At 45.5% G+C, this 144,179-nt stretch overlaps 1 protein-coding gene across 1 annotated transcript; it reads left to right on the forward strand.

The window, feature by feature from the left end:
• Window positions 1-2,707: 2,707 nt before the first annotated feature.
• LOC146195440 (putative sodium-dependent multivitamin transporter) lies at window positions 2,708-118,439 on the forward strand. Its single transcript, XM_084596798.1, has 14 exons — window positions 2,708-2,906; window positions 3,897-3,962; window positions 10,667-10,718; window positions 31,211-31,278; window positions 32,307-32,464; window positions 43,074-43,214; window positions 43,291-43,420; window positions 52,303-52,391; window positions 54,203-54,312; window positions 55,373-55,440; window positions 55,527-55,613; window positions 67,799-67,980; window positions 78,526-78,626; window positions 118,174-118,439. The coding sequence occupies exons 1-14, from the start codon at window positions 2,718-2,720 to the stop codon at window positions 118,437-118,439; spliced, it is 1,707 nt and encodes a 568-aa protein (XP_084452924.1). The 5' UTR covers window positions 2,708-2,717.
• Window positions 118,440-144,179: the final 25,740 nt, after the last annotated feature.

Genomic DNA, 144,179 nt, shown 5'->3' on the forward strand with positions numbered 1-144,179 from the left:
TTTCCGTGTCAAGATTGTCGGCCGCCCTTTGTTAAACTGTATCTGGTCATAGTATAAGGCCCCTTGATTGTCACGTGAGTTTTGACATAAACTGTGCTGCGGTTCTCATTGAAAATAAAGTTGTCAGTTAGCGCCTGTCCTGTCTACATCTGTGTTAGTTGCCCCCGTCTTTTTTGCGCTATGTCTTCAAGAAACTGCTACCAACTAGCCCAAACCAAACATCTGTTGCAAAATATGATGAAACAATCAAATTTTAGATATCGATCTAAACTTTTAGAGAGCATCAATATATCTTCAAAATTGTTGTATCCGCACGCACACATTATTCGCCATGCGTCGAATATTACAAGCAGTGACACTTTCCTCAATATATGGCCAGCACTATCCGGCTTTAGCAATGCAAATTCACCTATATGCCATTAGCACGGTATATACATACGTTAAAATGCACCGTGCTATTCATGTGATTGGTTCAGATTTGAGTTTCGAGCGTAATTCCTTGAATAGCAACCATATCGAGTTCCGCCTTCACGCACCAACGGTTAAGTAGGTACTGTCGCCATCGTGCCTCAAGAGCCCGAAGATTCAAAACAGCAACCTTTAATGCTGTTCTGATTTAATCATCATTTCACTGTTAGAGCAAGCCGATCATATAGTGCTGCTATAAACAATAGATCCAAACACCATGATACGGTGGTGTCCCCCCGCCGCCCCATTTGGTACAGCGCGGTGAAGCGAATGCTATGCTGTGCGCATTTTATATCTAATAACGCATGTTTTGAGCATTTGTTGCACTTTTCACAGCAACGAATGAAATATACAGCAGCTTTATTTCTAATAGGTAAAAGAGGGTGCATACAGAGGTACTAGCACTAAGTGCTGAAAGTGCGGTACCAACGCTGCCTGCTGTTGGCATTATTTTCCATCGCTTCCAGCTGACAAGATATGAAAAGACGTTGGAGTCGTCCATGATGCAATCATAGACGCTACATCCTTTCAGTATACAATCATGACGGCTCAATGCTCTTTTATTATCGTGAAGATAAAAACGTGACAAAAACAGGTGCTAATAGCAGAGAGCACAGGTGCTGCACTTTGCGCTGTTCTTTTTTTCGCCCCTGTATTGGCTGAACTATTGATATGCAGGCGAACAGACAGGGACCTAGCTTCAGAAATTGAAGATACGCGTACCATTTTATGGGGCTGATTTCATATAATTTCCACATATTTGTGTGTATATCAATGCTTCCAGGTCTGTGTTTTCGCTTCCCTCAGATTTTCTTCCATATTTCTTTAATCTTCGAAGGCGTGGGCGTGGTAGCAGTGAACCTCCGCCAATACTACTAGAAACAGTAAGGACAAAAGATATAATATATCGAAAGACTATAATATAATCAACGTTTATGACCTAAATATACCTGCAAAAATAAAGAAGTTTATTATTAAAATCTCCCGATGGAAGTAAGTATGTGCAATGAATAAAAATATTTTAGTTGGCACACACTTCAAGATAAAGGAGAAGGTTGAAATATATGTGAGTGAATTTTTTTGGAAACTTCAACTATAAAAAGCGAGGCCAAGATTGTAAAGCATAAGAACAATTATTATTGTCATTCTAGAAATAACACCAGAAGAAGCCCTTCTTTCGACGTTTTTTTCTCTACTCCACTGTAATATCTACTGGTTTCCATCACTGGTTACGCATTCTGGAAGTTGCTCCTCCTAAAGTATTCTCTCTTCGTGTTCGCCGCATATGCCAATAGAACATTTTTTCAGAGCACAAAAATTTCCCCTAGACATGTGCAACCTACGCTATATTCCTTTGCTCCTTCTCTTTTTTACACTTTATTTAATCCCTTTTCATTTACTGTCGCTCTGTTCACGCCCCAGAAAAACCTCCCTAAAATCACTTCAATGCATTTCCTACCCTGTTGTACACGAACGTCCTTCGGTTCTTTATCCCTACCCAACCCTTGTTGTCCTCTAAAGATAATATTCCAAGTTTCCTTAAACATTTATTTCGCCACGTCCAGAACTTCCCAGTAATTCACCTCCAACTGCATTTTTGATCCGGCAGGTTTGGAATCCTAAATATTTTACAATAACACATGCAAACAGCGAGCATACATTCGTCGTGAACGAGGTTTTTCTGCAAAAGTATGGGTGTGATTTGCGGTCCAACCCCGACGCCACCCTTGTTAGCTAGAAGGGAGCCTTTAAGTTGCAGCTCAAAAACCAAATTTTTTTGCAGAGAACATGGCAGTCACGAATTTTACGTGCATGCTACGTGATGGCTGCTACCAAGTGCGGGCTCACAAATATAGTGGCGTAATGGAAGGAGTACTGCGTAATGGAAGAAGTGCTACACAACGGTTTTGTTCTGTGACAGCCTTCTTTCTCTTACAAGCTTGAAATCAGTACTATGGACAACACACATGAATTCCTGCTGCGTGTGGCCCTGATTAGACCGCAAATGTTCTCTTCGCCTCCTGCTGTCTCCAGTTGGTACAATGATAATGCTTTGAAGTTTCAAAATTTCCAGCAAAGTTCGCAAAGGAACAAAGTGCATAACACAAGTCAGAATATCTTCAAGTGGCGTCCTCTGAAGCTTGTTTCTTGATATGTCATAAATTACTGCTTTGCAGGCGGTGCCTGGCCGAAGTGGCAAAGAAAGCGCGGAGCTAGATGCGTTCCTGGGCGGCCGCACCCTTCCACCCATGGCCCTGGCCGTCTCCATCCTAGCGTCAGCAGTCAATGGAATGCACATAGTGCCCATGGTTGGATACTTCTATGCCTACGGTTCCCCCATCTTCTTTATGAATGCGTGGAATATTGCGGGCGCAATATTTTCCGCATTCACCTTGGTGCCTCTTTTTTACCGACTGCGGATTTCGACTGTTTTCCAGGTATTAAATACTTAGCAGAGATACTAGCATGTGTATCGTAGTAACCGTCGGATGAGCATCTAGCTCATTTAGTTCTCTTAGTTTGCACGTTAGTATTTTCAAGACGAGAAAATATGCGTGGGACGTTTTATTCGCAGAGCTGAAAGCCATTGCGAAAACGTGCACGGAATCTTACGGCTCACCTCCTTTGTGTGTGACAGCCCGAGCGACATAAAAATCAATTGAAAGTGAATATTGTAATATGCAGACGTGTTTTAGAAACTTTAGGGTTCTTAGATTAATGAAGACATTATGAAACAGCACTCCCTGTCTGATACAACCTTTCGTATCAAATTATAATGGAACATTCTACACAATCCTAAATATCTAAAGCCCTGAGCAGGAAGACTCCTAATTTCTAGAAGCAGCAAATTTTATTATTACAGTAACTTGCAGATCATCAAAACACCCATTTCAGCATCTTGAACTTGGACAGCGATGTATGTGGTATACTTTTGTAAAATTTTGTGTTTGGAACTTTTTTTATATTAGCATAAAAATTATGAGCTATGTTCATATAACTACGTTGTTCTTCTCAAATAATAAAGTGTTTCAAACTGTGATGGTGAATTCAGCAATATTTTTAGACTGTCAGCGCCTGCACTCCTGACAGTGCACTTTGTGGGGAGCTTTCTACGAATGTAGTATAAGAAGTGCTTAGAGAGCATTTTCAAGTTGGATGCCACCAAAACTAACATTTTCACAATCTTAATTAGGGACAATTTATTAAGACTGTCTCGGCTGCTAGCTTCAGCCATATTTTAATACATAGCCAGGCTTGTGTTCTTGCCGACCGGGTTGCATTCTTTGGCGCGGAAGGCGTTTCATGTGTTTGCTGTGTATTGTAGTCATTCACGAAGGGCAAACTAAGGCCGACCACGTGGCAGCAGTGTTTACATGACAGCATGATGTAAGTAATAATATATGTGGCTCTCTGTCGGTTACTTTCAGTACCTCCGCCTTCGCTTCGACAACAAAGTCGGAATTACAGCTTGCGTCATTTACTTCATCCTCACTGTAAGTTATAAATATTTTGGTGACAATGGCGGCTGAATCAGCTTGACCACTACTTTTTCATGCCTTTGCTTGCTTGGGATGCTAATTTATGCAAAGCATATCGTTTCCTTATTTCCATCCACACTCTAAGAACGGATAGCCAATTGCAACGTTACAGGTACGTGTTTCGAAGAAGCATTAAATAGAAAAAAAATGCAATAATTTATTCCGCAAGGTGGCCAATGGGAGCTAGTCTATTACGTATGAAAGTATACTCGATCGCAGAGAACGGGGACCTGATAGGGAGCTCGACTACACCTGGATAAGTTATAATGGAATGCTGTTCGTACTGCTGTATTAAACGTCCGCAACCCACATCTCGACATCCACTATGTTCTCAGGCATCCAAAACCTCTCAGTCTAGGTGTTTCCATTCAAATAGAGGGAATCTGCCTCACCAGTTATCCGCAACTAGTTTCGATATCGTGTGTGGCCTGTATTTCCTCTCTCTTCATTTGCTAGGTTACGAGTGAAAACATATACTTTTGAAGCATAAAACGAAACTCGTTTACACTAGTGGCAATATAAGTGGTATCAAAGGTCAAGGTAAGGGCTTCTTATCTTTCTGTTTTGTACAACAGCCATAATCTATAATGTACACAAGATGGCTTTACCTGACCTTCCCCGACTAGCAGGCAAAGCTGGCGACAAGGATACCTAAAGTCTGGACCAAACTTTATGTGAAGGCAATCATAAGGTTATTTGACTAAGTCCTTTCGGTGGTGCTCGGTCTCTGTCAGTGGGCATCAGGCCACGATGACCAGTGCTTGGGGCGGTGGCAGGACAGCGGAGATTCGCACTAAGTTTGATAAAACAGGCACAAAACGGTGTCTAAAGGCCTAACAGAAGACAAAAATCCACCGGAGGTCTCAGCCGCGGTACGAAGGAGCCACCACTTCATTCAAGCTTATTAGCCCTCATTTTCTAAACATTGGCTGTCACACAGTGTTTTGGTTGTATGTACTTACTTTCTAAGCCTGGGTTCCCGCAATCTCGGTCGCGGTTTCAATCGGAGATATATGCTATTGTGATACTGAAACCCGGCGGCTAGTTGTTCCTGAAATTTCCTGAGCAATAAAGTTCGGGTAATGTAGCAAATCGGACAAAAACTTTTTAGCGGCCATGCTTTTCCAAGCCAACATGTATTAAGCATTAAGCAAGTGGTGCGACGTATCGGCAATAAAGCGCGTTTCATACGCTCTAGATTGCCCCGTCGTAGTGGGGAGATCATCACAACACCCATTTCAGCATCTTGAACTTGGACGGCGATATAGGTGGTATGCTCTTGCAAAATTTTGTGTTCGGAACTTTTTACATAATACAACTTATGTATTACAATTTTTATATATAATATAATATATAATATATAATACACCATACAATTTTACTACCAAAAAACATTGACGAAGCCAAGCTTCAACAAGTTACCGCTTAAAGACCAATATCCATGACGAACACATGAGATCTTCATAAAAATTCTAGCTAAAAGGCTTCAAATTATAATGAAAGAATTAGTAGGACCGCATCAGACCTGCGGCATTAAAGGCCGAACCATATTTATATATCTATATATATATATATATATATATATATATATATATATACAGCGCGTTGCACATTAGAGGCGCGATGTAGAATGCTTCTCCCAGCTAAACCGTGGAATCCTCACCGTTCAAATTTTGCACAGAAAGGGCATTTTGTAGCTACTATTTTTTAATACCAAATTTGTTCGGGGAACTTGCCTGATTCGATCAAAAGAAGTAAGATGTTTCCACCTTGTGCGGCGGCGAAGACGCCACACGAGCCGCTGCCCCAGCGATGGTACTGGTGGCGCCACCTCATGCTGCTTACAACAACTCTGGAGCAGAAAAAGAGCGGGCGAATGTTTTGGCAGAAGATTTGAGTTGTATATGTATATAATATATATATATATATATATATATATATATATATATATATATATATATATATATATATACACACACATATATATATATATATTTGCTGGAGTGTTGCGACGAGCGTTGCCATGCTCCAGCTTGCCCTAGAGAAAGCCTTGCCGCATGATGTCCTGTTATTAGATTTAGAGCATGGAAATGTGGGCTCAGTTATTTGCAAAGGAGTCGCAATGGCGTACTGAGGGTGCTCGACGCGCTTGATAGTAAATAAGAGGGTGGGTGAGCGCATACAAGTGCAACGCTCTGTACGTTAAGGCTCTTCCTTGTCGCCATTGCTTTCCTTCTTGTATATTGACCCATTTTATCTGAGCATTATCCAGAGCAGCTGTGTCCGAGGTTTTCGTTTGCATGAAGCAGAGGTCCGCATACTCGCGTATGCTGATGACATTGCCGTCTTCTGTACCGACTACGAAAGCACTCGCAGTGTTGTCGAATTGGTGAAGGACTTTTGTTCTTTGAGTGGTAGCGCTGTGAACTGGAATAAGTGTCTGGGTTTTTGGCATGGAACGTGGCTCACAACCCCTGCGAATTTCGTGAACATGCCTTGGGTAACAACCCCAGTGAAGTATTTAGGAGCGCCACTGGAAAACTACCGAGACAGTGAGTCATATTGGAACCAGCAGGTTTTACAAATACGTGAGAAGGCCGACAGCCTAAAAGAATTCAGTTGGTCTATGATTGCACGTTATACGATTTGCAATTTATGTTTTGTTACCAAGATATGGTACGTGTTACAAATACTGCGTTGTCTCGTGTGAATGTGCAGATATTTCACTGTGTGTTCGGAATTTTTGTGTGGGGAAGTACTTGGGAGTACACCCACCGAACCAGCTTGTTTCGTCGCGTTTTCTCTGGAGGAGTTGGTTTGGCGCATTTGTATTTGTGCCAAGTTGGCAACCGTTTATGTTTTTCGTGATACTAAAGACCCATTTTTACGACCTGTGTGTCAGGTTAGATTGAACAAAGTACTTCCCAATTTTTTCGTAAGTTCAGCGAGCATGCAAGGGAGGATTTTCGAAATCCTTAAAGAAGTGTACAAGTCATGTCATGCATTGCAAGCCCGTTTTCGTTTGAATATTTATCAACTGTGACGAGAAAGAAACCTTACAAGTACTTGTGCGATGTCTTTGTCCCAATCCCATTGTACAGATCGTTGTACTGTGCAGGTCCATGGAAGCCAGTCGTTCAATGAGTAAAAATAATGGCTGTACCAGGGGGAGCAAGAACTTCAACGCTTCCCCCGTTCTTTACAGCATGCTCAATTTTCTCCGCGTTATACTTCCTTATATCGGCCACCTTGCGCTTATTGAATAGCTTTGATATCTCGGCGAATTCTATCTGGTCTGTTGGATTGAAGCTTTAACACATTAGCGTTTCTTAATCATTTCTTTAATCTCCTTAGACAGCTTACGGGTATCCTCTCTAACTATCCTTCCGCCTACTTCTACAGTATACTCAGTAATGATATCTCTGAAATTATTGTTCATTGCTTCTAGGGTAATGTCGCCATCCCCGGTTATAGCTGAATATCTATTCTGCAGCGCGATCCTGAACTCTTCTGCCCTCCCCCTCACCGCTAATTCGTTGATGGATTTCTTTCTTACTAATCTGTTGCGTTCTTTCTTCAGATTTAGGTTAATTCGGGACCTCAGCATCCTGTGGGTACTGCATCGCAATCTGCCCGTTACCCCTACATCTTGCATAATGGCGGGGGTTGAACAGAGTATGAAGTCATTTCATTTTAGTCTCCCCGTTAGGACGTTTCCATGTCTATTTCCGGTTCTTCCGTTTGCTGAAGAAGGTATTCATGATCCTTAAGTTATTGCGCTCTGCAGACTCAACTAGTAACTCGCCCCTGCTATTCCTAGAACCAATGCCATAGTCACCTACTCCCTGGTCTCCAGTCTGCTTTTTCCCCACCTTGGCATTGAAGTCTCGCATTAGTACAGTATACTGCGTCTTTACTTTTCGCATTGCCGATTCTACATCTTCGTGGAAGCGTTCAGCTGCTTGGTCATCATAACTATATGTAGGTGCACAGGCCTGGACAACGTATAGTTTATACCAGTTATTCAGCCTAATTACGATGCCTGCCACCCTGTCATTAATACTACAAAATTCATCTCTTTTACCCGCTATATACTTAATGACAAGGAAACCTACTCCTAGTTGTTGCCTCTCAGGTAAACCTCGACAACACAGTATATGCCCATCCTTAAGTACAGTATAAGCCTCATTCGGCCTCCTAACCTCACTAAGCCCTATGACATCCTATTTCATACCCTCTAGTTCCTCTAACAGGCACTGCTAAACTGGCTTCACTAGCAAGCGTTCTAGCGGTAAACGTTGCCAGGGTCAGTTTCCAATGGCGGCCTGTCCAGCGGAGCCAGGAATTCTTAGCACCCCCTGCTGCGTCACAGGTCCGACCGCCGCCGTGGTCAGTTGTTCCGCAGCCGCTGGTGACTGAGGGCAGGAGTTTTATGGAACTAATCATAAAAATGCCTTATGATGAACCTAACATATTTGGAGGTAAAGGTGCGATCTTTCAACCTTCTGAAACGTGTACGATGTGAGTTTTTGTTCACGGTGTACGCACCATGTAAAAATATTCATGAGATAGTCTTGCGCTCTCTTAATTATTTTTGCCCGAGATTTCCTGTCTGCCCCTTAAGCCAGCATTTTATCTTGCGACTGCGTCGTCCACATGAAAGACAACGATCTGCTTTCTGATGCTGCCGAGCCTTAACATCACCTGCTTGCCAATGCTGATTAAGTTTTACCGCATAGATGCACCCCTATCGCGCTTCCTTCTACTGACATTGAAAAACGGCAGCGTTAGTCGCGCCTTCTGATCGCCATCTTAAGTTGTGAATCCCCTTACCGCATAGTTGTGTTCTGTTTCAGCACAGAAGAGCACTTGTCGCTGCTTCAATACCTCCGCTGAACACATTGTACGGTCCATAGAGATCTGTTTTCCTTGTATGCTGCACATTCAGCCTGTCATCCTACCCATACTTACCACGCCCTCTTTCTCACTAGCACCTTCTACCGATGTCCACCTGTGTTCTCACCTGAACCGCCAATCTCGACATTCGTGCATCCCACTGCCATGCATTCCAGAAACTACTTCGTAAACAGCAAACCTCTTCTGATATGACTTCGACGGTCATGGGCCGAACCAGTGCTGCACAGCACCGCCTCATTACCGAAAGCACTTCTACTAATAATGTCAATCATAATTTCCGACGGGACGTTATTCGGCCCTCAGCTAGCACCTGATAATCCCAGATGGTATTGGTAAAAAAGTACGGCACCGTGCGATTCTATGTTTATTACCGTGCCCTCAGTAATATCGCTCGACTAGTCGTTTACCCTTTGTCACGCAATTATGCTTCCCTAGGCTGTCTTCAGGGAGCCGAATATTTCTCGGCCCTGGACCTGCGATCCGGTTACTGGTAGGCTCCGATGCATGAAGCCGACCAATAAAAAGCTGCATTCGTTACTCCCGGCGGGCTTTACGAATTCAGTGTCATCTATTTTGGACTCTGAAATGACAACGCGATATTTTAGAGCATCATTGACACTGTTTTAGAGGGCTTAAATGAAAAAACCTGCTTATGATACTTCAGCTACATCGATATCTGCTCTCCATCTTTTTCTGATCATTTATACCGCCTTAATCAAGTACTAACGTTCCTACCCTCCACCGGGCTTGAACTGAAAAAGTGTAATTTTGCCAAGAAAACAGTCAAGGTTTTTGACCACCTCGTTAACCGCGACAGCATTAGAACCGATCCTGACCAGCTTACTGCAGTTTTGAATTTTGATCGCTCTCAGCGGAAAAAGTATCTCTACAGCTTCCTTCGCCTACTATACTCATACTTTCCTTCATCCGCAATTTCGCTATTATTGAAGCTCCACTTTACCGGCTTCTTACCGACCGTTCTGTTTTAATTTGGTCCAAAGACTGTGAAGAAAGCATTTCAAACACTCAAGAGTGCGCTCACTTCAGATATCGTCCTTGCTCACTTTGACAACACCCCTACCACATTTCCTCCTTGTACTGTCTGCGCCCTCGGTATTGGTGCTGTACCTATGCAGTGTGATACTGCTTCTCCGCTTAATGTAATTTGCTTGCCAGTTGTACCGTGGCACCTGCGGTACGAAATTGCATCATCACCGAGCAGGAGTACCTAGCCGTCATTCTGGCCGTTCAGAAATTCCACCCCTACCTCTAGGGCTGCCATTTCACGGTCGTTACCAATCACCCCGTTCTGTGCTGAATACCTACCGTCAAAAATGTGACTGGACGCCTCAGCCATTGTATTATGCGTTTAAAGGAATGCACCTTCCATGTAACCTACAGATTAGGTTGTAAACATTTTGACACTGATGCTCTTTCGCATTGCCCGCTTCCGGAGTGGTCGAGTACTGATTCTAGGGGACTTACTTCGTGTACCACCGACACCGTACTGTCGTTATGAGTGTCGACATCACTGCTGCAGCTTCTGCCACTGCTCCAAATATGCACGCTCTTGTGTTAAATGAACGAGCTGCTCCATACTCTCATTCTGTAAATGACCGTCTTACCGGTGCTTCCAAATGCAAATTGCAAATTCCGTATTTCTGATAAATGTTCTGATAAATGCTGCAGCACTACCAAGTCCCCTTTGCTGATTCAATAATTTTTCGCGCTTTTTTTTTCAGCAAACCCTTGGGGCTGTTGGAATCTACAGCGCTGCTCTTGCAATTTCAACAAGTATGTATTCGCAGTATTAGTATCGACGAGTATTTCTTTACATATTTTTGCCCCTAGTGTCGATTGTGTGTCGAGATCTAAATGTGCACCGCAATGCGTTCGTTGAGGAACTCCATGTAGAATGGCATTAGTCATCCAAAACACTATCTTGAACACGCAGTAAACATAAACGCACCTACAGTGTATATATTTAGCTACTACAGTATCTAAAAAAACCACCATGATTACAAAGTCCTATTTTACCTAATCTTTACGAATAAGCTGCTAGGCCTAAGCATCCATGTCTGTTTTGGGTAACAAGTGTTCGATTTCTATCCGCCCTACTGTCTCAAAGCGACGCTTGAGTAGGCAGCATTTAGCCAGTTGACAATCTAATGCTGTAAGATCACACAACCACCGACAAATCAGTGCCCGGTCGTGTCATCTGTCATCTGCATGCACCACAAGCACCCTTTTCACTTTTCTACCACAACGCCTACACCAGAATATCAGTGTAACGTGGCCTTTGAAGGGCAACTCTAGCAGTTTTCCCATGTTCGAAGTTATCAATGAAATTTGTATCAAATGTTCTCAATGTTAAGGTTGTGTGTGCCAAGCAGCCCAATTCAGTACGCTTTACTTTTCTGGCAAATTCATTTTCGAGAAAGCACTCTGGGACTCGAGAGTTGCTCTGCCAAATAGGAAATGCTTACGGCTAACACTGTTTGATGACGTCACAGTTTTGAAGGAGCGTCGAGCAGACGATGGCGACAGGCAGCTACCTTACTGGATGCGGCTCGGTTGGTCGTGGGGTCTCCTCTATAGAATTGTGTTCGCAGACTATCTAGGCGAACATGATCTTAAACAATCCCTCTGGGACGGGGCAGTGGGCGGCGTCGGCAGCGATGTTCAAAAGCGGCACTTTTCCATCCCCAAGCCACAACATGCAAGAGGGTGTCCCAGCCTCCCCCCCCCCCCTCTGTGATTCAAAATGTGTGATCTCCCAGCCTTATCACGAAATCTCTGAAAACTTCGTATGTAATGCTTGCTGGGGATTTCAACCTGCCAGACGTAAAATGACCCTTATATGAGGCAGTGCTGTGCAACTCATCTTTGCGTACAACTTTTCTTGCAATGGTGAATACCCACTCACTGTTGCAATCTGCTGAAATGCCAACACGTGTTGGACCCACTAGTGCCAGTTTCCTTGATTTGATCTTGTTAAAACAGACGCTTGGGCAAGTTGGTAATCCATTGAGGGTAAACAGCGCAAAAAAGACGAGGACGAACGAAGTACACAAACGAGCGCTGACTTTAAACTCGCTTTATTGCTTCGTTCGTCCTCGTCTTTTTTTGCGCTGTTTACCCTCAATTTGATCTTGTGCAATTACAGTAGCAGCATACGAGGAATATCTCATCACGACTTGTTCTTGTTAACATATCTATAACTCCCACGCGCCACTATGTTAAGACTCCACAAAAAAAAATATTTATGAAGAAGGGGATCATGTCTCCGCATCACACGAACTGAGCGTGTTTTACCCGATTACGGTCACTTAGCTTGTGCTTTGACGGGAATGCAATATAACGCGTACTAAAAACAAAATTACTATCGTTGATTGACGGCTACATTCCATCGCGGCTCATTACCGCCAAACGTCGAAATGATTAACACTCGATGACAAAACCCATTCGGGTACTAAAAGTAAAAGAAACTGTTTATTTCGTCGCCAATGTCAATCTCGCGATCGTGGCTTATACAGTAAAAATGGAAACAAATCAGCAAATGTATAACAAAAGATGGTCGTGAAGCTCAAAGTGCCTATTTGTTTATTCTAAAGAAAAACATATTAAGGGTAACTCAAAAGAATTCTGGAAGTACGTAAAAAGTAAGTTAAACAATAAGGGAGCCATTCCTGACAACTTGTATGGTGCCGACTACGCGGCTGATATTACAACGATGGCAGAAACATATCTTTATTTTTAGTCTGCCATTACGCAATCGGAAGCAGCAATTTCTGGTTTTGAGAGCACCAGCAGTCTACCGCAAATCATCATCATCGTCATTAGCCTGACTATACCCACTTCAGGGCGAAGGCCTCTCCTATATTTCTCCACTTTACCCGGTTCTGTGCTAGCTGCATCCACTTGATAGATATTTAATTTAAATGTATTGGTACATTTGAAAACTGCTGCAATGCCCCTTAAGGTCATTAATAAACACAAGAAAAAGAAGCGGGTTCAAATTGAACCTTGCGGGATGCCAGACAAAACATTTAGGTACGATGACGATACGCCATCTAGAACCACTCGCTGTCTTTTGCCTCGTAGATAAGCTTCAGTCTACCTCGTAAATTACCCAGGTGCGTTAAGTACAGAGAGCTTCTATAGCAACGACGTGTGTGTTACTGAATCAGCAGCCCTGCGGAAATCCAAAAATATACTCTACTTGCTTACCAACGTTAATTGAAGAAGGATTGTTGGGTGTAAATTCTATAGCAGCGTGTCACATAAAACCCCTGCTCTGAAACCATGTTGCCTTGTGGCGAAGAATGTAATAATATTAAGACGACTCAAAAGGTTGATGTAAATGATGTGCTCTAAAGTTTTGCGACACACGCTAGTCAGGAAAATCGCTCTATGGTTAGAAGTTATATTTTCATTGCTCTTGTTGATGGGTATAATATTTCCACACTTCCAATTAGAAGGAAGCGCATTTGTTGAAGGGATTCCATGGAAAGAACCGTTAAGTGGCAACAGAAGTGTAACAGTTCTTCAGGATGAAGTTGAAGACATGATCTAGACCAGAGGCAGAGCAAACTAATATCCTGTTCTGAAAATTAAATATCTATAGTTTGCGTTGTTGTTGTAGAAGCTCTCTGTACTTAACGCACCTGGTTAATTTACGAGATAGACTGAAGCTTATCTACGAGGCAGAAGACAGCGAGTGGTTCTAGATGGCGTATCGTCATCACACCTAAATGTTTTGTCTGGCGTCCCGCAGGGTTCAATTTGAACCCACTCTTTTTCTTGTGTTTATTAAGACCTTAAGGGACACTGCAGCAGTTTTCAAATGTACCAGTACCATAGGTTTTTGAAGTAGAATATTTGTTGATCATGCCTGTAAACTTCCTTTTTCGATTATGCATAAAACACCTGCGCAATCGTCGACTGAAAGCGCACAATTCAAATTTCCCGCGCCCCGCGCGACTGCTACAGAGGAGAAAAGCGAAGGAAAAAACCTCGCTTCTCCGTATGTCGTGACGTCACCGTGAGGAGCCCGAGGCATTTAAAGCCAATGGAGGGGGTTTTCGGCGTGCGTTGTTCCTCGTTTTGCGTGCGTTGCGGACGTACAAAATACGTCAATTTGTGTTTGTGCACCTGATACAACACAGCTCGGCGTGTGTTCGGATGCACGAACAGCTTGGACGCGACGATGTATCTTCCATTCTATTAAAAGCTCGTGGTGCAATGCGGCGTTGCTGACAAGAGAGATAAATTCAAGCCGACCAAAGGAAAAATTACATTTTCGTAACTGACTACGTGCTGTTTGTTCCTAATGCGATTTCTATAGGGCTTGACAAAAAAAAAAAAAAAACATTACTGAACCATGAAGCGGTTCCTTCTGTTTTCTTGTAGAAAACAGTCGGGACAGTCATCTGCGATCTATTCATGGACTGCAGTTTCATGATGGGACGGTCAGACAGCATCGGCGCACGGTTGTATTTGCGTGTCTCGTTTTTTTTTTTTCTTTTTTTTTTTTTTTAACGCAAATACTTCGCGCAACGGCTTTTGAGCTAAAAATGAACAACTCATCAGTAGCACGCGCTGATGCTTTTTGCGAACTAGCGGATTATTGAGAAGAGCCCACTGCTGTGTCGAAACTAGGTTGTGAAAGACTGCGAGATCTTTTCGAGTAGGGCACGTGCCTGATATGTCCGTGGAACCCTTACGGGAGCATTATTAGAAGATAAGGAGTGTACCCCTCTGCTGGGCATAGGCGCATTCAGGTAAGGAGTGCAAAGAGCGAGGTTTCCTTCGGTGCGTCCAAGCAATCAATCATCGAAGTTGTTCCTACTTGGCCTTTCAATTTTGCACCAGTTGCTGCCTCGTCATTTTACATAGTCCTGTCTTGTTTGTGGATGCACATTAAGTTGGAAATGAAAACGACGAAGCTCTTGTAAGAAAACACATTTCGGAACAAGGTTTTCTCATGAAGGTGTGGCTGGGGAGGAGCTGCAGCTTAGCTTTCAACATACGTCAGCCGTCAATTCACTAAACGTGTATTGTGACAATACGATAAAAAGGAAAATCTTTCAACGTCTGCTAAATGTCTTATCACTCAAGCAGCATTCTGCGCGTATTTGACCTGGTCTCCAGCATAATGGCCCCGTGAATGCCTCGTATGCATTGCAGAGCTCCGCAACCGCGCTTCGCTTATTGTTCATTTTTCTGGTGGCAGCTTTGTACTGTTTCACCCTTTCTATAAAATCCTCCGCTTCTCCAAGGTAACACGACTGGCATTCAAAGCTCGATTTGGTACACCAAGCTTTGGCCTCATTTTTCACAACAATGACCTTTCGGGCGGGGTGAGAGGCCTGAGATGGAGATAGTCGGCTAGGGCATTGTTCGCTGCCCTTCCATCCCAGGAATATGCGGGACGAGGTTTCGCTGAGGGCCATGCGGTTTCTGCTAATAATGACACACACTACTTTTCAAAGTGCCTCCCTGTAGCCAAAGCAAGTTTCCATGCCAAATCTACGCTTCCCACAACGGAAGTTCTGCATCGTTTGTGAGCGTATCTGATACGGATACATGCGGTAAACATTCCGATGGTCATTCGTGTGGAATTGGCATGCCATAATGACGTTCACGAAGCCGCAGAGAGCAGCAATCAGCACAGCGCAGCGAAGGAGCCGCATCGGCAGCTTCCCCGGTCCTCAGAATGTCGTCACGCGACGTCTTGGCCAATCACCGGCGGCGACCTGACCCGCGGTGAGCCCCGTCGCGCGGGCTGCGTATTTCTGCTGAAAAAAAAAATGCTATTTCTGCGTTTTTCTGCCTAACTTTAATCTGATATTTGCGTTCGCAGCATGAAACACTATGTCTCTCTGCTGAAAACCCAGTTTTATGCAAAAAGTGCTGCAGTGTGTCTTTAGGGAAATTGTTACTACCGGCGTCAGGTTATACGCTGAGTATTGCCGTATCTATCGTTACGTTGGCAGTGAAATTGATCAGAACTGCTTGCAGGACGATTTACACTCTGTCTTATCGTGATGTAGGATGTGGAACGTGAAGCTTAATATATCGATGTGCAATATGTCAATGTTCGCAAATAAAAATCGGCCTTTATTTAAACATCTCAACAGAAATTAAAGAGCATTGCAGAATCTGCATTGGAGTAATCCGAAAGCACGTATTCTGCTGTTGGTTGCTTCTGGTTGGGTCTAGTTGCTAATTCACTACTTGTTTAGCCATGTACTTTCAAATTGCGCGTCAATCCCTTTTTTGACTCTACTTTCGGTTGCGTGGCGTCACATCCTCTACGTCACATTATTCACTTCTTGTTTACCAATTTTGGTCCTTGGTACTTTCAAATTGTGCGCCAAATCCTTTCTTATGCTCTGTATCGGCTCTACTTCCGGTGCGTGATGACAAATCCTCTACGTCATATTATTTCACTTCTTGTTTACCCATTTTAGTCTTTGGCACTTTCAAATTGCGGGAACCCCTCCCTATGCTCTTTTTCGGCTCGACTTCCGGTTGCGTGATATCACATCTTTGACGTCACCCTAACTGACTGCCTTAATTAACTACTTTAGTCTTTGCTACTTTAATATTGTGCGTCAATCTCTTCCTAGGCCCTTTTTTGCTTCCAGTTCAGATTGCGCGACGTCACATCTTAACGTCACCTTAATTGACTGATTTAATTAACTACTTTATTATTTGATACATTCAAATGTAGCCCCAAGCCATTGGCTAATCAGACAATTTTCGCCTTTGCTTTTTGATTTTACTCTAAATAATTACCTCATTACCTTTTTGGTCTAAATATCTTTTCCGACACATTTCGTCACCCTCTATCTATTGATACCATTCATTAACCTCTACCACTCATTTAATTACAACTGCTGCGGACACGTTTTTGCTGACGCGATCTTCGGACGCGTTCTGCGGGCGCCGTCTGAGGACGGAAATTTGAGAACATAGCGAAGTAATGCTTTCGAATTAATACCTTTTCCTTTGTCTGTTGTGCCCGAGCTCAAGTATCTAGCTATTTTTTTTCTTTTCGAGCAAGATGGCACGCAACGCTCAAGTAGAGTTCTGAAGGCTCCGCCTTCTAGAAAACGGGTCCGCGAGCGATGGTCTCGCCCGACGAGTGAAAAACGAAGTCTTTCTTAAAAACACCGGTTTATTTCGGAGCAACAGAAAAGTATAAAATAGAAAAGAAACAGCATTGGTCACAACTGCGCTGGAAACATGCCTTCGAAGTGCGCGACAATGGACTATACAGAATAAAACGGAACATGGGTCAGGGCTTCACCGCGACAACACAAAGCACACTGCGGCGCGGATAGGGCGAGTAATAGGGCCAAAGCGTTGATGACGGTACAAACGCATTGCTACTCGCGTGGCAGCACTCACGCTAAACTCCTGAGGCTTCTTGTAGGCACCGCTTTCGTCTTCGCCTCGCAGGACTCCGCTCCGTCGTCCGTGTACATCCCGCCGGCTTGGGACGCTGCCACGCCGCCCTTCTCTGGCCGGCCGCCCGGCGAAAAAGCCCCGAGCCATACTTCGGACGCGCTTATCTACCCTCTGTCTCGCACCGATAACATGTCGACCCTGCTCCGGGCAGCTCGCTCATGCGTACTCGCGCTGCCCGGGCGGACACCAACACAAACAGAAAAAAGCGCGCGCGGTTTGAAACGCTAAAAGGGGCTGTGAGGCCCCACACTCTCCCCCTCTCGAGACGGGACACCTCCCGAGGTGTAAAACAAAAATAACGCACGATAAGGACGGAACTGGTACTGCTGCTGGCAGGGCGCATGTTTGGAGGTATCCACTGAGCGTGGGTACCCGTAGTGCCTGGTAGGTCAAGTGGTTTTATGTGGCTAGTGGACGGCCGTGGTAAGCTCGGAGATCGGCCACGTTGACTGGTCCGGCTTCTCGACCACCCAGCACATGGTGAATAAAGTAGGAAAGCCGAGACGCGCACTTTGTTATCGTGTAAGGGCCAGTCCATCGTGGAGCGAGAGAAGCAGCAAACCCTTTTGCTGCATCACTTAGTGGGTGCGTGCGGCGAAGGACTTTGTCGCCGACTGTAAACTCCAAAGGTCGCCTTCCCTTGTTGTACTGGTTACAGTGTTCCAGGCGGGCAAGGCCCAAGTTTTCCCTTGCCTCCTTCAGAGTCTCGGCCAAGCGGCTGGAAAGATCATGCGCAAATTTAGAATGGCTAAGACCCGGTAAATCAGAGCCATTCAGAACATGCTCAATAGGGAACCTGAGCTCACGACCAAGGAGAATGGCCGCTGGCGTAAAACCTGTTGACCGGTTTACCGTGGTTCTTGTGGCGAAGGCCATCTCCTGGATACGAGCGTCCCAGTCCTTGTGCCGCTCCGTGAATGCCACCATCATAGTCTTGAGATTTTGATGCACTCGCTCTGTAATGTTTGCTTGAGGATGGTAGGGCGTAGTCTTTTTGTGCTGCACGCCAAGGACTTTGCAAGTGGCAGTGAATATCCTACCGGTGAAATACTTGGTATTATCAGTGATAAGCTGAGCTGGGAAACCAAAGCGAGTGAATGTTTCTTGTAGTGTATTCCAAATTATTTTCGAGTCTAGCCTACTCAGGGGATACAATTCTGCCCATTTCGAGAAATGATCAGTGATTACTAACATGTAGCGATTCCCTTTCACTGATCTGGGATAGGGACCCATAATGTCGCCAGCTACAATTTCCCATGGGTATCGGCTCTCTACAGGTTGCATAAGGCCCGGTAGTTTCCCTCCCCTCGGCTTTGCGGTCTGCCAGGTATGACAAGTGAGGACGAATGCGAGGACATCCCTTTACACGCGCGGCCATGTGGCAACGCGACACAATTTGTCACATGTTTTCTTGCCATCGCTGTGACCTGTGAGGCGTGTATCGTGGACGTACTCTAGAATATGCTTACGTAGGCCCTTAGGAACGACCACACGAAATGCGGACTCACCACTCTCTATGTCCGCAGCAGGTATATACCGCAGGATCAAGCCATCTTCTGCTCCACGTAGCTGTCGTAGCTTCCGTTAAGCGCCCGGCTCCCTGCAGGGTTGGTGCTCTTCAGGCTTTGGCGTATCTGGTTGCACTGGTCGTCTGAGAGCTGAGCGTCAAGGAGCTGTTGACGGGACACCAGTGTGACCCAGGTGTCGGCAGGAGCTGTCACAGCATGGACCGCGGGTGCTCACTCTCCCTCACCAGGGAGTGGAGCTCGTGACAGGGCATCGGCCACTTTGTTGAAAGTGCCTCTTCTGTATTCTGCCCTGTAATTATACTTTTGGAGAGCGAGTGACCAGCGGGCTAGACGGCCAGCTGGATTTTGCAACCTTGAAAGCCACGATAGGGTCTGGTGGTCGGTCTGAATAGTGAATTCTGCGCCATGCAAGTACATGTGAAATTTCTTGAGGGCAAACGCAATCGCAAGACACTCTTTCTCTGTCACAGTATAGTTCTTTCCGGTCCCGTCAGTGTATGGCTAGCAAACGCCAATGGGTAAAGCTTTCCATGATGTTCTTGAAGCTATGCCGCACCAATTCCGTACTCACTTGCATCCGTTTGTACTGTGAATGGCCGGTTAAGGTCTGTAAGCCGCAGGCATGCAGTATCCGCGATGGCTGCAGACAGTGAACAGAATGATCCCTGCTCGGCTTCTGTCCATGACCAGCGGGCACCCTTCCGGAGGAGCTGATGGAGGGGTCGCGCCAGGTCAGCGCAGTTCGGGATGAAGGGGCGGTAGAATCCCTCCATGCCCAAGAAACGCTGGAAGCTCTTTATGTTGGTTGGTGGTGGGAGCTGCAGAATGGCCTGAAGCTTCTCTTCATCCGGGCGAACTGCGCCCTGTTGCACAATGAAACCAAGAAGGTTGATTGTGCTTGTCACCAACTGAACCTTGCCGGGAATAATGGTGATGCCCGCATTCTGCAATCGTTGAAGGACATTCGTTAGATGAAGGAGGTGCTCTTCTAAGCTTTCTGAGAACACTACTACGTCATCCATGTAGGCCATAGCGTAGTTAAATTTAGCCTCTCCGAGCACAATATCTATTACCCGTTGAAAAGTAGCAGGTGAATTGCACAACCCGAAAGGCAATCGCACAAATTCGAACAGTCCCCGGCGGCTAGTGAAAGCCGTTTTCTCAATGTCGCAGCGATCAATCGGGATTTGCAGAAATTCCCTACTGCAGTCAAGAGTTCTAAAAAATTTTGCTGACCCAAGTGAGTACATGACAGAGTCAACAGACGGGAAAGGGTAAGAGTCTCGCACTGTCACAGCATTCAGACGTCGATAATCGACACACAACCGTACTGTTCCATCCTTCTTAGGCGCGAGAACAACAGGAAACGCGCAGGGGCTTTTTGATAGTCTCACCGCACCGGTAGCCACCATTTCGTCGAGGGCCCCATCCAGCAGCGCTCGCTTGTGGACACTCAAGGGCCTTGGATTGAATCGGATAGGACGAGCATCGCCGGTGTCGATCCTGTGGGTTAGTACGTTGGCCTTCCCCGGAGCCTCCATGAACATTGCTGCAAAGGACCTGAGCATTGTCTCGATTCTGCTTTTTTCCGCTGGTGACCCCGTGAAGGAATTCAAAACGGTTATAATACCACTTCCTGTGATATTAGCTGAATGGCCGTTCGTGGCAAGCAACTGTGACTGTGGCTCAGCAGCCTTGGTCTTGAACTGAAATGCTTCTGTACCGGTGCCGTACCGGTAGGTTCCCTTACTGAGATTCATCACGATTCCTGCCTTCACTATGAAGTTACGGCCTAGTATGACTGGCCAGGATAGTCCGGGGAGGTGTAAGAAACGCTGTCTAATCTTTCGACCATTTATAGTAACTGTTAGGCGGGCTGCTGAGGTTGCGGGTACTATATGAGTCGACGCCATACGAAGGTTAGTGTTTACACTCCGCAACCGGACACGTTTTGTCTCACAGGAATTATTCACCTGATCGCCGAAGACTGACACCATAGACCCTGTGTCTAAAAGGGCTGGAAGTTCCAGTCCGGCATTTTGACCAAGACCAGCGGAGTCTTGTCTGGTTGGCTTTCCTCAAAAGAAGTTGACGGGACTGCACTCACCGAGTGATTGTAGGATTTCTCGGGGTCTGCCTTATGCACAGCAGGGGGTGATGATGGCACCTGCATCAATGGCACCTGGGTCGAAGGCCCATGGGTCCGTTCATGCCGGAAAGGTAGCGACTGGATCAGCTCTCCCGGTGGTTGGACACGTCTGTGCGGCCTGGCCGCTGGATGGTGTGATGACCAAATACCCTCTCCTGCGTTGTCTTGAATCTGCGAGTCGTAGGACAAGTTGTGCCCGGGAGCGCCACCCACTTCTCCCCTGATGGCGACACCGTTGCACCCGAAGGTGAATCCCACGCTGCACCCGGCGGTGACGTCCACGCTGCACCCGTAAGTGACGTCCACGCTGCACCCGTAAGTGACGTCCACGCTGCACCCGTAAGTGACGTCCACGCTGCACCCGTAAGTGACGTCCACGCTGCACCCGTAAGTGACGTCCATGCTGCGCCCGGTGGCGACGTCGACGCTGCGCCCGGTGGCGACACCCACGCTGCGCCCGGTGGCGACACCCACGCTGCGCCCGGTGGCGATACCCACGCTGCGCCCGGTGGCGACACCCACGCTGCGCCCGGTGGCGAAACCCACGCTGCGCCCGGTGGCGACACCCACGCTGCGCCCGGTAGCGACACCCACGCTGCGCCCGGTGGCGACACCCACGCTGCGCCCGGTAGCGACACCCACGCTGCGCCCGGTAGCGACGCCCACGCTGCGCCCATAGGTGACGTCCACGCTGCGCCCGGTGGCGACACCCACGCTGCATCCATAGGTGACGTCCACGCTGCGCCCGGTGGCGACACCCACGATGCACCCATAGGCGACGTCCACGCTGGCCCAGTGGCGACACCCACGCTGCGCCCGGTGGCGAAACCCACGCTGCGCCCGGTGGCGACACCCACGCTGCGCCCGGTAGCGACACCCACGCTGCGCCCGGTGGCGACACCCACGCTGCGCCCGGTAGCGACACCCACGCTGCGCCCGGTGGCGACACCCACGCTGCGCCCGGTAGCGACACCCACGCTGCGCCCGGTAGCGACGCCCACGCTGCGCCCATAGGTGACGTCCACGCTGCGCCCGGTGGCGACACCCACGCTGCATCCATAGGTGACGTCCACGCTGCGCCCGGTGGCGACACCCACGATGCACCCATAGGCGACGTCCACGCTGGCCCAGTGGCGACACCCACGCTGCGCCCGGTGACGACACCCACGCTGCACCCATAGGTGACGTCCACGCTGCGCCGGTGGCGACACCCACGCTGCGCCCGGTGGCGACACCCACGCTGCGCCCGGTGGCGGCACCCACGCTGCGCCCGGTGGCGACAATCGCGCTGCACCCGTAGGTGAATGACAGCCGGCAGCCGCTGCATGTGATGTCCGGGATTTGCGCTCTCCGACGTGGGGTGTCCCAACTGCTGCCACACAAGGGGTCCCGGCGCCTGCGTATGGCAAAAAGACACGGGACCCCGTCTGACCTGTCGCCCCATGAAATCGGCTCGTCACCTGAGTAGACGCATCAGGGCTTGCGACTCCGTGCCAGTCGCTAGCCCTCGAACGGCAGCCTGGCGTCTCCAGGCTGCGTGCTGCCGATGATCCAGGCCACGCACAGGACGGCTCAAGGCAAGTCTCTGCAGGGGAGGTGGTTTATACTGGAGCTCCGCCAGGAAAGATGCCTCGATGCAGGATGCTTCTCTAGCCATGTCATCGAAGTCCTGGAACTGGCGACGCTGAAGATATGGCTGGTACCTTGGATGGCACCGATGTATAACATGAGCCACCCTCTCTGGTTCCGGAACTGCAGGAATTGCCCGCTCATGCAGCTCTTGAAAACTTCGCAAAACCTCTAGCAAACCCTCGTTTTCGCCTTGCGTCCTGGTGCAAAGCTCGTCTTTCATACGGATGTCATAGTCAGGCGGCAAAAACTCTTCTCGAAAACGGTCTATAAAATCCTGCTTCGTTGTGAACGGCCGTTGTCTACGCCTCCAGGTTGCTGCAGAACCTACCAAAGCTACGGGAAGCACACCCGTCACCAGAGCGCTGCCCGAATTTGCCATTGCCATCTGATAATCGTCGATTTCATAAAGAAAATCGCAAACAGATTTCTTGTCGGCGTATCCTTCAAACCTTGGCACGGCCGAATTCAGCCGCAGCTGATTATCGCGATACAAGGGAGTGGGCGTTAACGAATCTGCCTCGCTTCCTACCATTTCTCTGAAATGTGCCTTTGATTCAAGTAGCTCGAACAGGAGGCCAAGAATTCCGCTGCAAATGTCCGACTGTTCGCTTTTCCTGTCTTTTGATTGCTCATGCCCGGAACCCGCCTGTGTGGGAGGCCGAACTGTCTCCGTTAACTGGGCGCTTGCACCCGGTAAGTCCGACATGGCTACCCACGAAGCTGCATGAACCTCAAATTGCTACACTCGCGGGGCAAGCCAAAGCTCGAGCAGAAATCACGTTGGGAGCCAAATGAAGGCTCCGCCTTCTAGAATACGGGTCCGCGAGCGATGGTCTCGCCGGACGAGTGAAAAACGGAGTCTTTCTTAAAAACACCGGTTTATTCCGGAGCAACAGAAAAGTATAAAATAGAAAAGAAACAGCATTGGTCAAAACTGAGCTGGAAACATGCCGTCGAAGTGCGCGACAATGGTATATGCAGAATAAAACGGAACATGGGTAAGGGCTTCACCGCGACAACACAAAGCACACTGCGGCGCGGATAGGGCGAGTAATAGGGCCAAAGCGTTGATGATGGTACAAGCGCATTGCTACTCGCAATGCGTTTGTACGCAGCACTCACGCTAGCACTCCTAAGGCTTCCTTGCAGGCGCCGCTTCCGTCTTCCCCTCGCAGGACTCCGCTCCGTCGTCCGTGTACATCCCGCCGGCTTGGGACGATGCCATGCCGCCCTGCTCTGGCCGGCCGCCCGGCGAAAAAGCCCCGAGCCATGCTTCCGACGCGCTTATCCACCCTCTGTCTCGCGCTGCCCCCCCTCCAGGCAGCTCGCTCATGCGTACTCGCGCTGCCCGGGCGGACACCAATACAAACAGAAAAAGCGCGCGCGGTTTGAAACGTTAAAAGGGGCTGTGGGGCCCCACAGTCCTTAACGCCAAAAACCAGAAGAGTCTTGAATTGCTTAAGATGTAACTGCAGACATGCTCCACCAGAGCTAAAACAAACATTGTGCATGGAAAATATTCGCTCAATCCTGAAATACGCGTGTGTGGCATGGCACCTGGCAACAAAAAGAGAATGGATATAGCTGAGCGAATACAGAAGAGCCCAGCTCGATTCTCGGTGGAAAACTATCGTTTCACGAACCGGTCTGCCGATATTGGGAAGCGTTTAGGGTGGTCTTTGCTTTCTGCCAGATGTACGTTTTTACGAATATCATTACTTTTTAATATTCTAAAATTAAAACCGTAGTTATCAGTGAAGCGTACGTAAAGAAACCCACTTATGTGTGCGCCCGCATCGACAACTGCTTGAAAATACGCGAGTATAGCTGCAAAGTAAATGTTTCTAAATTTTCTTTTTTTCCCCGAAGAATACACTATCGGCAGAGTTTGCCAGATGCCATTGTCACTCAGTCTCTCAGTCTTAATTGTTTTCATTAATAAATAGTCAAATATTTATCTGTGGACACAGTTGACAGTTTGAATTGCTTCTTTTAAAAAGTTTTTAACAAAACTAATGCAGTCTTTCTTAATTTGTCTATTTTGCATAGTGTGTACTGTTCCTCATGTCGCTGCCATTGAAGTGTTGCATTACTTTTGTCGCATTGTGTTTGTATTCTACACACACACACACACACACACACACACACACACACACACACACACACACACACACACACACACACACACACACACACACACACACACACACACACACACACACACACACACACACACACACACACACACACACACACACACACACACACACACACACACACACACACACACACACACACACACACACACACACACACACACACACACACACACACACACACACACACACACACACACACACACACACACACACACACACACACACACACACACACACACACACACACACACACACACACACACACACACACACACACACACACACACACACACACACACACACACACACACACACACACACACACACACACACACACACACACACACACACACACACACACACACACACACACACACACACACACACACACACACACACACACACACACACACACACACACACACACACACACACACACACACACACACACACACACACACACACACACACACACACACACACACACACACACACACACACACACACACACACACACACACACACACACACACACACACACACACACACACACACACACACACACACACACACACACACACACACACACACACACACACACACACACACACACACACACACACACACACACACACACACACACACACACACACACACACACACACACACACACACACACACACACACACACACACACACACACACACACACACACACACACACACACACACACACACACACACACACACACACACACACACACACACACACACACACACACACACACACACACACACACACACACACACACACACACACACACACACACACACACACACACACACACACACACACACACACACACACACACACACACACACACACACACACACACACACACACACACACACACACACACACACACACACACACACACACACACACACACACACACACACACACACACACACACACACACACACACACACACACACACACACACACACACACACACACACACACACACACACACACACACACACACACATATATATATTTATGGTTTGATTTGGTTTGTGGGGTTTAACGTCCCAAAGCAACTCAGGCTATGAGAGACGCCGTAGTAGAGGATTCCGGAAATTTCGACCACCTGGGGTTCTTTAACGTGCACTGACATCGCACCGCACACGGACGCCTTGCTTTTCGCCGCCATCGAAAAGCGGCCGCCGAGGCCGGGATTCGATCCCGCGTCCTTGCGAACAGTAGTCGAGCGCCGTAACCACTGCGCCACCCCGGCGGGTACATATATATATATATATATATATATATATATATATATATATATATATATATATATATATATATGGCCGAGTGGTTTGGGCGCCCGTCTCGGCTGCGGGAGGTGGTCAGTTCGAAACCCGCCGCCGGACACCCACCGGTAAAATTGGGTACAAGCGTCCCCCGGCCCGGCGCCCGGCTCTTTTAGGGGTGTGCGTTTGGAAGAGGCTCTGCTAACCCTGCTGTGCCCCCTCGGGGGCTTAGTTTCGAACAACCATGGCCTGCAAAGGCCGTGCTAAAAAAAAAAAAAACGAGCATCCGCCTCGCATTCGGGAGGTACGGGGTTCGATCCCCAGTACCGCCGGGTACCCACCGGTTTCCAATGGGTACAAGATTTCCCCCGGCCTGGTGCTCGGCTCTTCTGGGGTGAAATGCTTGGGAAAAGGGGCCATGAACCAAACATGTTGGTTCAAGAAAAAAAAATAAAAAAAAAGGGCCACATAATGGGCTTTTGCCGCGAGAGGCGGACTTATTGTTGTCCGATGGCGAAACGAATCACTGCCACATCGGCGCAACTATTTAGGCCGTGACACATTTTCCCAAGCATTTCACCCCAGAAGAGCCGAGCACCAGGCCGGGGGAAAGCTTGTACCCATTTAAAAACCGGTGGGTAACCGGCGGCACCAGGGATCGAACCCGGTACCTCCCGAATGCGAGGCGGATGCTCTTACCACAAGGCCACCGAAGCGGTGGCCTTGTGGTAAGAGCAATATGTGGTAAGCAATATATGTGGTAAGAGCAATAAGAGCAAGCGCTTCGGTGGCATTGTGGTAAGTACTATATATATATATATATATATATATATATATATATATATATATATATATATATATATATATATATATATATATATAGCGCCACAGCTCTACATTGCCCATTTTATATCTTTGCCTTACACTAATACCCTGATAGGCCTAGTATGAACCTGTATAAATAAATAAATAAATAAAACAAAATACACCTGCCGATGGCCTTGGCCGGCAGCGCTGCTTAAACAGCCTGGTACACCACAGGTACCGTCGACTTCTTGTTGAAAATGACAATGATCGTGTAATAATGCATCATTGTGTAGTTTCAGCTGGCGGTAAACAACCCATGAAAAGCTATTTACGAAAACTTGAAAACGCACACGAGAAATAGGTATCCCATCAATCGTTACTGCAATGCAAATTTTTATAAACTACCTTTATTAGGAGTTGAAGATATGGGTGACTTGAAATAATGCTAACCCTCTCCCTTCTCATCTCAGCCAAATCCTACGCGAAAGAATAAATGAAGTAAACAAGTCGCGACAAATCACCTCCTGCCCGCGACAAGTGGGAGAAAACCGAGGTGAAGTCACATGTAAGCTTAGTGAGCGGTCCTTGTGGCGATGTGTTGCTCCAAAAGGTCGTGAGCAGTCGCCAAAAGCACCGCTTAAAATTATGTGCGAATTTGAGGCTCCTCGCAACGCTTCCAAGTTAGACTCCAGTATTCATAGGGTACCGTCTCTATGGATTTCCTGAACAAGAACATTGAGCAAGTAGCACCTCAGAGGCCCTTTAATGCATCACTTGCAGCAATGGGTTCTAACTAGCGCTGTGTTGCTCGATGCACGAATTACTGAGCGAAAAACAACATAGTTATTTACCACCGATTTCCTAAGAAAAACGTGCTTCGCGGCAAAATGAATCTTGGGATCCCATCGCCCAAGCTGCGTCGCCAGATCTGAGAACGCATGTGGGCTCAGAACATTCCACGCGAAACTGCTACCAACACAGGATGCTTCTGATCAGGGAGTTAGGCCTCGCGAGTGCCAAGCAATGGATTAAATCCGAAGCTGTGCAGATGATCTTAGCACACCACATAAGATATTTGCGCCTGGCTTCGGCGCCGCACTCAGTCTGTGCCGACAGGGTGGGTCCTTTGTGCTGCCTTCAGGAAAGCCTGCCAAAATCTGTTGATCTTTTATCGATATGCGATTGGATAAATGAATGTCAACTATAACACTCACCCTTCATCACTTATCTACAACGAGCTTTTCGTATGAGTGATAACTGCGATACACTGAAATTTTCACTCGCAGCCCCATACAGCTGCTAATGCTCCGCAGCTCATCCGATGTTGTACACTAGCTCCCCCTGCTGACTTATCGCCAAAATTATATCTCTTTTTCATGTGAGACAATTGTGCTGACAGTAAAGCAGTTTCAAGAATAGAACGCTATAGAGAGCTAATCAATTCCAAACCACCGTCCGCTGAGGCTTTGATGTGAAAACGCGGTTAGGCGTAGTGACGACTAGGGAGTAGTGCACTGCCAGAGAGCCATCTTTTGCAGCTCTCGCGGGTAGCACCATTGCGTACGCTGGCAGCATCCTCTGTGGAAACCATTACAAATATGTTGTCTACTTTATTAATGTGGCCGGGCTCGGGTATTTTTTGACGTGCCGCTAACAATACGCTGAGCAAACCATTCTGCGAAGACGGGACGCGTAGTCGGGGGATACTAAATGTTTGGGTCTAGGGACCCTCGGAGGACACAAATTATACACGTTGCTCTTGAAAGTGCTTTAGTGCGCAAAGTGTATTTGGTGAGACATTACGCTTTTCGCCCCAGGAAGTGGACGCGCAGCTTACGCGCATATTCCTCCGTAAACAAATGCCGACACAGCCGCTCAACTTCTTTAGTCGTGATCAACAGGTTGGTTACAACACATGCAGACATAAATATGAATATAAAGGCTGCTTTCGTTCACAGCGCAATGATTTCCACAACATATATTGAAGGAAATATGCGTAGGTTCTCATATTTGGCTATCGCAATTCTCACTACTTTCACATAAAAGCATTCTTTTTTGGTCGTGTATTGGCGCATATAAAAAATACATTAAACCAAATAAATACCATTTGCTTGAAACTGCATTGAAATTACCATGCAACAAGGGTAATTTGGCTGTGGAAAAATCTCACTTGCATGCCCAGGCAGCCTTTGGGCCGGTATAGAGGTAAGAATGAAAATTTCGACTGCCAGTAACGATGGGTCTCCCATCCCGGCCACTTGCGTCAGTGTGTGTGCGTAAATGATTTTAAAAAAATGTAGCGAATGCTTCTTAAAGCAGTAATTTTAGCTGCATGCAAGGTGGCTCACTCCTTCTGCACTCATTGGCCATGCACGCTGATTACTGCTTTGTATTTTCAATCTTGTTTGATCTTGTTTGTCAATTGAAACTTAATGAAGAGTTCTCTCTGTCCCTGCTGATGACATCGAGGACGACTCACCGACCTGAAATAGTACGAATGTTGTGTTCTCCACATGGTGCCGTGACAGCAATATACACTCGCACACCCCGAAAGGACGGCAGCGCGCGCGTGTGGCTGAATGCACGCCTGTACCGCCATCATATGATGTTACTCAAACAATGCTATCAAAGCTTCGTGCGGCAGCCTCAATTTTGATTCAAGTTTTTATGTTAATTTTAAATTACTTATAGATTACTGAACAAAACGAAATCCCGTACTATGGCCTTCAGAAATATAAATCAATCTTTAAGTCAGCATGGTCGGAAAATCGCCGCGTTTGCCCTTTAATGTGTCGCTGTAAAAGGGAAGCGGCATGTATTAATGAATCAAGGATCATATAAGGCAGGCATATTTTGTGCGCACTCTACTCATGCGAAAATATTTTGGGCGCTGTTTTTAGGCACCCGTTCTTGGCTTGTGTCGCATCGCCGTTGGCGCCGGTGTAAGCGGGGAGGCGCCATATAGGGATACCAAAGAGGTCACTTGGCACTGACCATTTTTGGCCGCAAAATTCTGTTCGGCCTCCTTCTACCCACTTTAGGCATCCGGATAGGATACAGTGCTAGGATACAGGGACCCTTAACAAAAATCATGCCGGCACTTAGAAACGACGATTAAATTTAACTGGAGTAGGGTTTCCCGGTCGCCGTACATTAGGTTGCCGGTGGGAAGGGCCAAACTGAGGCAAAACATTCTCCCCTGCCTCAAACAACCTTCGATGATTATACGAAACATTTATGTCTCCGACAGTTTAGTGAACATCAGCATACGAATCCTGAGAGTCTCCTCAGCGCTATCGCGTGTTGGCTTTAGTCGCGTAGCTTACTTGCTGTTGTCCAAAGTTCACTTTCACATTCAGTAAAATATCTGCTGAAGCAACTAAAATGAAAATGAAAGAAAAAAACCACTACAAGTAAAGGCAACATAACACCAATCTCTGAAAACCTCAGTTGGGATACACTGCGGTGCAGAACAGTTGACAAGTGGCGCACTCTCACTGTCACTCTTTCTCATAAATTTGCTTTTGATTACCTCTTGACATAGTAATTTTATTACGTGCATGTACCAAAAATAACAGACCAGCACAGATTTTCTCACAAATCTTTGAAGGGATATTAAAAACACGGACTAGATTTGTCAGCGCTCAGTCGCTGACAATATTTCTGCTTGGAATCAATGGAGGGAGGATACTACAAAAACTTGAAACCTTGAGCCTTGTATCGGACTTTTTGTACAAAAAAATACACGCTCCAAAGTTCGCTTATATAAATATTGATGAAACACTTCTAAATAATCAAAAATATTTTTATTGCAGGAGAATAAACATAGCAACGGTCTCACATCAGCGGCAAATACTGCATTATAAACATTATAATGCAGCTAGCACAGAACCGGGTTAATTGGCGAAATATGGGAGAGGCCTTCGCCCTGCAGTGGGTATAGTCAGGCTAATGATGATGATGATGAACCCGTCTTATTCACACCAACTCACCTCATATACTTTGAAGTAAAGAATTCATACAGGTGGTACGAAGAAAGCATTATAGATATATCCAGGTCTATTCACTCTTTTCTCTAAATTTGTTTCCTCCTTCAGCCGTTCGTGTGCACGTCATTTCACAAATTCTGCATGTGATAACCGGACGAATTAGATTCTTATGCATTTGAAACATTGCTTTCGTTAACTGATATAATAGTTTGTCCCTTTCAATATATTTCCAGTGCTTTCTCTGCCACTGGTGTACACAAGCATTGTAATTGGCCTGGCTGGCACAATCTACACGGCTCTGGTAAGTTTTTCCCCCTGTGCCAAACATATTCCAACAAATAATATTTCACCTCCCGCCAAAAAAAAGCATGTGTCTTGAATTATAGGATGATATATTTAGGAACGTTTCACGAGCTTCCTTTCTGGAGTACTACTCAGGGAATAACTAATGTTTTCTTAGAGAATATTTTACTGCCTCACCGCCGCTGTAGAGCTTGCGAACACACTCACCTGAACTGCATTTAAATATGAAGTTTTTCAGGGTTGCGCATGAAGTCATTAAAATTCATACTGTTTCATCTCACTACCTACAAATTGCCAGTCTTAAATACGGTTGATATAAGGTTATATGGACGCGGCTTAACTATTTTTCTTACATTTTGAATAATCCATAGTCAACCATACGGTATAAATGTACAGTACGCAGGAGACGTAGGGGTGTCGTTTGTTCGTCACTTCGAGATCACTGGACATTCTTTGACCTTGACTTTCGGTGGGCGGTTGAGACAACACAACGAATATTACATTTTATATCAACGCTTCGTAATGATTTAAGAAAGTGGTTTTGATAATTTTATGTTGAGCCCAGTGACAGCGGCTGTGGTACTAAATCACCAAGAAATCACACTTCAGCTCGAGACGAGAGCAATTGTAGGGTGATGATTGTTTCAAAAGAGCAGATAAGATTACCTGCAGAGGCCAAGATTTACTTTGAAAGTTTATCTTCCTATTCGTGGCAAGAGTTGCGGATCACTGCAGACATCCTGTCAGTTCTGTAATTTCTTGAAGATGTTGCAGTTTATTGCGGTGAGTGCAAAAAAAATATCTGTGTTAAACAAAACTGGATTTTCTGGAAAGCCCTTTGAAAGCACGTTCCTAATAATACCGCCCACTCATTGGCTTCTCGGGCATTAACAATAGCTTGTAGCCCATGTGACAAAACAATTTGCGACATATATATGTGCGCTGTTCTAGCAGTAATTTATTTTGGTATAGCCAAAGGCTTATTACCTGCGATGTCATTCATATATTGTTTCCTTTTTTTTATAGGGAGGACTCCGCAGTGTGGTGTGGGCGGACTGCTTCCAAGCAGTCGTGATGCTGGCTTCGCCCATCACAATTTTTGGGAAGGTTCTTTACGACTCAAGTCGTGTGACGCCTCCCCTTAGGGCGATAACTGACTTTAACGCAAGCCAGTATTTTCTCGGGTAAGTACTTGAAATTAAAATATATATTGCTTTTTGCTCTGTAAGCTTTAAAACCTAAAAATTTACGGCTCTAATATACAGATAACTTTGGGCCTCTTGCCATATTCTTCATATATCGCACGTTTTAATGCAAAACGATATATTCTATGCACTTTCTTCGAAGAAATTGCTTACACTGAGACATTCTAACCTCCGAAGGTCTAGAAGAGAAGGTATGTCATAGTATGTTTTGTTATGATGTGCGGTTACGGTATTGAATGAGATGGTATAACATGGTATTGTGTGGTGTCGCATGGTATAATATACGGAATTTAACCTCCCAAATCGGCATCAGCTATGGGGGACGCAGTAGTCGTAATTTTGTCCAGCCGTGGTGTTTTTTGTGCACTGTTATTACAATGCGGAAGGTTACCTAGGTTTTGACTTCATAGAAAGGCGACCGCTAGAAATGAGAATGAACTTGCGTGCTCGGGCTAAGTAGTGCGGAGCCCTAAATGCTGAACAGCGGCGGAGAGTGCAGAGAAAGAAAACAAAGTATTTGTATTGAAAATATTGTCACGCCATCGACGAAGGGTGCGATGGTCTGGGAGAAGAAGAGGAAAAAGCGTTGGTGCCTGGGGCTAGTAGGCTTCACCTTATCCCACTGCCATATCACTGTAAATAAACACCCCTTTGCTATTTCTTCGTAACAACTTGGTGGAAGGTGCTCCGTTCGATCCCTAAGTACGGTGCAGCAAGAACAACTGGACTTTCGACGATGTCGCCGCCTTGCTGGACTACCACCTCTTCCAACCATCATGGACCACACCGATTCTAACCGTGCCAGCCGCGACGCTGCAAGCCAGGCTGGCCTGCCCCTCCAGCTCTATTCCCTGCCAGCCTTACCGGGAACTACGACCGTTTGCAGGAGAGGAAGGTGAGGACGTTGAGAAGTGGCTACTTCATTATGAAAGAGTTAGTCGGTACAACCGGTGGGACCCTATCACCATGCTCACAAATGTCGTCTTCTTTCTAACTCACACGGCTATGACATGGTTCGAGAATAACGAGGACAATTTGACAACTTGGGAATGGTTTGCCACCGAGATCAAACAGCGTTTTGATGACTCTGTACCGAGCAAAAAGCGGGCTGAGCAGACCCTTGCCCAAAGAGCTCAATTGCCGGATGAAACTTGTACCTCTTATACAGAAGAGATCCTCAGATTGTGCAGATGTGTCAATTCCAACATGCCCGAAGAAGACAGAGTCGGCCACATTTTGAAGGGTATCGCGGCTGACGTGTACAACCTTTTAATCGCCAAAGACAGCCTTGAAACCGTCTCCGATGTCATTAAACACATCCGTGCTTTTCAAGCTCTGACAACGCGTCGTATTGTGCCAAAATTTGGGCGGCTGGCCAACGTGCCTACCGTGGCCAGCCTTGATGACCACGCCCAACTAGATCTTCCGTCGACGATCCGGCAAATTGGGCGGGAAGAACTCCTGCGGCTCAACCCACTTCCCCTGCACGAATCTGCTGAAGTCTCTGTCCAGAAGGTATCTAGACGGCCGGCTTCACCACCACAAGCGATTACCGTTCAGCCTTTCCCACAAGCTCCTAAAGTTGCAGCTTCCATTGACTACCCTCCTATGCATTTCGTCAACCGGAATGCGTCGGTGCCTGACGCCCCAAGGTATGTCGTCGCCTCAAGTGCACATAGATGTTCCATTTGATCTACCAGGATTCCTGAGCAGTAGCAGCATTCAGCCAGGCCTACGACGCACCCAGCTGTTCCCTGCTCTTATTCGCAACAGCATTTTCTACCTTCCCCGCCGATATGCTACCGCTGCGGCGTCGAAGGTCACATCGCCAGATACTGCCGCAGTAGGTTCCCACCTTGCTATAACCGTCCGGCGCTTCAAACAGTATCCAACAATCGGCAATACAATCCCGTTTTTCAACAATCAAATACTCAGCGTGGGTATTACCGCAACATCCATAACCAGAATATCCGCGACCACTCCCCTGCATCTGATAGAAGTGTTACTCCACCACCCGCCTTCCGTGCGAGTCGTTCTCCATCACCACGATGGCGCTCCATGTCGCCTCAGCATCCTCAGCAGGAAAACTAACCAGCGCGACCAATGGGGGTGAGGCCGCTGCAAATGTGCTGTGTGCCAACATCCCTCCAACTATAATGCTCAAAACAAAATTCGTGTGTTTATTGATGGTGTGTATACATTAGCTTTGGTGGATACGGGTGCGACTGTGTCTGTGATGAGTAATCAGTTTAGGCGCTTGTTGGGACGCAAAGTGATGTTTGAATATGACCGTGCTTCAACGTTTTGTGGTGTGAGTGCAGAGGCGTTGCGGCCACTGGGTGTGTGTAGTGAGCAAGTGTCTGTGGGTGGTGCAATTTTTCAAGCCGAATTCGTAGTCTTACCCCACTCTACGCATGACATCATTTTAGGAATGGACTTCTTGAAAAGTCAAGAGGTTCACTTTGACGGCTCGCATCTGCCGACTCTTTTTGAAAGTGGCCGCAATAAAGAAACAGTTTTTAGTATTACCGAAGACACAGTAGTTCCACCTTTGTCTGCCATGTTCGTCCCCGTGTCCGCTCCACGTCTTGACCAGGTTTCATTTCAGGCCGTGGTGCACCCTGTTCACTCAGCATGCCTGAAGAAAAATGGTATTATCCCTCACTGTATGATCTCCGTGCATCACGGTAGTGCCTCGTTATGGACAATCAATCCATCGTCCGAGCCCGCAGTTTCACCAACGGGATTGAAGCTAGCCTCCTGTGAACCCGATGCGCCCCACATCGTTGCTTTGGTCACAGATGCTACGAGTGCCACTGTACCTCTGCCTACTGATGAAACTTCGATTTTCCGCATGATCAGCGCCGATCTCAGCTCAACTCAACGCCGTACTCTTGTGGATATTCTTCTACCCTTTTCGCCTATGTTTGACTTTTCTCAAACAGATGGACCCACCTCTCGCCCTGCACATCGGACCCATCATACTATCGACACTGGTTCGACTCGTCCCATTCGTCAAAAGCCATATCGCGTGTCCCCATCTGAGCGCAAAGTCATTCATGAGCAAGTGGAGGACATGCTACGAAAGAAGGTGATACAGGAGTCATCTAGCCCCTGGGCTGCCCCTGTTATTCTTGTACGCAAGAAAGACGGTTCGTGGCGATTCTGCGTCGATTATCGGCGTCTAAATTCTGTTACGAAAAAGGACGTCTATCCTCTTCCTCGCATAGACGATGCCCTCGACTGCCTCTCTGGTGCGTCCTATTTTTCTTGTCTTGATCTCAGATCTGGGTACTGGCAAATTCCAACGGACCCTGCGGATAAAAAAAACAGCCTTCGTAACACCAGATGGCCTTTATGAGTTAAATGTTATGCCATTCGGGCTGTGTAATGCGCCAGCCACATTTGAACGCTTTATGGACACAGTTTTGCGCGGTTTAAAATGGGACATTTGTCTTTGCTATCTGGATGATGTCATATTTAGGAAATCCTTCCAAGAACACAATGACCGTCTAGTACGCGTCTTGAATTGTCTGCACTACGCCGCCCTAATTCTAAACTCGAAAAAGTGCCGCTTTGGAGAGCGCCAAGCGCTGGTGCTAGGACACCTTGTCAATGGTGATGGTGTAATGCCGGATCCCCAGAAAACTGCCGCTGTTGAGTCTTTTAAAGCCCCGCAGACAATGAAGGAGTTGCGCAGTTTTCTATGGTTGTGTTCGTATTTTAGTGCTTTATACACCGCTTTGCTGACGTTGCTTACCCACTGACGTGCCTTCTCAACAAAAACTCCACTTTTGACTAGACACCAGACTGCGACGCGTCATTTCGTCAGCTGAAGTTTCTTTTAATATCGAAACCCATCCTACGTCACTTTGATCCTGCTGCAGTGACAAAAGTTCACACGGACGCTAGTGGAATTGGTCTCGGGGCAGTCCTTGTCCAACGGCACGATGAACGAGAGCATGTTATCGCGTACGCAAGTCGTACCCTGAGCAAGCCGGAGCGAAACTACACAGTCACCGAACAGGAATGCCTGGCTGTAGTTTCCGCTGTGCAGCGTTCCGTTCATATTTGTACGGACGGTCATTTACTACCGTAACTGACCATCATTCACTCTGTTGGCTGCGGAACCTTCGAGATCCATGTGATCGCCTCGCATGCTGGGCCCTCCGGTTACAGGAATATGACTTCGCCGTGGTGTACAAAAGCGGGAGGCGTCATGCAGACGCAGATTGTCTTTCTAGGATGCCAATGGCCGCGACTGGACCTGACAGTGACGATTTCGACAATTATATATCGACCCTCGAGCCAGCGTTACCCGACACGAGTGTTTTCAAAACGGAACAGCAAAATGATAGCAGTCTGCAGCCTCTCTTTGCCGCCGCCGAAGCCAGCGTACCTACAAGCCGTTTTTGTGTGCGTGATGGCCTCCTATGGAAAAAGAGTTATTCGCCTGTCGGCCAGCGATACTTACTCGTAGTTCCCAAGACGCTGTGCACGGACGTATTGCTAGTTATGCATGATGATCCAACTTCTGGGCATTTGGGATCGGTTCGAACACTCCACCGTGCTCAAGAAAAATTTTACTGGCCCAGAATGCGCTCGACGATTGAACAATACGTTACCAGTTGCGAGCAATGTCAACGCCACAAACGTCCAACTGCAACTCCATCTGGCTTGCTGCACCCTGTGAAGACCCCGACAGCTCCGTTTGATCAAGTAGGCATTGACCTCGTAGATCCGTTTCCAAGTCCGTGATGGAAATCGCTGGATTGTAATCTGCGTGGACTATCTAACACGTTACTGTGAAAACGCCGCTCTTACATCTGCTACGGCGCATCAGGTGTCTCTTTTCTTGCTGCACTCAGTCATCTTACGACACGGGCCGCCACGAATTTTCATCACTGATCGGGGCCGACAATTCACTGCTGATGTTATTGAAGAGCTCATGCGTTTATGCTCCGTAACTTTCCGACACTCGACGCCATACCATCCCCAGACAAATGGCTCGACTGAGCGCGTCAACAGAACACTTATCAACATGCTAGCCATGTATGTGGACGCAGGGCCTAAGAACTAGGTCACCATACTACCCTTCATCACGTATGCGTTTAATACCGCCACGCATGAGACAACTGGGTACTGTACATTTTTCGTTCTCTATACCAGACCGCCACGCTACCCCCTGGATACTATCCTGCCCTTCACAAGCCGTGAAGACCCCTGCCTGGCTGAGACCCTCTGTCTCGCCGAAGAAGCTCGGATAATCGCTCGATTACGGTCTGGTGCCTAACAAGAACGTTCTAAAGTGCGATACGATGCCAGTCACCGGCGAGTCACGTACTCTGTAGGCGATCTAGTCTGCCTGTGGCACCCAATTCGGCGCCGTGGCCTGCATCAAAAACTCTTGGCCCACTATGACAGACCATATGTGGTTGTCAAACGCATCAGTGACCTAACTTATGCAATAACCCGCCTGACAGCATCGGGTCGTCGGTCTGCCAAAACCGAACTATGTCATGTTGCCCGCTTGAAGCCGTGTCAGCCTCGCACGACTCACGAACACGCCCATAGGGCTTAGGCTGAGTAGGGGGGAAATGTCACGCCACTGACGACGACGAAGGGTGTGATGGTCTGGGAGAAGAAGAGGAAAAAGCGTTGGTGCCTGGGGCTAGTAGGCTTCACCTTATCCCACTGCCATATCACTGTAAATAAACACCCCTTTGCTATTTCATCATAACAATATATTCCCTAAAATGTTACTAATAATTATTCACGTAAGAATTAATGTTAGAAGGCAAGTAATGAAATCAATTTACTCTTCATATATTGCCCTTAAGGCGCACCATTAAAGGTTCCTAATGACAAAAAAATGTTTTTGAACCGTGGCAACACAAACTTGCCCAAGCAAAACCCGTGCGTTTTGAAGAGCACTGCAAACATAGCGTTACTTAGCTGTATTCGCTGTTCGTGATGAGGATGAAGAAGTGAAACAGACTCCGAGAAGACGACGACGCTGGGTGTTGTGAAACTGGTGCCCTCATCAACGTTAGTTGTGCGGGCAGCTTTGGGACTGTAAATCTTTCACGTAACGATATGTTCATTTTTCATACTTATTCTCACATTTTCTTGCGACGTAATTCCATCATCCAAACTGTTTACCTAACGTTAGTTGGAATAGAAAACGTAATCATGTAACGTTCAAGTCAAAATATCAGTTTATAGAGAATGCGGGTTTTAAACAATCGGTTGACAGGAAGAAAGCGGCTAATAACAACGACGTCGAAGCATCTACTGCGAGAGGAGTTTTCATTATAGGCAGAAAATTCAGATTGCAATAATGTTGAGCAGTCAACAAACAAATATAAGGATATCGAGGGTTCATTACCAGGTACCTACTAAAAAAGAGGCATTAGCTTCTGGCCTCAAGAAAATCATACAGGATTTCTTTTTTTTGGTAGATCGAAGTTTATACTAATACGAATGTAGATAAAATTCATTGGAAAGTAGAAATTAATGACTATTTAGCACTCTTTACATAAGGAAAATACCCCTCTGCTTTTCGTGCTATCAATGTCATTTGGCGCCCTTTGAAGATATATGGGCTGATAAGTGATCTGTCATTTTCTCTTTATTTCACTGTTGATCAGCCTAATGATATCCACGAATCAGGCTGCGTTGATGTCTTAGGTATCTTAGAAAAAAAAAGGTCGTGGCAGCCACTTATCCATGGAGGCTAAAAGCAAGGCACTCGTTTGCTGGGCGGAAATAGTAGCTGAGGGAATTGCAGTGGTTTCTGAATATCAAGTGAGATGGTCAACACAGACCGCTATCCACTGGTTACCGCTCGAAAACCGCGGAAAAGGACCCAAAAGGTCGATTCCCACCTCCTCAAAGGATGCGGTTAGGGTTTAGCAGTCCTGGCAGACGGGAAATAGGAAGCTTGTACTGCTGGCACTTGGCATAACTTTCTACATAGCGAATGATTAGACACATTTTCGGCCAGCAAACCTTTTCCTGTGCGCGGTGAAGGGTCCGGGCGACACCCAAGTGGCCAGACGTGGCACCTTCATGCATCATTTAGAGGGCGGGAATGCAGGGATTTTCCGGCACAACGAGACGAAATCACGCACCTCCGGAGCTGAGATTCTTGTGTAGTAGGCTTGCACGAATGCAGAAACGGGTATATCTTGAAGCATGAGCGGCAGCGAAGAGCGGCGCCAAAGTCATATCGTTGTGTTGTTCAACCTGTAACAGCTGAGGATCAGGAAACGTTGCTGAAATAGGCGCCAGTTAATCGTCAGAGTTGTCACTGCCACTACCAGTTGATGAAAGCGGCAAGCGTGAGAAACAGCGTCGGCGGGTTGAGAGCCGCATTTGTATGCCACAGTGAAGTTATACTCTTGCAAACGCAACGACCATCGGGCAAGCAGGTCGTAAAGGTCACCTAAATTACGAGCCAACAGAGTGAATTATGGTCGGTGACGACGGTGCAAGCATTTCCATATCGGTAGCAGCGAAGTCGTTACACCGCGATAACGACTGCGAGGAACTCGTGTTCAGTAACGGTATAGTTACGCTCCGCCTTGCTCAACGAATGACTAGCATAAGCTATCACATACTTATCGCGGCCATGGTGCTAGATGACCACAGTGAAAACACCCACGCCACTAGCTCCGCTGTAAACTTCGATAGGGGCAGAAGTGGCATTGAATAGTTCCCGGCGTTACAAGAAATTTGAGGTGACGGAAGGCAGAATCACAGTCAGCAACCTAAATGAACAGGAAACCTTTGTGCAAAAGACACGTGAGAGGTTAGGCGATGTCAGCAACTCTGGGCATAAAATGCCGAAAGTGGGAACTTGCTCCTAAAACCACTTAGGCACCTTGACATATTTTGACGCTGTAAAGCTCGTTACAGCCGCACTCTTCTGGGGATCCAGTCGGCACTATCCGTACCAAGCAAGTGACCAAGGATAATTGTCTAGCGTCCACCAAAGTGGCACATCTTAGAGTTAAGGACGAGGCCTGCTCTCTCAATGAAATCAAGAACGACGGCGAGACGACTATTCTGCTCCTGAAAGGTCTTGCCGAAGACAACAATGTCGTCCAAATAACAACGACAAATTTTACACTTGGGTGCGCGCAGAATGGTGTCCATGAATCGTTCCAACGTGGCAGGCGCATTGCACAATCCAAAAGGCATCGGGTGTAACTCATAAAGACCGCCGAGTGTCACAAATTCTGTCTTTTTTGTCGCTCGGGTTTATCGGTATATGCCAGTACTTGACCTCAAGTCTACTGAGGAGAAGTGTGACGCTGAGTGAAGATAGTCGATTGTATCATCAATACGCGAAATAGAATACGCATCTTTTATAATTACGTCATTAAGCCGACGATAGTCCACCCAGAAGTGCTATGTGTTGTCTATTTTTGAACGAGGATAACTGGAGCTGCCCAAGGACTTGAACATTTCTAGATATACGCCACATTGGATTGTGTCCTGAACTTGTTCGTTCGCTCGGCGACACACAGTACGGCTTCTGTCTGATCGGGCGAGAGGTTGGAGTATCAATCGAATGATGAGTGCGAGAAGCTGGAATTAATGGCGGATGATCCCTGGCGAAGTAAAAAACGGAAACCTTCTTGGAAAGCAGGCTAGTCATAATTCGATGCTCCTATGTTCCCAAAGATCTGTTTTTTTATTGCCTGGATTTCAGACTCTGCAAATGGGTGTTTTTTTAATTCAAGAGTACGGTTACATAGTGCCGCCACGCAATTTGACACACCTTTCTCAAAATGAGCGAGTTTAATGCCACGAGGTAACACGAATTGCTAGTCTGAATTTTTCACAGTAAAAGCAAGGTGTGGCCTCTGGTCACTGAAACTATGCAAAGAGGCACCACGACACTGTTCTTTGCTAGATAAGTGTTGTAAGTCCCACGGCAGCGTCGCCATCCTCGCACAAATTTGTAGATGAAATAACATGAATTAATTTTCTGGACATCAAAGGTGCAGCTGTATTTTCAGACAGAGAAAACACTCCCAAATCAGGCGACGAGGCTTTTACAAGCGCTCACATCAATGTGGTATTCACTGCGATCTGTCCACTACAGCAGTCTATCGTTGCACTGGAATGTTTCTAAAGGTCTATAACTAGAAATACTTCATGTGAGTAACGAAGCAACAATGAATTCGATTCAAAGCGCTAAGCCGCCAATCACAAAGTTGGTCAACTATAATCGTAGACATCCTCGTCGAATTTCTCACAAAAGGTTCGGGGCTCTGCGATAATGGTGCCAGTTGCTCACCGTAGGTGTTGCTCGGACGCCGCCACTGTCTTGAGCCTATTTTAGTGGTGGAGGTGGTAAACCAGCGAGTCGGTGGCTTCGTCGAGGACAAAGGGGATCCGTGTAGATCTGCCCGCCAACCCCACCTCGAGAGGAACCGAAATCGACGCCCCACACCTTCTCTACAACTGTGACGTACGCATTATTTAACGGGGGTGTTTATTTTAGTCAAGAGCCTGAGAGTCCCCAAGGCAAGCCAGCTTCTGCTTCATCTTCATCACACTCCAGCTTCTCCCTTCTTGTGACCTCTCAAAGTACTTATTTTTACAGTTAACAATCCCGGGGCCTAATAATATAAGCCCTAGCGCTGAGTGGAAACGTCATATGGAGTACAGCGGACATCCACCTATAAAATAAAAGCATTACGCATGATATCACGTTACCTTCCTCTCCTGACGGTCTTCCTGTGTGCTATTTTTCAGTGCATTCTTTCATTTAGATTACTCCGAGAAGAAAACCTTCTAAAAATGCTGAACCCTTAAAGAATCATAGCGTAGAGGCTTCGTTAAGTGTCATTATGATGCGCAAAATCTCATATTTCACATCAGTGTTAAAAATATTACGAGCCTGAGATTTAGATCTAAAGCTGTCACTTTGCATCTGTTGCTGAACTAGCAATTTTTCCACAATTTTACTGAATCTACGTTTACTGTGTTGACATATATTCAAAATAGCTGCCGCTACATATTTCCAACACCTAGATATGAAGGTGTTGCATTGATGAAGTCAGGAAAGCAGGATCTATTTTACAGTGTCTATTTGCAGATGCGGTGCAAAGTTCCCCACGACAATAAAAATAAAAGTACAGAAGCCAAGGTTGAAATATTTCCAAATGAGCGGACAATACCTTTCAACATAGCAAAGGTGCAAATATTATAGATATATTAAACGTAAAAGCCTCCGTTTATAAATTACCTCTTGAATAGAATATATATGCAATATACTTAACTAACTCTCCTATCCAGTACAAATTCATGCCCATCGTCATTCACCTGGCTACGCCCACTGCAGGCGAAAGACACTTCCCGTACCCCTTCGATTAACCGCTCTCCATGCCAGCTTCCTCGGTGTAATCGCCGAAAGCTTCCTTATCGTATTCGCTCGCCCAACCCTCCCCCTCCCCACATTTCCGCTGCTATGCCTATGCTGATGCGTGGAAAAACAACGTGAGAGCAACAGCTTAATTTGATGCAGAATAGAGCTGCCGCCTCACTAAATAGTCTTCCTTGCGTTCTACAGGGGAGGCTTCGACGTGACCAATGATGATAACGTCTGGACAGTGTTGGCAACCTGCGCACCATACGCGTTGGTGCGTGTAGCATTTGACCAGATGGCAGTGCAGAGGTTCATGGCTGCCAGAACGCTCCGCGAGGCGAAATGGTGAATCTTCGTTGCATTGTCTTGCAATCTTTTCAAGTGAAACCCATTGCGCTGCCAACGTTTAACTTTGTTTTAGGATCGCCATCGCAGGCGCAGTCTTTCTTTTGGCTTTCTTTGTGTTGATGCTCGCCGCCTCATTTGCGGTAATCTTCTGGTACAGAGACTGCGACCCGCTCCTCTACGGTGCCATCACGACGTATGACCAGGTAAACGGTTTCCTTCATATTTTCACTGGCTCACCGATTCAAACGTCATGCGTGCTTTTAAAGCTCGTCCTGCGGACGCGTTGAAACGTTAATGGTGTTTTCTAAAATAATGGGACCGGTTATAGATACTAAACAAATGGAGAGCAAATGCCCCCCCCCCCCCCCCCCCCCCGTGGGAAGATCTACGGTTATGTTGAGATGTATGCCACGATTAACCATCCCCAAAAATATGTCGTTCGTATTATTTTTCCGCTAAAATCAGATGTTTACAATTTATCGGCGTGTATCCAACAAGTATAGTATCGTTCCGATAAATATTTGTCAAAATACTTCACTTAAGGCAAATTTTGAGCCTCTGACCTGCTATTTCGACTATCGAAACGCCAACAGGCGTAAATAGCCTGAGCAGCCATATGTGATACGGTATTACGCAGGTGGGAAGATTTAAAAGAGATATCCAGCGCTTTTCGTCACAGATATCGCTACGTTTCAATCGTTTGTTTTTTATACGAACAACCATTTTTTCCCACTACTAGGTGTGCCATCCTTTAAACTGATTTGTCCTCTAACAGAATGTGGCATTAAATATTTTTCATTATTTTAACCTTTTAGCGAACGAGATAGTGATCGGCAATTCAAAAAATTTACATTAAAAATAAAGGAAAGGCTTAATACGGCGAGACCTAAGTATAAAAAGTTAAAGGGCACGACTCCTCCATGAATTTCAGAGGGCCTCAAAGACATCACAGCCGGGTCTAGAGGATTCGATATTGCCGAGGAAATTTTGAAGGCAGAGGTCGTGGTGGCGCTGGAGGGAACGTGTAAGGAAACTGAAAGGCTGTGTCAAATTCCTTATAGCTTTTTTTCACTCATCATAGTCTACGCGCATTCTGTCTCCCCTATACTTCTTCCCGGTCCTCATGTTTGTGTCTCTCTCTCTGTATTTTTTAATTTCTTCAACCAATTTTTGACTAGTCAGACACATAGTTTCAGGCTCGAAAAATGTCACCTTCCTTGCTTTCAACTGTATTCCATTGATTAATTTCGTTTTGTACCATACTAAATTTCAGTTCGAATTACTATTCGGTTTCGACATGCGAAAATGAATTCGAAATATTTCTTTTCAATTATTCAAGCAAATTTAGACCACTGCAAACACGCAACGCCGATATTAGTAGACAGCATTAGAAAAAGCAATTTTGATTTTGCCTTAGTCTCGAGGGGTGTGACCTTCCAGAATTACCACCAGATTGGATCATGTTCATGGCACCGTCTAATCCTACATCTGCCATTTTGATACGTACCACTCGCTTTGAGTTTTTCCATTGGTAACCACCAGTCGAGTCATTGCAATATCTTGTTCGTACAAAGCGGCATCAATCGTCCTCATTTCCGCATACGCGCAACCTATTACCATGACACTGACAGTAGAGAAAGAAGGAATTGAACGGCGGCGCAACACGGAAACGGACACAGAAAAGAAGGGGACACCACATGCGCACACTACCAACTATTTATTAAACGGAAAGGTGGCATATTTATATGTCCATCTCAAGCATCACACTCATCGCCACAGTCCGCTCCAAACCCAACACGTGAACTCCGGGCATCACCAACAGGAAATCAGACAAGATATTTCTAACCTCAGTAGATAAACTATCAAAAACGGGAGAAAAAAAAACACAAAAAACAAAAAACAAAAAAAAAACTTTTTTTTTTTTTTTTTAAAGAAGGCAGGCCATATCTCAAAGCAAATGCAGTCTGGACCGAAAACAGCAGAGTAAGACATTAGAAGCGACCAGCCCGAACCCTAACAAATAAAAAATAAAACGATAAAACAATCGTAGCAAAAGCAGAGTCAAAACAGTTAAGCAAAAGCAGTCAGAACCCTAAGCCAACAACAAAAGATGATCGTAGCGAAAGCAGAGTCAAAACAAATGAAGCAACAGCAGTAAAAGAAACTAGGCCAACAACAACAAAAGACGATCATAGCAAAGGCCGAGTCTAACAAAGGAAGCAAAAGCAGTCAAAAACCTAAACCAACACCAACATTTGTAGCTCAAGGAGAGTCAAAGAAATGAAGCAAAAACAGTCAAACACAATCGTATACCAAAGGCATAGTCAAAAAAGGGGGAGCAAAAACAGTCAAGAACCTAAAAGCAACTAAAAACGATCGTAGCAAAAGCAGAGTCAAAACAAAAGAAAACAACAGCGGTCAAACCTAAAACAACAGCAACAAAAAGCACTAGTAGCAAATGCAGAATCAAACGGGCGACGAAATTAACATCCCGCCTAACTAAACATCACAAGGCCGTTAAAAATTCCGGGCTTAAAGTCGCACAGTGCATGCCGTCACAAAAAATTATCAAGGAATGAAACTTCATTTCTACGGAGGGATACAGACGAGTCGCTAACACAAATGCTACCCTTCTTTTTGATCATGAAGGCTTCAAGAATTTCCCGTGCCACCTGATCGCGACTCCTGCCCAGAATCCTTATACCGTTAAGCATTGGCTCACAGTTACAATCTTTGCAATGGGTAGACAAATTTAACCCGCCTCCGTTTTCTAACGATTTCTCATGCTCCCGTGCTCTGTCGTTAATACAGCGACCCGTCTGGCCTATATAGACCCCTCCACACGTCAGTGGGATTTCGTAGACCACTCCGACGGCACAGGAACAGTAAAGCTTGCCGTGCCTCTTTTCGCACAGGGGTTTCTTCTGCCCGATTTTCGAGCACAAACCGCTCAGCTTTTTGGGCGCGGAGAAAACGACAGGTACGTCGTACCGGCCGGCGACTTTCTTCAAGTTATGTGCCACTCGGTGAATATAGGGGACCACTTGTGGTCGCCTGGATCCCGGCTTAGCATGGGATTTCTTCTTCTTCCCTTTAATTTTTTGTAGGAGGGTCTCCGCTACGCTGCAAACAACAGAACACGGGAAACCAGCCATTCGAAGTCTTTCGATCTGATTGTTGAAACTAGCCTCAGCCATGTGAGCACAAGACTTAAGTAGTGCGGACTCTAGGCAAAGCGAAGCGATCGCCCTTTTCACAGTCTTAGAGTGTGCTGATTCGTACGGAAGCAGTTCCTTTTTGGCACGGGGAGAATACATCCAACACACCCGCCCTTGAAGAACTTTGACATTGATATCTAAAAATTGCAAGCTGTCCTTAACTGGTAGTTCATGAGTAAATGCCAACCCTTTTCCTTGTTGTCTGAAAACAGATAAGATACTTTCCACTTTGCTAGGGAGCGTCAATGCCGTGTTAGTTCTTTTAAGAATTACCAGGTAGTCATCAACGTATCTAAAAATTCGCAGGACTAGGTCATTGTCAAGGGAAGAAGCTAAAGCACGGTCAATAGATGATAAAAATATATTACACAGGGCAGGGGCAACGCAGGAACCTATGCAAATGCCTTTTTTCTGCAAGTACATTTCTGTGTCAAAGGAAACAAACGTAGACCTGAGGTAAAATTCAAGGAGTGATAAAAAATTGTCCACACTTAGTCCAGCTGAGTTTTGAAATGTTATAACGCCATTAGATTCAATACACTCCCGTACGGATTTGAAAAGGTCGCTGTGCGGAACTGAATAGAATAAATCTTCGACGTCTACAGAAAATAAGTATCCAATGGAAGACTGGTCTTTTAAAAAAGCTGTTACGTCTGCTGAATTCCTGGTGGCAAAGGGATCGTCCACTTCCAGTCCTTTCAAATGCTTCAGGAGAAATTTACTCAACTTTTGCTGCCACGAATCCCGCTCACTAACAATGGATCTAAAAGGCATGCCTGGCTTATGGGTTTTCACCGTAAAAAACACATCAAGAGACCCTTTCTTACATTCGCTGAATGTAATTGAATGCAATTGAATCTAATGGCGTTATAACATTTCAAAACTCAGCTGGACTAAGTGTGGACAATTTTTTATCACTCCTTGAATTTTACCTCAGGTCTACGTTTGTTTCCTTTGACACAGAAATGTACTTGCAGAAAAAAGGCATTTGCATAGGTTCCTGCGTTGCCCCTGCCCTGTGTAATATATTTTTATCATCTATTGACCGTGCTTTAGCTTCTTCCCTTGACAATGACCTAGTCCTGCGAATTTTTAGATACGTTGATGACTACCTGGTAATTCTTAAAAGAACTAACACGGCATTGACGCTCCCTAGCAAAGTGGAAAGTATCTTATCTGTTTTCAGACAACAAGGAAAAGGGTTGGCATTTACTCATGAACTACCAGTTAAGGACAGCTTGCAATTTTTAGATATCAATGTCAAAGTTCTTCAAGGGCGGGTGTGTTGGATGTATTCTCCCCGTGCCAAAAAGGAACTGCTTCCGTACGAATCAGCACACTCTAAGACTGTGAAAAGGGCGATCGCTTCGCTTTGCCTAGAGTCCGCACTACTTAAGTCTTGTGCTCACATGGCTGAGGCTAGTTTCAACAATCAGATCGAAAGACTTCGAATGGCTGGTTTCCCGTGTTCTGTTGTTTGCAGCGTAGCGGAGACCCTCCTACAAAAAATTAAAGGGAAGAAGAAGAAATCCCATGCTAAGCCGGGATCCAGGCGACCACAAGTGGTCCCCTATATTCACCGAGTGGCACATAACTTGAAGAAAGTCGCCGGCCGGTACGACGTACCTGTCGTTTTCTCCGCGCCCAAAAAGCTGAGCGGTTTGTGCTCGAAAATCGGGCAGAAGAAACCCCTGTGCGAAAAGAGGCACGGCAAGCTTTACTGTTCCTGTGCCGTCGGAGTGGTCTACGAAATCCCACTGACGTGTGGAGGGGTCTATATAGGCCAGACGGGTCGCTGTATTAACGACAGAGCACGGGAGCATGAGAAATCGTTAGAAAACGGAGGCGGGTTAAATTTGTCTACCCATTGCAAAGATTGTAACTGTGAGCCAATGCTTAACGGTATAAGGATTCTGGGCAGGAGTCGCGATCAGGTGGCACGGGAAATTCTTGAAGCCTTCATGATCAAAAAGAAGGGTAGCATTTGTGTTAGCGACTCGTCTGTATCCCTCCGTAGAAATGAAGTTTCATTCCTTGATAATTTTTTGTGACGGCATGCACTGTGCGACTTTAAGCCCGGAATTTTTAACGGCCTTGTGATGTTTAGTTAGGCGGGATGTTAATTTCGTCGCCCGTTTGATTCTGCATTTGCTACTAGTGCTTTTTGTTGCTGTTGTTTTAGGTTTGACCGCTGTTGTTTTCTTTTGTTTTGACTCTGCTTTTGCTACGATCGTTTTTAGTTGCTTTTAGGTTCTTGACTGTTTTTGCTCCCCCTTTTTTGACTATGCCTTTGGTATACGATTGTGTTTGACTGTTTTTGCTTCATTTCTTTGACTCTCCTTGAGCTACAAATGTTGGTGTTGGTTTAGGTTTTTGACTGCTTTTGCTTCCTTTGTTAGACTCGGCCTTTGCTATGATCGTCTTTTGTTGTTGTTGGCCTAGTTTCTTTTACTGCTGTTGCTTCATTTGTTTTGACTCTGCTTTCGCTACGATCATCTTTTGTTGTTGGCTTAGGGTTCTGACTGCTTTTGCTTAACTGTTTTGACTCTGCTTTTGCTACGATTGTTTTATCGTTTTATTTTTTATTTGTTAGGGTTCGGGCTGGTCGCTTCTAATGTCTTACTCTGCTGTTTTCGGTCCAGACTGCATTTGCTTTGAGATATGGCCTGCCTTCTTTAAAAAAAAAAAAAAAAAAAGTTTTTTTTTTGTTTTTTGTTTTTTGTGTTTTTTTTTCTCCCGTTTTTGATAGTTTATCTACTGAGGTTAGAAATATCTTGTCTGATTTCCTGTTGGTGATGCCCGGAGTTCACGTGTTGGGTTTGGAGCGGACTGTGGCGATGAGTGTGATGCTTGAGATGGACATATAAATATGCCACCTTTCCGTTTAATAAATAGTTGGTAGTGTGCGCATGTGGTGTCCCCTTCTTTTCTGTGTCCGTTTCCGTGTTGCGCCGCCGTTCAATTCCATCATGCACCAACTCGCCCCCCAGGCAGTTATTCTGACAGTAGAGAATTTTTGTTATTTATTAAAATTGGTTTTCAGGCAGTGTTGTATATTTGAGGAGGTATGCACTGGTATCAGTGATGTTTGCCAGTTGTGTGAAAAAGAAGTAAGTGTGCGAGGCAGAATAAGAAGCGAAGCATCAGGAGAAGAAGAATCGAACGCCGCCAGCCACTGCACTACACGTGAGAAGAAGCGGCCGGAGTAGGCCACGCATCGCTAGTCACGCAACTCAAGGTCATTTCATTTTTTATCTAATGCTAGGCTTTAGAATACATCAAAATATATGGCAGCAATGAAAATGAAACCCACCAACTCCTAGGAGTCCGCCTTAGACACACTAAGATTCTCCAAGCAGCACCAAGTACTCTAACTTTGGTAACCACTCTAGGGCACAAGTTTGATAGTTTGATATTTAAAAACCTCAATGAACTTGTGGATATTTTCACGAACGTATATGCGTCCCGGTCGGACATCAATATCTCAGTGATACCCGGCCATTCGGGGGCTCCATACTCAATGGAGGCTCACAAACATAACTAAACAGAAGGCAACCATTTCATTATCTTTAGGAAAAAATCTAGGTTATACGAAGTGAGTGGTTACTCTTTTTTTAATAGACCTTTGTAGCACGTCCCAGAAATAAGTCCCTTCGCCACAGTGCTAAAATTCGTGAGCTATTTTACAGATGAGGCAGTTAGATTCCCATTGTAGGAAAAAGCCACTTTTTTCTTGGAAACGCTTATAGGGTATATTCCAATATGGAGTTTGAAAATAAATCTTTTTGTTCTCGGTGGAACCTGGATCTTCTTAACCTTCTTTGAAACAATACTGCCTTGGCCTCCAGGATATACGGCCCTGTACATGGGCTCCGGAAACAGTGTCACATAAGTCTCTGTACAGTGTCTGTCGCTTAACATTGCTTAGGTAATTCAGTGAAAACCTGGAAGTTATAAATCTTACAATGAAAATCACTTCTTTAAAGAAACCGCAAATCCCTCTTGTCATAGACACCATTCCAATAACAAAATTGGGCAGGCATGTCCAAGAACTAATTGATACACGTTACACAAAAAAAGTATTTGACGGAAAAACATGAACCTATTTTTTGTCCGCCGCACGACCAAATGCGCAATCCCCAGCTACCTACTTTGACGTACGTACCTCCGAAAATTCGCCAGAATAGAGAGCTTCCTTGCGGAGACGAAAATAAAAAATGCTCATCTTTCCGCAATCAGTGCAGCACTTGCAGTACGTACCAGAGCTTGCTTACAAAAAAGGTACAGACTGTTGCTCTAGCAAACAAACACAGATCCGCGGTTTTCCATTGCTCACCTTATTTTTTTTATTGGACCTGCGTTTACTAATAGCGTTCTGTATCATGGTAGAATGCCAGAGGGACACATGGGTATTTACAGGGGTTGTAACCTATTTAAGAATGGCAAAACATTGGGGTGGATGGCCATTCCCGGCTTTCGTTTACAGGCTACAGAAGTAAAGCTGGTGGTTTATAAGACGACGTGGCAGTTTTCTGTACAAATCAAAAGAGCATTTGCAGGACAGAAGACGATATAAGAGCTTAAGTGAGATTACTGAAAGCTTGGTTAACTGGGGAAACTGCCGGGGGTTTGGGTTGAAGACCAAATTGCAGATTACGTGAAACGCGCCGCAACCAGCCCAGTGCCGCTTTCGCTTCAACATCTAGACGATTGTAGATCTTAAGCCAATTTTGAGTTGCATTAAATGCCACTTTATGTTAAATATATTCCCTTAGATGAAGACACGATTGGAATGAACGTTGCGGTGTGTTTTAAATTGCCATCTAGGTCATGTGGCTGTGACTTCATGACCCTCTCGACCAATCCGCGTTTACCACTAATTCCCAGCTAGACAACACCTGCCTTTCAGCGAAATAGGACTGTTAGGCTATTAACTAAATCCACGCAATGTCATTGCGCTAACAATGAAATCAGAAACAACACTCGTGATTGCCTCTAACGTTTAAAGTCTGTAAAAGAGTGACAGCGCTGTTGTAATTTTGAGACTTTTTATAGGAACCACTTTTCAAAATTCTTCCAACATTATTGAACATACAAAAGAGCACATAGCAAACGAAATACTGTAAGCATGCTTAAGCTTGACCTTAAGAATAGGCGTGATGGGGCCTTGAACACTGTCTTCTCTCCCATTCCGCGAATTATTATTAAACATTCGTACACCTCCCAAACACACATTAGAAATATATAAGCACTAAAATTGTTTTGCTAGGTGCATCTCCAACACTCTAGTACCAGCGAGCCTCCGTAAACTGTGCTTCTTGCGCATGGCATGCATACGGTCAAAGCTGTAATCCCAAAAAAGACGAGTTTATTAAAATGATTGCTTCTAAAATACTCCCATTAGAAAACATCATGATTTTGCGCTTCAATGGCACCCTTCCAAAATTTGTTGGTTTTGTTTAAATGTGAGCTACTGAAATACCCGTACGATGTAATCTGGTTGTGGCACGATCGCCTTGTCCCCCAATCGAAAATTTTCTGGCAGGTTTGGGTGAGCCGCCGTAGGAAAGGTCTGCGGTAAGCCCGGCGGTATCTTCTGCCGGAAAGAGCTGTATACTTTATCGAGCAATATTCGCATTCATAAATAATATCACTTTTTTTTCTAGATGGGCTCTATACATGCGCATTTTCTGTTCCGGTGAATTACTCAAATTAGTGCTGGAAAATGTATCACGGAGATAAATTTTGCCTATGGGCTTAGTTTACTCATGATTGCGTCAAAATGATAGAGAAGCATAACGGCAGCCAAATTATATTCCTTTTTATGAAAAACAACAATGTTTGACGCTTTGTATTTTCTGTTTCAGATCCTTCCTTATTATCTGAGGGAGAGCTTCTCTGACGTGACCATGTTGAGGGGACTGTTCTTGGCTGGAATTGTCTGTGCTTCTACAAGGTACAGTGTTGCTGGTCATCCGTAGCTAATAAACCTTTGGATATCTATTTTATCTAATGGTACACGACCTACCATTTCGATAAAGAGAGACAAACAGAAAAAACATGCGACTATTTTAAGAGACGTACATTACCACTATTTGAACAAAAATGATATTGTGTACAGTCACCGCGATGTGGCCAATGTCTTGCCATTCACATATTACCACTGTCCTCGGCAAACAAAGCATCAATCAATCAATCAATCAAAAGTGATCTTTATTTGTAGGAAACGAAATACATAAAGAATATTTGGACCGATAGCCGGGGGGCTAGTAGACGGTCCAGTACAGAATAAACTTGGTCAGGCAGCCGTAATGAGCGCATACAAACACACACACACACAAACATACAAAAAAAAACGACTCAAACAGACAAGCAAAAAGAATCAACAGGCACGGAGAAAATTACTTTTCAGCAAGCAATTCATAGGTAATTAATACAAAACGCAAGCGCACACACACAAAAAAAAAATGGGGGGGGGGGGAGGGGATCATAACTCTCCTTGGCTGTTAATAAAGAACATTTTACAACTCATTTTAAAGTTACCTGCAAGTTTTACATTAATAGGCAACGTGTTCCAATGTTTTGCTCCAGAAAATTGTACTAAACGTTCTCCGTACACATTGTGGCAGGCAGGGAGGTTGAAATTGCCATTTAATGCGTGTCTTGTATTGCGAGATGGCAACAAGAAAATATCAAGTGGCAGAGGAATACTAGTATTAATGATGTTATTTACCAATACACAGATTTTGTATTTAAGCATTGATTCTAAAGAAAGTACTCGATTTTCTAGAAATAAATTATTGTTGCTGCAGTCGAAAGATACGCGGTATATTATACGCAATGCTCTCTTCTGCAGTCTCTGTAAGGGAAGTAGATAAGTTTTGTACGTTTGTCCCCAAGACTCACAGCAGTAGCTGATGTGGCAGTGAAATAACGAAAAATACAGGGAACGTAGTATGGTGTACGGGAAATACCTTTTCGCCTTGGTAAGCGCGTAGCAACTGAAAGCTAGCTTTTTAGATAGCTTATCTATCTGCTCTTGCCAGTGCAAGTGTTGGTCAAAGATGATACCAAGGTATTTGAAAGAACAAACTTGCTGAATACAATCGTTGTTTAGAGATATGTGAATCATACTAGGGTCAATGTTTCTTCTCTTGGAGTGGAATACTACATATTTAGTTTTATCTACATTTATTGTTAGTTTATTAGCACGAAACCATTCTGAAACATTAAACAGTTCGGACGTTATCGTATTTTCTAGGCCCAAGAGTGACTTAGATGTGAACAAAAGAGCAGTGTCATCTGCATACATAAAGACTTTTGAAAATTGAACGGCCTGCGGTAGGTCGTTCACGAAAATGGAAAACAAAACAGGACCCAATACAGATCCTTGCGGGACCCCGCAAGTCACAGGTAGTAGTGTGGAGTGTCTGTCACTCAGCACTACTTTTTGTTTTCTAGCGGAAAGGTAGCTATCAAAAAACTGGAGAGAGGCATTAGTAATACCACACGATTTTAATTTTTCCAATAACTCTGAGTGACAGACGCACTCAAATGCCTTTTTTATGTCGAGGAATATTACTATTGCAATTTGATTTTTGTGAAGAGCAGTGTTAATATGGTGAGAAAGTGATGTGACAGCAGTGGTTGTTGATTTGGCTGAGATAAAGCCATGCTTTTGTGCTTACGAAATGGTCATATAAGCTCACTTTATGATGCTAGTAATGACTTTAAAATGATACAATACTTCTTTCCGCCTACTCGCAGCACGGTTTCTTCAGTCGTCAACTCCCAAGCAGCGATGATCTATACAGATATTGTCACACCTTTTGTCAAGATCAGCGAGCGCAAAGCAGTTATTCTCATTCGTATTCTGGGTAAGATATATGGCATGTTTACTTAACATTTTGGTTTTCTCAGCTATAAATGGCTGTAACATGTATCGAGACCACAACTTGTTGGTTCTAGCATACATTTCTGATATAATAAAGGGAGGTTTCTGTAGGAAAAATTATTTGAAAGTCTCTCAGCCACTGTATGGTAAATAAAATTTTCCAATGATCTTCACTCCTACAGTGATGAGCGCAGCTTTAGTTAAGATTAAAAGCATTTTCTAAACCTTAAAAGCGGCACATTAGTAGAAAGCCAGACAATTTTTATCAAATTTGTCATAGTCAGGTATCAGCAGAAGGAAAGATACCAAACAGAGACACGCGAATGGCTCAAGAATGCGCTTCGCTAAGCTCTTTCAGAAACAACTAAATCTTTTTCTACTTACATCGCCCAAGTTTTATTTTGTTTTGTTCTCAAACGTTGTTTGTATGTTTGAATAAATGTGATTGTTGAATGCGACCACTGTCGCTAGTACATATTGCTTTCATGTAATTTTCGTAGTTTTGTTAAACGGACAGAAAAAAATGTTTAGTTTGTATTTGTTGGGTCCCTTAGACACATAAATTTGGTCGCCGAAGTTTTAATTTTATATACTCGTTTTTATAATAATAAAGAACTTTCAAACTTCAAAAAACAGGAAGAGGCGATAAAGCGAAATTTATATCTTTTGCAAAATGCTATGCAAACAAAAGCATCCTGCATGCATTGAGATGAACTAGAGTGCAAGTGAAATATGTAAAAAGGCACCTTCCACTATCCCACTCAAAAGGTAGATTTGAGGTTCCATGCTGCGCGAAGATACCTTCTTGCTTATAACGAGATTCACAAGGACAATTTGGCTAATTAAATATAGTTGTTGTTTTTTGTCTAATCTCAATTGCCACAGGTAGTCGCGGTGCAACACTTATTATTTATTGACCCCTGTAACCTATGTAACACCGGAGTGCATGCGGATTGCTTTCAAAACCGCGATTCTTGATTCTAGTTGTAACTCATGTGTCAGCAATGGCGCAATTCATTATAGCACACGACGTTTCGTTTCAGCTTTTGCGAGCGGCACCTTAATGACCATCTTTGCACTATTTGTTCCATTCCTTGGGAGCGCCATGCGGGTATGTTCGCAGTGTTTTGAACACCAAGTCTTCTATATTGCAGCTATGTCTCCTCTTATGCCTTCACTAGTTTCAATATGGCGCAGCTGTTCGTGTCCCTGTACTCTTCGGGGTCTGGTCCATTTGCGGGTCTCGTGCTGCTGGCGATATCATCTCCATGGGTGAATGCGAAGGTTTGTTTTTGTTTTCTCATTACAGACTACCTCCTCCCACGGTCTTTGATATTTATCACCATACATAAATGTCTTGAATTTTGTCTGAAACGTTTCGACGTGTTGACTAAATCAAATTTAGTCTAAGCTGATGTCACTTAAAGGCAGCTTGGTAGATATTTCGGGCCCAGTGTTTTTTTTTTTTTTAAATATGCGTGCGGCCGCGAAGTGGCACTAGAATCAAAACTGAGGTGGTGGCCATGCCTGGGCATTGAAAAACACAAATTGTAATTTTTGGGTATCAACTCTATTATCAGACTGCCATCACCAAATGTTCATGCTAGTTTATTAGTTTCAAATATTTTGCCCTTTTTGATTTAGCAACATGTCACTAGCTCCCGCATCTTATCGTACTGAGTGTTCGAGCACTCAAATAGTTTTTATCTCACATTTTATATTGCCCACTAATTCTCCAAGATATATTTGCAAAGAAGCATTTCTGGGATTACTCCAGTATACTTACTGTCGTTTTTTTGCTTTAAGTGGCCATAGCATTTAATCGCTTAGTTCACTCCTATTCAATTCGTCGAAGCCAAATGTACCAGCGAAAAACGACCACAAAATATCGCACTTAATAAAATAATTTGCATTTCGCCAAAGCAGAGACGTACGTATTAACACTACTGTAATATTTTTCTACCTGTGCATTTGTGTATTCGTTTTCTCTAGTTATGCTGCTTTGACTAAAATGCGCAGTAGTATGAAGGCTTTTGTTGCAGTGAAAATATTTTTATTATGGCGAAAAATGCTACAGTCATCTGTAGTACTTTACCACACTGTGGCAAAATCTACTATACTATGTATTACTGTAGTGTTCAATGCAGGATTACAGTATTACTATATTTTAGTACGCTCATTTTTATAATAACTAGAATTTTGCCGCAGACGCAAAAGGGAACGATTAGCAAAATCCGGACAACCCTCACTCGAACTATCCTCCGGTGCAGGTTGCAACAAGCCAATGCCTCGTCGCATCGATGATCGCTGACGATACTTATTCTTTGTGACATATTTTATGAGCCAAGCGCACGCTTTCAACCTAACCTTATTGCACTGTCACTGTGGTACAACTTCCCTTACACAAGCATTCCTCATTAACTCGCTGCAGTCGTCTGAGCATGGTCTGAGCACAGCTCGAGAGGGGAATAGCGGTCGTAAAAAAATAACGCCGCAAAAACGCTTATCTAAGTCTAATGCACCAAGCATGACGAATAACATTCCATTCAAACATAGTACTTTATTAGGTACACCATTAAATAGTACTAGTGCCTAAGTTGCTTAGGCGCCACTAAACCCTACACAACAACAACAAAGCTGAACATGGGCTAGTGCAAAAAGCGCTATCCTTCATCCGGGCTGCTGATGAAGCTAAAACCAAAAGTGTCAAGCTGAACATCCGGGGAAACCACAAGAACTCAGGCTATACACTTGTGCATCCGTTTGCATGCGCGCCGCAAAACGATATTTTGTTTCTTCTTGTGCTCCATTTCGTTTTGGGTGTACTAGTACTCGAGAGCCTCAGTCACATAAGCAGCACAGCCATGTGCACGTGCTGACGTATACCGTGTCATCGCTCTCCATCTCGAAACAAATCGCCAGTATTTCGTCCGGAGAACGTTTGGGCCTGTCAATCTAATGTATAACATGGACATTATAATCATCATCATCAGTCGAACTATACGCACTGCAGGGCGAAAACCTCTCCCATTTTCCTCAAATTAGACCGACTATTTGCAAGCTGTATCCACTTGACTGCTGCGAGATTCTTAACCTCATCCACACACGTAATGTTTATGTCCCCTGCTACGCTTTCTTTCCTTGAAATCTACTTGATTACTCTTAGAGGCTATCAGTTATCTTCTCCGCATTACATGTCCAGCCCATGCCCGTTTCTTCATCTTGGCTTCCACAAGAATGTCAGTAACTTGACTTATTGCTCTGGCCCAATCTGCATGCTTCCTATATCCTAACGTTACACTATCATCTTTCCACAGCCCTGTGCGTTGTCCTCAACCTAAGTAGAAACCTTTTCGTTATGTTCGATGCTTCAGCCCCATAGATGAGTACTGGTAGGATGTTACTGTTATACACTTACCTCGAGTGAAGCCGGAAAGCTGCTAGTCATAATGTGTGAGTATACCTTCAAAATTCACTCCATCCCAATCTTATTTTATCAGTTATTTCCGTTTCGTGGTCTGGATTTGCGATTTTTCCCGGTCATAAATAGACATGTCCGCTCACCACTTCCAGCGCTTCGCTACCTAGTGTAAACTGCCGTTCCTCCTTTCACAGGCTGTTCAAGAATACCTTACCGTCCTGCATATTGATTTTCAAGCCTATACCTTTCTGCTATTCATGTCCAGATTATCAATGACTATTTGCAGTTCATCTCCGGAGTCACTTAGCAAGGTAATGTCATCAGCTACTCGCAGATTACTGAGGTATTCTCCAAAAACCCTTACGCCTAACTTCTCCTATTCCATGTCTCTGAATACTTCCTCTAAGCAAGCTATGAACAGTACCGGGGATGTCGTGTCTCCTTTCTGTAGGGGAATTTTTTAATTCATTTATGCAACACCATAGTTTCGATGCAGCCACTATGTGTATCTTCCAATGCTTTCAAATGTGAATCTACACCCTGAGTTTTCAATGTGTACATACCCTTCATGGTTTTTACTTATTGAAGTACTTTTTTGTAATCAATGAATGCTATATAAGGGCTGGTTATATTTCGAGTATTTTGCTATCACCTGATTAATAGTGTGGATATGATCGATGGTAAGTATCCTTTCCGAATTCTTGCTTGATTATATGGTTGATTGAAGCCGAAGGTTGTCATGATCCTATTAGCGATTACCTTAGTAAATACGTTGTACATAAAGGATAGTGAGCTGACTGGTCTCTAATTTTTCAAGTCCTTAGCGTCCCCTTTCGTATGAATTAAAATAATACTGCACTATCATCCACAACTGCGCTTTTTTCGATGTCATCAGGCGTTTCGTATACAGGGTGGCTAGTTTTTCTAGTACGATATCCCTTTCATCCTTCAAGAAACCTGTAGTTACCTGATCCTTCCCAGCTTCTGTCGCCCTTCATAGCTTCTAAGGTTTCTTCAAATTTCAGAGCACCTTATGTCATCATCATGATCGTCATCAGCTTGTGTATAGACCGTTTTACCGAGAGCAAGCAGAAACGGAGTAAAATACTCTCTAACCAGATTCCTTGCGCCGGCCCATTGTTGCCAGTACCGAGTGGGCTGTGCATTCGCACGCTTCATGCATAGCAGAGTGGCCTTGCACCTCGGTATATTGTCGTTTGGGAGACTTAAATACTTTTATTAGCGCCCCTTTTTGTGGTAATGTCATTGGGCCAGCAATGCGTGATAGCGGAGAGCACAAACAATCAAAGAAATCGCAAGGCGATTGCCGAGAGCGTATTCGAGAAGCATGCAACAACAGTCCGAGTTGGGCTGTTTCTGCTTCACCGCTTTCCAGTCTATGCTGATTTCATTCGCCTATGAACGTTTTGAGTGCGTCAGATGGACTTGGTACCGATTACGGCTCCATTTTACTTACTCCGCCGTTCTAAACACACACGCCGGGCAGGCCATACCTCCCGCAAGTCCTCCGCACCAACGATACGGTGGATCTCCACAGCGAGCGCAAGAAGAGTGTGCTAAAATCGGTTCTTCATTGAAAGAATACGCTGACAGCAAAAAAAAAAAAATCTTTCTCGCGGATGTTTGGCCCTCCCCATACCGATTTTATAATAACTGCTATAAAAAAAAGTTTCGCAACACATTGCCGCTAGTGCGGCACGCGGCTCATCGTCTGCACGCTGGCTCCGCTGGCGTCGCCGAAATTTACATCTTTCTTTTACTGATACAATGGGGTCGGCAGTAAGGCAGTAGTTCCATGAGAGACCATTTACTCTAGAGCTGAGCAATTACAAAGCGCCGTCGGATGCTCCTTCGACACGAAACAACTAAGGCCTAGCGACGACTAGGGAGTAGCGCTCGGCAAGAGTGCCGTCGTCCATCACGATAGCGGTCGGCGCCGCTTTCGTAAGCGCTGCTGTATGTGCTGCAAATTTGTCGTCTTCGTTCATGGTGCAAGTGAAAGCGCACGTTTTACGACGTTTTGCTCAATAATACGCCGTGCAAACGATGGTGCTACGACGTACGGGACGGGGATATATGATGTCGTTACGCCGCAAGACGAACACCAAGGCTGCATAGAAACGTCGATGGATGGTACTTTAAACACTACTTCTTTTACGTGCTGTTCTTGAACCGTGCTTTAACTTGTAAGTATACGTTGTTCAAGAAGAACAGCTCGATCGTACATTGAAACGGATTGAACTTCACGTTAAATCAATGCGGCAATGACTGGAAAGCATCTCTCGTAGTGTCAGTATTCCGCGTTCAGTAGCAGCCAGTACGGTTCATTCGCTGTGTGTTTCTGATTGCGGTTGTAAAATATAATCGAAAATACATGTATTGGGAAAGATGCAACAGATGTCAGCGGACGAGTTCGGCCTGCGGAAGCGGAGCGCAGTTCTTCGCAGTTACTTCAGCTGCTATTGCTGTTTTCAAAAGCAGCTGCCATTCGAAACGGAGGGTATATGGCTGGCCGGCGCGCTCAAACAAAGCACAAAATAGCACCAAGATGTCGGATACCTTTCACGAGCATCGCGAAACAGCACATTTCAAGTGCCGCATCGCAGCATCAGCATGCACAGCATAGCCCAAGATAGCGACAAGAGGAGCCGGAGCGGACTTTCCCAGTTTGGCTCATACGGGGCGCCACCATCAAACTAAGATGGCTGCGCCCAGGCATCGAAGCTAAACTGATCTATACCCACTGCAGGGCAAAGGCCTCTTCTATAATCCTCCAATAGCTCCAGTCCTGTGATAGCTGCATCCACTTGACCCCTGCAAACCTCTTAAACTCATCCGCCCACCTAACTCTATGCCGCCCCCGGCTACGCTTTCCAATTCCATTGCAATCCAGTTTGTTACCCTAAACAACCATCGGTTGTCCTCTCTTCGCACTATATCTCCTGGCCATCCTCATTTCTTCTTCTTGATTTACACTAGAATGTCAGTTACTTGAGCTATATCTCTGACCCACACTGCATGTTTCCTATCTCTTAATGTTGCGCCTCCCCTTCATGGATCACTGCCTTGTCGTGGCGAAGGGGCTTGCGAAACTCGATGAAGTCGTGAGCTCTGCTGCGTAGGGCCACCCAAGATAGACAGGTCACGGCAGAGAGTTCTGACAAAATGTGATTCACTGGAGAAGGTAATGGCAACCCACTCCAGTATTTCCTGCCAAGAAAACCCTATGGCCAGTCACAATATCATTAATGATATGGCGCCGGAAGATGAGCCCCCCAGGTTGGAAGGCGTCCCACATGTTACTGGGGATGAACAAAGGGCGATTCCTATTAGCTCCAGGACGAATGAAGCGGCTGGGCTAAAGCCAAAAGGACGCTCAGTTGTGGATGTGTCGGGAAGCGACCGGAAAGTCCGATGTTGCAAGGAGATGTATCACATAGCAACATGGAATGTAAGATCTATGACGCAAGGTAAACTGGATGTCGTCAAGCGAGAAATGGACAGATTGAACATTGATATCTTGGGTATCAGCGAGCTCAAGTGGACCGGAATGGGAGAATTTAACTCCGGCGACCATTATGTCTTTTATTGTGGGCACGAATCCAAGAGAAGGAATGAGGTCGCTCTCATAGTAAACAGAAGAATGGGCAAAGCAGTGCTAGGGTACAACCCCAAAAATGACCGAATGATTTCACTTCGGATCCAAGGTCACCCTTTCAACATAACAGTTATCCAAGTCTATGCACCGACCACTACTGCTGAAGAAGCTGACGTTGAGAGATTTTATGCGGACCTACAATGCCTTTTAGACCGCACCCCATCATCAGACGTCGTTTTTCTCATAGGAGACTGGAATGCTAAGGTAGGGAGTGAAGAAATATCCGGAATTACAGGCAAGTTCGGTCTTGGTGAGCCAAATGAAGCTGGGCAGAGGCTAGTAGAGTTTTGTCAAGAAAACAACCTGACCATAGCGAATACTCATTTTCAACAGCACAAGAGGCGCCTGTACACACGGACTTCACCGGATGGTCTGTACAGGAATCAGATCGATTATATTATTTGCCGGCAGAGATAGAGAAGCGCTATACAAGCAGTAAAAAGAAGGCCTGGGGCCGATTGTGGCACCGATCATCAGCTTCTTGTTTCCAAGATTAGGCTTCGATTGAGGAAAACGCAGAAAACTAGAAGGCCTTTCAGGTATAATCTGGATCAAGTTCTATTAGAATATGCTGTGGAAGTGAGGAATCGATTTCAAGAATTAGATCTAGAAGACAAAGAGCCAGAAGAGATGTGGACTGATGTTCGTGATATAATACAAGAAGTTGCTACTAAGGTAGTTCCAAAGCAAAAGAAATACAAGAAAGCAAACTGGTTTTCTCAAGAGGCTTTGCAAATAGCTAAGAAAAGGAGGATGGCAAAAGTTATGGGGGAAAGAGAAAGATTCAAGGTTCTCAATGCGGATTTTCAGAAAGTAGCAAGGAGAGATAAGAATGCCTTCCTGAACATACAGTGCCAAGCAGTTGAGGACAACAGCCAATTAAGGAACACAAGAGCTCTGTATAAGACAATCAAAGATATCAAAGGAAGCTTCTGTGCTAAGATGGGCGTGATAAAGGACAAACGAGGCAAGGACCTCACTGAAGCCGCAGAGATAAAGAAGAGGTGGCAGGAATACAAAGAAGAACTGTACAAGAAGGACCCGAATGTGCAAACCCAACATAAGACGGTTGTGATCACTGATCTCGAGCCGGGCATCCTGAAGAGTGAAGTTGAATGGGCCTTAGCCGGCCTTGCTAAGAACAAAGCTAGCGGAATTGATAGCATTCCAGCTGGGTTGCTTAAAAACCTCAACCATGACGCTGTTAACATTCTGCATACATTATGTCAGAAGATTTGGACAACCCTGCAGTGGCCACAGGATTGGAGGAGGTCAGTTTACATCCCCATTCCAAAGAAAGGCAGTGCCAAAGATTGTTCCAAATACCGCACGATCGCGCTTATTTCGCATGCTAGCAAGGTGATGTTGAAAATCCTCCAAAGTAGGCTGCAGCAGTATGTGGATCGGGAGCTTCCGGACGTGCAAGCAGGGTTTCGCAAGGGCAGAGGAACTAGAGACCAAGTTGCCAACCTTCGCTGGATCATGGAAAAAGCAAGAGAGTTTCATAAACCCATCTTCTTCTGCTTTATTGATTATGCGAAAGTGTTTGACTGCGTAGATCACAGCAGATTGTGGCAAGCTCTCCAAGAGATGGGAGTTCCAATTCACCTCATCTGTCTCCTCAGGAACCTGTATGAAGGGCAAGAGGCCACAGTCAAAACTGGGCATGGTCTTACTGATTGGTTTCCGATTGAGAAAGGAGTGAGGCAAGGCTGCATACTGTCGCCCTGCCTATTTAACCTATATGCAGAGTGCATCATGAGGAAGGCCGGTCTGGACGAGTCTTCAGCTGGAGTGAAGATTGCTGGAAAACGTATCAACAACCTTAGATATGCGGATGATACCACTTTAATGGCAGAAAGTGAAGCGGAACTCAAGAGACTTCTGATGCGCGTACAAGAAAAAAGTGAGAAGTTTGGGCTTAAACTGAACATTAAAAAGACAAAGATCATGGCGTCTTGCCCTATCAAGTCCTTGAGCATCAAGGGACAAGAAGTGGAAGCTGTGACAGATTTTCTCTTCTTGGGCTCCAAGATAACCTCGGAAGGAGACTGCAGCCATGAAATTAAAAGACGCCTGCTTCTGGGAAAGAGAGCAATGGTTAGCGTTGACCGCCTAGTAAAGAGCAGAGACATTAGTCTGCCAACCAAGATCCGTATAACTCGTGCTATGGTCTTTCCAGTTGTGATGTATGGATGCGAGAGTTGGACTGTGAAAAAGGCTGACCGCCGAAGAATTGACGCGTTTGAATTGTGGTGCTGGCGAAGACTCTTGAGAGTTCCTTGGACTGCCAGAAGATCAAATCAGTCAATATTGCCGACCATAAACCCTGACTGCTCATTGGAGGGTCAAATTCTAAAGTTAAAGCTCAGCTACTTTGGTCATCTGATGAGAAGAGAGGAGTCGCTGGAGAAAGTTTTGATGTTGGGAAAGGTTGAGGGTCGCCGGAGAAGGGGTAGGCAGCGAACGCGATGGTTAGATGGCATCCTCGAGGCACTGCAGATGAAGTTATGTGATGTTAGGAAGATAGTGAGAGACCGGAAAGCGTGGCGTGACATGGTCAATAGGGTCACGAAGAGTCGGACACGACTGAACGAATGAACTGAACTGAATTGAACTGAATGTTACGCCTACCATTTTACGTTCCATAGCTGTCTGCGTTGTCCTAAGCCTACGTAGAACCCTCTTTGTTAGCCTCCACGTTTCAGTCCCATAGGCCAGTACAGATAAGATGGAACTGTTGTATACTTTCCTCTTCAGTGATACCGGTAAGCTGCTAGTCATAGTCTACGAGTGCTTGCCAAATGCGCTCCATCTCAATCTTATTATCCTTGTTTTTTCCCTTATATACTTTCAGTAAAATGCCGCACAAACACATGACATTAGGTGAGAAAACATTTATACGCTCACAGACCAATAGTCTTGTCCAATCTTTCTTTCCCCTTGCTCTCATTGGCACAGCTTTTTCGTGGGTCAGAACCTCATGGCCTAGCGAGAGCAATTCAAACTCAGTTCAGTACATCTGCTGCAACGCGCATTTTCTCCAGCGGATCTTTCAAGTACACCAACCAGCAGAGTGAGTGATGGAGCCTATGTTGCTAACTAGTGACTGACAATAGTTTCCTCTAGTGCTTTCAAAATTAAAAAAAAAGGAACACATGCATACTTTTCAGACCAGTCGGGCTCGATCTTTTTACTAGGGTTCAAGTATAAACCGGTGACCTTCCGCGGAATGTTTTCAACGAGGTATTTATTGCACCGAAGAAAGATTATACATACATGAACTATGTGCAAACTACTGAGAAAACGGCATCAAATAAACACAATGCGCAATAGTGTGGCTCACTTAGTCCACAAAGTTCTTGGCAAGAGGAAATCCAAAAAAGAAAAATCCGGTTCTAAATGCGCCTGTGCATACAATTCCCTTAGATGAGATAAATGTACGTGTGCTTCCCTCGCTATAGAATCAGCTTATATAAGGTCAACATCTGGCACTTGAGGTGGTGGCTCCCAGATTCGGCCACAAGTGTACTTGAACTCGTGGTCTCCAGCGCCTGGTAAATTACAAGCTATTGTGCAGGCGAAAATACAGTTCTTACGAAGCACACATTTACCAGCAATGCAGATATTCATAAACATGCAGCTGTAGCTGATGCATCCGCAGCCAATGGCATTCTTGTAAAATCTCTGGAAGTAAGCAAGCACCACAAGAAGAGAGAATTTTGCTAAAATGAACACCACAGCTGCATGAAAAGTTGCAGTTAATGCAACCCTACTTGCCTGCTGCGTCGTGTGAGGAGAACGCGTGACCAGAAAACGTGACTGGAAAACGTTTTTCGAACTAAACAAAAGCGTCTGTCACCCCAGAAAATGAACAACCTTCCATCTTTTTCCAGCGAGTGCGCTAACGTTTAATCTACTTCATTCTTTCTTCAAGCATAATATTTCCTACAGTGAAAACGGGCTATATATAAAGGAAATATTTACTAAGATTTTATGAAGCGCCGCAAAAACAGCACGCTGAAAATTTAGAGGATTAGAGCACTAGAGAACTTTCAGGGCAAAACAATTTACTAAGCGAGACTAACACTGCTATTCAGTCGGTCTGTTGATACACGTCCCTCTATTGAACAATCATTTGACAGAATATAAGTTTTATCGAAAAAACTGATCCACAGTGCCAGTCCATATTCTAATTTTCATTAAGATCTAGCTGTGGTCTATTACAAAAAAAACATCAATGCATACATCAACACATTGTTTTGCAGTGATGTTTTGAATGGAACTTGAAGTGAATAAAATAATTTATTAAGGGCCGTTCCATTGCTGCTCATAATTACGATTTCGTAATTCTCCTTGTTCTTCGTGATGGCGCCGTGGAGCGCTGAGGAAAGTACAACAGCGCTATTAGAAAAAAGTTTACAATGAACAAAATATTCAAAAAGCTGCTGCCGCGTGCAGGCTTTCAAGACAGGCGAATGCGTCTCTAAATCTGGCATGCAAACTTCAAAACCAACCAAAGGCAATGAAGCTTCTGTTACGCAGACGCGTGGCGCCATCTAGCAAGGTTGACAAACAACAGAACAGACATCTCGGGTGGTTATCCTCAGGTAGCAGCACGTGAGGCGCAAAATGCGTTACAAAAAGCAAAGTTACAAACGAACACGCAGCAATATAAACGGATGCAGTAAGAGATATGCTTTCTAATTACTGCACCTGTGCAGAGTGAAGTGCTCTTGTGAAATGTTTTTCTCCGATTAATATATAACACTAAATGTTCTGCCCCGGCATTCTGCGGACCCCTTACAACCTGCAGAACACATCAGCGCTTCACGATCGAAACAAAACAGTACCTAAGCAATAGTTTGCATAGTCATTGTACATGGTGTCTCAGCGAATCTAGCAGTGAGCCGAGCTAGAAGCAGCGAGTAGACCCCCGATCAAGCTTGTTCTTCGAGTCGTCGCCAGAAAAAAACACTAAATATGGCTGAAAATATCGCTTCATCCTCTGATTTTTTTTTTCTTAATACTCTGGCCTACATCATAATAAGTAGACGTCAGGCGAGGAACAAGGTAGCGAAATTTTAAAGTTTATGGCTGCAATTAGATGCAGGATTTACCCTATAGCCGCGAGTTTCACATAAACAATGTATTTCGATGCACTTCATTTTCTCTGCCAAATGTTTGGGCTTGACCAAGTAGTTGTAAACGCTTTTCTGCTTTCGTTCATTGTGTCATTCGATCATGGTGGTTTTTATATTTTTATAGATTTGTATTTTAAAATATACAAGAATGCCTCCGAGTGCTTTAAGCAGATGAGCATTTCAAAGCTGACACTTTATGCATCATCGATCTTGTTATTGTATGATTCATTAACTAGAATAAATATAAACATCATTTTGTTTACCATTTCTAACGGCAATGTTAATATGCTTAATGTAAACCCGACAAAACCGAAGGTAAGACCCCGAAAATTTTAAATTTCTTAATTTTTACTAACGTTTATTGCTGCCATACCTCAAAATATTTTACGTCAAAATAAACCATCCGAGATATTTCTGAGTTTCCATCCGCGCCTTTCATATTTATAAAATGACGTTACTGAACATAATACTGTCGTCACTACCATAATAGCTTTACACTGTCAAATACGCAAGCGGCTTTCATGTTCGACTGTAAAAAAAATGTAATTAACGCCATTTGATACATGAGATATGCGTGCAGTCAACTGAACACGATTTAGATGCGCTTTTTTGGCATTCGATATTTCGAGCCGAATTGCTGGTTCTTGTGCTTAAACTGGGTGCCAACCTTGCATGTTGGTGTTCTTTAATTTCACCATTTATTATTGCCCCCAAAATCAAAAATATAAATATTGATTGAATAATTTCAAATAATGAATGGTCTATCCATTATTTTCTCTAAACGCACGATTTACGCCTTGCTGTACTGCACTCCTACATTGACCGCACCCAGGCATCTGTCATAGCTTTTGAATTGCAATTGGCTAATAGTCTAAATAGCACACAAGACATTTCCTTTAACATAAAACATCAAATGCCACTCGCCACCCATGATATGGTTCCTGACACCTGGTTTATTCCTGAATATTCTGGTTGCATATTCCTTGCGCATTCTACCATATACAAGTGTGATAATTAATTTCGTGTCCCCTTAGTTATTTCTTTTTACTACCGCACCATTGGTTGTTTTATTTGACTCTGCGATATTAGTTTCAGTGCGAGAGCTCTAGTCGCTTACACTCCCCTTTAAGTATACCACTGCGTCGAATAGAGCTGCGTTAATCAGAAATAAATACATAATAATAGTCCGAGTGCGCCCTTTCAAAAGTACTTATTTGCATTGCAGGGTGCAGCATGGGCCAGCCTGCTGGTGTGCGCTCTCCAACTGTGGCACGCGCTAGGCAGGAGTATCTCCGGCTTTGCACCGTCGCCAGTGCTTTATGGAACACTCGACCGTTGCCCACAGTCTGCACGTACTGATAATACCAGCAACATTTCCAGTATACTCTCGCCAACTTCGGTAGAAAGGTTAGTGCTTTCATAAGCAAAATATATAGAACACTGCATTTGTATTAATCCCGAGTTATAATGAGATATCAGGAGCTGTCAAGGCACTTCTACATGAAGTCATCGCTCGAAAGAAAGAAAGCATATATAGAAGACGTAGCACAGTAATCGCAAACTTTGTGCCTTGCATGAAGGATGCTCAAGGACTTGTCTGTAAGCCTTTTGAGCTGCATGTTAGGGTCTCGGTAACTGCATCTGATGTACAGAACGAACATGAACTTAAATCTGACGCTTTAGAATGAAATTCTGTAAAGAACTTTTTATTCCAATCTATGCTGCAAGCATGTTCCTTCAAGAATGCTGCGAAACTTACCTCCAATACTAAAATAAAGATCGAGTCTTCGCTCTTGGAGCTCAGTAATTTAGCAGTTCAACACGGACAGCCAATGCACCTCCTTATGTATTTAAAATTACGCACGATAGCGCATATAATAATGCTGCGAACCATTTTAACCTTTTTTTTTTTTTAGTAAATCCCCGGCACGCGGCCTCATCTTCCTGAATCTAGCGCAGGGATCAATCTTGTACTCTGTATATGCGCGTTGTCGCGCGAAGCAAATTTATCATTTTCGTTGGCGTGCAAGATTCACCGAAATGCGTCTCGAAGATTTCGGCCACTCGCATGTGTTTCTGCAATGCTCGAGGTAATGCTAGTCACCGTGTTTGGCTTTATCTAGATGCTTCTTCGCCGCAATTAAATTGAGCGTTGACGGATGCGACGGGAATTGTCAGCTCATTGAACAGAGAGCACCTTTGTTGCTATCGCCGCGCTGAGTTGTTTAGTTCTTTGGCGGGCGCAAGTCAGCCTAATAAAAAGTTGATTTCAGAGGAAAAATTTCTCTCTTCGCTTTTAGTGCCTACGGTCTTGTCATCAGCTCCTAACAATGTAGTTAGAGTCATTTCGAAACTGTTGCTTAACCATCTCATGAACGCTAGTGCAATAATATTACAGTAACCTCAAGCGAACTACACACTGGTTCGCAAATAATATGATAATCAATAGTTAACAACCACTAGTATCACTTTCTGCGAGAAGTCATTGTGAAAAAAAAACATACATAAATGGTAGGTTTCTAATCTATTATATAAGATAATGTACGAACCTTTCATCAGTTCGAAGTCATGCTTGATAACTACTCCTCGCAGAGCTTACACATTGGTTTTTGGACTCTAAGTGTTCATGAATGCGGGATGGAATCCCGGCTGCGTGGACAGCTTTTTGATGGAGGCGAAATTCAAGGCGTCCGTGTGTTGTCCGATTTCAGAACACGCTAAAGAACCCCAAGTGGTCGAAATTTCCGCATCCCTCCACTACGGAGACGGTAAACCACATAAACGAAACCAAATAATTTGGGACATACCTAACCAGCCAAAGGACGAGACACAGGAAAGAAGAGGACAGGACAAGGCTGGACTAGCAAGTGAATGTTTATTGATCAGAAGAAAACAACGAAGACTCCTTCCGAAAAGCACGTGCACAACCCAACCGGTGGATTGGCAGGAAATTGGGAAGAAGATGATGAAGCCAATTCAAAGTCAAGGCATAACTAACGACTTTTCTAATAGATCAAATTCCTTACAATGAAGGCTAACAGACGCCTTAGCCACACACTTGTCCTCGGCTTTAGCAAAGTAAAATGCTTCAACCAGCTCTCTGCAGAGTTGATTACCATTGCTGTAAACTGCACCCGTATTATTGAAATCAGGCGCACAAAGGGACGGGTCATGCTTCGACTTACACTCTCGGGATTGCACATGTAGCGCAAGATTGGAACTCGCCTTCCCTCCCAGAGAATTAGAGTGTTCCGTCAGGCGCACATTTAGACATCTGCCTGTCTGCCCGTAGTAGCACCGGCCACAATTCAGCGGAACGTGGTTGACCACATTCTTTCTGCAGGTGGTGAACATTTTCTTATGTGACACTGCGCAACGAAAACTACCACGAGCTACACTGTCGAGCCCCTTTCTAACTCTGGCGCACAAGCCTCCTATCTTGTTTCTCACTGTAAATACAACGTCAACGTCGTACCTTGCCGCCAGTTCCTTGAGTCGGTGCGAAACGCCATGGAGGTAAGGTATGGCAGCCACACGGTCGAGGAAGAGCAAAACGGGGCAGGGTGATGTTGGTGTGGCGACGCAGCGAAAGAAGGTGGCTGCCATACCTTACCTCCATGGCGTTTAGTTAATATAGTGTACTATTTTAACGGTAGTGTGCCGAAAGAAGGCCCGCGCCAGCGGACCGCATGAAGCAGGTAGTGCAGAAATCTCGGGCGTCCGCGCGGCGGCGCCTTTCCCTTTCCGCTGGCAGCCCTTGACCGCGCTCTGCCTTGGAGTAAATGCACTGACGAGGGCGTTCTCTAATTCAAAGATTAAGGTAGCTGTTCTGTGAAGGATGGATTAAGAGGGAATTATGACCCATCAGGACCTTATCACTTTTTTATTGTAGCCGCGTGGTTACGGCGGCTGTACAGAGCCCACCCGTCGTTCTCACACCGCCGCCCTCACGCTCACGGTCACTCCAACGCCACACACAAAAACTGCTCTCAGTCAGCACCGGAAAAAGAGAGCAAGTCAAAATCGCCTGGAATTCACAGGCTTGAAGGGTCTTGCATAAGGCACGGTGCCTGTCATTCTATACGCGAGCGCCGCAGAGCTGTCCGAACAGAGTTAGGAGGTCGAAAGAGTTGCGACTCACGATAATAAAGACAGAATGCAATCGCTAACAGTGCCATATTGATTGTATGCGAAGTTTTCCACGCGGCACCGCGTCGACTGAAGAAGGCCTTCTTAATGCCGTGGCGATCTTGTTGGGCGCTGTTTGCAAAAAGATCATCCGGGCGCGTTCCCTCGTTGACCTCTCGGGACATGTGTTTTGATTTCATGTTTGTTCACTCTGCAATCCACAAAAAACTAAATAAGCAAACCTTGCTAGAGGAATGATTGTTTTGGCCCTTGCTGTAGTACCGGGCACTGCAGCCGGCGGATCCGTGATTGTGACGCTCTAGACTTATCGTTATATTTAGGGTTTCCGAAGTAATTGGTACTATGTCCTGCGGTACTACGTACTACGTCCTACGTCTACATTGTACGCGCACTTCCTGGCGGTTGATGATTACTTACGTAGTATTTTATTATTTAGTTTTCGCAAACGGCACCTGTTTATTCCAGAGGGTTACAGTGCAATTTGCAGCTCTATATACGCGCACTCCTTTCGTATGTTGCGCTACCACACTGGTAATTAATTTAATACGTTGCGATTTCGCGTTTGAGCGCAGACCCTACGAAGCACTTGTTTGGAATCATCCGGAAGTCCGGAAGTTCAGTGAATATTCGCTTCCTCTCTAGAGAGGTTCCTCACGACTGTATACGCATGAAACTGCCTATCATTTTATAACCTTGCTTGAAGCATTATTCCCCCTTCATGAATCACTGCCTTGTCATGGCGGACGGGTTGCGAAACTCGATAAAGTCGTGAGCTCTGCTGTGTAGGGCCACCCAAGATAGACAGGTCACGGCAGAGAGTTCTCACAAAATGTGATTCACTGGGGAAGGTAATGGCAACCCACCCCAGTATTTCCTGCCAAGAAAACCCTATGGCCACTCACAATAGCATTAATGATATGGCACCGGAAGATGAGCCCCCTAGGTTGGAAGGCGTCCCACATGTTACTGGTGAATCTGTGACAGATTTTCTCTTTTTGGGCTCCAAGATTACCCCGGAAAAAGACTGCAGCCATGAAATTAGGAGACGCCTGCTTCTGGGAAAGAGAGCCATGGCTAGCCTTGACCTGCCTAGTAAAGAGCAGAGACATTACACTGCCAACCAAGATCCGTATAACTCGTGCTATAGTCTTTACAGTTGTGATGTATGGATGCGAGAGTTGGACTGTGAAGAAGGCTGACCGCCGAAGAATTGATGCGTTTGAATTGTGGTGCTGGCGGAGACTTTTGAGAGTTCCTTGGACGGCCAGAAGATCAAATCAGTCGATATTGTCGATCATAAACCCTGACTGTTCATTGGAGGGCCAAATTCTAAACTTAAGGGTGAGCTACTTAGGTCATCTGACGAGAAGAGAGAAGTAGTTTGAGACAGATTTGATGTTGGGAAAGGTTGAGGGTCACCGGAGAAGGGGTAGGCAGCGAACGCGATTGTTTGATGGCATCCTCGAGGCGCTGCAGATGAAGTTATGTGATTTTAGGAAGATAGCGAGAGACTGGAAAGCGTGGCGTGATATGGTCCATAGGGTCACAAAGAGTCGGACACGACTGAACGACTGAACTGAACTGAACTGAAGCATTACTTATACGGTCGGCGCCGACAACCCTTCAGAAGCAATAAACACACTGCTCAATGTGAGTGACAAGGGCAAAACTATGACCTCGAAGCCTATTAATAAGCTTTAATTGTTCTAATTAAAAATTAGATGAAGCTGAATCTTCTCTCATTAATGTAGGAACAGCAAGCCTCCAACCCGCGTGTTTGGGGGTCGAAAAGTGATTTAATAATTATTAATTATTTGGCAGTATACGTGGACAGAAGGTCGTTAGGAAACTTAACTGTCCCTCTTTAGAACATTCTCATCGTGGATCCAGATGAGGCAGCAGCGTACCAGCCATTTCCCATACGAGTACACAAAAACTGCGGCCGGGGCGGGAATGAACAAATTTCTCAAAACATTTTTATAATGCGTCATCGGTGCGATAGAAAATTTATTCACAGAACGTTTCAGCATTGGAGAACTATGTACCAACAGCATCTGTGGCGTGGCAACGCTTGCGGAGCAAAATTTGATTTCAGTGCTGTTGGGTGCAGTGTACACAACGAAGATATTAGAATGAAGCTGTCCACTGCTTGCATGCTTATACACGCGTCTTTTCTTTTCGAAGGACGAAATGTAAAAACGGAGCAAGGCTCAACAGATCAAAACCTGTATTGCTGAGCAGGACAGTACAAAGCCCGCAGAAGTCCGTCTGAGAAAGATTATTCCCGTGCCTATATATGAGATGTAGCGAACGTATTCAAACGTCAGCAGCACCTCACACACAACATTTTAGCTTCACAACAGGTCAGAAACTATTTGCCTTTCTTCCGTAAATAAGTTTTGTATCAGCAAGCTCAAATAGATTCAAGAGCATACCTGCCTGATTCACCTGTAATGGTTGAGCTGCTACGAGCGAGCACGCGCGTGCTAGGTGAAGGCTGCGGCAGCACCATCTGTCGGCGTCGGCGCAAACAGCCTCAGCACCGCCTTCCCCCGACTCACAACTTCTGACCTTTTTCACTATATTTGCTGCGGCAGCGGGGTTCACCCTCCTTGGGTTCACCATGGCAACGTCGCCGAGGCGACGACACCGCATACCTGCTTAATTTATGATTTTCCTTGCTCATCTTCGTCCTCTTTTTCCCTAATTGTGTTTTATTGTAATTAATTGGCACGATTTATCATTCTTCGATCCGATCACAGAGCTCAAGAACTGCGCATGTGCAGCTACGCTTTTGAACGAGGAAAGGGGCGCCCGTGCATAGGCGGCCACCTATAAAAGGCGGATTTAAGAAAAACTCCTCACACTGCACTCGCTGTGGCACTCATGCAAAAAAAAAAATTATGACGTCTATGGACGTGTTGTCAGTGCATGATACTCAGCATTAACAATGTTCTTGTTTCTTCGATTTTGTTTTACAAAGAATTGTGTACTGACTTATCTCCGCCTACTATGCCCCCAGCGGGCCTTCAGAGCATCCTAATTAACAAAAACGTATAAACAAAGTGTACAGAAGACAAAGAATGGAAAACGCTGCGGCATCGCCATGACCATCGCTTGTTTCCGGCGCCATCGCTCGCGCTGAAGCTGCGCCCTGCGGCTGGCAATTCGACCCTGCTGTGCCCGAAATACTGGCAGCGCTATAGACGTTCAAACCATCTATTAAATCCACATTTCACTTAGTGGAGATGCGGGGTACATATCACGACGAGTAATTTTGTTGAGGCGGCGATAATCGACACAAAATCGTATGGAGCCATCCTCCTTTTAAACTAGGACCACAGGAGAAGACCATGGGCTACAGGATTCTCTAATTACTACGCGTTGCAGCATGTCATCGACTTGTTGGGCAATAACACGGCGCTCAGTCGGGGACACACGATATGGCCGCTGATGGAGAGGTGGGTGAGCGCCAGTGTCGAGGAGGTGGGAAATGGTCGTCGTGCGACCCAAGGAAGATGGCGGGATGTCGAAAGAGGAGCGGAATTGGTGCAGAAGGTCAAGAAGTTGCTCGCGGTGGCGCGGCTCTAGAGGGCTGTCCACAGAATGGTCAAAAAGGTCCCGCTGTAGCGGATCGGAAGCCACACGAGTTGGGGTCAAGGCGTCAACTTGGCAAACAGAGAATGACTCATCATCAAAGGCGAACAGAAGGTCCACGGGCTCGATGCGGCTAAGACACTCCCCTTCGATCAACATTCCGGGAGACGCAAGAAGATTGGCTACCAGAAGTGTGCTAGCGCCGTTGTTCATGTCAAGGACGGCAAACGGCAGCGGTAAGTGGCGGCGGCGGCAGACAACGTTAGAGGGCACAAAGAGGGCTGTCGCGGCGGTAGTAAAAGAGGCAGTGAAGGGAACCAGAACAGCGCTAACGGGTGGGATGGTTGTGTCATGAGCTACGAGGAGTTTGGCCGCAAAACGAGGACGCGGCTCGGCTCGTGGAGCAGGGCATCAGACGGTGCATCACTCGATTCAATGAGCTCTACTTAGGGACTGGCGCAGTCAATGATAGCATGATGCTGGGACAGGAAATCCCAGCCGAGAATGACGTCATGAAAACATGTGGGGAGAACGACGAATTCGATGATGTACAAGGCTGCAGCAATGACGACGCGAGCAGTGCAGATAGCTGTCGGCTGTATACTTTGAGCGGATGCGGTACGAAGCGATAGTCCCTCGAGGGGCGTAATCACCTTTCGGATGGAGCGGCAGAGTTTTTGGCTGAGAACTGATACAGCGGCACCGGTGTCGACGAGCGCAAGAGTATGAACACCTTCAACGATGAGAGGAATAACATTTGCAGGATTAAGACGAGGACTTTGAAATTCTGTCGAATACGCAGTTCTTGCCTCGCGAACTGCGGCGTTTAGTTTTCCGGCTGGGTAGCGGGTCGTCGGCGCGTTAGCGAAATGGCGCGGCGACGTAGTGATGGCGAACGACGAGGGAGAACGTCCGGAGGATCAGGGGATGCTGTTGGAGGACCCGATGGGACTGGGAACTGGGGGGCCAAATAAGGTGGCGCTGGCCGTGCAGCAAAGGCCATATTTATTCGGCACCGGCAGTAGCGTGTAGTGTGCCCAGGGATGCCGCAGTGGTAGCAAATAGGCCTGTTGTCTGAAGTGCGCCATGGAGATCGTGTCTGAAGCCAGGGGGGAGCAAAAGCTGTTGGTGCCGACCGCATAGGGGGCGAAGCATAGGCATATGCTGGCTCAGGAGGTGGACTTGAAGTGACCTCGGCATACGTGCGACGCAACACTTGAGGAGGAGCCGGCGCGAATGCTGGAGCGTAGTTCAGTGGCGCAACGCCGGACGGTGAAATTGTGGGCGTGGGGAACGGCATTGAGGGTGCGACCGGAGCTGATTGGGAAACAAGATTAGGGACGACTTCAGACACATGCTGCTGGATTGCACGGCGAAGCTCCGGAACAAGGCCAGTTGGTGACGACTCTTTAACATATGGCGGCAGGGAGAGTTGTCGCGCGACCTCCTGGCGTACAAAAATGCCTTCAGAGAGGCTAGATGACTCGCTCTCCGCGGCTAGTCCAGCGAGGGATGCATGAGGCTGCCGAATCAAAACACGCTCCTTCCGGAGCTCGTCGTAGCTTTGACAGAGGTCGTAGATTTCCTTGACCGTAGTGAGGCCTTTCGCTATGAGCATGTTGAAAGCGCCGTCATCAATTCCTGTGAGCACATGACGTATCTTAACGGCCTCGGTCATGGTCAGGTCAACACGACGACACAGATCAACAATGCCCTCAATGTAACTGGTGAATGTTTCACCGGGCTGCTGCAGTCGCGACCGAAGACGCTGTTCCGCGCGTAGTTTTCGGACGGCGGGGCGGCCAAAGACATTAGAAAATTTGGTCTTGAAATTCGCCCAGGTGGTAAAGTCCGACTCGTGGTTTCGAAACCGCAGATTAGCGACGCCGCTCAAGTAAAAGATGACATTATTGAGCTTACGATTGTCGTCCCAGTTATTGTGACGGATGACCCGTTCGTAAGTGGTCAGCCAATCGTCGACGTCGTCATCGCTGCTTCCACTGAAGTTAGTGGGGTCCCGTTGACGAAGCGCACCTGTGCAGGTGACGGGCGGAGGTAGGTGCAATGAAGTCGGCTCCGTCATCGAGGAAGTCAATGTTCTGCTGCGATGCTCAAGGGCGAGATGGGTACAGGGAACCTCAGATTGACCTCCACCAATCCACATTTCAAAATGAACATTAGAAATCGCATAAAGTAGGTTTCTCATTTTAGAAACCATGATTCATGCAGTAATTATGTGAAAGGGAGAACAAGAAATAGAAGGCTGCATGTAGTGAGTGAGTTTACATCCCATCTTATTCTGTATTTCACAGTACAAAATTCATTTTGCATATGTTGTTCATTGTTCTTTAAGGTATGTGTCAATAATAAGATTCCATAAAATATGCATTTCAATAAAGAGCCGCCAATAAAACAAAGCTTCCTGCAATGAGCCAAACTAATTATTTCTGGTCTTCGCCTAAACTATAAAAATGGAAATGTTCGAATCGATTACGTTCCATATAAGCCGAAAACACACATCCGGTATGGCAAAGTAGTTATGTGAAGCGTTTTTCTATTTACATTAGCCCGTTAGTTCCACTTTTACTGCTATAGAGCCTTTCAAACTCACCCATTTATTCTTAACTATGTGAAGAGAGAGTTGAAATCCATGCTGCATAGTACAAGCTATATTCTTCACATATCACGTATAATATCTGATAATTGGTTTTTCCTAAACTGAACAAGGAGTTGTGGAACCTCTAAAGTAAATCGTTACCAATGCTTTAGGTTATTTCTTCAACAATATGAAGTGACCAACACTGCCAATGCTTCCTAGATATCGAAGAGAGCGACAATTATCGAATTTTCGTACGTGACAAAATATTGCATACTGAAAAGACACTACATTTGGAAGTGGTCACCTATTTGCGAAAAGGAAGTTCTCATCTGCAATAACTATAAGGTGCTCAAGAAATTCAACTAAAGAAATTCAACCCGCTATGCGCTTTATTTGCAATAAACAATGGTAATACACTAAGCACAGATATAGCCCTGTAGATCCTGTTTAATTCTACCTTCTTTTTTTTTTATCTAGAAAGCACTTACATTAACGTGAAGCTGCGTTAAACTGCTTAGTCGACAGCTTTCTTGCTTCTAACCATGAGTCCCCAGAGACGATATAAAGTCAAATTCAGCGCCAACTTCCTAGTGCTCAGAGGGTTATAGAGGCAATTCTAATGTGAAACAATTAGTAATTTTAAAATGAAAGGAAGTGAAATCATCAATCGTTGCACGAAATATGCTGGAGGAAACCTTTAGGGGCGATGTGCCTTTTGCAATTTCATCCGAGAGCATTCCCGTCTCTCTTCATGTTACCCTCGTTTTGTATGAGTATTTTGTAACATATGTTTTTGCGACTTTCCAGATATGCCAGTAGGTTGTTCCCGCTCTATTTATTTTGCCGCGGAGAGAATCATTTGCTTTGTTATTCTTCCATGCATACGGAATAAATTTTTCACTTTCATTACATCAGGTGATATTAGCAATATGCATTAGTATGCAAGATTTTCACAGTTATGCCTGACGTATCCAAAAGTTGAGTTCGTTTTTTGTTCATAATTTAAAAAACAAACACAAAATCTCCGTAATGTTTCAATACGCAGACCTTCGAATCACTGCACTCCGGCAAGTATCTAATCGATGTAATGAAAATGCAACGATCCCTATGCGCTTGATTGGTTAGACGATAACAGACACATGATCCGGCCCAGAAGCCATATTTGCTCCGGTGTTCTGCAGTATGTAAAAATTTTGCTTGTTAAGGTATAAAAACATTTCGCTCTTAGTAGCTGGTGAAATTTCTGTGTGAAGCTGAAAAAGAAGGGCATAATAACTGATCTGCCAAGAAATCATACTTCAAGTTATCACATATAATGCTGGCAACATTTAGGTGCACAGATATTCTAACCTAATATACAATTAGAAGACATTCTTTGAATTTGAAAATTGCAGGCTGTGAAATAAAATCAATCACAGGGCCGCACTGAGCCGTAAAAATAAAGCTACTCAATTTCCATCCCTATGGTTTTTTAGCATATGAAATGCAATGGATCCATCCAGCTTAGAAAAAAAAACACCTTTTAATACAGCAATACTGCATTTGTACTTTTTATCTTTTTCAATGTCAGTAAGGTCGAGATTTGTTCTCTGGTGTACTATACGCAGGTCAAATGTCTTCCCGCTCTACCAGCTGTCTTTCTTCTGGATCTGCTTTCTTGGTGCTCTGCTCACTATCCTGCTCGGCAATGTGCTGAGTTTCGTGACAAGTGAGTATCGTAGGTTCGTGCTTTTTCGACATTGTTATGCAATTTTACCACAAGCAATAATACAAAACCAAAGGAACGAGTAAATGTTTATAATTTTCGTTTAACGTGCCTCACATATATAAAAAGGTTGAGAACAAAAGCAATTATGTAACATCTGTTTGTTGGTCCCAATATATTTTTGAGGCGCTAAATTCTTCCTCAGAGCGAAAAGTATATGTATGAAACAGGCTGCAGAGAAGAACTACGAATAAACATATTGTTTATCTTAATAGTGATTCTCCTTGCGGATCATTAAAGATTTAGCCTAGTTTTGTTTTGTCGAAGGTATAAACAAGTATATTTTCTTACTTCTAGATTTTATACCATAGCTTTTTCTTGCCCGATAAAATTACGCGGTCAGTAGAGTTAGTGAACAATATCTCGGTTGGACACAAAAATTTATCAGAACCGATGCAAAATTACCTACTGGGAACGTGAATGTTTGCTCAAATTAAATACGCCGGATATAATTTTCTCGTGTGTTTAGGGCCAACAAAATTGGCTGTTGGCCAATGGAAAACTCAGATAGTGGTCGGAAGGGGTGCTCTCCTTAAGTAGTTACCGGCCAGCGTTTGAAGCGGGATTTCAAACTGATATGAAGTACAGTATGAAAACAGCAGTCACTTGCTATACTCTGCGTCGATGTGCGCGTAGATACCTTAATTGTACGTGCTCACATAACTTTGCTTCACATTCAAGAGGTGAACAATATTTATGTAGTGCCACGCAAGGCGAACTACCAGAAGAATAACTCCAGCAATAATGCCATCGGTCCCTTAAAACCTCTACAGATATGCATTTGAAAAAAAAAAAAAAAACGTCTCTACGTTGTGTGGAATGTTTAGCAAAATATTTAGTGCTCGCACTTCTGTACAATTCTGTGAATCTAGATTAGTCCACGTAATCAATGTTTAATGAACTGATCTGCTCTTCATTGTTTTACACACAGGAACTCCTAAGACATCAAGAAACAATTCACATCTCACCAGCAACGTTTTTTTGAACGTTTGGAAAAAGTGTGGATTTCTTCATCTGGAACTTCAGGTAAGTCTTCAAGAACAGCATTAACCTTGTTTTGACAAGACGTAATGATTTCGCCACGCTGATTCCTGGTCCCATAAAGGTGTATATTTAATCACCTTCTGCCATTATTTTATTGTCACACATCCAGCTTTGCTATCTTATGGTTAGACTACAAGATATTCATTGCTATAAGCGAACGTAATAATTCTGACAGAGGAGCGTAATAATAAAAAGGCATTTCCATAATTTTTTCATGAAACCATCAGATGATAAACATTAACATACAAAATCGGCTGCGGTGGGGTATTTTTTTTTTTTTTTTGCCTTTCTGCATCTGTTCTATGGCTTGGTTTAGCCCGGAATGCTCGTCGTTTATTTCTCACCCAGTGTAGCCGGTGAAAAGCTATGTGTGCTTTCACTTTGCACACAAGTGCGTGGCATCATTTTGTCACCTTGCTCATTAAGGTTATTTTATAGTAAACTCGCGTACTAAGACGCCTTTTTGCATCTCAACAGAGTCTTGCCTTAAGTCGCGAATAAAATGAGGAGAAATCCCCATATTTGCGAACACACTCGCAAATACACCACCTTTCGACGGGGCTTCACTAAAGAAAAAAAATTAAAGGACACTTTAGCCGACTAAAGTGGTGAAAGGCGAAAGCCTGAGTGCAGCATTCTGCTACGCGACTGTTGCGCATGTAGCGATGAATGCTGCTACGAGTAAAGTGAGCGGCTACTCTTTCACATTGTGCGAATGCATTTATAAGAAAATCGTGCTTGGCAGCGACGAGATCGCGCTCCTTGTATCTTCGCAGCTGTTCTACGTTTACTGTTGTGTTGTTGATTTTACAGAGTGCGCGAAATTAGTCAGTAATTAAGCAATTATTTAGAAACTGTCACTATTGAGTGAGTAATAATTATTCATTCACTAATTGGCAAATAACAATATAAATAATAATTAGTAATTGATTACTAAATATTCATTAGGCAGAAATTAATTATGATTAGCTTTACTAATCAGTAATTATTTATTTAATATTAAAATGTGATTAACTGGAGAAGGTAATGGCAACCCATTTCAGTATTTCCTGCCAAGAAAACCCTATAGACCGGAAAGCGGTGATATGGTCTACAGGGTCACGAAGAGTCGGACACGACTAAACGACTGAACTAACTGAATTCTTCGTTGATGCGTGATCAGCAATTAATTAGTTAATCACTCATTCTTTATTGAAAATTAACTATCATATGGTAATATAACTCACGCATTCGCACATACTGTGGTGGTGTTCTAAGTATGATTGGTCGAAACCTCTATGACGTTATCCCGTCTCGATCAATCAGAGTTGGCGCAAAAGCGCGACACTTTTGCTGAGGACAACGATGAAGCAATAAAGGATTTCGCCTTAACAACCGCTAAAAAATGAAAGTTCTGCAGTTACGTTTGGCTATGTTGCAGTCCTCGTATGATAGGTGCCATTCGAAACGTTTTGTCTGGCTCATTAGCCTTAGGTGGTTGCTTAAAAGACGCTGCATTTAGCAGAACTATGCCGTTAGTTATGCATAATATACGAATACATTTCTCGCTAGCAGCGGTGTATTTGGTCTACAGTGCACTAGTTCACGCATATTATCGTAGATCAATCATGAAATCGGTTACGGCATAGCGATGTCATTTTACGACTCAGCAGCGCACAGGTTTTTCTTCTTCAGCGTCTTTGGCGACGAACCAATATTTATTGTCACAAGTGGACTGTAGCGTAATTTCTCTTTGAGATCAAGCAGATATTTGCGCGCTACAAGGCCTGGGTGTTTTAATGCTGAACGACATAACATGTAAATTTGATAACTTTTATGTAAAGGTTACCATCTGACCTTAAATTTCCATGCACCACTTTTATCCGTTGCTATATGTACAAAATTGCAGATTGGGTGCAAAACGTAGGTGATAAGGGTTTTACTTTACAATTACCACAAAGGAATGCAATGCCCTCAGCTGCCTATTGCGTTCTCCAGACAATGGATCACTGCCAATTCGCTCCAGCATGACTATTTTTTTCATTCCACTTAAACAGCTTGAAGAAGCAAGTCGCAAAACCTTCGCTACCAATGCTTCGGAAGACGAAGTTGAAGAAAACGCATCCTTTGGAACAGAGTTGCATACAAATTTGAAAACGCAAAGCGAAGCAAAATATCTTGTTTCCTGAAGTCACGAAGGAAAAGAATGTGTAGCATATCGAGTATTTCGACGTAATAAAGTTTCTATCGAATAACACCATACATCTTCTATTTTACAAAAGATAAGGCAAAGGTTTGCCATTCATACGACGTGTACATCGTATGAATGGCAAAACTTCCTAACCTTTGTACAAGTGCTGGTGCCTTAAAAACATGCATTAAATGAAGTATATCTCAAGCAAGACTAAAACTCGATTTGTCCCCACGTAACTCACCCGTCGGCCTCCGGACGTTAATTTTGGCCAAAACCCGATGTGTATACTCCAACAACACGGCGTGACGGGCATAACAAGCGCGATCCGATGCAACACCGCGTCGCTGACGCGCAAATAGCTCCTCGCTTATTTCTCGTCTACCGCGCTGGCCTCGCATCCCAGCATTGCTCACGTGCAGAGAAGCATACCGGCCTGTGGTGTAAAAAACGACCCTGAGAATTTGAGATTATTGCAGAATACCACTAGAAAGCATTCGAGCGTATCTCTGCATCTATGATAGCTAACGGATTCACTACACAGAGGAAAAGAAAAAACTGTTCCTGTGATTCAATCAGTAAGCAGTGCGACCTAGATGCAGCCGTGAGCACTTCGCTGCAGTACGTATACATATGTAATGTGCCGTGAGCGTTTTAATGCACTGCTCAAGTAGGTGTAACTCTGTAACAAAAAATTTTGTTTCCCTTATCCGCATTCTTTTCAGTTGAAGAATTCCAGAAACGGGGGGTGGTGGTGCTAAACATTTATTAGTTATTTATGTAAGGAGGTGTCTAGACCAGTGTCCTATAAGCCCTGGGTCTCACAAATCTAGGTTGAGCTCCTATTCTGGAGGATCAGTGCGTCTAACGCCGCTCGCTCCCTATGGACCAACGTCCGTTGGAACTGTAAGTCATGCCAGCTGAGCAGTGCCGCCTCCCAGCCCTTCATAGGGGATGGGTTTTGAAGGATTGGGAATGGAGGACATTAGAAGGACAGCTCAGACCACTTGGTAAACATCAGAGAAGGTCGCCTCACACAGGCTACAGCCTCCATTCTCTGTTGAAGTGTTTCAACACTTTCGAGCACATTTTACTGGTAAATATTCCGAGAAGCAGCCTTTTGTCCACTTTCTGGAAACAGTTACAGGGTCCGGCGAAGGGAAACACGTCATTACCGGCTCGTATAGGCTTTTCAGGATTATTAGCTGAGGTTAATGCCTCCACTCCCCTCGCATACCCAGTAAAATCGCTCTCGGTTTAGCGACCCTAAAACTGCTACCTCAACAGGGCTCTCGTCCGTCAGGGACTACTGGGCAATGAGTTAGCTGACCAGTCGACGCAATTTTAAAACTGCCGCCGACCGGGAAAGTGTTCCTCATGGTTGTGTAATCTCTAGCTCTTCTTCAATGACATAGACCCTTAACGAAACACTTTCAACAAAGCACGCGCACACAGTAATTATCGGGCGTCCGTATCGGACGCCCAAACAGTTGCTGAGCTGGACATCCTGACGGCCATCGGCAAATGCTTTACTTCTTTGAACAGTCGCAGGAACCACATCTCATCGTTGACTTGATCACGACAAGCTTACGGGCCTCGGTAGGCGACTTCGCCAGTTCCCCCAAGAGACCAGTTCTTTCGTCGAAAATGTCCTCCAAAACCTAACAGCGGTCGGTCTCGAGGGCAGCCTGTGTGCATGCGCGGTGCGGTATTGTACACGTTAGGTGCACCAGACCAAAAGGTGGCATTTTTTTTAAGCCCGTCGTAGCCTATTTAACGTGGTCGACGTCGCCGGATCTGACAGGCGTGCCGAAAACGATAGATTATATCGAACGCTTAAGTCAAGGCTGACCAAAATGCGCCTTCAGGAGCTTCAATTGCGACATTTTTACCTAGAAAATCCTTCGAAGATAAGTCTGCGAAAGCACAAACACTGCAGACATCTGTCAGGAATACTGGTAACTGCAACTGCTAACGAGAACGTTCCCAATCAGTTGCAAAAAATGTAATCCAGATTTACAACAACGGTAATGCTTTCATCATTTCTTTATGCTACAAGAAAAACTTTGCAGAATTGCGAACGCAAAGAAATAAACTCATTGACAGCTATAGCAAGACAAGCTCTGCAGTTTTTGCAAAAACGTGTGGCTTTTTATCGACAGTAACACATCTGTGGTCAAGTGAAAAACTTTCAAAGTGTAACATCCCGCCTGGCATAAAATTCCACAAATTGCTGAACTGACTTGCGTAGTCTTGGCAGTGGCGAAGCGCAGTCATGTGCGTAGCGCATTTGCCGCATTTAAACTGGCTTATGTATGCGGTAAAAAGGCACTACTGTTTGGCTCTTCAGCATCTATATTCTTTGCGCTTTTCCGAAATTAGGGTTGATGCTGTTCTGCGAACGTAATATAGTAAAGCATGCTTATTGGTGACGCCACCGAGACATTATTACGAAAGCAGTACTAGGACAGCCAAAGCGCGACTTCGGGTGGCCGAAGCTACGCTGTGAAGAAGCGTAGCTATGGTCTCCTCATAAGAAAATCAGCCTGCCATGATATTTGAATTCACGTTAACCCTATGCCACGGGCAGGAGCTGCCAACCCAGGTCGCCCCTTTCATATGGAAGGGTGACATCACAATTAGCCTGCCGGAACCGTTTGCATTTCATTATCCCTACGATACGCAGGTACAGCCTTTGCCAAAGTGTACAGCCCGGGTGGTCTGCTTCTGAGCCCTGTAGTAGCGCTGATTTAACATTAGTGGAATTCCTTCCTACTGGAGAAGGCAGAACAAAAACATTGGCTGTGGCTTATCTTGGTTAAGCCTGGTTATTGCGAAGCAATACGTGATACTACTATTGTACCGCTTGTGGCGATGCTTGGCTGTGCTATATTCACCATGGTGATGCTCCAGTTTTGCTTGCTGTTATGGCTATGGTGACGCTTGCCTGTACTGTGGTTAGCTATGGTTTTACATACGTCTGGAAGAAAGGCGAAGTATCTGACACACTTTCTCCGACAAGTGTGCGTTTCCATTGTACGCCATCGCTCCTGTCTTATGGCGTTCCTTGGCGCGCGTTGGGATTGTCAGGAACGCTAGACAAGGTGAGACTTCTCAGGCTTTCGCCTTTCACTACTATAGTCGCTTAACTGGTAGTGCTGCTAGTATATGCACGTCCCTAAACTATCGGGAAAATTCGTACCTTCCTCTCCTGCTTCTGTCGTCGATTCTGCTACCGAAGACATTGACCGCCTTTTCCGCCTAGCTGCTTCTTGCGCTCGTCGTTTGGAAAGCCGTTCTTCTCGCTCTTCTTCTGTCTCTGTGGCTCGCTCGCTTTTGTTTCCTCTTTGCAGCCTGCCTAAGCTCTTTGACTGTAGGCGGCATCTCATGGCTTGATGAGAGAAGCGGAGTCAGGCCCTAACTGCCACCGCGCAAGGCGACGGTGAGCCCCCGCTCTTACACAGATAGTATGACGTCACGCAGCGCGCAGCGCCACTTGTGAGAGGAGCAGAAGTCAGGCGGTAACTGCCTCCGCGCAAGGCGACGGCGAGAGAAGAGCCCCGCTCTTACACAGATGTTATGATGTCACGCAGCGCGCAGGGCCACTGGTGAGAGGAACGGAGTCAGGCCGTAACTGCCACCGCGCGAGGCGACGGCGCGAGTTGCGCCCCCACTCTTACACAGATGGTATGACGCCACACAGCCAGGTCACGCTAAAGGTCAAGCGTGGCTGCCACCGCCGCGCCTTTTGACGGGCTGAGGTGGTAGCTAAAGTAGTATTGTTTCGCAATAAAAATCTTACCATCAAGAGATGTGGAACCCTGGAAATGCATTACAAGCTGCACGAAGTGGCTCAGAAGCCGACCCCTTGGGCTCTACACTTTTGACAAAGACTGTACGTCCATGCGACTTGGCTGAAGCGTGACTTTATATGTGGGCTAGTAGCTTACGCCCTTAAAGTATGAGTTAAGTGTCCCCAATATTGTTGCCCTTTACATTGATAGGATTTGATAGGGGAATAATATAGCAGGCAAAAGAAGCTTCCGCCTTTGGTTTCGCAATTGAACTAGGGCTAACCAGGGCTAAATCACAACTATTTTTTATTTTCAGATGCACATCAGCCTAATAAAAGAGTTGTTTTGAAAGTATTTAGCTGCCATCCTATCTAGATGATGGTTTATCGCAAGAGAACGTAACATTGCTATTAGACGCCAAACAGAAGGATTAGCCGCGTTGATATTTCGCTGTGCTATAGTAGCGGAAATTCCCATTTTATGGCGGGCAATCCAAAGTAGGCAATTATCAGTGCCTAACCAACTACGGACGGGCGAGCCGGTAAAATTTGTGAGATTCGAATTTGAAACAAGCACACGTAATATACTTTATGCACGAACTGAGCTAATTTGTTTAGAAAATCTTTTGGATTCACTGACCAGCTGGTATCGATTGTTTCACTGAGAGAACGACGAAGCGCTTGGGCGACGCTTCTGTGAACAAATTGGCTGTGGCTTAGCTAAGCTTAATCCTGGATATAAGGAGCGAAAAGCGAGGTGAAATCGAACATTCCGCCATATCGTTTAGCACTGGTAAACCGGGAGGCATGGGTGGATAGTGATAGCCATTGGTAACACTATAAAGAGGAATTGCCTGTTTCACTAGAGATCCCTTACACGTCGCACACAGCCTACTCACGGTTCCACTCAAATCGACAGATGCAAAACTCAACGTCTCGCGCATACTGTCACTTACCGGAGTCAAGTCTCTCAAGTGCCATAGTCTCTCACACACATCACAGACATGGCCAAACGGGGTGTTCACAAAGTCCGACGTAAATACTCTGGACGCACTCGCGCTTGCATTCAGTCTTAACACGTGCTCGTTGTAGCGGTGAGTCTTGGAGTCTTCTTGCATGTTTTCGTCCTTCTGCTGCTGCTCCTCCTCACTTTGTTGACTAGCACTGGCCACAGCGGTGGCCACTGCGCGTCGTTCGACTTCTTGGCGACGTATTTTCGCGAGACATTTCTCGCTTTGTTTCGGAGTTTCATATGCACGTTTCGCCTTAGCTCGATCTTTCCCCCATTGTTCGGCGGCCAGCTCCTAGGTGACTACTTCTGGATTGGAAGAACTCAATTTCTCCGTTCTTCTGCGTCGTTTAGCAGCAGCCGCACTCTCCTTGACTACCATGTCACACGCGACCGCCAGTTCTCCATCAAGCGCATTCCATACAAGCGGTTGGTTGGTTGGTTGTACAACTTTTATTTCCATCGGAAACGGGGAGTCGTGCGCCCGCGGATTAGAGGCTGGCAGGTAGCCCTTGGCTTCTTGCGGCCCCTTCCGCCAGATGGACGGTGCGGTGCTGGATCGCAGGGTCCGCGCTTCGCAGCAGGGTATCCCAGGCTTCTCTACTTGTAATATTTTGCCCTATCCCTGGAGATTGTGGGCACTCCCAAATTATGTGGTCGAGGGTCCCTCTCGCCCCACAGTGTTTGCAGAGATCATTGTCCCTAAAGTCTGGTAGCGCGTGAAACGCCCAGACCGGGTTCATGAACGTATTAGTTTGTAGCCGCCTTCACGCGACAGCTTCTCTATTATTTAGTCTAACATCTGGCGGGGGTACCAGTCTACGTCCCAATTTATAATGGTCGATGATTTCCCCATAATTTTGCAGACGCTCGTCGTATGCCCAGTGTTCGGGGGGCTCGACGGCTACCCGGAAGTAGAGAGCTCGGGCTAGCTCGTGAGCCGCCTCGTTACCAGGGACGGCAGCGTGAGCGGGTGTCCAAATTAACTGAATTTTTCTATTTATTGTTCTTTGGGTGAGGATTTTGGCCGCCTCCGGCGATATCCTCCCCTTCCCAAAATTTTGAATGGCAGTTTTGCTGTCGCTAATTATGAACTTGGCTTCTGTTCTTACGCAAGCTAGCGCTATCGCAACTTCCTCCGCAGTCTCTATGTTGCGGCCTCTGATGGCTGCCGCGGATACCGGTGCCCCTCGGCCATCGACTACCGAAGCTACCGCCGCACCTGTTCTGCCACTTGCCGCATCAACATAGACTACTTCCTTTGTTCCCATGTTCTTGAACCGTCGCTCTAGAGCTTCAGCTCGTTTGGCCCTTCTTTCGACATTAAATTCTGGATGCATATTCCTAGGGAAGGGGGGGACTACCAAGGCATTCCTGATTTCACTATTAATTGTGACTTTTTTTTGAACTCCCCTGTCTGGGTTGAGGCCTACTTTTGCAAGGATTACCCTGCCCGTCTCGGTCATGCTTAGTCTCTCTAATTGGGAGACTCGCACTGCCTCCGCCAATTCTGCCCACGTGTTATGCACCCCGAGTTCGAGCAGTCGTTCGCTCGAGGTACCCATGGGCAGTCCTAGCGCCTTCTTAACGCATCTTCGAATCAGGCAGTCTAACTTCTCTTTTTCGCCGGCCTTGATGTCCAGGTAGGGCGTGGCGTAACTGATTCTGCTTATTACATATGCCTGGATTAGTTTTAGCAAATTTCTCTCCTTGAGGCCTCTTCCTTTAGTGGCGACCCTCCTCAAGAGCCCGAGGGTTTGCATCGCGTAACTTTCTAATTTTTTCAGGACCTCTCCGTTGTGACCGTGGGATTGAATGACCATCCCCAAAATCCTGATCTGATCTACTTTTGGCACCGGTTTGCCCTCCATCTGAATATGAAACTCCCCGCTATTGTTGCAGCGGAGGTACGGCGCACCATTCTCGCGCAATAGCAGTGGCACGCGGCACATCTGTCGTAAAACGCGGCCCGGTGAACAGGCGGCGGTGGCAAGGAGGCGGCGCACCTGCGCCTCTCGTGACATCATTTGGATTTCGCGCATGCACAGAACTAACGGCTACCGCACATGCGAATCTCGGCTCTGACCAGCGTAGTGTAGCTTTTCGCTAAGTATGCAGATAAAATGCGGATTCTTGAAGTACGAGCACGTGGCGAAATATGCACTGCATATAATAAGGACATTACGAAGCAGTTGAAAATAGTAAACGCGGGCGGATGTCTGCAGACGACAGTATTGCAACATGGCTGCTGGAGACACGTACCCATTTCTTACTAAGATACCACTGACGTTCGTATCGGCCCTCAGTTTGGGCTACTGGCCAACGTCACTTCCGTTACCGGTGTTCTTTGTGGTGCTTTGGAGCCGATGGCTCATGTGATACGCCGGGTCGTACGGGAAAAACTCCCTAACCCTACTTCTGTGCGCCGGGATGCAAACCCATTACTATGGTTGCGCGCTGCAGGTAGAACCCGGTTCTCATTGACTTACGCAAGAATTTCACCCACTGACACCTGCACTGACTTAAAATACCCCCCCCCCCCCCCCCCCCGGCACAATTTTGAAATGCCTCGCCATCTTCCTACCACCACCACAGTGACAGCGACGCTCATCTCCTCGGCGCAGTCCTTCGCCTCCGGGTAAGTATTGGAGCCGAGACATATGGAGACGAGGTCGCTGTAGAGATAGCGTTGGAAACAAGTCTGCCTGTGTGTATGATACAAGAACGAAAATAAACTTGAACTTGAAATAATAACTGATGATATACGCACTTTGGCGTTAATCTGCTAACGCCTTAGTGCGGATACAAGTGTCTATAGACACTTCCACGACTGTTTGCTATGACTTCGGCACCAAAGATTCGTTCGCCCAAGACAATATTCAGCGTGAATTTATTGGTGTCTGTAGTGGATCAATAGTGCCACTTGATGTGTGTTGGGCGAACGTTGTGACTGGTGGTCAAGCGTTTGGAACAGAATGCACAATCTTGCCTCGTTCTAGAAATGACATAATTCTTGGTATGGGCTCAGAGTTGGACTGCCGCTTTCAACACCACTGAACGTTACGTTAATGTCTTAACTCTTATGGAAGCATCGCCTCCTGATTTGGGAGCGTTGTCGGTGTACGAAGTTGCAGTAGTCTATGTCGTTCGAGAAATTCATACAAATTGGTTCATCTAAAAATTCGTACCAGTATTTTGACATCGTAGTGGACGCTCAAGCGCTTACCTGTACAAATAAGGCTGCCTCGGTGCCCCATTGAATACTTTCAGTGACCAGGGGCCACAGATGGCTGCGGACAATGAACTATTCAGAAGTGCCAGTCCTGTTGCCTCGTTGCATGACATTCACGAATTTCGTGGAAGGTGTATAGATTTCCGTGCCTGCACTAAGTAAACAGCTTTGTTTAAGAGAAAGTACAGTCTTTGTCAAAAGTGTAGAGCCCAGGGGGTCAACTACTGAGCCACTTTGTGTGGCTTGTAATGCATTTCCAGTTTTCCGAATCTCTTAGTGGTAAGAATAATTTTATCCCTACCCTCTTCAGTAGGAAGAACCTCTACTAATGATAAATCAGCACCACTACACGGCTCAGAAGCAGACCCTCCGGGGTCTACACTTTTGACAAAGGCTGTACATTCTTATGAATTCTTAAACTCTAGACCAGTAGTAACACAGTTACCTTTACCTGTCTATAGGATCGCAAATGCCTCTAAACCAACAGAATGCAAGCTATATAAGACGGATGAACGGACTTGTTGTTCATTCATCGTGATAAAGCAGCGAATCATAGTCACGAACAATGAAGCAAATAGGCACAAGCGCTGACTTTCAACAAGATTTATTGGAAGGCACGTCAATATATACATGCGGCGCGAAAAAAAAACAACCAAAGTACACCTTGTCACAGTGACATTACATATTTTGAAAAAAAAAAACAATAAAATTTATAACCAAGCGTTCAAGAGCACGAACCTCTTTATTAGTGAGTTATGCAAGGGGTGTGCTAATAAAATGATTGTAGTTTGTTTTACGATTTCAGTGGCCTCGATTGTCTCGCGCGCCAACTTTTCTCTGTGTCGGGCTAGAACAGTGCAGCGCGTGAATTCTGGCTAGCAACGTTCAGGATCTTGCAATCGCTTCCAATCACGATAGTAAATCATCATATTCCCCCTAACAGCTTCGTAGACATTTTCATTTCGTTCATTTTCATTGCATGTTTATTTCCTTAATGACCACCTTTTGGGGAGTATTACAGAAGGGGTTGAGGTAACAGAAGTGCAAAAACCATTTTTATGATGACAAGTGCGATGTGGCTTTGTATAGGAAGGTGGATGGGCAGGTGATGGCAAGTAATTTAGTGGGTAAGGTAGTTTCAGTAACTTGCTGCTAAGAGGAAGAATAACTTCTAAAAAGTGGTCGTACGAGCACGTTGGCTTGAAAGTTCAAACGGATGACCGATGCGATGAGACGTGCGTCATGGAGGCAGATGCACGACTCCTGCTTCACATAGAAAAATAAAATTTGTGGTACAAGCATAGGCTAGAAATGTAGCTTGCCTGTTTGCCCAACGTACGCGTAGCAACATTTCAGTAGATCGAGTAGACTATTCCTTCTGTGCAGTCAACAAAGCGATTTTGATGGTTCATGGGGCAAGCTTCGTTGCCTTGCCTGTTGTGGTTGGCACGCTTACTCAGGTACTGAAGCTTTTGAGGACACAGTTAGTGAAGCCCTACAACCAAAATTTATCCCACCTGCTAGAGAAAATGGGCAGCCGTGTTGGCGTGAATGCTCTTTTCTCGGCAAAACTTCTATAGAAACGTCTGCCGAAGTTTTGCCAATTATCTATAGCCGGCCATAAAAAAAAACGTATTGCTTACCATATATTTGAAGAGATTGTAATTTTTATTCGTGATTATAAATAAATATGTCTATCAGTTCGTTTTCACATTCATTTAATCAGTAACAGTGGCATTTGCACCTTTAGGCACAGGTTACGCGCGGCAGAGAAATGTCCCTGCGCCACAGCAACACGCGCTTGTATTTCAGATGCTCTGTTCAGATCAAGGTGCTTCATTCCTTACACTTTAGTCACATCATACAAAATATGCGATTATTGTCCGCAGCTCATCACCCTGAAATGCAAATTGACTAAGCATTTCAACTACACTACAGGATTGAGCGCTGTATGCTGGCAAAAACGATCGTACCAGATATGATGCGTGAAATAAAAATAAATGCCTAAGAAATTGCTAACATTGCATTAGAAAACACGTTGAGTATTAATTTCCAGCTGTAGACGTAACAATGCGGAAAAGCAAGGAATCGAAACACGCGAAGTTTTACTCGCACTGCATAGGCGTGAACTGTTGGTCGAATGCCACTTGTCCCATTTCACATTAGAAACCTCAGGAATGTTATTTTTGGATCTCTAGGGAATGAAAGCATCCTACAACCGTTTCGGATAAGAGTCATGCCTGCACATGTGCATGTAGAAATGCAAAACTCCGCCATGTACGAACGGGAAAAATAACGCCGTACATGCATCCAACGGAGGCGAAACGGAGAGAGCGCCAATATGGTGTGCGTCATCGCGAAGGAGGCACCCACCCGTTCAAAGGATGTACTCACCCTCTACGCAAGGCCGGAGGGGGGCGTGCGCATCGATGCATCTTGTAGCAAATGCACACAGGTTATCCTTACACAAGAGAATTTGAAGATAAACCGTGACTAAACGTAAAGTCGTTAATGCTGAGGAGTTACATAAAGAAAAAACATAAAGAAGCGTAAACAATGCTGATGACTATCACCACCACGCTTCAAAGTGGACGCTCTTAAAATCCATCCGTCCATCCTAGACACTATAGCCATTGCGTTATCTATTGACAGTGCTACAAAATAAATTGCGGAGAACACGGCTACCCGAAGGAAAGCTGAGACAGTTTGGCCTGAAGCATTTTCTAGGCTATAATGAATCTCCGTAAGAATGCACAATTCTCCGAATCAGCGGCCCTGATATGCGTTTATGAACTAGCGTAAAACACTACCTAACAGAGGTTATCACCCACCACGGGACCTAATGAGAGCCAACAAGTTTACTCTAGACGTATGCTGCACACAAAAACCGTCTACAGAATCATAAAATCAATTGAAAAGTCCAAATCTTTAAAAAAAGGAAACCCTGACTAAACACAAACAGAAACCTAAAGAAAAAAAGCAGTTTAAAAAAGGGCAAATTTTCGACCTCTGATATGCGGTTAGGGAGGAATATAATTTCCTGGATTTTTTTTCTTCCCCCATTCTTTTTTTTATTTTCTAATACTTCATTTTGTTTTCTTTTGTTTATCGTAACTGATCTACCGGTTTTGTTGGTCGTGTTATAAATTTGTTTTCTCGGTAAAAGTGCACAGAGATTGCCCTGTCTTAGCTTTCGGTAATGTTCATTTTTGTCGCAGCGCAGAGGGTCAAAAACAGAGAAATAACTTACACAAGCTTTGCCAAAACGAATTACATACAATCCCTATGCTCAATTCATACAGGTGTTCACACACATTGCTGGCATTGTTTATTATTCTATGTTTCAGATTTATTGCGCGGATAGAAGACGCGCTGCAGCGTTTAGCCAGTGTTTAGTCATTCTTATTGATTAGAGGGACTGTTCTTGGCCAGTTTCTTAAGCTCTCGGTAAATGAATGGAAAACTGTGATGTAGCTTACAAAGTCATATTTGGCCAGTCTGAAACAGGAATTGTCCAAAACTTTGACCATCGGACATGCAGCGCCTGTTAGCACCCAGCTTTTGACGTTCGACTCCTGCATAGCCTCAGCAATCTTTGTGGCCACCGAAGTGTCAGAATGACTCAGGTCCTTCTTGCAAGCTCATGCTTGACCTCATAAGAACTCAGATATCCAGAAATGTTTTTCTACCGCGGTTGTTATTTAGAAATTCAGATACCTATTGTAATGTAGGAGAACTAACAAATGCACCCTGTAAAATGAAACATGGCTAACGCCCTAAACTCCAAATAAGGAAGGAGGATAAACTAGTTTCTTATTCGTTAGTGTGGTGATGGAAACTTTAGATAGAAACTAGCAGGCACATTTTTCTTTATCTCTGACTTACCACAGGCACGAAGTTGTTTCTCCGTGTTGGCAGTGTACAAAATTGGTGGGACCACAATTTACTCTCGTCTTCATATCACCTCACTGGTCAGTGAAAGAGGTGCTCTGTGTTGGTTATATTTTAGTTGTAGACGACGGGGTACTTTGAACGCAGTTACAGCCAATCCTGTTATGATTGTAATGTCCGCCAGTGCAACCTGTAGTTTTAACCAAACAGTTGAGGTTGCTGGACGGAGAATCTTTCGGCCGCCAACGGACAGCGAAAAATGGCAAGAGCTCGATTATAATCGAAAGGTAAGCGATTGGTTTCAGAAATATAACGTACCTGCCTACGTACATTGTTTCAGTGAACTCGGCGCAGGGAACAGATCACGCGCTTAGCACTTCATATGAAGCATTCGTTTGCGAGCAGCATTGAAACATTCAAGATGTGTTTCGTCCATCCGTCCGTCCGTCCGTCCGTCCGTCCGTCCGTCCGTCCGTCCATCCGTCCGTCCGTCCACCCGTCCGTCCGTCCACCCGTCCGTCCGTCCACCCGTCCGTCCGTCCGTCCGTCCGTCCGTCCGTCCGTCCGTCCATCCATCCTTCCGTCCGTCCGTCCGTCCGTCCGTCCGTCCGTCCGTCCGTCCATCCATCCATCCGTCCGTCCATCCATCCACCCATCTGTGTGTGGATGGCTGTATAACTGCACGAAAATCGATGGATTGAGAAGTGCGGTTGTAGGCTTTTCGTTTCCCGGCGGTCTCATTGGCGCTGAGTCAAAATATCCGTATTATATTGTTGCCGTTAAGCGTAGCGTTCTGTGAACAATTTTGTCACCTGGTTGTATGCTGAGTTGCCGCTACAGTTTTAGTAACAAGGATGGAAAGCTGGCTTTCTTGTTTTCCTGTTTTCATGTCGACAGAAATGGAGATGTGCAATCCTCCGAACAAAAGTGTTGGAACACTGATTTAACTCCGCAAACTCGCGTGTACGTTAGAAATAGTTTGGCAGCATGGACATCAATCGGTACTGTAAGCTCACAGCGTATCGAAAAAAAGCCTGCCCTTTGAACGCTGGCACAACTGAAGCCTGCAGCTGTTGCGAAGGTATTCCAATGGCTCGCAGAGTGAATGATAACAAGCCACGTACTCGGCCATCTCAAAAGTAGTGCCATATTTCATTCTTTCTGAAATCTCGCCAAATATACATATATATATTGTCACGTGGTGGTGACCAGGGTCGATGACACAAATGAAGACACAGGCTTGATGGTACGGAGATTAACTCTTTATTGGGCTTACTTGCGCCCGCAAAAAAACTAAGCAACTCGGCGGTGGCGATAGCAGCAAACGTGTTGGTCGATCGTCCAACAAAGAATGCGCGTCACACTCGTCAACGCTGAATTTAAAGGCTGCACAGAACAATCTAGATAACGTCGCAAACAGCTACCAGCACGGGCTGGAACATTGTGGAAAGACACACGAGTGGCCGGAATCTTCGAGAGAGATCTCGGTGCATCTTGCGCCACAACGAAACTGATAAAGGTGTCATTCGCGGCATCGAGCATTAACAAACAAAGATTACGGAACTGATACGCGATCCAGAATCAGAGTGATAAGCCTGTATGCCGGGGACTGTTGGAAAACAACAAATACAGTTTTGAAGGTTTTGCGGCATTACTCCCCCCTTAAAAAAACTTCGCCTCGATGTTGCAAAACAAAGCAATTTAAACATAAACACTGCAAAGTTTAAACACCACAGATTCTTTAAAGCGCGTAATATGGCTTCAGCCGTACAACATGTACAATTTCTGGGCGTGCGCGTCGCCGTTGTGATGCTGATGTTCCGTCTGGAATGACTTCATAGTCCAGTGGTCCGACACGGCGAATGATTTTGTCTTGGAAAGCAAAATAGCGCACTTCAGAACACAGACACAGGAAGGGAACGACAACACAGCGCTGGTTTTGTACCAAAGTATCAACGCAACAACGTTTCACTAAGTCCGCGATGGCGAATTGGTGTCCAAACGCACACTTGGTCTCCTGGATTGTACTCTGCGTAGCGCCGTCGTAAGTTGTATCGTCGGTGTCGGTGCGCTGTTGCTCTTTAATACGCAGCCGTGCGAGCCGTCGGGCTTCCTCTGCACGCTGCATGTAGGCGGCGACGTCGAGGTTGTCCTCGTTGGTTACGTATGGTAGCATTGTGTCGAGCGTCGTCGTGTGCTCCCTACCGTACACAAGCTTGAACGGGGTCGTTCTGGTCGTCTCCTGGACTGCCATGTTATACACGAAGATCACGTACGGCAAGATGGCGTCCCAGGTCTTGTGTTCAGCGTGGACGTACATAGCGATGATGTCCGTGATCGTTTTGTTCAGGCGCTCCGTAAGGCCATTGGCCTGGGTATGGTACGCAGAGGTTCGTCGATGGCTTGTCTGACTGTATTCCAGGATGGCTTGCGTCAACTCTGCAGTAAACGCCGTTCCCCATTCCGTGATGAGCCCTTCTGGGGCGCCGTGTCGCAAGAGAATTTGTTCGACAAAAAATTTGGCGTCTTCTGCCGCGGTACCATTGGGTAGTGCTTTTGCTTCGGCGTAACGGGTAAGGTAGTCAGTAGCCACGATGATCCCCTTGTTACCTATAGACGAAGATGGAAAGGGGCCAAGGAGATCCATCCCAATTTGTTGAAAGGGCATGATTGGGGGCGGAATTGGGTTTAGTAGTCCTGCTGGTGTGATCGGCGGCGTCTTGCGTCGTTGGCACTCACGACACGTCTTCACGTAGTGGGCAACTTCGGCAGTCGCGGCCAGTAGTATTTCTCCTGGATTCGATGCAACGTGCGCGCAAATCCGAGGTGGCCTGCTGTGGGCTCATCCCAGGTAGCACAGAATGTGGGGCCCCAGTAGGTCCGATGTAGGCAAGTGGGGCTGGGGCAACCATCATAAAACCTGCATCGGTCCCCGATGGGGCAAAAGTGGGCAAGCCCCACTTGGGCTTGCCCCTGCTCCTCCTACATGGGTCCCATAGCGGCGTTTCTTGGGCTAATGCAGAGCACATTCCTGCATCCAGACCACAAGGGTCCCTTGCCGGATATTTGAGGGCAATCCAACCTAAATGTGGTCTTTTTATGGGAAAGCCCTCATAGATCCAAAATGAGGCCGCCACCATTAAATCTTTGTGGGACCAACATTGGGCGTAGTGGGGCAAGAAAACGGACATACCCACATGCTGCCCCAATCGGCCCCTTGTAGGTTACTTGAGGGCAGGTGAAATATGAATAAGGGCTCAATTTGGACAAGTCCTCGTGAAGCCCAAATGAGGCAGCCTTAGCTAAACCGCTTTAGGTCCCACATATGCTGTAATGGGGCTGGAAGGCGGGCGTGCCCGTGTGGTACCAAAATCGGTCCTTTGTGGGGACTTTGAAGGCCCGTGCAACAGCAGGTGGGCTCTAGGTTCAAAAACAACGTCCAGACCAATTGGGGCTGCCCACATAAAACTGCTTTATATCCCACATGGGCCGTAATGGGGCTGGAAGGCGGGAGGGCCCGCATGATACCAAAATTGGTCCCTTGTGGGAAATTTGAAGGCACGTGCAACAGCAAGTGGGCTTTAGGTTCAAAACCAACACCCAGCCCAATTGGGGCTGCCCACAGAAAACCGCTGTAGGTCCCACATCGGCCGCAATGGGGCTAGAAGGCGTGCGTGCAATTGCGTAATCATTGTTTCCAACCGTTATTTGCATTAGATGTTGCCCTAAATTACTATTATAGATGATTTGTATAACAGTTGTTGCCATGTTTAGTCGATTAGAAATTTAAATGGCTTTAGTTCTCGCGCTCATGCAAATTGCGTTACAAATACAAAAACAAACTGATTGCTAGCTGTTGCCTCTTATGTGGTTGCTTTGGACAGCCTGCAACTCCCAGCACAATATTACTGTTCAGAACACGCATATCCATAGTCTGAACAAGATGTACATGAAGTCATTTCGGCTAGATGAATGTTAGGAATTATTGTAAAATTTAATATTGTCGCTGTTTAGAAAGTGCAGACATGTATAAAATATTTACTTATGTGCATAAATATTGATTGGGAAAACTTGGACTAGGGCTTTCCATCAATGTCCTGCGTCGGACCCCTATGAGAATAATGTGGCAAGCCCAAGTGCGGCTAGCGCTATAGCACCCGCATTGGTCCTATGTCATTATCTGAGGGGCTAACAGAAATAAAAAAAAAAATGTTCCTCCAGAGCGGCTGCCCAAATCGGTCCAAGGTAGGACCATCGCGGGGAGTTGGCGGGATGTGCCCTTTTAACAATGCCGGAAAAATGTGGGCAGCCCCGCAAGGGCTGCCTGCATCGGCCCCTAGTGGGGCCCATTGGGGCTTTGTCGACAGCCCCCTTCGGGCCTACGCCGGCCCCTCTTGCAGCACCCACATTGAGCCCACCGGGGCTGTCCTACATTGCCTACATCGTGCCAACCGGGGCCCACCCTTCATAGCCCACTTTGTACTACCTGGGATTGTGCAATGCCTGCAGAATTTCTTGCCGAAGGGGTTTAGGCACTACGAGAAGCTGCGCGGTCTTGTTGGGTGCGAAGTTCTTCACGAGGAGGCCATTGCTTAACGTGAACGATGATAAATGTCGCCTGAACACACCAGGAGGAGAAGCGGTCTTTCCTTCCAAGTAATCGGCTAGCGCTTTCAGCTCAGGGTCTGATCGCTGTTGTTATGCGAAACTGCTGGCGCTTAAAGGCCCCAAAAAGGCGTCGTCGTCATCGTCCTTCGGGGGAGCGTCGACGGGAGCGCGGGATAAGCAGTCTGCGTCGCAATGCTTCCGGCCCAACTTATAGACTACAGTCATGTCAAATTCTTAAAGTCATAGGCTCCATCTGGCGAGGCGGCCGGAAGGATCTTTCAAATTAGCCAGCTAGCAGAGCGCGTGATGGTCCCTTACCACCTTGAATGGTCGGCCGTATATGTATGGACGAAACTTAGAAGTGGCCCAGATGATTGCAAGGTACTCCTTCTCGGGCGGCGATAGCAGCAAACGTGTTGGTCGATCGCCGAACAAAGAATGCTCGTCACACTCGTCAACGCTCAATTTAAAGGCCGCACAGAACAATCTAGATAACGTCGCAAACAGCTACCAGCACGGGCTGGAACATTGTGGAAATACACACGAGTGGCCGGAATATTCGAGATAGATCTCGGTGCATCTTGAGCTACAACGAAACGGAAGATTACGGAACTGATACGCGACCCAGAATCAGAGTGATAAGCCTGTATGCCGGGGACTGTTGAAAAACAATAAATACAGATTTGAAGGTTCCGCGGCAATATATATATATATATATATATATATATATATATATATATATATATAATGTGTATATATAGCTTGCGAGAACATAAGATACTAGACTGCTAAAAGAGTATATAGCGAAGTATACGCTTCATTAAAGGAAACATTTTTTAATTTTCATTTCACTCGATGTTTCGATCGGAGACCTATATCGGTCTCTGATCGAAACATCGAGTGAAATGAAAAATAAAAAATGTTTCCTTTAATGAAGCGTGTACTTCGCTATATACTCTTTTAGCAGTCTAGTATCTTATGTTCTCGCAAGCTATATATACACATTATATATATATATATATATATATATATATATATATATATATATATATATATATATATATATATATATATATATATATATATATATATATATATATATATATATATATATGGTACAATTAAAGGCCTTGTAACTGACTGTGCATATTAAATGGTTACCCGTCGGAGGCAGAACGTTGAGAGCTTGTGTTTATTTATTTATATAAGCTCCGCGCCCAAAGGGATTTCAGATGAAAGTGAATGGAAATATATTGCATAACACGGAAGATTCCATCGCCACCAAGAGTGGCAGGCATTCAGTTCTTAAACGACCGCCAAGCATTTTGTTCCTATTAGCGTCACCGCATGCGCTTACTTTGTTGGTGCTAGGCCTCCCAAATAAAAAGTCTATTTTCGAAACAATTCGCCATTTTCCTCGTTTCTGATCAGCCCTTACCACAAGGTGACAGTATGTTGATACAGTGTTCATTATTTAAGCGTTGCTTTGATCTTTTAATTTGCGAATATATATACAGCCGATGACCGCCGCAGCTAAGTAGAAAAATATTTACAATCCATGGAGAAGACCGCAGTACGATTCAGTAAAGTGTGCACAAGCATGTCGAAAATCTGAACGGCGTTATTGGATGGAGATGTGAGAAATCGGCTGTACCATGTCCTACAGCATTTTTTCTTTCCATATGTTCAAACCATGAGCCCAAAGTGGTAGAGCTATGTCCGCTAAAATGCCCAATAACAACCCTAAAAAATTAAGAAGTGATAATTCTATTTGCAGTTCAAGTATCGCTAACAAGATCGAATATATTGTGTTTGCTGAAGGTCAGCGGAGCAATCAAGCAGAGCAATCAACCAGTAGGAATATTTTGCGCTTTCGTAGCCTACAGCCTCAGACAGTTAGTTATGAACCATCCAGTAACATCCCAATTCACCCAATGGTCAGCGTGCTGCAAGACGAAGCCCCTAACTGTTAATGCTCTGCTGAGGTAGGTCGGCCACACGGGCAAGCATAGTGAACAAACCAGGCCCAGTACGAATCCTGTGAGTGTTATCTGCTAAACCGACCTTTGCATTAGCATTCACTGCATTGAGGGGACTCGTATGTGTTGGTTGGTCAGCACACCACACCTTTCAGCAATTTTTCAGTGTCCCATTATTAACGGGAAATATGTCTTCCTAGCAGCCCGATGAGCAAATGATAAGGGGAAGCTGTGAATATGCCGGCAGCGCCTGCTTCATGTAAGCGTCGAGTTGACTTAGATTACTTATGTACAGCGAATACATGAGCTCGGCTTAAATTTCTAGGAAAATAATAAAATAGAATATAACAGCAGGAGCCTGAATGCAGAAATTCAGGGAGCAACCCCGCCATATGCCCCTGGGATGGACGACTGCTTGCAGCCCCTCGATCTGCGCCAGGGCCCCTCACGGCCGCTTTTCTCTATGAACCAAACTTCGGCAAGAATTTAATGACAATTAGGAGTACTGAAGGTCTCTGATATTAGTATTGTAGTTGGGAGCGACGAAGTAGTGTTACCAAGCCCGCCAAAATAGCCAGTCTACCATCATGAGCATTTCTGTTGTTTCGTCAGCATTCCCTAATTCACGCTTTGTAATTAAGTCCAAACAGAGACCAAATACATAAGGGGTAATTTATGTTCCGCCGGTAAACGTATGACTCGATAGGGTTTGACACACACCGACTATAGCTATGTTTTTTTCATACACTTATGCCAAGCATTAGGAAACATTGGGGATCCAATCTTAGCACTTTGACACTTTTGAAAGCATTTCTCCTTTTTCAATTCTTTTGGTTAAAGATTGATCATGGTTACATTTGAATTTTCTTCATTAGCATAATAAAGAAGTGGCTTTCCATTTAGAGTAGTTGAAAACCTTCGAACGCATTTTTCATATATCCAGTGATTCCAATGACTAAGTTGATCAATTTACGCTACAGTGTCCTAGCTTTTCATGCATTGGGTTTTTATTATGAGGAATGTGACAACCTTTGAACCGCTTTTTTAAATGTTTCATTTCTTTAATTCATCAATAAACAATTATTTACAAAGAGTTCAATAGCTGCTATTCCCCTTTCAAACTCAACTCATTCATCGGTCACTAGAATCTCAACTCACCGTAACACGTTTTTTTTTTTTTACGTAGCACTAAATCATTTCTTATACACGGTACCGACGCCGCTGACGGCTTTTCAGCCGAAGGACCTGTATCAATATTATCTTGATGCGAAACTCAGATCTAAAAACTTCAAAGAATCATTCAAAGGCAAAATAAATTGGCTGTGGTTTGAACAATTGCCACTCCGAGTACAATTAAGGAAGCAACATCTGCGGCGACCGCGGCGGCCCCTCTAAGTTACCGCGCAGCGGAGGAGTCAGCGGTGGTCCCGGCGTGCCAGCTGTGCACATGTGATTTCACTCGCTCCTCGCGCATGCGCAGATTGGCTTATCGGGGGATCCGGGAAATGGCTCAGCGACTAGCGTAGTGTTGCTTGCGCAACAAAAAGAACCAAGTATAGTTATGAGTACACAAAAATAAGACGTAGCTTCCTTGTGTTTTCATGAAACGACCCGTAGTGTTCAGCGATGCATATCTTCTCCTTATTTATTTTTCTTTTGCGGACAATATTAGGTCGGCGCACTACCTGCCAACTTTGAAGCGAAAAACATTAACCACGTGGCTTATCAGTTTCGCATCGCAGTTATGTGCGCAAATAAAAGCTTATTATTCATAGCAAACACTTAATTGACTTATCAGCGGCAGCTCTTAATCACATTAAAAGATGATATCTTTGCATAATCTGTTGATCCCGACTAACCCTGAATTCACGCAACGAGGGGAACAGAAATAAATTAGAACAATCCACACAGTGTTAGCGAACGCTTTTTATAGACGCAGAGATATTTATTTTTTGGACTGTATCAGCGGACGCTTCCCGATATCAGACTTCGCGCCTCGTTAACGACGTGAAGATTCCATCTTAAAAACCACAAAATATAACCAAATTACCTTTATCTTATTTGTACCGTTCTCGGGGAAAATTCCGATAGCTTCTATCCCCAGCTGATGCCGATGCCACCCACAGTCGACCCCCGCCTTCACGATCCTGTAAAATGGCCTTGCATATAGGCAGCCACACCACGTGATTGCTTGTACTGTGCCATTTCCCAACGCGTTGCATCAAGGGCGACGATTGGTGCAGTATCTCTCTGGGCGGCAGTCGGTCCTTTCCATGGCGGAAATGTAGCCGGCAGCACGAGCAGACATACCCAGCACGACATCTGCTTTTCCGTGCTGTAGTTCATATATTTCAATCGCATTCGGCGCCACCTTTTAAGCTAACAGGAAATATTTTGCTTTTGAATGTTTCCGTCCGGTCATCAACATCTGTCCTTCCTAACAGGAAATATTTTGCTTTTGAATGTTTCCGTCCGGTCATCAACATCTGTCCTTCATGTGAAATATATTTAATTACCCTCCATTCTTAAGGCAAAATTGCTGCTTGAAAGTGAAAAGCGTTTCCCAATATGTGCAATTAGTAAGCTTTTTTTTTTCTCGAGATAGTATTGCGTTTTTGTAGCGAGAGCTACATTGGCCACTGTTTTGCCGTTTCGCGTACCTGCAACAAGGGTAGTTCTGCGCATGCGCGAGCAGCTGAATGATGTGGCAGCGCGATACTGGCGCGCGCCTCCCCACTGTCCCGACCGCTTCTCTTCGCCAGCTATGCGCATGCGCGAGGAGCCAGGTGACGTCAGTAGGCAGGCCGCTGCCTCGCCAGCAAGAACGCCAGGGTGTGCCTACGTGAAAGAAGGAATCCCCGCCACACAGTTGCCTACCGTAGCAGTATCGAAAGGTGAGACTTGTTCCGTCCAGCTGATTGAAAGTGGTGTGGTCGCTGAGGCGGTATACGTGTCTCCAAACTCCGTTAAGGCAACCCTTGATGTGGTTGTCACCTTCGTTCATAGATGTGTTGTGAAACTGCGCATCATGGCAGAGGATTTTAAGCGGACTCCAGACTCTCTTATCGTTCTCCTGAAAGAGAAATTCGACCGCGACCTGACCGGCTACCTTCGCACGAAGACAATGTAGTGGGGATCCACGATCGACCTGCTCTACCAGAGACAAACCTTCAAATCAAAGTACTACTGCCTTGGAGCCATCGAGACTGCTGCCTGCTACTTTACCGATCATGGGGCCGTCGTTCCAGCAATTGAGAAACAACAAGAAGAGCTGTACATAATAAATGCTTCACAATTTGCTGCATAACAAAATGTCTCATGTTTAATTTAGCCACAATTATTCGTGAGAGGGCGGAGAAACCAAAGCTAAACCATTCGACGTAACCGGGAGGAAGAAACTAAATGTAAACGACAAGGTGTAACCAAGCTAAACGTGTACATACCTCTCGCTACGTATATCCTGGCATAGCTGAGGTAATACACTGCTTAAGTTTGTTCAACTTGTTTGATGAAGTGTTGCTATGCGAGGTGGTTATTGTTCGGCCATAAAGGCTACTTTTATAAACCACATACTACACCTTTTTAAAGTGGGTCAGTAAAATGGCAATGGAAAAAGTTAGCTTGTTTTTAAGCCTGTCTTTGGATCTTGGTTCTTCTATCAGAAGACGAGACCGAACAAGAAGAAATTGTATATCTTTTATAATTGAAACTAGCGACAAGTGTGCCATCATGCCATTCATTTCGCGTTTGCTGGAATAAATTCCTATACTTGCGAGCCGTTAATTCACGGTGTTCAAACCAGTTTTAGCCAAGGGTTGACTGATTGAACATTATTTATTGAATAGGAAGGCTCATGACTGTGAATGGGGGTAAAGGGCAGTAGACAGAATCTTCATTGTTTGCACAGGTGGTCACTCAAATCATATTGCTCTGACTAGGCCACTAAGGGAGCCATACTTAAGAAATATCGTTTGTGTGCTAGCATCAGTTTCTAAGGGAAGCTGCACCGGTTTTAGAATTTGATGCGCTTCAGAGAGTCGAATCTGCAGGGTTTGTATGTTAAGTATACGAAATATTTTGGCTTTAGCTTTTGAAATAGTGACGTAATCATCGATTAAAGTTGCTGCCCCGTTCAGGCTTCTCCGCAGTGCACAGCGCTGGAGGGGGGATGTCAGTAGCAGACGACAGGAGTACGACAGGCGGTAGTGACGTCAAGGACGACGTCTACCTCTCTTCCGCTTCTATTGCCCGAGCAGGCCGTGCACCACCTGTCGCTTGCAGGCTACGCAGTGCAACCTTTTTCTTGTCTCGGCTTGTTTTCTTCTTGCGAACGTTACCGCAAGCTTTTTCAGTGCATCTTGCACCGTTCTTCACGAAAAGAATGACCATGCCATGGTTCTGCGCAGCCTATGGCTGCACGAACACTGGCGGCCGAGAGGATGTCGCGTTTCATAAATTCCCAAAGAAGCGCAAGCTATCGTCGCTTTGGGTTGCCGCGGTCAAGAGGAAGGATTTCAAGCCAACAAAATCGTCGGTGATCTGCTCAGATCATTTTCGCGACAGTGACTATCACCAAAGCTTGTCGGTGATGCGATCTTTTGGGATACCGATCAAATCTGCGCGATTGAAAACCGGTGCTTTGCCTTTCGTCTTCGCACACAAGAGCACCTCTCCGCCGCCAAGAGCTGCTTTCGCAAAAAGAAGAAAACTCGAGGTAAGAGGTCCAATACATCATATTGCTCTTCTGTTCTGTTTACGTTTTTGTTCTGTGGGGCAGATGGGTGGCCGGGCAGATGAAGGAACAGGTGAAAGTAAAACTATTCAGCATTGGCGCCCGCTGACGCGGCTGGAAAACTGTGAGAAAGTAGGACTTTTTTTTTCATGATTAGGCTATCGGTGCGATGCGTAAAGTCATCACACTGCTGAATCGACGAATGCAAAGGCAGCCCTTATTTGCTTATGAAAAGTTTTGTTCCGGAAAACGATCAGTTTTGGACCTCTATACGTTTTGCACTTGGCGATCCGATTCTGCTTGCACATGCCAAGTATGAACTTTTTTAAAATGGAAGTTAGAAACCTATGTCATAAAGGAGAACGCACATCCTAAACTCGCCTCTGCTTTGTTAAATTAAGTTTCTTATGTCATGTTTATATCTTATGGTCAATATCTTATTTTCAGATTCTTGGAGAGCTCCTGGGAAATTCAACTATCCCAATTAAGAAAAGAAATCGGGGCAGCATGATGTCTGTGGTCGAAGTCGCGACGTTAAGCGCAGCTAAATGAAGTGTGCTAAACTCGCGACATGGCAGCGCGTGACTGCCGATAGCTGTCCTAGCGTTTCGGTATTTTTACCGGTGTTCTAAATGGGATTACGCGCGCGCAGCAAGGTAGCGGCCTGGCTTCTCGTCGATACCGCGCTCCCGCATTAATTTGCTAAATCCCGCCAGATTAAAATGTATACGTACTCGAGGTTGCGGGAGCTGAGAGCATGACTTTTGCTGCTCTTGCTGACATATAAACGACTAATTTCACGCAACAAAACTGGGGCGACAGCTCGTCTGGATGAGTTCATTTGTTTACAATCGTCACATCAAGCGCATTGACGTGACACTGCTTCGTTCGAGTCTGGCAGAAGATTTAGGGCACGAATAACGCAGATATGTTCAATTGAGAGCGGATCACAGGCGCATACAACAGTGCAGCGGTACGTACCAGTGTGAATTTCCAAAAGGTTAGCGCTGTCTCCTCTCTCGTCATGTCGCCTCTGCCGCCAGTGTCACCGTGTTCCGAAGCCGCCGCTGGTTCGAACAAGTACGGCTCAGTATCATATTCCCCTGAGCAGCGTGATAGTTGCATGTTCAGCAGCATACATCCACAGAAAAGCACATGCGTGCATGTACAATCGCTTGGACCGCCCATACCACTGAATGGCACGCCGTCATTGACGTCACGGCGCGCTTGACCAATCACAGGCAAGAGCGCCACTTTCAAAACGCCCCACGGCGTTGGTGCACGTTTTTCTGAATTAAAAGTAGTTTGCGGTCACTTATGACTACATGTAACGTCGTATTCGTGTTCAGGAGGTCGTAAACTGTATATCTGTATTCCGAACTCTTTCTTTTTAAAAAGTGATGCAGCTGCCCTTTAAGGAACGGTAGTTCAGGCGGTAGGGTTCTATCTCGGAGCGTGGTTAAAACATAAAACATTTGAGGTAGCCCAGGCAAAACAGTTTATTAGCTATGCCAGCTGACTTCTGCGCTACAAGAATTTTTTTCTTTGCGAACGATTATTTAGTATTTGTGATACTTTTTCTCAGTTACTAAATATTGACTTTAGCAAATACATCTGAGCTGTAGAGTTGGACAGCACCTCCAGAAAACCCCTTCCATTCAGTCGCCATATATAAAATTTCACATGTAACTTTTTACCGAGCTCCAAAGGAAGCCCGCAAAATACAAAAGTAAGTCACGTGACTTTCGCATTAGCGCAAAACGATTGTGCCGCTCTCAACCGCAGTTTGAGTGAAGGAAATCATTTTTGGCTTGGCTTCAGCGGCAGGCTGATATGTCGGCGATAGTTTCTTCACCCGCGTCAGCCAGCTGGCAAATGTGGCGGAGCAAGTTCGAGCGAGCTCGCCGCGTTCGGTGCAACCATCACCAATACACAAGCTTACAGCAAAATTGGGCTGTTGAGTCAGGGCCGCCGCTAATTTCGTTACCTCAAAGCAAGACTGGGAGCACCCCAATCGTCGTGCGCGAGAGCGCGTCATGTGATAGTATTTGCACTTCACGGGTTTTCTTTGCAGCTCAGAAAAAAAATACACGCGAGGCTTTCTGTATCGGGTATAAATGAAATGCGGTTTCCGGAGCTGCTCTCAGACTTCCCAAAACTATAATATACTGAGTAATTATTTCTGAAACACAAAATCATCTGGGGTGCTTCAGATAGCTAGAAGCTGTATGAAAAAAGGTAAAAAAATTCAAATGTTTTATTTTTAACTCTTAGTTATTTAGAAACCCTGTATATATTAGGAAATTTCCAAATTTTGCTTTTTATTTGAGTTTTAAGCTCTTTTGTCCCGCATTCTTATTTTTTCCCTGCATCTTTAACAGCTTACACACGCGCTACGTGAGTTTTCTCTTCCCTCAACGAGTTTTTTTTTTTCACATACGATATCAGGTTTGACTCCCGTTTTTAGCCTGTAATTTAGCACTGTTGATTCTTGGCTTTTTTATATTTCGCAGGCTGCGCTTTGGTGGGAGGGTGATTTTTGTTTTGCACCGTAGACATTAAACTTGACTTTTTTTGTTTTGTCTTCTGGAAGGTCATTCCGAATATTACCCGTTAACAATTCCTCTTTACTTTGGTTGGTTGGTTGGTTGGTTCATGGGAAGGGAAAGGCGCAGTATCTGTCACACTTGCTCTGTGGACACCTGAACCGCGCCGTAAGGGAAGGGATAAAGGTGGGAGTGAAAGTGGATAGAGAGAAAGGGGGGCCGTAGTGGAGGGCTACGGAGTAATTTCGACCACCTGGGGATCTTTAACGTGCGCTGACATCGCACAGCACACCCATTATATTATTTGACATATTGTCATATATGTACTTGTAAACTTGAATATGTTTTAATATAATTAATTCTTTGATTTACAGCTTCCAGTGTTCATTCTTTAGATAATCACAAATCTGCTTTGATTTATTTCATGTGATGTTAGCCTTTTGTATTTGCACTTCAGAGTTTTGCGCGCTCTCGGACAAGCATTTCTGAAAGAATAAAAGAAAAGGTCGCGCTAGTCGGTTCCTATGTTTTCTAGGCCACACCTTTGTTTGATAATGACCCCCCCCCCTCCCCCTCCCCCCCAAGGTGATTTCCAGTAATAACAACAGAAAAGCCCTGATGAAAAAAACTACGGACAGTACAGCTGTCTCTAGATAAGGTTAAGCCTGAGAAACAGTGAAATAGCCGGTTCTTCTTGTATAACTGATAACAAGGATGGTTATTACAGATTATGTCGCTGAACAACATCTGCGCTGTAGGGTTTCACACCTCCTCCTCGCCCTTTGACGATGATATGTACTGGTCCTGCTCTTCGAAAACATTTCCTTTCAAGATCAAGACGTTGGGACGAAATACGAAATCCGGAAAAAAAAAGTCGTGCAAACTGAGTCATTTCGGCTCCCTAGTTCCTTTCCTACCGAAGGAAAAGCAAAGCAACCCTTGATATGCATTGCCGTTTAGAAGGCGAGGTCATATTGCTGGGTTTCTTTAATTTGTTCATGGACCTATCTTAACTTAGTTTCCTAACACATGTATGACCTATTTAAATGGTTGATTTTTTTTTTTTTTCAACGTATTAGATAATGCAAGATGAAAACAAAAGTGGTTTTGCATGCCTAGAAGTATAGCGATACTGCAAATTTAGAACAAAAGCTTATTGGCATTGGACCAAAAACTGATAGTTTTTTCTTTAATTCTTCTAAACCTCCACTTTTTCTCTAAAAGGAAGTATGATTGAAACAAACGTGGTAAGGCTGGATATGGCAAAAAAAAAAAAAGCAATTATGTGCTTTGCTTTCGTCACCTGAATAAAATAAATTATGGCAGGCACCGTTCTTAACTGTAATCCAATTTGTCATCGATAATTTTCTATTTACGTACAATAGCAGCTCAGAAGGTTCAAGACAGGTGAATACAAAATCCCCTTTGCTAAGTGTGTCCGGTAGCTTTCTAATAGCGCTCTAGTAACAGTAGTGTCTTCAAGGCGCTCAGAAAGCGAATTCTGACACTAAAATAGAGAGGAAATGAAAAAGAAAGTGTTGCAAAATTTCAGGACAATATAGCAGTATATCCCATGCGGTGCCTTTATAAAACGCAGAGTGCTTTTTGAAAGATAAGATAGTTCTGCTAATACTCTTCGTGGTGTCAGTTTATGCCGGATGTGCATTACAACCTAAAAACAGTTATTAGACTAGTAGATATTGCTGGAATTCAGCAGAGCCTTGTATCAGGTACACTCAATAGGAACAAGTATTCTGCTGTGTACGACATCATGTTTTATTATTAAATCTTTGATTCAAGCGTGAAAATAAATACGAAGAATATTGAAAGCAATGTAGTCGGTGCTAGATAAATATACATACTTAAACTACTCAAGATAATAACACCGAAGGGGCTCGAAAATCGTTTCGCCGATGCAAAAATTGATAAAGTGTGCAAGAAAAGAATGATTTTCAAAGTGAGTCTGAATCTCATAAAGAATATGGAACACAAAGAGATCGACTGGAAAAAAAAAATTAAAACAATGAAATTTTCTGCGGTTCAGTTTTAGCTGATAATAAATTGTGTATATCTAGCAGACGCCGCGAGGCATCGCGTTTGAGATATTATTTACATTGAAGTTTGGTAGATTAGGTTTGTTTGGCGTTCATAGGAGAAGCTTAGCCTTCTTAGTTCTTCTTCAAAGTGTTGCATTAGATTGGCATACTTTTTTTTCAATTACAGTAAAGGATGGCAGTAATTGTTTTGCGACCAGCATATGATAATGTCGTTAGAGTTAACACAACATGTTTTTCAAATAGAATCAAAATGTTGTTAGCGACGAGTGGCGCCGTATTATTGCGATAGCAATACTGCGCCAGGTTTCAGGCGGTCGCGAGGTCCTGGCGGAAGCTGCACTTGACATTGAACAGCCGAGGAGGAGGAGGAGGATGAGCAGAAGAAGAAGACTGTTAACTTACGCTCTCGCGTCATACGCTTAAAAAGTGAGCTTAAGTGTCCCCAATAATTCAGCACCTTACACTGAGAGCGCGGGATAGGGGAATAATGTAGCAGAGAAAAAAACCTTCCGCCGTTGCTATCGTAATTCAACCATTGTTAACCAGAGTTAAACCGCAACTAATTTTTTCTATTGGTTTCACGAAGGCCAATCAAGCGTGTTTGGCGTGCGTAGGTTTATAATTGCCTATTCGCGCTTTTACTTTATTTGCTCGCTGCTGAACCAGATTCTAATGCTCTCGTTAGCGGTTTCTGATCTTTCTGCACAAATAAATATGAGGTTTCGCACATCCCGGCGGGTTAGACGTCGCAGATCTGCACATCAAATTTTCTCATCAACAGTACTAATCCACAACAATTGCAGCATTACACTGGTCTGGGTACAGATAAGGCACGAGTGGTCATTATTAACGCGATATCAACTGTCGCGAAAGTACTGTTTAAAGGAATTCTCTCCATACCTCCGTTCTCTGGCTAAAACAACCTTTCGTGCACAGAAGTGGGTTGCATTATTTATTTTTCCGACGAGATGCTCAGCCAAGCTGCTCAGGTATGATAAAAGCACTACCCTAATGTAAAATTTATTTTTCAGTCAATGTCGTTGTTTCAATTTCTTAATTTCCTTAATGGCAACGCTTTAGATATGTTACATATGTTACAAAAAGATTCCACAAATACATTTTTAAAAATAATAAACTAAACGAGCACGAGCATGTAGGCTAACCTCTGGCGATGGGACACAATCTGAAGGCGTTCCAGAAATTAGCAATCACCTGGCCTGTTATTGACTCTGAAAACAACGCAGCACACAGCTCGTCTACTCTCCTTTGTACAAATAGCGCAGAGTGAAGTTTTTACATCCATTACTGAGGGTTGTGCATGAGAGATATTGGCGAGCGTATTATAAGCAAAGCTATGTAACAAAATACTAGAGATGTGCGTGCTGTCTACGAATTCCAGGATTTCAGAGATTAACTAGCAGATCTTTTAGTTTATTACGGCAGGCTCGTAGGGCGATGTTTTATTTCATGGAAGCTCCGGCCTTTTAAATAAGTCCTTGCAGATAGGTATCCATTCGTTTCCTTTTGATATAGGCTGAAGTATTGTATTTGGCAGCGCAGTATTTGCACACAGATAACAGCAAGCTGTACGGGCGTTTACTATATAGTCAAAGATTAGACAGAATTCTCTCTGCCAAGGAGCAAGCATAATTGTTGAGGAAAACATACACTCGCTATCTACAGAACAAATGTTTTAAAACATTACATTGGGAATAAAATTCTGATCATGAACCTGGTAGGGGTTCCGAATGTCATGCTTTAAAACATTTTCTCAATAATCGCCGAGTGCATGTTTCTATCATCCACTGTGTTTTCAAGATACCTAATCTAGACCTGCGTTGTAAAACTAGCCTGTGTATGGCTGGAATCCAAACAAGTTTCAAGGGGGAGCTGCAGTCTTCACGCTGAGGTTTCGACAAGTAGACCTCTCACCACTAAAGTATAAGTCCAGCCGTCGAAATGCTGCCTTTCCGACTGAGGCTCATGGGCAACACTTGTTTTTTGTTAACATTGACTTCTTGCAGCTATCCTCTCCAACTTGGTCTACCTCGCCAGTATATAAGGACCCCGCAGCGATGGCGCAGTGCTAGTGAGCTCGACTACTGTGCTCAAGGATGTGGAATTCAATCCGCAGCGGCCGGTTATTATCCGAAGGGAAAAGCAAGGTGCCTGTGTGCTGTGCGAAGTCAGTGCACGCTAAAAACTCCCAGGTGGTCGCAATTTCCGTAGTCCTCCTCTCTCACAGCCTTAGTTCTTTTTTTTACGTAAACCCCCTTACACCAAGCTAATCTAAACTCGCCTTAATGTAGTTGGAAATACTCTTCAGAGCAGTACGAAACGATTCGCACCGCGTTTTATGCCAATAATAGCAAAAAAATAGGCCCGGCAAGTAACAATTTATCAGCCGACTGTTAGGCAGGTTACGTAAAAGAAATAGGTACATTGATGTAGTTCATATTGTATACTGAGGCACAGCGATTCTTGCAAAACGTTGGAAACAAATATATGCTACAGGTGAAGTAAATTCTTAGAAGGCCGCAACCACTTATCCGTACCACGCTGGCTGTATGCGTATTGTCATTTCGCACACGAAGTTAGCATCTACATTGCCGATCCTGCTCCACGGTCAGTCTACGAGAAACTGTTAGTAAACAAATCGTTCTAATACAAGGCATGCGCAAAAAACTTTGCAGCGGCTAGGAAAAGAGAGATGAAAAGTGTAACAAAACAATAAAGTTTTTCGCCATGTGTATTTAGTATAGATCCCATCCACACTCAGATTTATCTGCTGTGACAGTGGTAGAATGCTGAGCCCCCGGTTTTGGAAGCACCAGACTGAGTCACAACATGCTACTGAGCTCGGGCAAGGCTCATCAGTTGCTTCTGTTCATGACCCTACATCCAACCTTTTATAAGGTTTAATGAACACGAGCTCCAAAGGAGAGCACTGTATTATATTGAGGTCAATAACACTCATGAAAGAAAATTGGAGGGAGGGGTTGTTAGCCAGCACCTCTAAACTGCAAAGAGTAGGGTCGATTCCTTATCTCCCTCTCCTAACGCAGACCGGAAGTTCATTGTGCATGTAAGGAGATGACTATTGGTCAGGCAGCCATTTTCTACTGTCAACCAGTCCTCGTCCCCCTCTCCCCTGCATACTACACTATCTTGATAGCCCCACTTGAGGTGTGGAAGCCGAGAAAAGTTGTCACAGCCAGTCCAGTAGTACATTTCGTGCTGACGCCTCTCTCAAGATGGAGCCTGGCATCCGGAACTACCTAATGAATTCGCTTCTATTCCAAAAGTGGACATGGACGGCCAGGCGCAAATTCGGCGGCAGTCCGGAGAGCAGCGACGGAGAAAACGCTGGTGCCAAAGGAGAGGACGCCAACGTTGCGGCTCACCAAAAGTCCGTGGCAATGGAAAGGAGCATCAAGCGAGTGCGAGAAGATCTCGAATGTAAGTTGTGCTCTTTTATCTCTTCAATTTTTCTCACTATTTCGGATAGGCTAAACGAACGGTGCTGCTAGTCTTTGACGGTGCTGAGTATTTTCTTTTGCGACCACGCGTGACACATGAGTTCCCCTTGATGTTTTAGGCAGTGAGTGTATTTCCTAATTGGATACACCCAGGTTCTTTCGACTGGTGCCGATAATTTCAATTCATCTCGCGAAATTTGTTTACCTCTTTTATGGCTCGAATATTCCTTCCCGGCTAATCACTGTTTTCATATGATCTTTCATTAACCTAAAAATGACAACGCTCTCTTTGATGTGTTCTGATGCACTGGAAATTGTACAGCGGAGAGGCCCCATAGGGGTCTGCTAACGTGGTGGCCCAGGCTTGTTTCCTAGGCTTAAATTTCACTATCATAGAGCGGAGTTCCTTTCGGTACCCATTTTGCTCAAGCCACTGATGTGGGACGGCGCGCAATTCCAGGATTGCCATTTAGGGAGCAACACATTTTTACCAATACTTTGTTCCCTTTTCGCATTTCCCAAACATTGTGGCCATTTTGAAACTGCGATATCTTCACTTTAGTAAAAAGTTTGCCACTTTTTACAAGCGGCCTTGCTGAACCGTACTCCACGAATTTAAGAAAGCGAATAAATATATATGGTGGAACCAAATAAATATCGATACCCCTCACTCGGGCTGTATCGCAAGGTTTATTTTCAAGTTCAAATAATTCGTTCAGAACCTGATAATATTAATGAATATTTCTATTTTTGATGTTTGTTTCGTGGAATTGCGGAGCTGTTTAGAGGCAATCGTACCTATATTTCTACTGGACTATTGCCATCGTATTCCGTTTTAGAGCTATATGGGTGACAGAAATACGCGACGTAATTTCGATCATGTTTAATCCTATATCAATCCAGCCAAATCATTATTCAATGAATAAGTACACAGTGACTACATCCAAATTTGCAGCTGCCTCTCCGTTGTACGGACTGCACGACGATAGAAAAAGATGTCAATTTCCTTTTAACACGGCTTCAATGTTATCCCTCGGCTTTGTAGCTCCATTTCGCGAAATCCTTTTGGCATTGCTGTCATTATATTGCTGGCGGTTACTGCCTTTGTAAACAAAAGGTGGTGCCCATAAAGGTGGCCACTGCGTAAGGCATCATCACGGACCTTTATTTTGTGCCATAATTTCCCTTTTATATAAACTGTGACGCAGTTCCTTTTCCCGCATAGTCCTGAGTTGTGTCATAAATTTTGCTTCACATTTTGGAAGCATCTTCCGGTCAAGATAGAGGCTAGTTTTCTAAAGGTATTCGAACCGAGGGTACTTGTGTCTCCCACTGTATGCAGTGATCACCACAGAAACCACGTTATCGGGGGCCACTGGTGCCGCCAGAGAAGGAGGAATGGTGGTGGCCACCATACAGAAACACAATGGCATCGCGATACCGTTCATTCGGTTGCGCTAGCTGCAGGAAAAACCATGAGGAGCGCCACTCGCTGTAACAAATCTTGTCGGCCAGTATTGTTTAAATAGGCAGTCCATGATGCGTCAGCATATTTTTGGCTCTTTTTTATAAGTAAAGGCACGGAGTAATGAAGAAGGGCGCGCTCATTCCGCCTTCGGGAAGGGCGAAATTCTACTACATCAGAAAACGTTTCGTGGCTGATTCTATAGATGGCGCTAGGAGTTATTACCGACGCTGTCGAAGCGCGCCACAGCTGCGGTACCGCTCCGGCGGTCCCGTGCCGCCGCCGTGTTTGCAGTCTGCTTCCTGCCGCTGAACTTACGTATCGCTCACATTGCCGCGGGAATATATGATTCGAAATCGGTTGCCTGTTATTCAAGATGCAATGGGGAGTCATCTATTGCCTGGCTGATAGCTGGCATATATCTCTTTCAGAAGCGTGGCCTTCGCATGCTTCATACAGCTCATATGCCGCGTCCCACTGACTCCTTACTATATGCATAAATACCCATGCAGACAGCGCGTTTCACGTTTTTATGCCTTCTCTTGCGTCCTGCAATGTTCAGTTTCCGGTATCTGCACACAGGTGAACAGAGGCCGTAATGAATGTTGTAGGATTATTTTGGCCTCCTAGGCCTCTTAAATATGTGCTGACATCGCACGAGCGCGAATAATATGCGTATTTGTTAAATATCCGCCACTGAACGTTGTAGGTGCAGCAACGGTGACAGAAGTGCGTTCACCGCGCTGCTATGAACTTGGTACGGTCGTAAATGCATGCGTAGATGGTTTGCAACATAAATATGAGCCATGTTTGCCAGGGCCATGTAAACACCCAACGGCAAAAAAATACTTTAAACCAGAGCCATAGCTGAAAGCTACCAATATATTTTAGAAGATTATTTAGTCCAAGTAGAAAAAAGAATCAGACCAATGCATTGTGCACTTACTTTCACAATAGATGCAAGAACAGTGAGTAGCTAGACCACTCTAATAGGCTGACATTGTTCTGCGCTGTGCAAGAGCGATTTCAAGTTTTCCCCCTATCCTGAGCGCACGACAGCTTTGAGTTCTTGATATTGTTGACATACGATGGGGAATGCGCTCCTGACCTAGGTGATCGCGGTTTTCTTCATCAGAGATTATATTTTTATAGCTGCTGTAATATTTTAGGGAAAGAAGTTCATACTTGAACTGCAGCGTACAGATGCCCTTCGATTTTTGGATATTTCTTTTCCAATGCTTGAAAAGCTTCGAATCAAATCGCGGCATAAACAACGTTTCTTTTGACGTACTCTGAATTACAGCCCCCGACAGAAAATATCATCGCCCACCCTGACATCAACCTAGAAAAAATGAACAGTGCACAGTATGCGCTTCTCACACGTCTGCCGTGCTGTGTGCCATACCGTCTGTGTACTGGTGATTTCGCTGCGTGGTTTGTTACCTACATGGTCCTATCGACTCATTCTTACAAGCACACGCCGACGACAAAATAAAAACAATACTGGTGTAGTTTTATATTTGAAACAATTGCCGATGATTACGTTACTTCCTAATTTGAAATGTGAGCCAGCTCTTCAGCTTTTCGATAGATTGAGGCATGCGTCTCGGTGCAGGCAGTGCAGATGTCGAGATCCGTCAACACCGAACCGGCGCTCTGATTGCCGCGCACTGGGGTGGCTGGAGGTGGAGCGCAGAGAGCAATCAAGTTATCGGGAGGTGGTGAGAGGCAGCGCGTGGGCCCATAGGAACGTTGCAATGTGAAGAGATCGCAAACGACTGACTGATGCAGCTGACGCCGCTAGCGAGTCGTGTCGACGTTGCTCTGCGTTTCGGCTTGGAATGAACGCACCGTGACCACTGATGCCGAGCCGGTGCTTCGCCAGCCGCCCAACTCCGTCGCCGCCACGCAGAAAGAGCAGCGGGAGGGGGGGGGGGGGGGTACACTAGCTGCGAACGGTAGCGGCAAGAGCGCGCGCAGCAATAGGGGAACACGCGCGTTCGCCGCCACGCAGAGGAGAGGGGTAGAGGCACGGCCGGTCTCACGGGAGAGCGCGCGAAGAGACCAGCTGTGGTAGAGGGTGCACGCAGCGGCGAACGGAGGCGGTAGGAGGGTGCCCTGCTCCGGCGGCGGAACTGACTATAACGGCGACGCCGGAGGACCGGCGAGAAACGCAAGGACAAGCCCCAAAGAGCTGCGCTCACAAAGATACAGGTTTGCTTACGCGCAATGACCGCGATTCCACTTGTGCGCTTCCCGGCTAAAGCAGAAGAGGTGCAAACCTACCACTCTGTGCGCTCTCCGCCCGTTGTTCACGACGCTCGCACTGTCGCCTAGATCGAGCGAAGGGGTTTTGCAAAATTGTCTAGAGGTGGCGTACCATCTTATATTGAGGCGCAAGACTTAGGCGCCTAATACATCGATGCCCTGCTGGACGAGCAGGCGCTGCTTTTCTTCATCCTCAGCACCAAGCCAGTCCACCCAGGTCCAAATAGTATGGGAGGAGGTGGGAAAAAATCCCAATTGCAAAGCAACCGGACATGAACATAGTCAGTGAAAGGTTGACATAAGGGGAAGGCCAGTTGGGACATGATGGATCACGACGGAATTTGTAGAGATATAGCCGTGCAGGGGTTATGAGTGTTTGCCATAGGATATAATCCTCCCTAACGGAAAAATTAGGATGAAGGTCGGGGTAGAGCCTCAATATATTATTTTGCTACTACTACTACTCTTTCTTCAAGGAGGATAAGAAGAGGAGGAAAACGTGACCAAAGTCGCATCGGCAAGGAATGGAAAGTGGAGGGAGAGTGTACAGTTTGCGTCTGAGCTCCGGATGCAAGCTCGGCGTTCACATAACCAGAAATCGGCCTCCGCCAAATGTATTCCAGGGTGCCAGAGTCGGCGCTTGTGTCTTGCCTTACTTCGTGGTAACAAGATAATGAAGCGACTGGGCTGTCGTTGTCCCGATCATTACTTATCGCAGAAATAAGCGCAAGGTTTCTAATATCGCGTCGACAGCTGTGCCTCTTTTCGTTCTGGAGCGCAAGCTCATGTATGTTTATTTATACATAGCGGATTGCGTTTAGGAACGGGAAAAAAAATAACACATAAGTGAAACGCTAGTATGAAAAATATCGTTGGTTTTTCTGAGCAAACTATACACCCTAATAGAACGCTTTCTAGCTTAATCTGAAAATATCTGTAGTTCAATGAACGTTTATTTTTGTCGTTGGCGTCCGCCAGCAGAAGGTTCTAGATTTGATATTACACTTCTTGGTTCAAGTTACGTCCAGCTTTTCATGCGGGCCTTCACATAACAATGTTCACAGAACAATCCAGTCACTTATAGGTAGAAGGATAAAATCAGGAACAGGTATTTTTTTGCGCCTGACTTGGGTCTGAAATTATTATTTGTGTTGCATAATATAATTTTGAATTTAGGCATTCTTTTGTTCTTATTGGTGGCCTCTTCCTCTTCACAGGTGGCCCCCGTCCCAACAAGCTTCGAAAGAAACATCACAACAACGCAAGAATGCAAGAGGCGGGTAGCTCAGATGTGTGGACCTGTATTTCTGGCCCCGACCCCCTGAAGGTCACGCTGAGGAAGATTAGGCCAGATAATTCGAAGAACGCGGAGGACCATGCGAACAAAGAAAACGACGAGCCTCTAGGTTGGGACTGGCTGTCCGAGCAAATTTCTGAGTTGCCCCTTGGCGCCCCGTTTCCGGAGCTTGCCCTTGAAAAGTGAACAGAGGTTATGCAAATCTGGACAAGACGAATGCATATTTGCATGATAATTGGAACTTGACAAACGACTACGTGCTTATTTGATTTTTTTTATTGCGAAAGCAATACTGCTTGCACTTTCTGCCATTGATGGTCGTGGCGCCTCCTCACACAGCTGCGCCACGTGACCGTGTGACGTCACGACAGATCGAGCGACGGGGCCCCGGCTTGCGCCATTGATGGCGGAGGTGAGGCTACACAAGAACCGGAGCCGTGACGTCACGCCGTTGTCACATGACGTCACGACAGACCGAGAGACGGGGACCCAGCTAGCGCCATCGATGGCGGAGGTGAGGCTTCACAGGGCGGCTGCGCTGCTGCCGAGAGAAAGCGCTCGCTAGAGCGGGATAAAACGGGGCGCTGCAGCTGCGCACCTCTCAAGCGAGGCTGGAATGACGGGCTGCGGCCAAGCGAAGGCGCCGTGCCGAAGAAACAGACGAAGAGCGGAAAAAATGGCGAGCTAAACACCGCGCATATGTATCAGCCTGGCGAGCAAGCCGGTCAAGATCGCTTGATACGCAACGGCCAAGTGAAACTTTGGAGACAAGTTTCATGGACGCTCTTAATGCCGAAGATGTTGGTAAAGAATCTACACATAGGATGGAGCGACACAATGTCAAGAGAAGAAAACGCCGTGCTGAAGAAACGCTGGAACAGAGAGAAGAGCGGCTTGCTAAAAGAAGAGTGCAGTATGCAGCCAAGAAGGGAGAATGCAAATAAGGATCCTACAAGAGACCCTCAATTCATGCAAGCACTTGACGAGAAGTACAGTCTCCAGTTATGCCCATTGTCCCAACGAGTACCACCCAATGGAGTAGCAGTCTAGATTTAGTAATGTACAGGCATTCCGACAACTATGTCATCACCGATGCACAGACCAAAAGCCAATTCTTCACGGATCACCAAAGCATATTCATCGGATTAAATAAAGCAAAATTACAGTAGAGCCATGTTGGGTTCAGAGTGAATCCAAGCATAAGCCATACCGCGCAACCATGTCCAAACTACCAGCTGAACTGAGGCGTTGCTTTCGCAATCTTCCAGGCTTAACCAAGCTAAGCCACAGCCAATTTTTGTTTTGTAGCGAGAGCTAAATTGGCCACAGTCTCGCCGTTTGGCGTACCCCCGACAGGTGCAGTTCTGCGCATGCCCGATACTTCCTTGCCAAGCGGAGACGCCAAGATAAAAAACGCAATAATATTAATTTTAGTTTGGTATAATAATATTAGTCAATTTGTTCACAGGAAAGGAAAGACGCAGTGTCGGTCACACTTGCTCTGTAGACATATGACCCAGGCTGAAGAGAAGGGAGCAAAGTTGAAGAGAAAGAGGATTCGTAGTAAAGGGCGACGGAGTAATTTCGGCCACCTGGGGTTCTTTAACGTGCACTGACATCGCACAGCACACGAACGTCTCTCCTTTTCGCCTCAATCTAAACGCAGCCGGTTGCAGATGGTAAAAAGCGGCGCGTAGCAGCAGAAAATACAGATTAAGCGTAAGGAGTGGAAGAGACAAGCAGAGGCGCCCGAAGAAAGTGGGGAACGACTTGTGAAACTATGATGTCCGACTCCCGAGCGTAGTATACGGAGCATAACTGCCGAGATGGGGACTATGGAAGAGTTCAATCAACCGGATCCAACAGAAGAGGATCTGAACTCATGTCGTCTGACAGATCTCTCCATTCGAGTTTCCGAAAGTTGATTGCGACCCGGACATTTGAAGCAGACTTTGTGAACAATCCATTTTGACACACAGTTTGTGCGAAAAACACTGGCATCGTATAGACTTGACTTCAGTGACTAATTCAGTGTACGAGACTGTGTTTTGAGACTACCAAACTGTGATACTGTATAGACGATAGTGAGACTACTACATGCTACTTCATAAATTATCGGGCAGTCTTTGCGTATCGGTCAAGCAAAATGAATAAAAGATGTGTATTTCCAATGTTTCTTATTACTAAACATACATTATCACAACAAGCTCTGCCAGGCAAACGTACATCTCGCTACTTATATTGTGATCTAATCCACAGCCATTTTTGAGCGACCTTGCTTGTGCCCCCCTTATACTGTGATTTAAACCACAGCCGTTTTTGAGCGACCGGGTGCCGAACTCAGGGGGTGCATCTTGGCCTTGAGAGGGAGGCAAGGGTGGGGGGCGAAATTATTTATTGTGTAAAGGCGCGCATTGGTGCCGCTGAGAAACTGACTGGCAAGTGTGCACTCGTACAGTGAATTATTCTATTGTGATGAGTGCTTGAAAATACATTCCTTAGTTTAAGCCAAAGACTCCATGTCAATTTAACATTGGACAGGGCCTGTGTATGTGCGTGTGTCTTGGAAAAATCTGCATTAATTCGATCCCATTGGAAATGCCTGCGCAGTAGCATGTTAAACGACACCAGCCGGAGGCCTCATCGCCTCTTTTTTTGTATGTGCAGTTCACTCTCCTTTCCCAAGCGAGGCCCGCTGCAATATCTGTACGGTAGTCTTGTTTTCTTCAATTACCTCCTGTGCCTTTCTCGCTCCTCGGCGCAGTCATACATTCACCTCACTCATTCAAAATGCCAAAAAGTACGGAATGCCTGTTGCTCAGTGGAATTTCAAGTCTGATCGCTATACACGCTTACTAGAAAAAAAAGCAAGAATAAAGAGACCAGGGGCCTTAAAAGTGGAATTGACAATGAATGTATCCAAGGCTCCTCACGTAGTGCATTGTGCTGGTGTTGCTTTTTTTGTCTGAAAAAGGCAAATATAAAGGCTGTTTCACACTTAATATTTTCTTTTGGTATGACATCAATGCATGTGTAACATTATGCACAAGCCAACTTGAGCTTCTGGCCCTTTTGTTTTCATGGTCTATTACTGGGAAATCACAAGCTGTCTCAAGCCGCTTGCTCAGTGAATTTCCTCGCAACTTAGACGTGCTAGTGTCTGCTTTTTCGGAAATATGAGCTTTTGTTGTGATGTTGTGCTGAATTAACAGTCGTCGAGCACAATCCCTGCGTCTAAGTGTTGAAAAGAAAAAAAAAGCCACTTCACTCGCACTGTGTGTTTGGGGCGGAGCGAACTTGACTTCAAAGTAAACCGGCGACAAAGGAGGTAGAAAGGAGGATGGAAGCCAAGGACATTCATGATCAACCGAATCGGCGGGTATGCTCTGAGCATTTCCGTTCAGCACGACCTCGAGGCTCTTTCAAAGGTTCACCAAAATTTCGGCGCTTCCTGGCTATTAGAAACGGTGGCTACTATGCAACGCAGTTCTGGCGGAGGCAGGCGCTTGCGCAAAACATATATTGAAAAAAGCATCATCATTAGCCAAATATACTCACTGAAAGGCGAAGGCCGTGAAAAACATGAGGTACACGTAGTCTCATGTTATTGAACGACGCGAGAGTGTCGATTATTTCCGCCCAATCTTATTTTGCAGATTTGCTTTCGCACACTTACATTTTGCAACACGTTTTCTTCCCCACTTCCTTATTATCTCAATTCATTCATAATTTCAAATCTACTCGTTATCTGGCCGCCCTATGCTACGAAACAGTTCGAAACACCATTGCGACGTCGACGTGAATCCCTTCTTAACTAAAAAGCACCGAACTTCCTAGATGATCTAAGCCTAACGTGTGTCACTACGGATCTAAGCGAACCGGAGGATTGGATCCTCATCTCATCCTCCTATCTCAAACTAGCTGCCTGAGTTGTTGCAGCTGGATCTCTCCCTTCTGCTCTCTCGTAAAGCCACACTTCCTGCCTACTAGTCAATCAGTACCAGGCGATGTCAAATACCAACTACCTCTCAGGTATCATATCATGGCGATTATCTGCTTTAAAGGAACCCTGATACAATATTTAGCCGATTTTTTTCCTATTAGTTATGTACAATGAGTTATACTGAAACTATTACCGGTGGTCGCTTTGTGTATTATTGACTAAATATTTTATTTTGCTCCTGAAAATGACTTCGGGCAATTGACGAAGCCAGAACATGGTGGCTTTTTTGGCAGCGCTTGTGACATCATTTGGCTCTGGTTTTGTGGCTTGGACGAACAGTAACTTTACGGCTAAAAGGGTTCATAAGTATATGTAACTTCTGTCATATTGTTGCGTTTTGCTTTATATCTACAAAATCAACATGTTTTTTTTTTCGTTAAAACACTACACAGTATTAAAAAAACTGCTAGAGGCTCTGGCTACTCAACGACCTCCGGGACATTTTGCGTCTTACTACATAAATGGCTTTGCACGAATAGCTACCCTATATTCTCGTACAAAATCCTGTCTAAAAGGCTGGTTTCTCGCTGGTGATTCCTCGTTGAATTATTGCGCTGCCATGAGAAGAAAACTACACTGTACCTGTAGTGAAAACTCCCGTATCGTGCCAAACGGGTTTGAACCGGTCCTGTACTCTCCCGTATAACTTTCATACCGGTATGACCAGTTCTGTATGAAGCCAAACAGGTTTATATCGGATAGGTTATGTCCGATATGAATCTCATCCGTACGGTTCGGTCCGGTATGGAGCTAATACAGGACAGACGATTTCCTGTATGCATCTCAAACAGGACATCCCTAACCAAAAAAGATTAAATATGGCGGAGAAGACCTCTTTTGAGCTCATATACAGGACAGGTCATGTTCTGCTTAACTGAAACCGGACAAACCCGTCATGAATGGAACTGATACGGGACAGAGTATTTCCGCTTCTCAAAAGCAATTCGGGTGGATCGTGAAGCTCAACCAGAATGACCACATTGGAACATGCCTGCGCGCTAAATAAGCTTGAAACCATATATACTATACTGTCACGTGGTGGTGACCAGGGTCGATGACAGAAATGAAGACACAGGCTTGATGGTACAGAAATTAACTCTTTATTGGGCTGACTTGCGCCCGCAAAAGAACTAAGCAACTTGGCGGCGGCGCTAGCAGCAAAAGTGTTGGTCGATCGTCCAACGAAAAATGCTCGTCACACTCGTCAACGCTCAATTTAAAGGCTGCACAGAACAAACTAAATAACGTCGCAAACAGCTATCAGCACGGGCTGGAACATTGGGAAAGACAAACGAGTGGCCGGAATCTTCGAGATAGATCTCTTTGCATCTTGGCCTACAACGAAACTGATAAAGGTGTGACTCGCGACATCGAGCATTAACAAAGAAAGATTACAGAACTGATACGTAATCCAGAATCAGAGTGATAAGCCTGTATGCCGGTGGCTGTTAAAAAACAACAAATACAATTTTGAAGGTTTCGCGGCATTACTCCCCCCTTAAAAAAAGATCGCCTCGATGTTCCAAAACAAAGCAACTTAAACATAAACACTGCAAAGTTTAAACTCCACATTCTTTAACGCGCGTATTATGGCTTCAGTCGTACAACATGTACAATTTCTGGGCGTGCGCGTCACCGTTGTGATGCTGACGTTCCGTCGGGATTGACTTCATAGTCCAGTGGTCCGACGCGGCGAATGATTTTGTACGGCCCAAAGTAGCGACGCAACAACTTTTCACTAAACCCGCGACGGCGAATTGGTGTCCAAACCCTGGATTGCACTCTGCGTGGCGTCGTCGTAAGTTGTATCGTCGGCTGGCGGTGCGCTGTTGGTCTTAATACGCAGCCGGGCGAGTCGTCTGGCTTCCTCTGCACGCTACAGGTAGGCGGCGACGTCAAGGTTGTCTTCGTTGGTTACGTGCAGCAGCACTGCGTCGAGCGTCGTCGTGGGCTCCCTGCCGTACACAAGCTTAAGCGGGGTCGCTCTGGTCGTCTCCTGGACTGCCGTGTTATACGCGAAGATCACGTACGGCAAGATGGCGTCCCAGGTCTTGTGTTCAGCTTCGACGTACATGGCGATCATGAACGCGATCGTTTTATTCAGGCGCTCCGTAAGGCCATTGGTCTGGGGATGGTGCGCAGTTGTTCGTCGATGGCTTGTATGACTGCATTCCAGGATGGCTTGCGTCAACTCTGCCGTAACCGCCGTTCCCCTGTCCGTGATGACCACTTCTGGGGCGCCATGTCGCAGGAGAATTTGTTCGACAAAAAAGTTGGCGATTTCTGCCGGGGTACCATTTGGTAGTGCTTTTGCTTCGGCGTAACGGGTAAGGTAGTCAGTGGCCATGATGATCTGCTTGTTACCCATAGACGAAGCTGGAAAGGGGCCGAGGAGATCCATTCCAATTTGTTGAAAGGGCAGGTCTGGGTGCGGAATCGGGTTTATTAGTCCTTCTGGTCTGATCGGCAGCGTCTTGCATCGTTGGCACTCACGACAGGTCTTCACGTAGGGAGCAACTTCGACAGGCAGTCGCGGCCAGTAGTACTTCACCTGGATTCGATGCAACGTGCACTCAAATCCGAGGTGGCCTGCTGTGGGCCCATCGTGCAACGCCTGCAGAATTTCTTGCCGAAGGGTTTTAGGCACTACGAGAAGCTGTACGGTTTTGTTGGGTGCGAAGTTCTTCACGAGGAGGCCATTGATTACGTGAAGGATGATAAATGTCGCCTGAACACACCAGGAGGGGTAGCGGTCTTTCCTTCCAAGTAATCGGCGAGCGCTTTCAGCTCAGGGTCTGATCGCTGTTGTTCTGCGAAACTGCTGGCGCTTACCGGTCCCAAAAAGGCGTCACCGTCATCGTCCTTCGGGGGAGCGTCGACGGGAGCGCGGGATAAGCAGTCTGCCTCGGAATGCTTCCGGCCCGACTTATAGACTACAGTCATGTCAAATTCTTGAAGTCGTAGGCTCCATCTGGCAAGGCAGCCGGAAGGATCTTTCAAATCAGCCAGCCAGCAGAGCGCGTGATGGTCGCTTACCACCTTGAATGGCCGGCCGTATAGGTATGGACGAAACTTAGAAGTGGCCCAGATGATTACAAGGCTCTGGGTCGTCCAGTAATTGACTTAGGATTTTGTGAGGGACCTGCTAGCGTAGGCGATTACTTTCTATTGTCCGGCACTCTTCTGGACGAGAACGGCTCCTAGGCCCACACTGCTCGCGTCGGTGTGAATTTCGGTCTCGGCGTTTTCATCAAAGTGGCCAAGTACAGGAGGGCATTGCAGGCGGCGCTTAAGTTCGTCGAAGGCTTCTTGCGGCGCTTCCCATTCAAAAGGTACGCCAGCCTTTGTAAGCTGCGTCCACGGTTTGGTGATCCGCGAAAAGTTTCAAATCGTCGATAATAAGCGCACATCCCAAGGAATCGGCGCACAGCTTCCTTGTCGGCAGGCGATGCGAGTTGTGCGATTACAGCTGTTTTCTCCGGGTCTGGGCGAATACCGTCCTTGCTAACGATGTGACTTAGAAACCGGAGTTTTTCGTTGGCGAAGTGACACATCTGTTCTTTTGGCGTTAGTCCCGATGACTTGATGGCTTCCAGCACTGTCTGTAGTCGGTTTAAGTGGTCTTAAAAGTTTGATGAGAAGACAACAACGTCGTCCAAATATACCAAACAACTTTGCCGCTTCAAGCCTTCCAAAACTGTGTCCATTACTCGTTGAAATGTGGCTGGTGCGGAGCAGAGGCCAAATCGCATCACCTTGAACTCAAAAAGACCGTCCGGTGTGATCAATGCTGTCTTCTCGCGATCTCTTTCGTCGACCTCAATTTGCCAATATCCGCTCTTCAGGTCCATCGATGAGAAGTACCTTGCATTGCAGAGCCGGTAGAGAGTGTCGTCGATGCGGGGAAGCGGGTAGACATCCTTCTTAGTAATGCTATTCAAGCGGCGGTAATCAACGCAGAAGCGAAGTGTGCCGCCTTTCTTCTTCACCAAAACGACTGGTGCCGCCCAGGGGCTCTTCGATTGCTGGATTACGTCATCAGGCAGCATTTCCTCTACTTGATCGCGTATGGTCTGGCGTTCTCGCGGCAATACACGATAGGGGCTTTGGCGCAGAGGTCAAGCGTGTTCGCTTGTTATAATGCGGTGCTTGCCAGTGGTGTTTGTCGTAGTTTCGATGATGACGAGAAAGACTCCCCGTAGCTTCGACGAAGACTGAGAATCTGGTCTTTCCTGCTGTTGGTCAATGCTTGGTTGATGTCAGATGTGGGCGGACGGAATTGGTCCGGTGCGCCTTCAGGCGTTTGGCCGTGGAGGGTGAATACATCTTTGAGGTCCGCTAATTCGTCGCGAAAAGCGACCGTCGTGCCCTTTTTGAGATGCCGGTATTCTTCGGTGAAGTTTGTTACCAGCACCCGAGCTTGACCTTTCCGGAATTTCGCGATGCCTCTTGCGATGCCGACACCTCGTTCTAAGAGCAATTGGTTATTTCCTTGACGATACCTTCAGCGGTTTCGATATTTGCGCTACCTACGCAGACTGCGACGCTTGATCGGGGCGGCATGGTCAATTCTTCATCGAGGACGTTTAGAGCGATATGTTGCGTCGACGTCGTCGTAGCAGGAATGGCTTTGTCTGCAGAGAGCTTGATGGGCTTGGATCGTAGGTCGATGATAGCCCTATGTTCATTTAGGAAGTCCATGCCTAAAATCCCGTCGTGGGTGCACTGCTGCAAGACCACAAAGCTGGTGGGGTAAGTACGCCCATTTACGGTTATTCTTGCAGTGCATCGTCCCGATGGAGTAATCCGGTTGCCACATGCGGTGCGAATCAGCGGGCCATCTCAAGCGGTGGTAACTTTTCTGAGCTGAGAGGCTAACGGTCCACTAATGACTGAATAGTCTGCTCCGGTGTCTACTAGGGCAGTGACTCTGCGACCGGCGATATCAACTTCAAGGTCACTTGTTCGCGTCCTCGCATTGCACGTGGGCCTTAGTGTCCGATCTCGGCTCCGTCGTTTGTTCAGGTCATGGCCGAGGCATACCGTTGTTACTTCGCTGGGCGGCGGTGTCTGCTTGCACTCTGGTCGTGTTGTCGTCGATGTCGTCGTGTGGAGTCGCGGTGAAATGGCTGCGTCGTCGTTAGTGGCCGTCTGCGGCGAAGGATGTTCATCTTTTCGCAGTTGAGCAACCTTACCTCCAAAGGTTCCTCTGTTTAGTTTCCCATGCGCGGGCTTGGGGACCTTCCGCGCATACTCTCATCATAGGTACGGCCTGGCGACGCAAAGCGGGCCTTTTACGGCGATGGAGATCTGAACCGACGGCTTGGTGGCGCAATCTCACCGCTACGCAGATAGTTGTCAATTTCTTGTGGTCGTTCACCTTGGCGTGGTCGTGGAGCGTCGTCTGCAAATCCGCGGAGACCGATTCGTCGGTACGGGCAGTGCCGCAGAATGTGGCCGGCCTCACCGCAGTGGAAGCATAATGGCCGGTTATTCGCTGTCCTCTATGCGTCGCACTTCCTGGGCTTGTTGGTCGTTGGTAGGCTTGGCAGGCGGGGGCCAAGGGGCGGCTTTCAGGAACAGGACGGTAGCGGCGAGGGCTCGGAAAGTCATCACGTCGGGGAGGAGGGCGACGTAATGCAGAAGCTTGTTTCATCGCTGTTGCCTCTTGTGCTGCAACAGTCTCAGCCGTCGCTTGAGGAACGCCCAGCGCCTGCTGGACGTACTTCTTCACGGACGACGTCCGCGAGCGCCGCCACCTGCGGTTGTTGCGATGATGGCATCAGTCGGCGGAGCTCCTCTCGCACGATCTCCCGGATGAGGTCCCGAAGGTTCTCTCAGCTTGTAGATGCGCTGGGGTAGTGGCTTCAGTAGTCAGGTTGAAGTGGTCGCTCGTAATGGCGCATCCGGTTGTCCATCGTCTTCTCGATGGTAGACGCTTCTGTTTCAAATTCCGCCACAGTTCTTGGCGGATTTCGCACAAGACCGGCAATGAGCGACTCTTTAACGCCTCGCAATAAAGGTTTGACTCGCTCACCTTCGGTGATATCAAGCTCGGCGCGGCGAAAGAGGCGCTTCATCTCCTCAGCGTACGCCAGGTCAGGCTCGTTAGAGAGTTGGTCTTGACTAAAGGAGGGCCTGGGCTCTTTCCTTTCGGACGACGCTTGAAAAGGCAGTCAGAAACGCATCCTTGAAAGTCTCCCAATCCTTAATAGTTGCCTCATGATTTCCGAACCAAACTCGGGCATGTCCTTGAAGAACGGAGTACACTTGCCTAAGTTTCGCGGCGTCGTTCCAGACGTTGAATTCTGCCACACGATCGAAAGGGTCCATCCAGTCTCCCGCATCTTAATCCGGTCGTCCATGGAAGCAGGGGGGCTCACGGGGCTGGACGAAAACAACCGGTGCTGTAGGCTGGGCCATTGTCAGCGACGATGCCTTGCGAGATCGAATGGGGTCAGGCAGCAGATCGTGTTCGGGTTGTAGGCCTTGGGTTTTCGCTTGAAGGATCAAAGGCAGCACCTCCACCACATGTCACGTGATGACAGAAATGAAGACACAGGATTGATGGTACAGAAATTAACTCTTTATTGGACTGACTTGCGCCCGCAAAAGAACTAAGCAAATCGGCGGCGGCGATAGCAGCAAGCGTGTTGGTCGATCGTCGAACAAAGAATTCTCGTCACACTAGTCAACGCTCAATTCAAAGGCTGCACAGAACAATCTAGATAACGTCGCAAACAGCTACCAGCACGGGCTGGAACATTGTGGAAAGACACACGAGTGGCCGGAATCTTCGAGATGGATCTCGGTGCATCTTGCGCTACAATGAAGCTGATAAAGGTGTGACTCGCGACATCGAGCATTAACAAACAAAGATTACGGAACTGATACGCGATCCAGAATCAGAGTGATAAGCCTGTATGCCGGCGGCAGTTGAAAAACACCAAATACAGTTTTGAAGGTTTCGCGGCAATACGTTACAACTTTTCTTTATATGTTCCACAATTACCTAGAAAATATGAAGCCGTGGATGCGTGCGCTAGCATGTACATACGCGCATCGCGTTTCTCTTGCGTGTGCAACAGTCGATGCAGCTTGTACGATCTTGCGATGCATCTTCATATCTGCGACTGATGATCTGCCACCTTCAACGCGAAAGTGGAAGCAAGAACGTAGCATTTATTTAGCGAGGATAAAATACGCTCGAGAATAAATCAAACACATCGCTGACCATCGAAATATGCACAAGAGCCGGGCATCGGCAGTCGCTTCCTCGAGTGTTTACGAATGCAAAACACTTGGTCGGAAGTAAATTCATTGCCTTCGCTGCTCCGCTGGCAGCAGGCGAAGCTAAAACAAGCATTATAACAAGTGTTATGTGCGCGGCATATCTCTGTCTGTAGAAGCATTTCATGCGTTCGAAGACGATGACAAAAACATCAGCACTAGTAAATTGCGACACGCTGAGGCTTGCCTGCAATAAAGGGATGCATTGTAAAGATGCTGGACACGGATAGCCCTTCATGATAGCCTGGAAAAGGATTCACCGTGTTTAAAGGGCGATCGGTCAATTACGACCACAAATTCTACACCCTACAAAAATACACGAAGTACGAAAGAGCAACGTCGACTACACAAACAGAAAAACGATATCCCGCCGTGGTGTTAGGGCGTGTGCTTTTTGACCGTGAGGACCGAAGTTCGAATCACGGCATGTGAATTCTTTTTGTTTCTTTTCTGTTTCAAATGTAGTCATGTTAGTTTATAGTTCTGTATGCTTTTTCCAGCCTGCCGTCGTTTTTTTTTTCTGGAACAAGGGCCACGGACCATACAGGAGTTTTAGGAATGGAAGCTCCGCGCGGGTTCATTTCGGTTCAGCCTGCATCAAATAACCAGAAACCGCACGAACCCTTCATTTCTAGAACTGATACCGGGCAGAGTATTTCCGCTTCTGAACAGAAGCCGGGCCGATCGATTAAGCTCAATCAGAAGGACAATGCCATGCAGACACGCCGGCTCACTAAATAAGCAGGATACCAAACATATTGCCACGTGCCTAGCGCCGCGCGACAGCCGTGTTTGGTGCCGACGACGACGAAGCGGTGGGTTGCACGAGCGGCGCTCTGGGGCTGGACTCTGTGTTCGGAACTACAAGCCGACCTTATTATCGGGTCCTCGGCTACGTGCACCTTCACGGCTCCCTCTGACTTCAGTCGTGACAATATTATAAAACTATTCTGTATATAAAGAGCATGCTTCGTTTGATAAATACCCTGAAAATACGACGCCGTTGAAGGGTGCGCTTGCAAGCATATACGCGCATCTCGTCGCTTTTGCGCGTGCAACTGTCGCTGCAGCTAGTACGACCTTGCGGTGCGTCTTCATATCTGCGACTGAAGATCTGCCGCCTTAAACGCGAAAGTGGAAGCACGAACGTATCATTTCGCTAGCGGTGACTGAAATATGCTCGAGAAAAAATAAAGAACCATCACTGACCATCGAAAGATGCACAGATAGCCGCACACCGGGCGATGATTTCTCGAATGCTTACATATATAAACCACTCAGTCGGAAGTGTATTCATTGACGTGGCTGCTCCGCTGGTAGAACGGGAAGTTAAAACACACAGTATTACAAGTATTAGTGCACCGGATATCTCTGTATGTAGCAAAACTTAAAAGCGTTCGTAGACGATGGAAAACACATCAGCACTAGTAAATATGATAACTTGAAGTTTGCCTGCAAATAAGTGACGCATTATAAAGATACGAGGCATTTGTGAACCGTCATGATAGCCCGGAAAAAGGTTCAGCGTGTTTAAAGGGCAATCGGTCAATTACGGCCACAAACTCTGCAGCCAAGGAAAATATACAAACTATGAAAGAGCAAAAATAGCTACATATACTGATTCATAACCCCTGGGCCCGTAACCTGCCGTGGAGTATGGGTTAAAGCGCTATCTCAAGACCATGCAGACAGAAGATCGATTCCATAATTGGCAATAAATGTTTTTTATTTTATTGTTTTTTTTTCTGTTTTAAATGTACTCGTGTTATTTTATATTGTTGCATGCTTTTTCCAGTCTGGCGACGCATTTCTTTCCGGAAACAAGTGCTATCAATCATACAGGACATTCCGGTGTCATGATTCCGCGCGTTTCATTCCGGACTGTACAGGAATTTTCTGAAATAGCTTACAATCCTGTATCGCAGATCCTGTACAGTAAACCTGTACACGATTTCCTGTGTGAATTTTATACAGGGGTTTTCAGTTGAGACCCCACTGCTAGAGCAGCGAAGGCGCTAGATGCAGTGGCTGTCGCGAAGGGCTGGTGCGGTCTCCATAAGGTGCCGCACTCGGGGGGTGCATCTTGGCCGTGAGAGGGGGGCAAGGGTGAGGGGCGAAATTACGTATTGTGTAAGGGCGCGCATTGGAGCCGCTAAGACACTGATTGGCAAGGGTGATCTCGTAAAGCAAATTATTTTATTGAGAGGAGTGCTTAAAAATACATTCCAGACTTCACGTCATTTTAACATTGGACAGGGCCTGTGTATGCGCGTGTGCCTTGGAAAAATTTGTATTAATTCGATCCCATTAAAAATCCGTGCGCAGAAGCATGTCAGACGACACCTGTCGGAGGCCTCGCTGCTTCATCGCCTTTTTTTTTGTATGTGCAGTTCACTCTCCTTTCCCAAGCGAGGCCCGCTTGCAATATCTCTACGGTGATCTTTTGTTTTCTTCATTTATCTCCAGTGCCTTTCTCGCTCCTCGGCGCAGGTATATATCCGATTCACACTTACAAAATGCCGAAAGGTACAAAATGCCTGTTGCTCAATGAAGGTTCAAGTCTGATTACTATACGCGCTTACTGGAAAACAAAATGAGAAACCGGGCACATTTAGCAAGGCCAGGGGCTTTAAAAGGGGAATTTATAGTGAATGTATCCAAGGCTGCTCTCGTAGTGCAATAAGCGGTTTTTGAATTTTTTCTCTGAAAAAGGCAAATGTAATGTGAAAATGAGGAATGCAACTCAAAGCGTTCAAGAAAAGAGCCTGGAGACGACCGCCCTCTCCCAGCTCCAAAAGGCTGTTTCGCGCTTAAATTTTTTTTTTTTTGGTATGACATCAACTGCTGGCCCTTTTGTTCTCGTGGTCTATTACTCGGAAATCACAAGCTGTCTCAAGACACTTTCTCAGTGAATTTCCTCGCATTTTACACGTTGTAGGGTCTCTGCGTTTTTCAGAAATATGAGCTTTTGTTGTGATGTGCTAAATTATTAGTCGTCGAGCACGATCCCTGTGTCAAGTGTTAAAAAGAAACAAAAAGCCACTTCACTTTCACTGCGTGGTTGGGGAAGAGCGAACTTGACTTCAAAGTGAACCATGGGGACAAAGGAATTAGACAGGAAGATGCGATTCAGCGCTTAAAATGCGAAGATGGGGGATGGAGGGGGGAGCGCTCCGTGCCTCCGCACCAAGTGCTGGTGACCCTAGCGATGCCACTGGCTAGACGAATGCCCTTTCATATATTCCCCTCTCGACATAACTAAAAAGATACGGATGGAAGCCTTAGACCTCCACGAGCAACCGAATCTGCAGGTGCGCTCTGCGCGTTTCGCTCGAGCATGACTTTGACACTCCTTCGAAGATTCACCAAAAATTCCGCATTTCCTGGCTACGAGAAACGGTGGTTACGATGCAAGGCAGTGCTGATGGAGGCCGGCGCTTGCGCAAAACATTGATTGAAAAAGGTATCACGACGCATTGGCTGTGCAGTGAAAGCTCGTGCCCATCGGATCCTATCGAAGTTAATACATAATCAAGGGTAAAGCACGTTTACTCCTACTCTTTTCTAAGGGACTCAACATCACGAGCAATGGCCCTGGCATCAGCTCACTAGTCTCTCGCCTGTCGTCTGACAGTGATCAATCAGATTAACGCGCATGAACACATTCGTTGAAAGCTAGAATCGTTTGGATTATTTAAAATATCGCGCGTGGAGGAAATCAACATTCGGTAAACACGGTGCGACAACGCGAAGTCTGCGAACCAAAAGCCAGCCTGCGATATATTATCTTAATGGGCAAGGCGCAGTCCCTCATCTGTACTCTTTTTTCCGGGGTCTCGGAATGTTAAGTGGAAGGAGAGGGAGGACAGGCGCCATTTTTCATTGTCAATATCTTCGTTGTTAATGCAGCTAGCTTAAAAACTCTTGCTGAGGAATGGAGTTGCAAGTGAAGGACTACCTTTCTTTCGTCATCATTGCTTAACCTGTTTGTGAGTCATTTCTTGGGCCTTTTATATGGACGTAAGCGTTTAATGCCTGTCTATCGGAACCTTGCAATTTTTATATGCAAAAAACTATGAGCAGGTAACCGATCGTCAATAACGACACAAGCTTTATTGAGCTTTCGAAGATAGTTAATTCTAACTGTTCGACTTAGCTCGTTTTGCTTTCTGTGTATCTTATTCTCCGTACGATTGAACAGAGCTGTCAATACTAATATTGCCTAATTATTTTCCATGGAAGGAGTATCAAATATTTGGTATATATTTGCAACAAAAAAAATGAGAAAACTTTTTAAAGTGCTCAGAACTTTACAATGTTGCCATAAAGAATCGGTAACTGGTCATATCCTGGAAAAAGAACTACTTAGGATTATATCTAATACAAACTGTCACTGCTTTTTATATTGTTTTGAAATTATAGTTTTTCTAATTTGACAAACGTAATAGCTCATTAATAGAACAACAAATATTTTTGTTCGCCCTTATGTGACGAAACAGACTACATTTAAATAAGAGGATAATGAGCCATCTCTGATTACTTATCGAAATTGGAGCAACAGCTCAAAAGCCGACCCTTTAGCCCAGCATCCCCTTTACGTTCCTTTTTTTCTTCAAAACACTATTTGAAGGACTAAATATGGTAAATGTTTGCAGTAATTGAACCAAGTTAGGCGGGCAAAAGCGTCTGTGCGAAGGATGAAAGTGATTGACGTTCAGTGCACAGCTTGAGAATGTGTAGCAATCTGCACGCCTTCCAATCACCTGCGGCCCTTATTATTTGGTGTAATGAAAGAGGTTTGCACTGCGTTTTGTGGAAGTTCGCTTTCCTTATGAGTACTTATTCTCTGTTTCAAGAAACATATTCTGTTCAAAATGTATCGGGCACAAAGCGTTAAAACGGGTACGCAAAATGCCGGTCTCGCCTGTTACTAAAACGTTTTTTTTTTTAAACTTCATACCTAAGGTCTGCCTGTTAAAGTGTACTTCACGAAAAAAAAAACATTTTCGTTTCTTATGTTAATATGTCGGCTATGTCATACACCTGAAACCATCGCACACTGTTTTGTTGCCTGCAAAGATGCTATAATATTTTAGGACGTTCTGCAAAAACACTCAAGAAAGATTATTTGAATTCCCATAATGGTGAGTTGTTTATTGACCACCGAACAAGACCATGAACCCCTTGACATGATTTTCCTCCTTGGACTGCACAGCCTGTGGAAAACGTGTGTTCGATCGGAATGTTGAGCCTCTCGCTTCCCCCAGTACTCGTTTCGGCCAGACAATGCACCAGGTTAGACACTTACAAAGATAGTGACTATCAACCACTGGCTGCCATTGTTGATGTGTTGTCTTTCCTTGCCACCGTGTTAGTGAAGTTGTGCTAAGTTTTATTCTTGTTGTGCGGTCTTGCTTTATATGCTTCAAATGGACTTTTCGCCTTCAGGCTGGTTACTTTTTAAATAATGAATGTAATTGTTTCCTGCATTTAAAGGCATATAATAAATACCGTGCTGAAAAAAAAAGCAGAGATAGCTACGACAAGCGATACGCACATTCTGAGATATAACCCAGGAATTAAATTTGATGCTGGCGACTGTATTGTTTTCACGTCTCTTCTCAGCTTAGAATATGTAATTCGCAAAATTATTCACTGTGTTTAAAATGTTATTTCGCACCAAAATTTATACGGGGCGCAACTGGTTAGACAGATCATACTGTGCGAAAGCACTGCATTAAATATTCTTGCCAGGACAATTCGACTGTTAAGTCCTGTTCACATGCAAGCGATCAAGCGAACTCTTCAAGAGCGGCAACGACAGAGGAAAAAATTTTCAACTTGTTGGAACTGCGTAGCTTTCGCCGCCGCGACTGTTCAAAACAGGTTTTTGCGTAGGCGCTGTAGAAATTCGAGTGCTTTTCTTTGCATTGAAACAGTCTTTACGTCACGATCTGGCGTGCAATGGCAAGTCAGCACAACGATTTTTGACAAGAGTTTCGCTCAGCTGTGGTTTTCGCATGAGTGTTTGACAATAACAGGAAGCCTACAATGGACAGGCGGTGCCTAAAGTTTTCCTGTTGACGTTTAAAAACTGCTGCCTTCAGTCGCTTGGGCCGCTAGAGGTGCGGAACTGTATGCTGTACATTGCATGTCCACGCGAATGATTGATGGCATATCTCAACTATCTCTAGACTGCAACAGACTCTTCCTTCTCCCACCATCTTTCTTTTACATTTACTGCCTTGCTGTAATACTACATGTTTCAGTTTAAGCATGTTTACCCCACAGTGACCACTACACGTTTCAGTTTAAGCATGCTTACCCCACAGTGACCACTACACGTTTCAGTTTAAGCATGTTTACCCCACAGGGACCACAGCCAACTGTACCAGGTTGCGAGACGGTAGCAGAGAAGGGACAGCGAACTAGGACTGGGATGGCTTGGCACCGGTGTAATCAGCCATGACTTCAGTGGGTTTGCCATCTCATGCATAACTAAAATATGACATCCACTTAGGCCTGCCTTTGCTGATCTCTACAGCGTTGAGGAAGCTTTATCATGCAATTGAATATCAATACCAAGTAGCCCACAGCCAGAATCGTAAACATTCGCAGGTATGCTGACAAAGTGTGCCAATGCTGTTTAGGCAAGCATCATTGTAAGGACAGCCTTGCAACTTGGTAATGATAGAAATAACGAGCGACGATTAACTGCATAACACAAGCACCCCGATTTCTTAGGCAGCAAATAAATTTAAACTCTGTAAATATTTGTCTCCTGTAGCTTCTACCATGACAACCAAAATTTCACTGCAACGTGCATTCTTTGGCATAACTAGCCCGCCTGATTCGTGCAGCTTCAGCATAATTAGGAAATGGATATTTTGCCGAAATCTAAGTCAGACTCTCCCTGCAGAGCTTGTTTTCTAAAAAAAAAGGTCTTGTTATCAGAAAACACTCTCGGTCTTTGCTGAAATGAAAAGAAGCAGGCGGTTTTACACCGAATTCAATTTAAAGCCGCAAATGTGTCGCACCCAAAGAGCGTGACGAATGGCCCGTAACAGTCATCTAGGAGCAAGGCGCGCTGGACAATCATTAGTCGCTTCATCCGGTAATTTACATATAAAGGACAGGCATACAGCTATTGAACCCTTTCGACAGCTCTCTCTAGGTCATCTTGAAGACAACTGTTGAAACGAAAACAGAACTTGCCCCTGTGCGTTTCTTCAAACAATGTACGAGTGGTAACGAGACCATTTGGTGGGAAACAAAAGCCTCGCAGAAACGCCCACTTACAAGTTGTCAATTGCACACATCAATGCATATAATCAAGATCGTTCGATGATAACCAACACTGTGTTTTTTTAGATCTTACCCAGAAAAAAGACGCAGGTGTTCAGCAGACCTTCGTTCACATCTCTCTGCACAGTGTTAGAAATGGTTTGCGCCTCGGTATCGCACCGCCGCCAGCAGTTGTTACATGCTGCTTGGGGGCCCATCGGTAGCGTTGGTCCGGTGGCTCGGTGGACGGCATCAACGGTCCAAGCAAAGAAGAGGCGTCTACCAACAAAAAACGCTTAATATATCACGAAGGAATGGGCAGAGAAGCTGGCCCGGAGAGAAAACTGACACGCTCACAAAGCTGGTGTCTGGCGTCGTCTCTACGACGTCTCTATGTAGACTCCCAAAAGTCTCTCCCATCCGCCCACCCACCTGTTCGCCCATCCATCCGTCCATCCATCCATCCATCCATCCATCCATCCATCCATCCATCCATCCATCCATCCATCCATCCATCCATCCATCCATCCATCCATCCATCCATCCATCCATCCATCCATCCATCCATCCATCCATCCATCCATCCTACATACATACATACATACATACACACACACACACATACATACATACATACATACATACATACATACATACATACATACATACATACATACATACATACATACATACATACATACATACATACATACATACATACATACATAACCCCGCCGGGGTGGCGCAGTGGTTACGGCGTTCGACTACTGTTCCCAAGGACGCGGGATCGAATCCCGGCCTCAGCGGCAGCTTTTCGATGGAGGCGATAAGCAAGGCGCCCGTGTGCTGTGCGATGTCAGTGCACGTTAAAGAACCCCAGGTGGTCGAAATCTCCGGAGCCCTCCACTACGGCGTCTCTCATAGCCTGAGTTGCTTTGGGACGTTAAACCCCACCTACCACCACATACATACATACATACATACATACATACATACATACATACATACATACATACATACATACATACATACATACATACATACATACATGTGTTTGCGGACGGCTATATAACTGCGCGGAAAGCGATGTATTGAGTAGTGCGGTTGTAGGCAGTTCGTTTCCCGGCGGTCTCATTGGCGCTGTGTCCAAATATCCGTATTATCTTGTTGCCGTAAAGCCTAGCGTTCTGTGAACAATTTTGTCACCTGGTTGTATGCTGAGTTCCCGCTACGGTTCTAGTAACAACGACGGAAAGGTGGCTTTCTTGTTTCCCGTTCGATGTCGACAGAAGTGGAGATGTGCATTCCTCCGAACACAAGTGTTCGAACTCTGATTTACCTCCCCAAACTTGCGTGTACGTGAGAAACATTTTGGCACTATGTACATCAATCGGTACTGTAAGTTCGCAGCGTATTGAAAAAAATGCCTGCCTTTCAAAAGCTGGCACAACTGAAGCCTGCAGCTATTGCGAAGGTATTCCAATGGCTCGCAGAGTGAATTATAACAAAGCCACGTCCTCGGCCATCTGCAAAGTGGGGCCATATCTCATTCTTTATGAAATATCGCTATATATTTCTTTCACTCTGGTAAGACTAGAGGCTTTGCAAACGTCTGCGCATATTGTGTTTGTTTATTTAGCATGTGTTTATTTATTTATTTATATAGGCTCAGTGCCCAAAGAAATTGCAAATGAAATTAGACGGAGATACATTGCATAACACAGAATATTCCGCCGCCACCGTGAGTAGCAGGCATTCAGTTCTTAAACAACCGCCATGCTTTTTGTTCCTATCAGCGTCCCCGCATGCGCTTTCTTTGTGGGTGCTAGGCCTCCCAAATAAAGTGTCTCTTTTCAAAAGAATGCGCAGTTTTCCTCGTTTCTGATCAGCCTTTACCACGACGTGAGAGTATGTTGATGCACTGTTAATTCTGTACGCGGTGCTCGATCTTTTATTTTGCGAATATACACAGCCAATGACCACCACAGCTAAGTAGAAAAAGTAATTTACAATCCATCGTGAAGACCGAAGTACGATGCTGAGCCGTGTGGATAAGCACGTCGAAGATCTGAACTGCGTTATTCGATGGAAATCTGAGAAATCGGCGTTACCATGTCCTATAGCATTTTCTCTTTTCATAAAGTCAAACAATGCTGCCAAAGTGGTAAAGCAATGTCCACTAAAATGCAGAATAATAACCCTAAAAAGTTAAGTGAATATTATATCTGCAGTTCAAGTATCGCTAACAAGCTTGAATGTGCTGTGTTTCCTAAATGTCAGCGCCATGATTATGCGTGGTGCAATCAAGCACTAGGATATTTTACGCTTTCGTAGCCTACAGTCTCAGACGCTTAGTTATGAACCATCCAGAAAAATCCCAAATCAGCCAATGGTCAGCATGCTGCAAGATGAAACCCGGTACTGTTAAAACTCTGCCGAGGTAGGTCAACCACATGGGCAGTTGAGTGAGCAAACCAAGCTCAGTACGTATCCTGTGAGTGTTATCTGCTAACACGGCCTGTGCCTTAGCATTCACTGCATTGAGTTGCCTCGTATGTGTTATTTGGTCAGCACACCATGCGTTTCAGCAATTTTTCCGTGCTCCATTATTAAAGCTAAATATCTCGTCCTAGCAGCTCGATGAGCAAATGTAAGGGGAAGCTGTGAATATGCCGGCGGCGCCTACTTCATGTAAGCGTCGAGTTGACTACGATTACTTATGTGCAGCGGATATATGACCTCGGCTTAAACTTCTAGGAAAAAATAGAAATAGAATATAACAGCAGGAACGTGAATGTAGAACTTCAGGGAGTAACCCCGCCATATGCCCCTGGGGTGGACGACTGCTTGCGGCCCCTCGATCGGCGCCAGCGCCCCTCACGGCTGCTTTTCTCTACTAAACAAACTTCGGCAAGATTTTAATAACCATTAGGAGTAATGAAGGTCTCTGATATTAGTACTGTAGTGAGGAGCGATGAATAAGTATTACCAAGCCCGCCAAAAAAGCCAGTCTACCATCATGAGCATTTCTCTCGTTTTCCGAGTATTCCCTTATTCACGGTTTGTAACTCGGTCAAAACAGAAACCAAAGACATAAGAGGCAATTTAGGTTCCGTCGATAAACGTACGACTCGATAGGGCTTCACACACACCGATTATAGCTTTGTTTTTTCATATGCTTACGCCAAGCATTAGGAAACATTGGCTTTCCATTCTGAGCTCTGACACTTTTGAGGGCATTTTCCTTTTTTCAACTGTTTTGGTTAGAAATTGATCGAGGTTACATTTAAAGTTTTTTCGTTAGCATAATAAAGCAGTGGCTTTCCATTGTGAGCAGTTCAACACCATCAAAACCATTTTTCACATATCCAGTGATTCCAATGACTAAGTTGATCAACTTACGCTGCATTTTCTTAGCCTTTCATGCAGTGGGTTTTATTATGCGGAATTTGACAACCTATGAACCGCCTTTTTAAACTTTTCATACCTTTATTCACCAATAAACAATTATTTACAAAGATTTCAAAAACTCATCTTCGCCTTTTAAACACAAGTCACTCATCAATGACTAGAATAACAAATCACCATAATATGTTTTTTTTTTACATAGCACCAAATGATTTCCTACACAGTGTACCGACGCCGCTGACGGCTTTTCAGCCGAAGGATCTACATTATTATTATCTTGATGTAAAATTTAGGTCTAAAAACTTCAGAAAATCATTCACAGGCAAAATAAATTGCAATTGGTTTGAAGAATGGCCACCCCAAGTGCAATTACGCTAGCAATATCTGCGACGAACGCGGCGGCGACGACACCTCTGAGTCACCGCGCCGCGGAGGAGTCGGCGGTTATCCAGGCGCGCTAGCTGAGAATCGAGGTGACGTCACTGCCCCCCGGCGCATGCGCAGCGGGCGCGGCGTCGGTGGCACCTCTGAGTCACCCGAGCAGGGGAGGAGTCGGCGGCGGCTAGAACTCGACTTTTCAGCTGTGCTCCGTGCGATGTGACTCACTCCCCGCGCATGCGCAGATTGGCTTATCGGGGGATCTGCAAAATGGCTCAGCCACTAAGGTAGTCTTGCTTACGCAACAACAAGAACAAAATATAATATAGTACACAAAACTAAAACGTAATTATTTTTAGGCTTTTCTGAAACGACCCGTCGTGTTCGGCGATGCTCATGCTCTCCTTACTTATTTCTCTACTGTGGACAATATTAGGTTGGCGCACTACCTGCCAACTTTGGAGCGAAAAACATTATCCGCGTAGCTAATGAGTTTCGCACCGCAGTTATGTGGGCAAATAAATGTTTTACATTTATAGCAAACACTCTACTGACTTATCAGCGGAAGCTCTTAATCACATTAAAAATGATATCTATGGATAATCTGTTGATCCCGACTTACACTGAATTCACGCAACGCAGAAAACAGAAATAATTCAGAACAGTCCACATAGCGTCAGCGAACGCTTTTCTTAAACGCAGGTGTATAGATTTTTCGGACTGTATCAGCGGACGCTTTCCGATGCCAGATTTCACGTCTCGTTAACGACCTGAGGATTTCGTCTAAATTAAGAACCACGCCTTGGGATTTGAGGAGCCCATGGGTTTGAAGCTATATTTAAGAGCACTTCAAGAACATACGCGGTACTAAAACACCTTTTATTGATTTTCTGCGCAGTAAATAGAAGAACACTCGATTTTAAAATCTAATGTGCGTGCTCGAACAATCAGTGAAGCAGCGCCCGACCGGCCCAAGTGAAAAGGAAACGGCATATCCGTTAATGAAATTCGCCGTCGTGTGTCGCTGACATCGGTGCCAAAACACTAATTATAAAACCGGATTAATATATTACGCGTTACGATTTCGCCGTTATGATTGGGCGTTGGGGCATCAGGGAGGTGTAAAGAACCTAGAGGTCAGTTGGACTTTAGCGGCCTAGCGAACGTCACGGCGCCCCTTTGAGGCAAAATTGCAACTTGAAAGTGTAAAGCGTTTCCCAAAAAGTGCAATTATTAAGCGTTTTTTTAGAAGTACTGCGTTTTTGCAACGAGAGCTACAATGGCCTGCAACTGCAGAGGTGTAGTTCTGCGCATTTGCGAGCAGCCGAGAGATGTCGCAGCGCGAAACTGGCGCGCGCCTCGCCGCTGCCACGACAGCATCGCTTTGTCAGCTTTGCACATGCGCGCGGAGACGTGTGACATCAGTAGGCGCGCCACCGCCTTGTCATCAAGAACGCCTGAGTGTTTCTACGTGAAAGAAGCAATCGCCGCCACACAGTTCCCAACCGTACCATTATCGAAAGGTGAGACTTGTTCCGTCCAGCTGATTGAAAGTGATGTAGTCGCTGAAGCGGCATACGTGTCGCCAAACTCCGTCAAGGCAACCCTTGACGTGGTTGCCACCTTCGTTCTTAGTTGTGCTGTAGAACTGTGTCTCATGGCAGAGGATATTATAGGATCCCTGCCTCTGTTATCGTTCCCCTGAAAGACAAGTTCAACCTTGAGCTCACCAGCTACCTTTGCACGAAGACCATGCAGTGGGATCAACGATCAGCCTGATCTACCAGAGAAAACCCTTCCAGTCAAGGTACTGCCTTGGAGCCATCGAGACGGCTTCCTGCTACTCTACCGATCATCGGGCAGTCTTGGTGGCATTTGAGAAGCAAGATGAGCAAGAACAAGAGCTGTAAATAATAAGTGCTTAACGCTTTGCTGCATAACAGAATGTCTCGTCTTTTTTGTAGCCACAGTTAGTCGTTAGACGGGGGAGACACCAAAGCAAACAATTCTACGTAACCGGGGCAGAAACTAAAGGTAAACGACAAGGTGTAACCAAGCTAAAAGTGTACGTACCTCTCGCCACGTATATCCTGGCATAGCTGAGCTACGCCACTGCCAATGATGTTTCACTTGTTTGATGAAGTGTTGCTATGCGAGGCGATCATTGTTCGGAAATAAAGGCTGCTTTATTCAGTTAATATTACACCTTGGAAAATGTTAGCTTGTTTTCAAGCCTGTCTTTGAATCTTGGTGCTATGAAATGACGAGACCGAACAAGAAGAATTTGTATTCCTTGTATAATTGAAACTAGCGACAAGTATGCCATCATGCCATTCATTTCGCTTTTGCTGTATAAATTACTATACTTGCGAGCCGTCCATGCACGGTGTTCAAACCAATTTTAGCCAAGGGTTGATTGAGCTTCCTTTATTGAATAGGAAGGGTCGTGACCATAGATGGGGGTAAATGGTAGTAGCCAGAATCTTCATTCTTTGCACAGGTCCTCCCTTAAAATATATTGCTCTGACCAATCCACTTAGGCAGCCATACTTCAGAAATATCGTTTGTGTGTTAGCATCAGTTTGTAGAAGGGAACGGTAATTCAGGCGGTAGGGTGGCCAAAACATAAAACATTTGAGGTAGTCCAGGGAAAACTGTTTATTAGATATGCCAGCTGACTTCTGCGCCACATGATATTTTTTGTTTGCAAATGATTACTTGTTAATTATGATAATTGTTCTCAATTACTAAATATTGATTTTAGCAAATACATCTGAGCTTTAGAGTTGGACAGCATCTCCAGAAAAGCCCTTCCGTTCATTTACGATATTAAAAACCTCACATGTAAACTTCTTACCGAGCTCCAAAAGAAGCTCACAAAATACAAAAGTAAATCACGTGACTGGCGCACTGGTGCATTCGTGCGAAACGATTCCGCAGCTCTGAACCGTAGTTTGACTGAAAGAAATCAGCTTTGGCTTGGCTGCAGCGGCAGGCCGATATGTCGGCGAAGTTTCTTCGCCCCCGTCAGCCAGCTGGCGCATGTGACGGAGCAAGTTGGAGCGAACTCGCCGCTCGCGGTGCAACCATCGCCAATACACAAGCCTACGGCAAAATTGGGCCGTTGAGTCAGGGCTGCTGCTAATTTCGTTAACTCAAAGCAAGAATGGGAGCACCACAATGGTCACGCGCGAGATCGCGTCACGTGATAGTATTTGCACTTCACGGATTTTCTTTGCCGCTCAGAAATAAGACGCGAGGCTTTCGTTATCGAATATAAATGGAATGGGGTTTCCGGAGGTTCTCTCAGACTTCACAAATCATATTTATTGTCTAAAGTCAGTAACCTTAGAAAAGTAACTATAATCGACTGAGTAATTATTCCTGAACCAGAAAATCATCTGGGGTGCTTCAGATAGCTAGAGGCTGTGTGCAAATTGTTACCCTAAAACCTCAAATGTATTTAACCCTTAGTTATCTTATACGTCCTGTATATATAAAGAATGATCCAAATGTTCCCTTTTATTTTTGTTTTGAGCTCTTTTGTCCCGCATTCTTATTTT

The sequence above is a fragment of the Amblyomma maculatum genome, chromosome 3 (genome assembly GCF_055883805.1).
Source record: "Amblyomma maculatum isolate TAMU_Amacu chromosome 3, ASM5588380v1, whole genome shotgun sequence".
NCBI lineage: Eukaryota > Metazoa > Arthropoda > Arachnida > Ixodida > Ixodidae > Amblyomma > Amblyomma maculatum.

Coding starts and splice junctions, on each gene's coding strand:
- LOC146195440 (XM_084596798.1), top strand. CDS start 2,718: ATGGCCCTGGCCGTCTCCATCCTAGCGTCAGCAGTCAATGGAATGCAC. Junction 43,215..43,290: donor ACGCTCCGCGAGGCGAAATG/GTGAATCTTCGT, acceptor ACTTTGTTTTAG/GATCGCCATCGCAGGCGCAG. Junction 55,441..55,526: donor TCCTTGGGAGCGCCATGCGG/GTATGTTCGCAG, acceptor AATATGGCGCAG/CTGTTCGTGTCCCTGTACTC.